The sequence below is a fragment of the Colletotrichum graminicola genome (genome assembly GCF_000149035.1).
Source record: "Colletotrichum graminicola M1.001 genomic scaffold supercont1.15, whole genome shotgun sequence".
Taxonomy (NCBI): domain Eukaryota; kingdom Fungi; phylum Ascomycota; class Sordariomycetes; order Glomerellales; family Glomerellaceae; genus Colletotrichum; species Colletotrichum graminicola.
In genome coordinates, this window is record NW_007361019.1 from 221 (window position 1) to 136,455 (window position 136,235).

The 136,235-nt window shown below is 52.2% G+C and overlaps 36 protein-coding genes and 1 non-coding gene across 37 annotated transcripts; 19 read left to right on the forward strand and 18 right to left on the reverse strand.

The window, feature by feature from the left end:
* Positions 1–5,746: 5,746 nt before the first annotated feature.
* GLRG_04583 (sodium/hydrogen exchanger family protein) lies at positions 5,747–8,623 on the forward strand (the record flags this gene model as incomplete). The annotated part of the gene is made up of 5 exons (XM_008095268.1): positions 5,747–5,908; positions 5,970–6,386; positions 6,444–6,543; positions 6,603–7,165; positions 7,277–8,623. The coding sequence occupies 5 exons, from the start codon at positions 5,747–5,749 to the stop codon at positions 8,621–8,623; spliced, it is 2,589 nt and encodes an 862-aa protein (XP_008093459.1).
* A 598-nt stretch (positions 8,624–9,221) lies between these two features.
* GLRG_04584 (uncharacterized protein) lies at positions 9,222–10,478 on the reverse strand (the record flags this gene model as incomplete). Its single annotated transcript, XM_008095269.1, has 1 exon — positions 9,222–10,478. One exon carries the CDS (start codon positions 10,476–10,478, stop codon positions 9,222–9,224), a length of 1,257 nt encoding a protein of 418 aa, XP_008093460.1.
* Positions 10,479–17,587: 7,109 nt separating this feature from the next.
* Positions 17,588–19,476, forward strand: GLRG_04585 (permease; the record flags this gene model as incomplete). The annotated part of the gene is made up of 2 exons (XM_008095270.1): positions 17,588–17,668; positions 17,809–19,476. 2 exons carry the CDS (start codon positions 17,588–17,590, stop codon positions 19,474–19,476), a joined length of 1,749 nt encoding a protein of 582 aa, XP_008093461.1.
* Positions 19,477–19,719: 243 nt separating this feature from the next.
* Positions 19,720–21,050, reverse strand: GLRG_04586 (cytidine and deoxycytidylate deaminase zinc-binding region; the record flags this gene model as incomplete). Its single annotated transcript, XM_008095271.1, has 3 exons — positions 19,720–19,907; positions 19,964–20,699; positions 20,778–21,050. The coding sequence occupies 3 exons, from the start codon at positions 21,048–21,050 to the stop codon at positions 19,720–19,722; spliced, it is 1,197 nt and encodes a 398-aa protein (XP_008093462.1).
* A 1,435-nt stretch (positions 21,051–22,485) lies between these two features.
* GLRG_04587 (uncharacterized protein) lies at positions 22,486–24,890 on the reverse strand (the record flags this gene model as incomplete). The annotated part of the gene is made up of 3 exons (XM_008095272.1): positions 22,486–22,613; positions 22,700–23,372; positions 23,424–24,890. The coding sequence occupies 3 exons, from the start codon at positions 24,888–24,890 to the stop codon at positions 22,486–22,488; spliced, it is 2,268 nt and encodes a 755-aa protein (XP_008093463.1).
* A 3,315-nt stretch (positions 24,891–28,205) lies between these two features.
* Positions 28,206–30,488, reverse strand: GLRG_04588 (uncharacterized protein; the record flags this gene model as incomplete). The annotated part of the gene is made up of 1 exon (XM_008095273.1): positions 28,206–30,488. The coding sequence occupies one exon, from the start codon at positions 30,486–30,488 to the stop codon at positions 28,206–28,208; it is 2,283 nt and encodes a 760-aa protein (XP_008093464.1).
* A 1,565-nt stretch (positions 30,489–32,053) lies between these two features.
* GLRG_04589 (SH3 domain-containing protein) lies at positions 32,054–33,624 on the forward strand (the record flags this gene model as incomplete). The annotated part of the gene is made up of 3 exons (XM_008095274.1): positions 32,054–32,167; positions 32,252–32,683; positions 32,746–33,624. The coding sequence occupies 3 exons, from the start codon at positions 32,054–32,056 to the stop codon at positions 33,622–33,624; spliced, it is 1,425 nt and encodes a 474-aa protein (XP_008093465.1).
* Positions 33,625–34,291: 667 nt separating this feature from the next.
* Positions 34,292–34,933, reverse strand: GLRG_04590 (uncharacterized protein; the record flags this gene model as incomplete). Its single annotated transcript, XM_008095275.1, has 1 exon — positions 34,292–34,933. The coding sequence occupies one exon, from the start codon at positions 34,931–34,933 to the stop codon at positions 34,292–34,294; it is 642 nt and encodes a 213-aa protein (XP_008093466.1).
* Positions 34,934–41,833: 6,900 nt separating this feature from the next.
* Positions 41,834–42,481, reverse strand: GLRG_04591 (uncharacterized protein; the record flags this gene model as incomplete). The annotated part of the gene is made up of 3 exons (XM_008095276.1): positions 41,834–42,007; positions 42,092–42,235; positions 42,335–42,481. 3 exons carry the CDS (start codon positions 42,479–42,481, stop codon positions 41,834–41,836), a joined length of 465 nt encoding a protein of 154 aa, XP_008093467.1.
* Positions 42,482–44,021: 1,540 nt separating this feature from the next.
* GLRG_04592 (tyrosine phosphatase) lies at positions 44,022–45,107 on the forward strand (the record flags this gene model as incomplete). The annotated part of the gene is made up of 3 exons (XM_008095277.1): positions 44,022–44,411; positions 44,503–44,831; positions 44,921–45,107. 3 exons carry the CDS (start codon positions 44,022–44,024, stop codon positions 45,105–45,107), a joined length of 906 nt encoding a protein of 301 aa, XP_008093468.1.
* A 276-nt stretch (positions 45,108–45,383) lies between these two features.
* GLRG_04593 (uncharacterized protein) lies at positions 45,384–46,578 on the reverse strand (the record flags this gene model as incomplete). The annotated part of the gene is made up of 2 exons (XM_008095278.1): positions 45,384–45,932; positions 46,141–46,578. 2 exons carry the CDS (start codon positions 46,576–46,578, stop codon positions 45,384–45,386), a joined length of 987 nt encoding a protein of 328 aa, XP_008093469.1.
* An 829-nt stretch (positions 46,579–47,407) lies between these two features.
* GLRG_04594 (response regulator receiver domain-containing protein) lies at positions 47,408–50,199 on the reverse strand (the record flags this gene model as incomplete). The annotated part of the gene is made up of 2 exons (XM_008095279.1): positions 47,408–47,599; positions 47,671–50,199. 2 exons carry the CDS (start codon positions 50,197–50,199, stop codon positions 47,408–47,410), a joined length of 2,721 nt encoding a protein of 906 aa, XP_008093470.1.
* A 1,642-nt stretch (positions 50,200–51,841) lies between these two features.
* On the forward strand, positions 51,842–52,570 carry GLRG_04595 (coiled-coil domain-containing protein; the record flags this gene model as incomplete). Its single annotated transcript, XM_008095280.1, has 2 exons — positions 51,842–52,016; positions 52,128–52,570. 2 exons carry the CDS (start codon positions 51,842–51,844, stop codon positions 52,568–52,570), a joined length of 618 nt encoding a protein of 205 aa, XP_008093471.1.
* Positions 52,571–53,377: 807 nt separating this feature from the next.
* On the forward strand, positions 53,378–54,361 carry GLRG_04596 (glycosyl hydrolase family 43; the record flags this gene model as incomplete). Its single annotated transcript, XM_008095281.1, has 1 exon — positions 53,378–54,361. One exon carries the CDS (start codon positions 53,378–53,380, stop codon positions 54,359–54,361), a length of 984 nt encoding a protein of 327 aa, XP_008093472.1.
* A 363-nt stretch (positions 54,362–54,724) lies between these two features.
* GLRG_04597 (lipase) lies at positions 54,725–58,195 on the reverse strand (the record flags this gene model as incomplete). The annotated part of the gene is made up of 1 exon (XM_008095282.1): positions 54,725–58,195. One exon carries the CDS (start codon positions 58,193–58,195, stop codon positions 54,725–54,727), a length of 3,471 nt encoding a protein of 1,156 aa, XP_008093473.1.
* Positions 58,196–61,713: 3,518 nt separating this feature from the next.
* Positions 61,714–62,339, forward strand: GLRG_04598 (acetyltransferase; the record flags this gene model as incomplete). The annotated part of the gene is made up of 2 exons (XM_008095283.1): positions 61,714–61,994; positions 62,096–62,339. 2 exons carry the CDS (start codon positions 61,714–61,716, stop codon positions 62,337–62,339), a joined length of 525 nt encoding a protein of 174 aa, XP_008093474.1.
* A 1,375-nt stretch (positions 62,340–63,714) lies between these two features.
* GLRG_04599 (uncharacterized protein) lies at positions 63,715–64,038 on the forward strand (the record flags this gene model as incomplete). The annotated part of the gene is made up of 2 exons (XM_008095284.1): positions 63,715–63,773; positions 63,909–64,038. The coding sequence occupies 2 exons, from the start codon at positions 63,715–63,717 to the stop codon at positions 64,036–64,038; spliced, it is 189 nt and encodes a 62-aa protein (XP_008093475.1).
* Positions 64,039–64,049: 11 nt separating this feature from the next.
* On the forward strand, positions 64,050–65,512 carry GLRG_04600 (uncharacterized protein; the record flags this gene model as incomplete). Its single annotated transcript, XM_008095285.1, has 5 exons — positions 64,050–64,178; positions 64,239–64,313; positions 64,365–65,113; positions 65,163–65,295; positions 65,348–65,512. The coding sequence occupies 5 exons, from the start codon at positions 64,050–64,052 to the stop codon at positions 65,510–65,512; spliced, it is 1,251 nt and encodes a 416-aa protein (XP_008093476.1).
* A 222-nt stretch (positions 65,513–65,734) lies between these two features.
* GLRG_04601 (2-deoxy-D-gluconate 3-dehydrogenase) lies at positions 65,735–66,596 on the reverse strand (the record flags this gene model as incomplete). The annotated part of the gene is made up of 2 exons (XM_008095286.1): positions 65,735–66,181; positions 66,261–66,596. The coding sequence occupies 2 exons, from the start codon at positions 66,594–66,596 to the stop codon at positions 65,735–65,737; spliced, it is 783 nt and encodes a 260-aa protein (XP_008093477.1).
* Positions 66,597–68,135: 1,539 nt separating this feature from the next.
* Positions 68,136–69,451, forward strand: GLRG_04602 (alcohol dehydrogenase GroES-like domain-containing protein; the record flags this gene model as incomplete). Its single annotated transcript, XM_008095287.1, has 4 exons — positions 68,136–68,192; positions 68,249–68,619; positions 68,687–69,092; positions 69,149–69,451. The coding sequence occupies 4 exons, from the start codon at positions 68,136–68,138 to the stop codon at positions 69,449–69,451; spliced, it is 1,137 nt and encodes a 378-aa protein (XP_008093478.1).
* Positions 69,452–69,784: 333 nt separating this feature from the next.
* GLRG_04603 (aldo/keto reductase) lies at positions 69,785–70,845 on the reverse strand (the record flags this gene model as incomplete). The annotated part of the gene is made up of 3 exons (XM_008095288.1): positions 69,785–70,390; positions 70,463–70,737; positions 70,788–70,845. The coding sequence occupies 3 exons, from the start codon at positions 70,843–70,845 to the stop codon at positions 69,785–69,787; spliced, it is 939 nt and encodes a 312-aa protein (XP_008093479.1).
* Positions 70,846–71,867: 1,022 nt separating this feature from the next.
* GLRG_04604 (SNARE domain-containing protein) lies at positions 71,868–73,224 on the reverse strand (the record flags this gene model as incomplete). Its single annotated transcript, XM_008095289.1, has 7 exons — positions 71,868–71,892; positions 71,951–71,982; positions 72,065–72,114; positions 72,183–72,288; positions 72,349–72,582; positions 72,648–72,922; positions 72,987–73,224. The coding sequence occupies 7 exons, from the start codon at positions 73,222–73,224 to the stop codon at positions 71,868–71,870; spliced, it is 960 nt and encodes a 319-aa protein (XP_008093480.1).
* A 1,906-nt stretch (positions 73,225–75,130) lies between these two features.
* GLRG_04605 (uncharacterized protein) lies at positions 75,131–78,471 on the forward strand (the record flags this gene model as incomplete). The annotated part of the gene is made up of 3 exons (XM_008095290.1): positions 75,131–75,189; positions 75,285–76,471; positions 76,520–78,471. The coding sequence occupies 3 exons, from the start codon at positions 75,131–75,133 to the stop codon at positions 78,469–78,471; spliced, it is 3,198 nt and encodes a 1,065-aa protein (XP_008093481.1).
* A 4,962-nt stretch (positions 78,472–83,433) lies between these two features.
* Positions 83,434–84,390, forward strand: GLRG_04606 (uncharacterized protein; the record flags this gene model as incomplete). Its single annotated transcript, XM_008095291.1, has 1 exon — positions 83,434–84,390. The coding sequence occupies one exon, from the start codon at positions 83,434–83,436 to the stop codon at positions 84,388–84,390; it is 957 nt and encodes a 318-aa protein (XP_008093482.1).
* Positions 84,391–84,735: 345 nt separating this feature from the next.
* Positions 84,736–85,233, reverse strand: GLRG_04607 (uncharacterized protein; the record flags this gene model as incomplete). Its single annotated transcript, XM_008095292.1, has 1 exon — positions 84,736–85,233. The coding sequence occupies one exon, from the start codon at positions 85,231–85,233 to the stop codon at positions 84,736–84,738; it is 498 nt and encodes a 165-aa protein (XP_008093483.1).
* A 6,924-nt stretch (positions 85,234–92,157) lies between these two features.
* On the forward strand, positions 92,158–94,119 carry GLRG_04608 (GDP/GTP exchange factor Sec2p; the record flags this gene model as incomplete). The annotated part of the gene is made up of 1 exon (XM_008095293.1): positions 92,158–94,119. One exon carries the CDS (start codon positions 92,158–92,160, stop codon positions 94,117–94,119), a length of 1,962 nt encoding a protein of 653 aa, XP_008093484.1.
* Positions 94,120–95,159: 1,040 nt separating this feature from the next.
* On the reverse strand, positions 95,160–98,345 carry GLRG_04609 (dolichyl-phosphate-mannose-protein mannosyltransferase; the record flags this gene model as incomplete). The annotated part of the gene is made up of 4 exons (XM_008095294.1): positions 95,160–95,720; positions 95,930–97,683; positions 97,738–98,027; positions 98,095–98,345. 4 exons carry the CDS (start codon positions 98,343–98,345, stop codon positions 95,160–95,162), a joined length of 2,856 nt encoding a protein of 951 aa, XP_008093485.1.
* A 2,159-nt stretch (positions 98,346–100,504) lies between these two features.
* Positions 100,505–102,161, forward strand: GLRG_04610 (uncharacterized protein; the record flags this gene model as incomplete). Its single annotated transcript, XM_008095295.1, has 2 exons — positions 100,505–101,792; positions 101,851–102,161. The coding sequence occupies 2 exons, from the start codon at positions 100,505–100,507 to the stop codon at positions 102,159–102,161; spliced, it is 1,599 nt and encodes a 532-aa protein (XP_008093486.1).
* A 1,262-nt stretch (positions 102,162–103,423) lies between these two features.
* On the forward strand, positions 103,424–104,051 carry GLRG_04611 (PX domain-containing protein; the record flags this gene model as incomplete). Its single annotated transcript, XM_008095296.1, has 3 exons — positions 103,424–103,501; positions 103,638–103,959; positions 104,023–104,051. The coding sequence occupies 3 exons, from the start codon at positions 103,424–103,426 to the stop codon at positions 104,049–104,051; spliced, it is 429 nt and encodes a 142-aa protein (XP_008093487.1).
* A 1,640-nt stretch (positions 104,052–105,691) lies between these two features.
* On the reverse strand, positions 105,692–107,021 carry GLRG_04612 (uncharacterized protein; the record flags this gene model as incomplete). Its single annotated transcript, XM_008095297.1, has 3 exons — positions 105,692–105,922; positions 105,985–106,735; positions 106,825–107,021. The coding sequence occupies 3 exons, from the start codon at positions 107,019–107,021 to the stop codon at positions 105,692–105,694; spliced, it is 1,179 nt and encodes a 392-aa protein (XP_008093488.1).
* Positions 107,022–108,070: 1,049 nt separating this feature from the next.
* GLRG_04613 (uncharacterized protein) lies at positions 108,071–110,185 on the reverse strand (the record flags this gene model as incomplete). The annotated part of the gene is made up of 3 exons (XM_008095298.1): positions 108,071–109,464; positions 109,526–109,639; positions 110,071–110,185. The coding sequence occupies 3 exons, from the start codon at positions 110,183–110,185 to the stop codon at positions 108,071–108,073; spliced, it is 1,623 nt and encodes a 540-aa protein (XP_008093489.1).
* A 4,466-nt stretch (positions 110,186–114,651) lies between these two features.
* On the forward strand, positions 114,652–115,224 carry GLRG_04614 (LSM domain-containing protein; the record flags this gene model as incomplete). Its single annotated transcript, XM_008095299.1, has 3 exons — positions 114,652–114,880; positions 114,958–115,029; positions 115,094–115,224. The coding sequence occupies 3 exons, from the start codon at positions 114,652–114,654 to the stop codon at positions 115,222–115,224; spliced, it is 432 nt and encodes a 143-aa protein (XP_008093490.1).
* Positions 115,225–116,002: 778 nt separating this feature from the next.
* GLRG_04615 (uncharacterized protein) lies at positions 116,003–117,647 on the reverse strand (the record flags this gene model as incomplete). Its single annotated transcript, XM_008095300.1, has 4 exons — positions 116,003–117,072; positions 117,121–117,273; positions 117,324–117,468; positions 117,519–117,647. 4 exons carry the CDS (start codon positions 117,645–117,647, stop codon positions 116,003–116,005), a joined length of 1,497 nt encoding a protein of 498 aa, XP_008093491.1.
* A 2,875-nt stretch (positions 117,648–120,522) lies between these two features.
* On the forward strand, positions 120,523–122,151 carry GLRG_04616 (UBX domain-containing protein; the record flags this gene model as incomplete). Its single annotated transcript, XM_008095301.1, has 2 exons — positions 120,523–120,660; positions 120,727–122,151. The coding sequence occupies 2 exons, from the start codon at positions 120,523–120,525 to the stop codon at positions 122,149–122,151; spliced, it is 1,563 nt and encodes a 520-aa protein (XP_008093492.1).
* A 2,185-nt stretch (positions 122,152–124,336) lies between these two features.
* GLRG_04617 (GAT domain-containing protein) lies at positions 124,337–126,134 on the forward strand (the record flags this gene model as incomplete). Its single annotated transcript, XM_008095302.1, has 5 exons — positions 124,337–124,403; positions 124,486–124,565; positions 124,621–124,656; positions 124,717–125,091; positions 125,148–126,134. 5 exons carry the CDS (start codon positions 124,337–124,339, stop codon positions 126,132–126,134), a joined length of 1,545 nt encoding a protein of 514 aa, XP_008093493.1.
* Positions 126,135–128,362: 2,228 nt separating this feature from the next.
* GLRG_12513 lies at positions 128,363–128,478 on the reverse strand. The gene has a single exon (XR_001139447.1). It is a non-coding gene; the product is annotated as a 5S ribosomal RNA (ribosomal RNA).
* Positions 128,479–133,177: 4,699 nt separating this feature from the next.
* Positions 133,178–134,897, forward strand: GLRG_04618 (F-box domain-containing protein; the record flags this gene model as incomplete). Its single annotated transcript, XM_008095303.1, has 3 exons — positions 133,178–133,267; positions 133,357–133,610; positions 133,667–134,897. The coding sequence occupies 3 exons, from the start codon at positions 133,178–133,180 to the stop codon at positions 134,895–134,897; spliced, it is 1,575 nt and encodes a 524-aa protein (XP_008093494.1).
* Positions 134,898–136,235: the final 1,338 nt, after the last annotated feature.

The following is a 136,235-nucleotide window of genomic DNA, read 5'->3' on the forward strand; positions in this document are numbered from 1 at the left end:
TAAGTATAAAGGATAAATTATACGTCTCTATTTCTAAATCTATTAACACTAGCTTATATCTCTATACTTAATTAGAATTAAGATCTTCTAATTAGCCTATATACTGTCTCGCTCTAGGCTAATCGCCCTACCCTGCTCTAGTATAAGAAGTAAAATAACTATAAGTAGTATATTAATATTACTAAAGAATTACCTAACTATAAGTAAAAAGATTTTAAAACCCCCTCCTATTAGGATAAGTTTGGAGGCTACCTAAGGTATCTTAATAAGAAAATAATAGAAGACTAAGGACAAAAGACTAGTTAGTAAAAGTGTATAAAATAATTAGTATTAGTAATAATTAAGAAAATAAAAAAAAACTAACTAAACTAAAAGAATTATTATAAAACTATTACCTAATTACTACTATTATTACCTTTATTTTTACTAACTTTACTATTACTACTTTTACTACTAGTAAGATTATTATCCTCCTTAGAGAATAAGGCCTTAAAATTCTTTTAGTTTAATCTATACTTCTTTATAATAGTAGCTATAACCTTTTTCTCCTTATTATACTAAGTAGTAAACGCTTAGTTAGTAGGTAATATATAAAGAACTAGTTTCTTATTATTATAAGTCTAGTTATACTTATAAGTATCTTTTTACTTATTAAGCTTTTAGTAAATAGTATATATATACTTATAGTCTATAAGAGGAATAATATAAAAATACTTATATAAAGTAAAAGTAGCCTTATGCTTTTTATTAGCTTTTTACTTAGCTATTACTACCTTATACTTCTTTTTTTTAGCCTTATAAGTAACCTTAGTAGTATATATATTAGTATTACGCTTTTTCTTTATAAGCTTAGTAGTAGTAGTATTATTTTTTTACTTATCTATAAGGGCGTACTTCTTATAAAGATTAGTATTTATAGTATAAGTACTTAGTAAAACTTTATCCTTTTTATTAGCCTTATATTTATTTAATTAATCCTTAACCTCTTTATTAGAACCCTTATTAGAAAAAAGAACTATAATAGTAGGCTTAAGCTTAGGAGTATAATAACGCTTTAATAAAGACTTAGTAGCTCTAGCTAACTTATACTTAGTCTAAGGAGTATAGGTCTTATTACTATAAGTAATAAGTATAAAACCTATAATAGCTATAGTATAAATAAGGATAAGATTATTAATATAGTTACTAATAGTACTATAAAACTCTAGCTACTTATAAAAGTAGTTAAAGATACCCTTATAAGTAATATTATTATATTTTTTATCTTAGTACTTATTAAAAAACTTAATATTTTTTTATAAAGCCTTTATATAGCTATTATTATAAATATAAGTAGGCTAAAGTTAGTTAAGGTAACTAATAACCTCTTTAGTATAAATAAGACTTACTTAAATAAAAAAGTTAGTTAGTAAAAGTAGTATAAAAATATAGTAACTTACTTAAAGCTTAATTAGGAGACTAAAATACTTATAGTTTAAAGTAAGCTTTTAGATAGTAATATAGCTTAAGTTTATAAGACTAATACCTATTAAAAAGTTAGTAATATAATTAGTAATATAAACCTAAAAGGAGAAAATATATAACATAGCGTCCTAAATATACTAATATTAGAGGTTAGTTAGCTTATAGTTAGTAATAACTAAGTATAAATATATAAAGTAATTTTAAGTCTTTTAGGCTACTCCCTAAAGCTTATTAAGAACTTAAGAGAGTGTTAATAATAGTAAAAAAATAGTAAAAAGTTAGTAAGAATATACTATAAAATATTTCTTTTTATTAATAGTATAAGTTATATACTTAGTAATATAGGCCCCTTAGTAATAAAAAAAGTAACTAATATTATAATAAAGCTACTTAAGGTAATTAATATAAGGCGTACTACCCTTAAGGCTATTAAAGCCCTCCTCTTTATTATAAGGAAGCTTAAAGATATTTATAATATAAATAATAATACTTATAATTATAAAACGTTTACTATAAAGATAAAAAAAAAAAATTACTAAGAAAAAAGTAAAGAACTTCTTAAAATAAAAAAAAGAAATTAGTAAGAAGGTAGTAAAGGCTTAGTAATAAGAGTTTAAATAAGAGAAAAAAAATAAAAAAAAAGTAAAGAATATAAAAAAAAAATAATAAACACTTAATAAAACTATAATAAAAAATAAAAATAAAAAAAAAGTTCTTATATAAAAAAAACCTAAAAAGTATTTATACTTAAGGAGAGAAAAAGTACTTATATAACTATATAATAAATAGTTACTAAGATAAAAAAAAATATAAAGTAAAGTAAATAAAAGTAAGGTATATATAAAAAAATAATTATAATAATAATAAAGCTATAATATAAAAGTAGAATTTTTTATACCTAAAGGATAAGTCTAAAAAAAACTAATAAATAGTAATAATAATATAAAAAAGACTTTAATAAAGGAGAATAAGATAATAAAAGTAACTACTTAGTAAAATAATACTAAGTATAAAAGTATTTATAATACTAAAAAAAGGCCTTAACTAGCTAGGTTAATAATTAGTTAGTAATAGGTTACTAAAGTAGGACTACTAAAGAATATAAAATATATAGCTATAATAGAACGCTATAAATAATAAAGCCTTAGAAGGCCTTAGGGACTAAGGCCTTAGGAAGGGGGATAATTATAAGGGTGTTAAGACAAGGGTTACGTAGAAACTACAGCAGGACCTTAGTAATACGTTAGTAACTATTTACCTATTTAGTCTAGGCTAGAGGGGGAAAATCTTAGACTCTCTAGTAAAAAGTCTAGTTAATAGAATAGACCTACTTTCTATACCCTTCCTAGTTAAGGCACTTAGCTACGTACCTTTATAACTAGTAATACTCTTATAAAACTTATAATCTATTACTTACTTCTTAAATCCTCTAATTCTTAGTGTAGTAGTTATAATTATCTCTTTATTTCATATTATAAGTAACTTATTTTTTACTACCTTATAGATATATAATATAACTATAAAGTGCTTTAAGTAATTAATTTATACTCTATAGCTAGTAAAATAGTTATATAATTCTATAGTAACTTTATAAGGTAGTAGCTTAAAATTATTAATTAACTATTCTCTAAAGTTATCTTATACTTTCTTATAGAGGATTCTATATAGATTATTATAACGCTTATACTTTATAAGGTTAGCTATAGTAATAGTAGTAAGTACGTTTCTTTACTTAGTAATTATAAGATCTTATAGTAACTCTATAATATAGTCTTTTTACTATTAGGTAGTAATAATATAATTTTTAAGCCCTTTAGGTACTTTATAGGCGCTCTAGATTACCTCTACTTACTTAGTAGCGTTAGGTAGTAGTACGTATTTAGGGTAATTTCCCTCTTATTCTTAGGCTTTAGCCGCCTTATAGGCGCTACTTACTAGCTTATTATAGTTACTTATCTTAATTACTTACTTATAGTTACCCTCTATTAGCCTAACTACCCCTTAGTTACAGGCGTTTCCCTTAACTGTTATTAAGGGGCATATATATCTATTAGAGGATTTACTACTAGTAGTATAGGTAATTATAAAGACTTATAGTTAAATAAAACTTAAAAAGGAAAGGCTTATAATAAGCTTATATATAATAAAGGCTATTACGTTAGTAACATAAAATAACTTAAATAAAAATAAAAAAAAATATAAAAAAAGCAAAAGTTAGTAAGCTTTATAGGCTTATAATAAAAAAAAAGTAAAAAGTAAATAGTTACTAATTAATAGTAAGTTAGTATGTAAAGTAAGGTGTTTTTTATAGTTAGATAGAGGACTTCTTATATAGTAATAAAGTTAATTTACTTATATAAATAACATAAATCTATACTGCTCTTACTATATTAAGAGGATATAACTACTAGGTAACATAAATTAACCTATAATAGGCGTGTAGTATAACCTTGTTATAAGAGTATTTATAGAGGGATTTTTTAGTAAAAGCTTACTCTAGGCCTCTATAGATAATTAATAATAGAAATTACCTTTTCTTATATTAACCTTACTAATCTATAGTATCTTATAGTAGTAGTTACTATAAAGTTTAACTACTAATTAGTGTTAGTTATTATTAGGGTAGTAATATAGTTAACTATACGTATTAATAGGCAGTAATAAATAATAGGGGTAAATACTAGTTCTAAATTATACATAAAGAGGGAAACTATTATAGGATTACGTAGCAAATTAACTGCGTAATATCCCTGTAGATCCGGTAGATCTACAGTAAATCGGCCGTAGTTATCCTAGCTATATTAGCGTTAATCTATACCGCTAATATCTAGGCGATAATTAACATTATAATAATTACTTTACTTATTATATAAATATATTATATTTATCTAAAAGTTAGTTACTTATACTTTATTTATTATCTTATTATAAAAAAAATCTTTAATTAATTAAGTTAATAACTTTTTTTAAGAATTACTTTTTTTTTACTTTTATTATCTTTTTTAATTTTAAATATATACAATTTTATATAATATATTTATTATATTAGTTATAAAGTGATATTAAGAGGACCTTAAAGGTATAAGCTACTATTTATAAAGACATTTTTAGGTCTTTTTAGATATCTTAGAGGGTAAGGATAATTTAGTTTTCTTTAAAAGAAGAGTTTATATTTATACGTTAAGAAAAGTAAATATAAAGGTTAAAGAGGTAAAAAAGTAGTAGAAGTGTTCTACTTACTATATTATTCTACTTACTATATAGGTATATTATATATTTATTAAGTTAGTTACAATTTAGTAATAGGTTTAGACTTAGTATTTAGGTGTAGACTCTTAAGGGAACTAATAAGTCTGGTGTGTAGGCCTGTGCCACTCTACTAGACCAGTAACAGAAGTTAGGATAATTACAGCATATACTCCCTTATTAGTGGCGTTATACTTGTTTAATCATAGGTGTTAGCCGCCCATCTATTAATGTCAATCAGACGGCCGAAAGCCGGCCAGCTCATTCTATATACATCATCGTTCCCCCTCTGCCTCACTCCGCGCAGTGCGTGCAGGTGACTTCTCCAAGTCATTTACCGATATTGGTATACTACCTGGGTAGCGACCGTTATCATTCGACGATTCTGTACGAATGACCTGGCGCATCAAGCCAAGAACCCCTAATCCTCATCCAGCTATGCCGAGCTAGGCCAGGCCAAGCGTTTCCCTTTCAACTCGTATTCACGTGCTGTCAACCATCCCCGCGAGTAATATGGGCAAGTGACCAGAATACAATGCTATCTCTAACGCTATCTGCATCCTACGCCAAAAAGCGCCATCATATGAACATCACCGACCACAGAGATAATCGCAGAGACAATAAACACAGTCACATGTTCCAACCAGACTCGGTCAAGTTCTCGCTTGGCATCATAAACACCTGATTAAGCACACAAACAAACTTACACCGGACCAACTCGTTATATCTTTATATCCCCCTCCCTCCGATAGATAACCACACTGCCGCCGCCACCGCCAACAAACCGTTATCAGCCCCGTCTGACTGGGATTCAGCTGATCTTTTTCTTTCACCTGGCGCGCCGAACCTCCACAGGAGCAAGAGACAGGCCATACCGAACTGAACTGTTTATTTTATCCGCCAGCAGCAAAACCATCTGACTCAAAATCAAAGTATGGGCTTGTGGATACGTACGAACTCTACCATATAGCTACTGTGCGCATGAACGAGGCATCCGAAGCCATTATCGCATCATCTCGTATTATCCACAGACAACATGTCTTCCGTCACTTCGTTGCTGTCGGCGACGAGTACATCGTCGGCAGCCTCAATGTCTAGTACCGGGGGAAACCGAGCTCCGTCCCAGGGTGGCGTTATCGAGGGTGCAAACCCCTCCCATTACAATCCCAAGGACCCCATTACTATGTTTATCATTCAAGTTCGTCTATCCCAGTGGTCATCTTCCGATTCTCGAGTAAACTAACATCTATTTGTTGTAGGCCGGTCTTATCATCATTGTATGCCACCTTCTGCACTGGCCATTGTCCAAAATTCGACAGCCTCGGGTCATTGCGGAAGTTATTGGCGGTATTGTCCTTGGTCCGTCTGTCATGGGCCGCATACCTGGCTTTCGCGCTGCCATCTTCCCCCCAGAGTCCATTCCCAACCTTACTCTAGTTGCCAACCTCGGTCTCGTGCTCTATCTTTTCCTCATCGGCCTTGAGACAGACGTACGCTTCCTTCTTAGCAACTGGCGCGTTGCAACTTCGGTTGCAATTGCCGGTTTGGCTCTTCCTTTTGCACTCGGCTGTGCTCTCGCTTGGGGCCTGTATAATCAGTTTTCCGGCGACGAGGGTGTCACGCATATCGATTTCCCTATCTACATGCTGTTCATCGGTGTTGCCATTGCAATCACAGTGAGATATATCTACACAATTATGACCATCATTAACCAACTAACGAATGATCTGTAGGCCTTCCCCGTTCTTTGCCGTATTCTGACGGAGTTAAAGCTTTTGGATACGTCTGTTGGAGTCATTGTACTTTCGGCCGGTGTTGCCAACGATGTTGTGGGTGAGTTTTGTGCTAAAACCACTGTGGTTTCCATACAGAAAGATGCTAATGGGTTACAGGCTGGATCCTCCTTGCTCTCTGCGTCGCTCTTGCCAACGCGGGAACCGGTCTTTCTGCTCTCTGGATTCTCCTATCCTGTGTTGGCTACATGCTATTCCTTTCTTATGCCGTCAGACCAGTTTTGGTTTGGTTGCTGCGTCGAACCGGAAGCCTTGAGAATGGGCCCTCGCAGAGCATGATCGCGCTGATCCTCCTAGTTGCTCTCTCATCCGCCTTCTTTACCGGCATCATTGGTGTTCACGCCATCTTCGGAGGCTTTATGGTGGGCCTTATTCTACCCCGAGAAAATGGATTTGCCATCAAAGTGACAGAGAAGCTGGAGGATCTAATTGGTGCTCTCTTTCTGCCCCTATATTTCACCCTTTCCGGTCTGAACACCAATCTTGGACTCCTCGACAGCGGCATTACCTGGGGATACGTAATTGCCGTTACCTTTACCGCCTTCTTTACCAAGATAATTGGCGCTAGTGTCGCTGCTCGATTGAACGGCTTGGTATGGAGGGAATCGTTCGCAATTGGTGCCTTGATGAGCTGCAAAGGTCTCGTCGAGCTGATTGTACTTGTGAGTGCCTGCCCGCCTGTATCACCATACGTAAATGGGGAGATGAGAAATGATATGCCCCTGTTTACGCCTTTCCCAACTAGAGAATAACATATGTTAACATGGACCCAGAACATCGGCCTCCAAGCCCGGATTCTGAGCACGAGAACATTCACCATCTTCGTTGTTATGGCTCTTCTAACCACCTTTACGACCACCCCGCTGACATCGTTCCTCTACCCTCGCTGGTATCAGAAAAAGCTGGAAGCATGGAAACGCGGCGAAATCGACTGGGACACAGGTGAAGTCATTTCGAACCACAGCGACGCAATCGACCAAACGGCGTTGACCAAGGCGACTACTGGTCGGATTCAGCGCTTGCTGGTCTATCTCCGCCTGGATAACATGCCGGCTCTTCTCAACCTTGTGTCACTCTTCGGTAAGCAGTCGTCAACCGGAGGCCAGTATGCTGAAAGCGAAGAGAAGGGCGAGTTGCAAACGGACACAGTTGCTCTCGGTTCTACCAACGGTACTAGAGCTGTACGGGCTCATGGCTTCCGCTTGCTCCATCTTACCGACCGTGATTCTTCAGTCATGACAGTCTCCCAAGTCGACGACTTCAGCCGAAACGACCCAGTAGTGAATATATTCCGGACCGTGGGACAGTTTCTAAAGGTAGCTGTCTCGGGCGAAGTGTCTATCATGCCTGAAACCCGCTTTGCTGAAGCTCTTCTGTCTAAGGCTTCGGATATCTCATCCGATCTCCTTCTTGTACCCTGGAGCGAGAGTGGTGGCCTGAATGATTCACAAGTGCCTTCAGTGGATGTCACCAACAAGCTCGCATCAACGTACACAGGTTTTGCCAAGTCCATACTTGCCTCCACAGAGCACAATGTTGGCATATTTTCCCCCCAGGGTAGTGTACCTCAACCTGCTACGGACAGCGGGAACGACCGGAGCAAACTGATGCGAGCATATTCGTTCAGCGATATTCACCATGATATCCCTTCGATTCCTGTCACGAACAAGTCTCATCACATTTTCATGCCGTACTTTGGCGGTACCGACGACAAGTTTGCTCTTAAGTTAGTGCTCCAGCTTTGCGAGAAGCCCAACGCCACAGCAACAGTGGTGCACTTCGCGCCGACGACAGGGGCCGACTCCCGGACCCAGGAAGCTGACTACTTCGGTTTTGTATCAACCCACGTACCTGCTGGCGTGGTCTCGCGTGTCAAGTTTGAGACGTCATTTGCCAACAACGTCATCGAGGCCGCTTCGGCCTATGCCGCATCGGATATCCGGGCAGACACGCGCGAAGTCACATGGCACAATCTCATCGTTTTAGGTCGTCGGACCACCTCGAAATCGGCCGAGGGTAAGACCTCAGGGAGAACCTCAGAGGAGATCAGAGAATGCCTAGGGCTGGCTGCGGATGTATTCATAGCCTCCGGCGTCAAGGCGGATCTATTGATAGTCTAAGCCAAGACCACGGCGGGTTGAACTTTATACACTGGTTTCCTGACTGGGTTTGCTGTTTAGCCCTGAACCCCGGCTCAAAACGGGGCAAGCTGAAAGAGATCATGGGTGTTGAGGTATAGCGGAGCAAGGTTTGGGTTAGATACGGGGGGTGATAGTAAGCGATTTCATCGGTCTCTGATGGCTTTCGGGGCCAAAGTTGCCGGTGTCTCCATATTCTATGATGTAAATGTATACATAACACATAGGTTCTATGATGCTGTAGACTTTTGATAGAACCATGTTGGAAGTGGTGCGGTTTCTCTTTCATCCATTTCCCCGTAGACTGACTGCTGAATTCTAAAGTTTTGCTCACGAATCATTATCACTCACTGCTCTCGTCTGGATATAAAGACTGGCGCGCCTTGCTGGTGTGGAAATCCTTGCCGCCAATGACAATCCTTCGGCTTGGTTTCCGGGACTCTAGATTTCAACGCCTGCCACCACCACAGCACCCGGAGATAGCTACAGAAGTACCGGAAAAGAAATCGCCGAGAATGTACCCGGGGCAGAAAGGGTTAAGAAGAAGCATGCCACTAGACTTCATCCAAATAATATGCGATCAGTGCCGACTGCGACCACCGCTACTGCGACCGCCGCCGCCGCCGCTGGTGCTGCGACGAGTCGCTGTATTGACAGTAGGTTGTACAACAAAGTTGCGGATGCCCATTTCACATGCTTGCCGAAGTGCCTGATGGCGCATACCACCCTTCATGCCAGTGGCCTTATGGCCGACAAACGTATCAACGAGGGCGGCACCGAGAGCAGCCGTGGCCACCCGCGTACCTTTCTCGCCAATCCAGGGGCCGGGCTCGCTCCGCACCTGCATAGCTGCTTGACTTCCAACCCTAAAAGCCGTCTGGGCAGCTTCGCCAAGGGCAGCATAACCAACAGCTGATCTGGCTCGGGGCCGGGAAGCTGCGGAGGTACCACCTATAGCTTCTCTTCTGGGCATAGACTGGCCTCTAGTAGAGCGCTGCTGGCCGCCGGACCGCTCATATCGGTCTGGAGAGTCATTTCTGAAGCGACCGCGCTCCTGGAAAGCATAGCCATGCGCCTGAGGACGGGGTCCGGACTCGTAATCGGTATAGCGGTCGCGAGTAGCTTCGCTACCACCACGACGATTTTTCTCAATATCAGTGTTGCGCGAACGTCGCCTGCCAATCTCACGGGGCTCAGCATCGTACTCGTGGTACCGGGAGTGGCGTGGCTCCGATGTACGGGGGTCTGTGTCGTCGTAGTCGGCGTAGCGGGAGCGACGCATTTCAGCCTGACGAGGCTCTGCTTCGAAATCTGAATACTTGGTGCGCCTCGTGTCGCTTGTCCGAGGCGGGTGATACGCGTGTTGTCGCTCACGACCACGACGAGACGCCGGTGCGTACGCGTCAAATTCATTGCGTTGGTCGTCGATAGAGCGGTAATGACCGGCGTTTGAAGGTTCACGGGCGGAGCGACCGTGGCTCCGAGCCCGGCTTGGGAAGGCTTCGTTTTCGTCGCCGTGGTAGTAGCGGTTCTTGTGACTCTTGCGATCCTGCCTGAGCTCGGCCTGGGGTGCGTAGGCGTCTGAGCCTGTATCTTTGCGGCGCTTATGGCTCTCGCGGTGTCCCATGGGTTGTTCCCTGTGACCAGGATCGCGTTGGAAGTCGTCGTATACAGCAGCAGAGGCGGCAGGTTCTGATCTGTTGTGACGCCGGATAGCGGGACTGCGGCCACGAGGGGGGAACGGATCGTACGATTCAGAGGCAGGCTCGTAAGGGCGACCGTAGGACTGGACAGGGTCCTGTTCGGTATCAGTTCCCATGTGATGAGGGCGTCCCATTTTTGTACCAAGATCGTCGTCTATGAGGTCTAGAGGGCTGAAGAGGAGCGAAGAAGATGCGATGTGGTGGTGTGGAATGAGTATTGCTAGTGGATGGTAGGTGAGTGTCAGGGCCGAAGCTGAGCCATGTCAAGAAAAAAGTAGATGAATGGCATTGAAGAAGGAGGTGCGGCTTGGGTAGTGTATATACTGGAAGTCACAAAGGCAGCCATGATCGGTGGAAGGGGGGGTGCGAAGGGACGGAGACGGGGGCGTATGATGATGCAGGAGCGGCGACAAGAGAGGGACTCGAGAGAACCAATTTGAAGGCTTGGGGAGGGAGGACATGCACCCCGGGGAGAGGGCGCCTATTGGCACAGAAAGAAGAGGCCAGAACAAGCAAATCGCAGTGTTGACTGCCACAAAACAATGGGAGGCAAGAGACGATGGGAGAAGTGGCAGTAAGCTTGAAGGGCGGCCCCAGATTATGACGGATAGTTTGACAAGCGAGTGAGGGTCGAGGGTCGTCACACGGATATGGCGATCGGCTGACCGCTGAAGTGTCTGCAGTTATGCAGTCCATGCTACCTATACACCTATGGTACCTCAATGGTAGGTGGTTGCGGGGCGCTAGGGGCTCCGTCACGCACTCACACTCCCTCGTTGAGTGCTTGAACTAGGTACCTAGGTAGGTGCTGGGTGGCTCTTCCCATCACTGGTGGGAGGGTCCCTTGCCCATCGACAGCCGTCAGATGGGGAACAGAAGTGGGTTATCCGCGGACAACACCTCGATCCAGTAGATAATAGCTAAAGATGGAACTAGTAGTGGCATCTCGCCTTGGGCCGGGTCTGATGCAAGGGGACTAGTCAAACCGTTGGACGTTGAACGGGCATAGACTATGCCCAGCCAGTCCATGCCACACACCGGGGGGGCAATATTCTATCTTGCCTTTGTCTTGGTGGTATTTAGTTTGGGGTTCGTCTCTCAACTTAAGTTGGCGAGTTGAAATTGCATCCAAGGCATGGATGTTGCAGAATCCAGCCTTGGGGGGTTCTGCACAGCTTGGCCAACTAGTGAGTAGAAAAGGTAGTATCAGAAGCGGTACATGTGTTGGTTGGCCGCGGGAGCCAACAAGCAGCCCCGTCTCCGTTGACCAGGCCATACAAACGACTACCATGGTACTGAGAGTGAGAGGGAAGCAGGCAAGAGGGAGTCGGGCAGTTGTCAGCGGAACGTACCGGATGCAGGGCCTCGGCTATGACGTCAGATGAGGTCAATATGCGTCTGGACACCCACTCTACCGTTTCGCCAACAGAGAATGTGTTTCCATCTCTTGCCAACGCACCCTTCACTACACACTCGCCATCGCCATCGCCTCGTTTGTGACACCAATTTCCCTCATTGGCCCTTGAATCAAAAACTCGTTTATGGTGACCTGCGCAATTTTTTGAACCAATTCAATCATGCCACCTATACAATCCTGTACGTTGAACCGACCCCTCTCTCCGCCTAGGCCTTGTAACTGAAGTTTGATCGACCACCGGTTCCATCAATTGGTGTTGAGCGCACCTCAGCCACATCATCAGGCGGGTTCTTGTAATGTCTGCTGAAACACGCGTTTATGTGCAAGTTGGCACCCAACGAAGTCCCGCAGCATTTTCTATTTTCCGAGCTTCCCCTTTAAAGTATCTGAAGTAATCTGTAGATCTGGTTTCGCGCCCATCCTCGTGTGTATGTTATGGTTACTCGCCCTATCGATGAGTCGGCTCAATTGCTGCTCAACCATGTAGTTCCGTCTGAACCCGACCAATTGTGGCTACAGTCAATGTTCTACGCCACATCGAAAGTTCCATCATCGCGGTTCTGACGTCATCTATCAATGGGCACAATGGGCAGGTTGGCAAGGCTTACCGTTCACACTGTAATGCGACGTGTCGTTATTGGTCTGATCCCGCTCAGTTGGCTCCGAAATTGGATTGGCTGTCCAGGAAACAATGATCAGCAATGAATGTCATGGTATATCCTATCCAGAGTTCGACGAGGAGCCACGGTAGCTTTCCAAAAGTCACTTATCTCACAATTTTGTTACAAAGGTAACGTAGTGTCTGCGTGTTCGCGACAAGGCGCGTAGTGCCAAAAGCTCGCTTCTTCTTGTCCCACCTGTTTCCTGCTATAAGTATTTCATGACTTGGTCGATGTTGAGCCTCCGCAGCTGGAACGGTACGAACATGGTAGAGAGTGTGCGGGGTACAATGGAGGATAGCCCATTGAATTTTCGGTTGAGACCCCCACCTCTCTTGTGCAAGGTTGTTGTACCCATGGTGACGGTATCTGTGAGACTGCCAGGTCCCTTGCTGTTTGCGAATGGAGGGCCAAAGGCTCTGGAAGCATCGTAACCTCACTCGATACACCGGGAGGTGGATGGGTTCTAGAACTTCTCCATGCCTGACCTAGTCATATCAAGAAATGTCGAGGTCGGATACTGCCCGACGGCGAAGCGGGTTCGTACGTTGGGGTGCCTTCTTCCACTCCGACGAGTCGAACAGGCCTGGTGTTGGCGTTCCTAACCAATCAAGCGTGGAAGCCAGTAAACACTCGACAGTGGTGCGATAGTGGTAGGGGTTCGGCGCCAATTTGGTTCCCTGTGGATGTTGGATGTATGACAGTCCAACGCCGGTCGTAAGGGAAGCTGGCGCTTGCGATAGACCGACGTAGACATGTAGCCAACGGCCGCCAACGCACTGGTAGCACCGGGCAGCTCGCGTCGAGCAGCTCTGATGATTAGTGTTCCAACCTGTGGTTCAGTCGTCAACATGTACCTTTTCAGTGCCCAAAGAGCCCTTGGGATGTAAACATACGGTTTATCCACAGCCGTCATTCGTCCAAAAGAGCGGCCTCTGCTCCCCAGCTGAAAGGAAGGGAAGGGTGTCCGGCCCCTCCCGCAAACCGTGTGGCACCTTCGTTGTTACAAGAATCGTATCCGAACGTCAAGGTGCCGTCGCTGCTAATGTCGCTCTCCTGGACTCCAAGACAATGGGGGCTCATACCCAGCTTTGTGCGAGGGCAGAGTGCGCCTCAGCTCGGCCGTTTCTCGATGAGGAAACCCCACCGGAGTCATTTAAAGTTGTACGCACTTCATGAACGACGGTATTGAAACCACCGTGGAATGTGACATTAGTTGGGTGCCCGATGTTAATCCATCCTGCAACCCCCCCCCCCCCCCCCCCCCCCCCCCCCAAACGCCACGGACCTTCAATAGAGATATCACCATCAACAAGCACATTGGGGAACTGTATAATCATGCCTCGTGCCTTATGCGGTCCTATGGGAAAACACAGCAACATCACCCAGCTAAAGTTCAACAGGATACACTCAAAGAGGAATCCGTAGCCTAAAATGTGCTGCCGCAAGCTTGAAACCTGCGTGTTACGGCCTCAATCCTTGACACCTGCCATGATCAGAGACATGCCGCCCGGTAAGTTGCGACCATTTCACCGGAGGCAGTGTAGTTTTCGCACTCGGGGGAAAACCTCACCCCAGTTAGCTACCAACGAGTCATCCAAAGTTTGTGGGACAGTATGATCTTGCTGTGACATGGTGCGTGATAACCGAGACTGCGACCGCATCTTCCGCTGGTTCATATCGTAAAGGCAAGCATGGACGAGTCCTTGATGGAGAACCAACTCACAGTCCTGGTCAACGAATGGTCAACTTAGCACCGAGTTTATGGGGCTCGACGTTGGCTTTCTGTAACTGCTCGCTCTCGGACACCTCAGTTGGCAGACATGATATGATGAGGTGATGCCAGGCGGGTTCTCGCACAGCGATGGCATGTCCGTATAGTAAGCACTGGTTGGTGCCGTTGTCTACAACCCACAACCCGAATTGCCCAGTATCGTGGAGGGTGGACAGACTACCGTGAAACGCACTGGCAATATGGATTGCAGAGAATCGATGAGTCGTGTGGGGGGGGGGGGCCCTATCGCCGAGACAAACGACAGGTGGCGGGTTAGCTGCAGTAGTGATGTTGGTGGGCGCCGCCATCCGGACTGAGGTAGCGGCCGGCGGCCGGATGCGAAGAATTGATAATGGGTTGGTCAAGCCGAATTTCCAATCGAGCAGTGGTGATCTTCACGAGCCAGCACCGCCCCGTGTGACTACATGCTGGAACGAGACTAAGAGCTGAAGCGCCCCAAGCAAGACATCGCGCAACGGTGGACTCGGCCGGCTTGGCGGGACCCAAGACGTGGCTTTAACCCATTTAATACCTCGCGTGCCATATTGGGGTTGGTGGCTCGGCTGGTCCGCACTACTCCAGAGATAAGAAATACTCGGGTGACGTGATGGTAGGGCAGTGTTGCGATTTCCCAAGGCGAATGTTGCGAGCGGGAAAATTCACGAGCAGTAGCGCTTCTCGACTGTGTACGTTGGGACAAATGAGGCAGAAACCCGAGCCTTAATCTGGGGGAATTGAACATGCGCTCGGCGGGCTATGGGACAATACTACATAGTAGGCAGGCAGGCGAGCAAGAGAACTGTCACGGGCAGCTGCGGCGACGGCCGGTCGCCCCGAGAAGGGCCTAGCTTCGGAAGGCGTCTGGCCAATCGCGGGCGTTGAAAGGCGATACTACCTTGGTGTACATGGGTACGCAGACCCCTGCAAAGAGGACAGCGGGAAGGAACATGATGACAAGGAGGCAAAGAATGCAAAGGGGAAGGGGAAGAAGGGGAAAGAGGGCCAGAAATAGGCAGCTGAGGAGAAATAAGAAAGGAAGCTGTAACGTTGAGATGTTTCTATCTTGGGGTTGGATGCAGCAGCAGGAGAGGAAATAACTGTTCCAAATGCAATATCCTAAACAGGCTAAGGCATGCACCATACATATATGTATTGTATGCAGTCACTACCATAGCCAGCTTAGGTGAGGCGAGGCAGACTAAGTGAGGGGCGGGCGAAGTCCCCTACCTAGATTCAAATCAAGAGTGCGTTCAGCCATGCTAAACTACCTATCTATCTGATGTGTGTCGTGGTTGCAGTTGCATGATGCACTGCATGCTGAGCTGCATTTGCAGGTGACGCTCACCGACATCCCAAGCCAATCATCCCGAGGCTTCTTGCCTCACCACCAGTCAGCCCGACTCCGTCCAAGTCATTTCCGCCTGTCAAGAGGGCCCGCGGAGAGTACCCGCAACTTAAATTACATTGCTAAAGTTCTGATCCCCTATTCGATGCATCGCATCCCCCCCCCACCCCACCCCCGGCGCCCCACCAGCGACGTCTAGATCTTCCCCGCCGCAGCCATCACGAACCATGTTGCCCAACATCACACTCTGGACAACCACTTCAAAATCAGCTTCAACTCATGCTTGTGCCTGCGTAACATGCAGCTTATTCCAACTCCAACTCCTATGATCTTGGCCATCAATCCGTATGTTTTCAGGTCCAAGAAGCGCCTGTCTCCATCATGTATCACCTTCTTATACGCCAAACATTGTATATCGTTCGCTGGTCCTTGAAAGGCGTCTCCGCGCCGCCCGGCACGTCGCATCAGGTCTGATATGACATGGCATGAGATCCAACCCTGGGAGACGAAAATCACTGAAGCAGCCGTCTCATTCCCAAAGAACCCGCAATGACTTATAATTCTACACTGGTACGCTCTTAAACGCCTTCCATCATGTCTCTGTTCCCAGGCCAATCCGCTGTTCCTATGGATTTGAGCTGCTGATTTGCCTCTAACATTGCCGGACTTTCGCCCGTGTTAAGACATGTAATGCAACGCCACCCCATCCATCCCCTTTGCCGCACCCACGTTCATATGGAGTAAAGAAGCTTCTTTGGATGTGGAGGCGGAATCATCAACCGTTCTAGAGCGCCCCATGCTGGCCTGCTCCCCCTCCTCCTCAGGGTTCCATCGCCAGCACACAAAATTAATGTATTTTCTTAATTTTCAATTTTCTTGAAAAGAGAGAGAGAAAGAGAGAGAGACAGAGAAACAGAGAGTACAACAGGGGGGGGGGATAAATGGAGACCGTGATAAGGGCCCCGCGCTACTAATAGGGGTTTCAGCTTCTTCGCCTTCGTCCATCAATACATCTCCCACGAACCCGCCCAACAATACAACGCTTTGCGAATGCTTTACTGTCTCTGGTTACTTCTAAGGCATTCAGTCGTCACGTAGAAAGAAAGAGAGAGAGGGGGGGGGGATGTGCAGTCCAGGCCGTTCAGAGGCCCTTCTATGACCCACCTCAACCCCCCCCCCCCCCCCCCCCCCGGGGAAAGGGTCCAGAAACCAACCTTTTTGCCCAAAAAAAACGGGGGAAAAATTTTTTTTAAAAAGGCATGCTTGTAGGCCACTATAAGTTCTCTAGTTGTGGAGTATCCTCACGTAAACTGCGGACTTATGTGTTGGTTCCGACCTGACTCTAAGAAAACAGTACTGACAAAAAGACGTGGAAAAGTGTCCTCTCAGGTATTCTTTCGTGCGTCACGCCTACGACGACGTGTAGGATGACGTCGTTTGATCTTTATTAGTTAATGTTCTATAACGAGTACTCGTTTCAACGTCAAAAAACCCCCCCCCCCCCCCCCCCTGCCGAAGGGTTCCAGCAAATCGTAATCCTTTGCACTAATACATACTGGTCGATAATTTTTCTTGATAACGCCTTACCCGTTACCGGTCGCTGGTTCCTTGGCCATATGATAAAACCCATCCACCGTTCCGCTCTCCCGGTTGTCGATAGGTCGTTCTAGGCTTGTCCTGCTTTCTTCTCTCTTCGACGTTCTCTGCCGTTGCTTCTGCTGTCGCCATACGCCTGTCGGCGCCGCATTGGTCTCCCTGTCCAGCCTATATCATACTGTCCCTTGTCTCTGCCACGAAACCAAGTTGAGGCTTGCCTGGTCTTGCCTTACTTGCTTTTGCAGCTCATTGTCAAGCCCCCTATCTGAGATTGGCCTTACTTTTTGGTGTTGATTGGGGTTACATTATCTCTTTCATGCCCATCAAGTTGGCCACTTCTTGCGCGCTACGCTCTTTCCCATCTTCTTAACTGTGCCTATCTGGGCATTCTTATCGTTGTTTGAACGCCGGCCAATTCCCATAGCGAAAGAGGGAAATTTTTGTGTGTAGAAATGGGGTTCGTTCAAACTTGGAATGCTAAGATCGCCGCCGGCCCTGTCGGTCGGTGGTTCCAGCTCGAAGGCTCCGGTCATGTAAGTCTAGTCCCGTCCCGTCCCGTCCCGCGTCCCGGAAATCCTCAAAGAGCACGTCCATGTAAACCGCATGCGCAATGCAGAGGCGGTAGATGCCTCATACACAATGCGCAACTCGCTGACAGTCGACCGGAATAAAGCCCCGTGAGCGCAAAGGATCACTGTTCTTCACCGAGCTCCGCGCCGGCCTCGTCTCCTTCTTTGCCATGGCCTACATTATCGCCGTCAACTCGTCCATTGTAGCCGATACAGGCGGAACCTGCGTCTGCCCGCGCACCCAGGAAGATTTCACTTGCGACCATGATCAGGATTATTTGCTGTGCGTCGCCGAGGTCAAGCGCGACATCGTGACTGCCACAGCCGCCATTTCAGCCCTCGCCACCTTCTTCATGGGACTACTGGCTAATATGCCCGTTGGTGTCGCCCCGGGTATGGGCCTCAACGCCTACTTTGCTTATACCGTCGTCGGCTATCACGGAACGGGCGCAGTGCCCTATCAAGTTGCTCTTACTGCCATCTTCATCGAGGGCTTCGTCTTCTTTGGCCTTGCCCTGCTCGGCATGCGCCAGTGGCTTGCTCGTGCCATACCCCGCTGTATCAAGCTTGCCACTGGTGTCGGTATTGGTCTTTTTCTTACCTTGATCGGCCTGACCTACAGTGAGGGTATCGGTCTGGTCGTCGGTGCCACTTCGACCCCCCTTGAGCTGGCCGGCTGCTTGCAGAGTGAGCTGATTGACGGCTTATGCCCCTCGTCCACCAAGATGCGCAGCCCTATGATGTGGATCGGCATATTCTGCGGTGGTATTCTAACCATCATGCTGATGATGTACCGCTTCAAGGGCGCAATTCTCGCTGGTATCATCCTCGTCAGCATCATCTCCTGGCCCCGTGGCACCGACGTCACCTACTTCCCGTACACCGCTGTTGGCGACTCCAACTTTGACTTCTTCAAGAGAGTTGTCGATTTCCACCCCATCCAGAGGACCCTTAATGTCCAGGAGTGGAATATCGGAGGATACAGTGGCGCCTTTGGTCTCGCTCTGGTCACCTTTCTCTACGTCGACATTCTCGATTGCACCGGTACTCTCTACTCCATGGCTCGCTTCGCGAACCTTATCGACGAGGAAACCCAGGACTTCGAGGGGTCATCTGTTGCTTACATGGTCGATGCCCTCAGCATCTCCATCGGCGCCATCTTTGGAACTCCTCCTGTTACGGCTTTTGTCGAGTCTGGAGCCGGTATATCTGAGGGGGGCAAGACAGGCCTGACTGCTATGGCCACAGGATTCTGCTTCTTTGTCTCCATCTTCTTTGCTCCTATATTTGCTTCCATTCCCCCGTGGGCCACTGGCTGTGTATTGATCCTTGTTGGATCCATGATGGTTCGCGCCGTTACGGAGATCAACTGGAGATACATGGGCGATGCTATCCCTGCATTCATCACTTTGGCTCTTATGCCCTTCACATACTCTATCGCTGATGGTCTCATCGGCGGCGTGTGCAGCTACATTCTCATCAACACTCTTGTTTGGGTCATCGAGAAGGCCTCCGGCGGCCGTATTGTTCCCCACAATAAGCACGAGAAGGACCCCTGGACCTGGCGCATACCTGGCGGCATCCTTCCCCCTTGGGTCCGCCGTCTCCTCAAAGGCAAGAAGGATTTCTGGCGCAGTGACGATCATAATGCCGCCAGCAATCCCGAGCCCCAGCCTCTCGAGAAGACCGTCAGTTCCGAGCGGGGTGTCTCCATGAATGGCAAGGACAGAGAAGTCGGGGAGATCGTCACTCCTCATGGTGACCGATCATAGATGCGACAAAAGTATCATCTAGAAGGGAATTTGACGGGATGTCACTTTCACACGACACTCTGACAGGGGGGTTGGAAAGGATACCCGATGGAGGACGCAGGTCCATCTATTTGCTTTGTGTTCAATGTACAATGAAAGCAATCTAACGAAAAAAACATGAATAAACTTACTTGCCCACCGACGTTGCTTATCATGATGGAACATGTACTAGTCTGAAAGTCGTCCAAGTCCCCGAGCAATGTATTATTCTCGAATGTTAGAAACGTCATCATTCGACTCGGGAGCAGCAGTATTGTCGTTGCTGGCATCGTTGCGCCCATCAGCGTCGCCGTCGGAAGACTGAGGATTCACGGGTGCTGCGGCATCGCTTCCAGCCTGTTCCATCGCAGCAAGTCTAGCAGCGCGTCCTTCTTTCTTGCGGGGCACAGGTGCTAGAGAGACCTTAGCAACAAATATCGGGGGAACAGTATAGTATTTGGTTGCTTACCTCGGCCATTTTCCTGAACGTAGAAACGTCGGAGCAAGCCAACAGCTTCGTCTCGTCCCCAGCCGCCTTCTGCATCGTATCCCGGCTCGACGTTGCCGCCGTCTCCTCCCTGGCTTGTTGGATGACCATTGCCCAATGAACTCTTACCAGATGACGAGCTTACCGGCCGAGGCAAGTTGCAGGCGTTGGTCAGGGTCTGGAGGGGTCTGAGAATAGTGACAGGGTTGGGATCCTGGCGAGTATCTGTTGAGTTCTTGTGGATGCTGAAAACACCTCCCGTGCCGCCAAACTTGTCATTGACGGCACCAAAGTAAACCTTCTTGATGCCGAGTTGTCGAAGGAGACCGGCGCACATGACACAAGGTTCGACTGTAACGTAGAGAGTACACTCCCTCACAATCGAACGTTCAACTCGCATGGCGCGATGGAGCTTCTGTCCATAGGGGTACAGATGACCCTCTTTTACGTAGTCATCGTCCATGGGAAACAAGTCAGATTCGTCGTCTGTCACATCTGCCTTGGACCGTTCGCTGGCTTGCTGGCGAAGCTGAGTATCAGCGGCCTCCTCGTTGTTCCTGGACCGATAAGACAGCAGAGCAGACACTGCCATGAACTCGGCATGCCGAGTTCCATTCCGTGTCACATTGGTCGCGTTCATGCCTCTTGCGATGACAGAACCATTGTAGACGAGAACACAGCCAACCGGCGTTTCATTGGTTCTCAGAGCCAGACGAGCCTGTCGATGTGATTAGCTTCTTGTTTTTCTTCTTCTCGCTCCAGTTTTGGAACGAAGGCGTGTATGGATTCAGCTCACCATGTCCAAGGCCTGGCCCATGAAGGCTTGATGCATAGGTCTTTCGCCGAGGGGCGTCGAAGATGTCTGTGGGATAGATGCCGATGACCGTGGTAGATCGGTAGAATCAAGACCTGTCCGGCCCATGGCCGTAGCTCTGGCAGAAGCTATATCATTGGAAGCTTTGGTTTGGTTCTCTTCGTCATTGTTATTTGACACCGCGATAGTGACAACATGGCTAAAGGACGATAAAGGAATAACGGGCTCCTTGAGCCGGGCAGGGGCGGCAGCCATCGCTGGGTGATCTGGTGAGGATGCCGGTTGTGGTTGCTGAGATGGATGCGCCGGTTGTGGCAAGGTTGTTGAAGCTGTCGTGGTGTTTGCGGTTGGTGGCGAGGTGGATGAGGAAGAGGGTTTGGGATTGGGAGAAAAGGGAGGGATGAGACGACAGAAGATGTTTTGCAGAAACTTGCTTGTTGAAGAGAGCCGCTTCCCTTTCTCTTTGCATTGTGCTGAAGGCCTAGCGTCCTCGTCAGGCCCGTCTGCGGACGGATCTGACGGGGAAGGGGCCTTTACACTGGCTGGGCTGGAAGGTGCCTCCTCAATGCCCTCCATTGGTACACTTTCACCCTGAGGCAAGTACGGTTTTGATGTTTCCTTTCGTCTTTGAGGGCGGTACGGATCCTTTTTGAAAGCCTGTTCCACTTTCTTTATATCACTGCAGGTAGATTTGTTGCCTGGAGCGACGAGTCTTGTGGTGGACAACAGGGTATTGAATGCAGCACAATAGAAGGCACCGCTAAATGTTCCTGCGTCTGAGCAAGAGCTGAGAAGATCTCCTGATTACTCACATAGACCCTTCTGAGGTATGGAATGATTCCGGGTTTTCCCAGACAAAATCTCACAGTACTTGGACACTATCTCTGGTCTGTTCTCAAGTGTTGTTTGCTTCTGGTAAGGACAAACTGCGTCGCGCAGAAAAATCAGCAAACAACAAAGAATTTTCAAGGCTAACACCGCCAACAGGGAAGGTTATCCAAGACTGCTACAATCATGTCCTTGAACGATGGACCACGAATACCCAAGTAAGACAGCAATGACTCAAAATTGTCAGCTCAAAACGTTACAATGAAAAGAAATGAAGCCTGTTGAAAGGCGTTTTGTTGTATCACTCACTATTGTATGTTCAAGTCTGTCGATCACAAATCTTCTCCGGCCTCTAAGGGAACATGAAGTCTTAGTTGGTGCGTGAAGGGATGAAGTTTGCAAACAGGTGGGAACAAACATAATCACGTGATCTTGACCTGCAAAAAATGGTGCACCAACCACCTCCAAATTAGAACTTGGCATGGATTCTCTCACATTAACATAGAGCGCTGACACTTACAATCTCCTCCCAATCATCAGAGCGCACAATGCAATGCATTTCATAAAAGAACAGCAAAAAATGTGCATAGTCATACAAGTTTGTGAGCAGGACAGTATATTGATTGTAAACTGCAGAAGAGCAACACCAGGGAAAAACTTGATAGATCTGCAGTCGGACGCAACTGCAAGATATCCCAGCATCTTGTTCCCACTTGTGCAGTACAAAGCACAGCCTTGCCCGGTGATATAGCCGACACACATCCCATCGCCGGGGACTGCGCATCTTATCAACAAAACAGAGGGGTATCTCAGAAACCAACGCTCCCAAAAGGATCAGCTAAGACAACTATAACACATTTCCCTATCCATACAGGCCTGGACCACCCAGTCCGAGCTGCAGGTCGACGTGAGAGATCATGAGAACCCTTGCGCGAGGCCTAGAAACCTCGACATCCTTGCCGGTATGGCCCGGCAATGAGCGTCCTGGTTCTGACGACAGGTGTGTCGCAGTCTTGTGCTGATACATGAGAGTAGCCTTCCGCCGTCGCTGCAGCCTTGTGGCTTTGGCATGGTACTGAGATGGCTCTGTTGCGGTCTCAAGTCATGATGACTGGAGGTGGATTGGTAGGCGTTGTACATGGCCAGACCAAAAGCGACTTGGAGGAACTTGTACACAGTTGTCTGCACCTCCAGCCAACTGACAAAGCCAAACGCCGTCGCAAGCAATACAGTACAAACCAGTAACTGCGAGTTGGACCGCTTATTGACATGGGTGCGGCCCTTCCATAGGAAACCGTCAACCATCGCCAGCGGGGACTGCACTCCGCTTAGTCCGAAGACTTGAGGGGCGGAATGCACAAAGCTCAGTGACACAGGAGTGTTGCGACTTTCTGTCAACCTAGGTGCGGATACCTGGAGGTAAATGTCCGGTGAAGTGCTAGCAGCTCCACTGTCGGCGAGTCTGCGATTGCCGCTGCCAGTTGTTGTCGCTGCAATATTCGCACGAGACAGCTCCGCTACAGAGCTCGAAGGCGCAGTTACCGAGGACTCTAGTATCCGGCTGAATGCTCCAGTTGCGATCGTGTGTTGTATAACTGTTCCTTGTTGTGCGCTCCCTGGACAAGATGCGGCAGCCTGTAGAACTTGAGTTGTTGTGGTTTGAAGGCTTCCATCCGTTACGTGAGATGAGCGAACGGTCTGAGGTGCCGAGAAGCTGTTGCACGCGTTCGTCTGAGACGAAAGTTCACACTGTTCGATAATCAGCCGAAGTTGTTGCTGAGCTAAACGCAGGATACGCACCTTTGAGACGCTCTGTTCATCAGTAAATGAGTTCAGGTTCTCAAATTCTCCGAAGAGTGCCCTTGAAGCTGGGCGTACCCCGCCACGTGGAATCAGATGGCGACGACGCTTTTGAGTGATGGATCCTCCCAAGGAGCTTCCGCCTGGTGTTGCACCGTCACTAACCACCAAACAATCGCCAGGTACAACTGGCGAAGGATCGGCATCCTCCAACAGATGTGTCGACGAGCGATCCTGAGCTGGGCTATGATGCCGAGAAAGAGTGCTCTGGTTTCTGCCAATAGCAGAACCAATGTCGGTAAGCAGCGCCATATCGTCATCCAAGAAACTTGGCTCGGGTGAGTAGAGATTAAAGTCGACGTAGTTGTTCGCAGGTGCAGTGGAGTCCAGGTATGGGAGAGTAGGAAACTCAATGCCAAGCTCATCGGAGAATGGTTTGTTGACGTCGGGGTTCTGCTGGGTATCAGCGCCACTCTGCAGCTGGGCGAATACCATCGAGGGTGTGGCGGGAGATTGGTTCGACTTAGGGGTGAGGTGGCCAGCTGGGTCGAAAAAGAAATCGTAGTTGAAGGGAGAAAAGTCGACAGGCTCTTCGTCGAACTGAACAAGGGACTCCCAGGCCTCTGCAAGGTCGGTAGAATTGCTAGGAATCTCAAGACTGGCAAATGGCTGTTCTGGAACCAAAGATTGTGCTGTGAATGCTGTGTCCTGTTGCGGTGATCTTTCAGTGGCTGTACGTGAATCCTTTGCAGATGTCTTGGCCTTCTTCGCCAAACGCACGGGAGTGGCACCAGTGTTGGTACTCTGGGACTGAGTAGCACTGCGCTTCTTATGACTGGGGTCGCAGCGGACTTTCTTCTTTTTACAAGCGTCACAAGCCTTGATGATGCGCATGAGATGGGCGTGGTCGCGCTGCTCCTTGGTCTTGCAACCGCGAGAAGCAGAGTTCGTGACGTCGCGGCCATCCTTGGTCATAATCTTCATGCCGGGTAGATGAGAAAAGTCGCTGGCCTGGTGCCTTGCCGCCGACGAGGCAATCTTCTTTGAGGGCTTGGACGGAATCGCCTCATGGGTCACTGAGGTTGGGGTTGTTACGGAACCTGAGCTAGAAGTCGACCGAGACCAGCTCCAGTCAGAGATGACCGGAGAAACGAAGTTGGAGCTATAGCTGGAGCCCTGTATGGGACTGGATCCGGCAGACGAGGTCGTGTTGCTTAATGACTGGCCATCAACGGCGTAGTACTTGAAGGTCTCTCCGGTGAGCTGGGAGTAGGCGAAGAAGTCCATGGAAACGGTGGCACGCTTTTCTGAGATGGAGGCGGAGCCGGAGACGTAAGCGTTGATGAGGTCGTCGAGTTGCTGAGTACCCATCTCAGGGTAAAACTGCAGAGCAGCGCCGAGGAAGGGCTGCGAGATGGAGAAGCCTTGAAAGGCAGCACCCATATCGTTTTGTATTACACCGGACATTGTGTCTGCGATGTTGATTACTGAAGGTATGCCGCGGAAGGTAAACGAAATAGTGACGAGGGTTTGAATGCCTGATGCGGTCACAAGTCCCAGGTGTTGATGGAGGATGTGTGGCTGATTTCAATTGCTGTGGAGCGTGAGTACATGTTTTTCGCCTCAGTAGTTATATGACCCTTTGCGTGTCCATGTCCCTTGCAGGTGCCGGGAGAATGTAGAGGGAGATGAGGGATGGGGATTTGCTTAATACGAGAGTACATAACAAGGGGAAAGGCTGTTTTAATCGCCAGACTTGTCCATCTAAGCGCTATCCGGGGGCTCAACGTGATAGGGAGATCAAGCAAAATGGCGACAAAGCCTACCTTGACGAGGAACAAGTCTCGGCAGTGTTGGATCACACCAAGATACAGTAAGACCTGTTTCCAGGCGAGACGCGAATTGTCTTTCTGGAAAATGAGACGTGTGCAGCAAGCAGACAATTGTCAGCAGCGGTTTCGTTGGTGAACTGACCAATGTCGATGGGAGGAGCTGCGTATGCCTGAAGAGAGGCCAAGGGGGGGGGGGTTGCTCCAGCTTTGGAGTAGCTTCAGTGAAATGTGTCACTCGGCGTGTCTGGCGTTGCAATGTTGGTTGAGGAAGAAAAAAGAGGAAGAGTTCAGGGGAACAGTGAGCAGTGTGGTCGGGCGGGAATCACGGATATTATTTCACCTTGTGAGGCCGCTGATGGCAGCACATCGGTACCCCCAGCAAGGCGCAGCAGGTGGTTGTGATTGAGCTCGTCGGCGAGATGAAAATGGACTAGCGTCCCCAGGTTGTTGTTTCGTAGTCGGGCCAATAAGACGCACTTGAGACGCCCGATAAACCCACTTGCCGTCATCTAATTGGATATTGTACTCCGTATACTGCAAGCTAGACATGCTGGTTTTCGGCGAGTATCCTCGAGTGTCATTGGGCAATGAGCTGTGCATTGACAATCACGTGATGGATGTGAGTCAGTCTGCAACCAATGACTGTCGCCTGAGGCTTCAGACGACCAGTCATTGTCTGAATCTCTCTTAGTGCCTACCTATGTACGGATATACCACCTTTCTATCTTCACCTGCCTGTTTGTAGACAGCTTTGCTGACACGGGCGCCATGTGAATCATCAACAAGACATGTATCCTTTCTTACAAACTATGTAGGTACAAATAGAGGCCTTAGCAAAGTGACTGAACTACCTATGCACTCAGGTGGAAAGAATAATGGCCGGCCGGTTTGCTCCCACGCTCAGTGCCCTGTTCCCTTCATGGTTGCACATTCCGTCTTCAGCCAAATCCTCTCTGTCAGGCATGATTAATGCGGGGATGATTAATCCACTTGTGCTTTTTGGGCGGGATGATGGGCGCCATCAACCCCACGTACAAGCCACCTCACTTAGAATCCCACAACCTCGTCAAGCTTCGTCTTCCTTCGTACTGAGCATGCCAACTCGTAGGGTGTGGCGCAAATTCACGAATGTCGTACGCATCAGCCTGTACCGGGTGCAAATCTTATCACGCAATTTGCACACCATTGAGCGAACTGGTGTCATGCCTCGGTGTTTGACATTCAACATAAGCTCCACAGCTCTCTCTGTCATGCCTTACTACACCTGCGTAGCCGCAACTGAAATAAAATTTTACCCGTCCCGTGTTGGCACAAGGCCAAGAGGATGCAGGTCCAGCCAAAAAGGTTGGAAGCCCAGAGGGTAGTCATGTGTGTTGTGCACCTTGTACACGGGGATTCCCGACTTTTCGTCGTCACTATACCAATTCTAGGTGTGGGTGGTCAGAAACGCGCCACCAAGGTGCAAGGGTCCAGCCATTCCGCGGGGTTGACATTCCCAGCCAGTCAAGTTGTAATTTGACTGTCTCCCTACACCTGTGAACGGACTATCTTGAAAAGCCTGGGCCTTAACCCCCAGTTTGGTGTGTTTGATGGTTTGCTGAACCCTTGTCTGCTAATGGATAAAGCTATTAGCAACATTCGAACATCACCGGGCAGGAACTCCAGAACTTGACTGTGGCTTCACGAACGGTCGCTACATCAGTCGTGGTCTATTGGTAACTCTTACACCACAGACCACGCCGTTACAGTTATGGCTTACCAGGGTGGGCCAATCTGTTGCTTATGGCGAAGCCGAGTTTTGTGAACGCACTGCTGGCCTTGCGCGAATTGCTCTTTGGTGCTTGTACTCCAACATGAAAGCTCGAGGTGGGTCATGACGCTTGTGCTGTAACGACTCTATATTAGCGAAGCGAGCAGTGCCGTCAACGAATCACATGCTGAACTCCCTGCTCGCCCTCGAGCCTTTGCATGGAAGCCGGAATCGCCTTCCTGAAGTTGTGGAGAAGTCCTGGTGACCTAGTCGTTCGCACATCTGTTTCAGCAGTTGTAACGTAACAGTGATAAGGTGATTAAGGACTGAAGAGATAGATTCAGCGTAGAAACTGCCTGAAGAGAGATTACGCAGCACTGTACTGGCGTCCTGGTATCGGAGCCAGAAGCCGAATTCCGCACTATTAAACTCAACTGAGCTCAGTTGACTCTGCAGGCTGCTCATCTTGGTTTAGAGCCTTATTACGTCTTGATTCGGGGCTTCTCGTGCCCATCAGCGTGACAAGCCTACAGACACAGGGGCATGAATCTCTGTGAATGCTAAAGCTGTCTAACCCGAAACAATACGCGCCTGGTTCCTCGCAGGAGTGGGTTCCGCGCGCCGTTTACAGAATGAGGCATATGCGAGGCTGTGCGAAGTACCATGGCCCTCGCCAGAGAGGTCGTCAGAAAACTAATCAACGAGGCAAGGAGAATTGAACGCAGGTTGCTAGTCAAGAAAGCTTTCAATCAGACACATCTGCCCAGGCCACCGAACAGTACATGTCGTCTTCCGCTTACCTAGGAATGAAACCCATGGGCACAACTGCAGCTTTGTACGTTGAGTCCAATTGCACAACCCTGTATCTGAGGCATCGCTCAGGTGAACGTGTTCGTCTTGTGAAGGCAAGCCCAACAGGGGGGTGCGGATGGAAACCCCAGGGAACTCTGCTATCCATCTGACACCAATAATCCGGGATGGCAAGTTGCTGTGTCACAGCCGTTGTCTCTCCTTACATGGCTGCCCAAGGTTGCAGAAATAAACGCACTCTTCTCACGCCTTACAAACATAACATTGGGTGGGTTAACCATGAAGCGGCCGTGTTTGTCACCAGGGACCGAATTGCTGGAAGTGCCCGACTTCATTGAAAACTTGAAGAATGACCCCAGTTGCGCCGGACATATAAGTCGTGCAGCTCATCTAGTTTCCATCGCCGATACCCTTCACCCTGGCTTTCACCCCGGGCCGTATGCATCCTAGTAAGTCGTAAGCTTCTTTGCTCCAAGGCCCTCCACTGGCACTTGAAAACCCGAAAACTTCCCGTGCGTTTTCACCTCCCAAGGCAGCGGCTGAATCAAGGGTTACCTCCGGTTGGCTGCCTCCTCTTATATCATTTCTGCCAACAGCGAGATCTGGCATGCCCGATAACACGGGTTGCGGAACGGATCCAGCTGCGTCTGATTTTTTTGCTGCTTTACGCCCTCTCGTTGCCGGGTTTTTCAAAAGAGTAGCCTTTTCTTCCAACCTTGTTTCGGCCATCTTAGTCGAGGAGCTCCTCTCCGAATCAGTCTTTGGACAAATAATGGTCTCTTTTCGCGAAGCTGGCGCTGCGGGAGGACTTTCGGCCGCCGCTCGACATTTTCTTGGGTCGAGGGAACCAATTATCTCCTTGCTCCTCACGCTCCTTCGTCCGAGAGATGCCAGCCGGGGCCCAGACTGGGTAGTCATCATCTCCACCTCCCTATGCGGCCCAGAGCTAGATTGTGTCTTGTCTTCCCGCAACCTTACTCTAGAATGTACGGGTTCGCCCGATGATTGACTGTCATCGACGTTGACAAGCGTGGGCTCGAGCTGAACCGTGGCCTCAATTGCCGAGTCGGACCAAGATTGAATCTTTTCATCGTCGTGTACCCTTGTTGGCTCGCACTGGGACGTATCACCTCCAACACCACTGTTTACGGAACAGGGTAGTATGCCAACTGGGGGAATCGATCTCGCAGCCTGATCGACAATTTGCAGAGTGTCAACCGTCATGAGCTGTTTCTCCGCTACAGGTGCCTCTATCCTTGTACTCGACAAATCAGGTTGTCTTTCTGAAGTTCTCGCCGTGGTGTTCTTTGCGACCATCAATAGGCCACGCTTCTTTCTAGCCTTGATACGGAGCTTCGACTTTGGTTCCTCCGGACCTGTATCCCTAACCAGCCGCAACATAGACTCGTCTGTTAATGGCTGTAGGGTTGAGGTGTCTGCATCCTTTACAATGTCACCGCGCTGCTCTGGTGACTCTTTTTCTGTAGAAATGTGATGGAACGCGGAGTCATACAGTGCACCATTGCTAGGCTGAGCGGCCGAGTGATGGCGAATTGATTTCAATTTCGTATCCTGCGACTTTCTAGCGCTGTGCTTCGCAGCTGTATTCCTTGGATTGCTGGCACGATTCTGAGGCTGTTGGCCCCTGACCACCAGCGTTTCTTCGGGTTCGGCAAGCATTTGATCTTCTCCCTGGATTACTTTGCTCCTCATGTTACCCATGCCTGGTGCTTTGAACGGTGTTGGAACCAGAGCATTGAGCTTTGGTGGTGTTTCTGTTGCATTTCCCGCACATTCTCTCTTGCTAGCGGCTGCCGAGGGCTTGGACGGGTCAACTTGAACTAGGTCATCACCTGTCAGATTGAGAATTGCAGAAGGTCGCAGCCATGATGAGTTGGCGTTTCTGCTTGGAACGCCCAGCCTCGCAGTTTCTGGGACGGGGGAAGCATTTCTATGTGTTTGTGTCGGCTGTTGTCGCAATGAAGCACTGGCTGACCAAGATGAAAGGTTCAGAGCTGCGCCGAACAAGTTTTGAGCATAGCCTGACTTGCTTGGAGGCGAAACGTCTCTTCTCCTCTTGATAGGCCTTTGGCTCTCACCCTCCGAGGAGTTTAACAATTGCTGGTCAACGATGCGTTCTTCGTAGGGAGAGATTGTGGGCATAACAGCCCTGCCCCGTGGCCCTCGTGGAGTGTTGACAACGTCGACAAGGTGACGTTGCCTGAAAGATGCCTGGGGATGGTTCTGGGGCACAACGGGCGGCCGTACGGTAGGGTGAGGTGAATTTGCGGTGGCGGCAGAAGTGCGTGCATACCTCTGCTCGGCTTCTCTAGCTCTCTTATCGAGGAGGTCAGTGAGGTCTTGGTCTTTGCTGCCCACACACTCGGAGACCTGGACTATAACTGCGCCTCGCTCCAGGTTGAATTCTTCGCCTTCTCCGAAGTCGAAATCCTCGCGCCAATGCATATCGCCGATAAAGTTGCCCCTCTCATCGTACACCATTATGCGTTTGTTAAATGTGTGGAATTTGAGTCGGCCATCCTGCCATCGCTTCTGCTTGCGTTTCAGGTCGTGGGTAAACAGGCAAACGTATTCCAAGACGGGAGCGGCAACAGGCAGGCCAAGGGTCGGATGGCTGCCGCTGCTCTTAGGATTGTAACCTGTAAGAGACATTTTGGCCGCGAAGACTGCCTGGTATACAGAAGATCCAACCCATAACTGATCAAGAAAATGCGTGGAGTGGCGATGGGGCTGGTCTTGTTCAGTACAAGCCGAATGCAATATAAACGAGCAAAAGAAGACGCGACTCAGCGCGCGTAAAGAGGACGAAGCGTCAACGCCTATCCCCGTGCCGAGGCACGTGACCTGCACAGGCAACCGCCCGCTGCGTTTGTGGCGACCACAATGAGACCACAGGGTAACTGGGAACTGCTGGAAAATTTGGATTGGCAGCAGAGATGTAACGATTGAGGAATCAACCGCTTTCTGCCCTTTTCACAGTCGCGTGAAGTACAGCACAAAACATGTCTCAAAGCTCGTTGCATTTTCCGCATGTACGGCTGTTCTACGCGGTCTGTAAATTGGTCCTCGATGCCAATGGTTGATGGTACTAGTCGGGCCAAGGTACATCATAGTATCTTTGGGCCGCTAAGCGGCATGTTGAGCTGAGGCAGGCGACTGGCTCTTGGCCTTGGAGCCGCCTATCCGCCGCCAAGGTGGGAGGGAGGATTCGACTCGTGCCGGGGGAGCCGATCATAGCCACAGCACTTGGGGACACTTCTTGATTCTATTGACTCGGGTTGCATTGCTGCAAATCGTTGGCTCACACCGCCTTTGAAAATGAAGTCAGGTGATAAGAGGCTGTTGAGTTCAGGGGGGCAGCCAATGTTTCTTCCAGTAAGCTGCGCATCAAGAGCTTTGGCCAATGTAGTACACGTCGCATGCTGCGCACCACATTCTGCCTAAGCTACATGTTCCATAGGGCAATGAGCAAAGCCCGAGGGATATCTGGGGATGCAAATGGCAGACTTGGGTTCCTTTCATCAAGCAATCCGCAATTATACCTATCTCTGTTCTGCGACCTGGGCTGGGGTAGGTTACTCGTTCATTTTTCGCATTGTGATTCGCTGCAAAAGTGTTTGGGGCCCCTCCTTCACCGCAACCATCCGCTCTCTCCCCGGCGTCCTTCTTCTTCCTCGACTTGTGTCGACCAAAAAGTAAAACCCCACCGCATCCGACGCTACCTCTCGTCTTCGGCAAGCTCCGTCGCGCAAAAATGACCTTCCTCTAGAGCCCCTCGCTCCAATGTACCTGGTCCATCTCACCTGCAGTGCCTCAATAAAAAAAAGTACTTGTACTACCTAGGTAGGTGGGTAGGTACTGTTAAGACGCGTTACCGGCGGCTGCTCTTCCTTCACCCGCCCCAACAGCCAAACCCCCTCCGCTTCTATCAACATCGCAACGTCGATGCTCGAAACAGTGTACGACACCGCCATTCGACATTCTTTTCCATTCACAACTCATGTGGCACGAGAGTCGCCATCTAGGCTTGCAACATTGAAGCTTCGAAACTGATGTAACCCCCCTGGCCAAATCTCGCTGTCATTGCCCATTCGTTCTGCCGCCTCGACCAGCGCCCTGAGACCGGCGTCCTACAACTACCGAGACCACGCCCTTCATTTCCTTCCCCTCGTCTTCAGCACCGCTGTTTTGGTGGCCTTCGATCCCCCTGATACAAGATGCAATCCGTGCAGAGGCAGTTCGGCAAGCTCATGAGCAAGAGCCCCGGTGACAATGCCAAAATCGCCGCAGTCTTGCACGACTACGAAGATGCAGACAGCCTGCTGAGCAAGGTATATCACCTCGTACCATACATACATGTCCTCCTTAATTCAAATGAGCTACTTCCCCCTTCTGACTTATTGCCTCTGTGTCAGATCATCGAGAACACGAGGACTCTCCGTGATGCCTGGGTAGCCATGGTCACCAGCCAGTGGGCTATCGTGAATGAATATCAGGGATTGTATGACCCCATTGTTGGAGCCTCCGAGGGACATGCTCGCCCCGGCGTTGAGACGCCTCAGCTGCAGCTCGATCGTACATTTAAGCTCAGCGGGGTGTACTCCGACCTCAAGGATGAGCTGATTGGGGAAGTGGCGGCAATTGACTCCCAGGTCATTCGCCCCGCCACTGAAGCCCGTGAATTCATTCAGCCTCTACGTAAAACTATCAAGAAGCGCGAGAACAAACGGCTGGACTATGAGAAGGCCCAAGAGAAGGTCAAAAAGCTTCAGAAGAAGACCGGGAGGACGCCAAAAGAAGATGCCCAGCTGTCAAAGGTTGAATTTGAAATGTCATGCGCGTCCGAGGTAAGCACCCGTCGGCCAACGCGAAGTTGAGCGTCACATCAGCTGATGGATCGTAATCGAAGGAATTCGAGGTCGCAGATGTCCACCTTCGAGATGCCTTACCCCCCATCATCGAAGCCATATTTGCCTTAATTCCTCACTTGCTAGCCTCTCACGTCTGCATTCAAAACAGGCTACTTGGCCTGTACTACACTGCGCTCCACAACTACTGTGAGGACCACGGTTTCCCTTCTCCTCCACCCCCCATGGAAAACGTGGTATCGGCTTGGTCTGCAACGTTTCTACCTGTGCAACGAGAGGTTGAAGCTATCAGCTGCATAGCGCATGGCAAGAACTGGAGACAACCGGCCAGGGTAGGGGATGACGGACAGAGTCGGAAGTCATCGGCATACCCAGTATCATCACGCAACGGATTTGCTCGGACACCATCCGATACAAGTGAAAGTGCAGCACCGACACCACGGACCATGCGAATACCTTCTACCACCTCAGCCAATCGATCCGCATCCACTTCGGATTTCTCGCCGCAACCAAGTCCACAATCAAGCAGTATAAGCGTCTCGCGCTCGCAGCTCGGCCTCCCAACCGACTTCACAACTGCCACAGCTCTTGGACAACCTCAAGGCGCTTCGAATGTGTCGCCAGCCTACATAAGCTCCCGTGCGGAGTATTTCGGCCACCAATCAAGGCTTCCATCGGATCACGGCAATGTTGTGGCGAAGAAGAAGCCACCACCACCGCCCCCAGCGAAGCGCTTGAAGGCGGCGGAAGAGTATGTTGTAGCTCAGTATGATTTCTCAGGAGGCGACGGGGATTTAAGCTTCCGCGAAGGGGATAGGATCAGGATCGTAAAAAAGACAGAAACGGATCAGGATTGGTGGATGGGCGAACTGGGTGGCGTAAAGGGTAGTTTCCCTGCTAACTATTGTAAGGCCGCTTGAGGTCTTGAGGTTATGATTAGTACAATTGGCAAAAGAAAACAAAAAAGAACCACCGCGTTTCTAGCATGCAAAATTGATGGAGTATCGATGTGCTGACAGTTGAACCTGTGGTGTCCATACTGTCTGTAGGTAGTTTTTGTTTGTCCTCTGGTCAAGGTTGAAGAGTAACTACCTAGGTAGTGTAGCAAGGTCCACAGAGCACCGCCTAATTGGTGATGGGCAAAAATAATCGTTCAAAATGGGCCATCTTCGTCCCTACCATTCTACCCACAACGAGCCTGTGAAAACAACGTGCGCTCGGCTGGCGATGGTCGCGCCACCCCGCTCCGATGAATGTAACGAAAGTAGTCCATGTTATGGATATCAAATGGCTCAACCCCGAGACCACCATCAACCAAAAGCCCAACTACGTGCCCCCCTCCTTCTTTTCACTACCACGGTGTCCATAAAATGAAGTCTTACTTACTATACCTAGTAACCAGAGGGGTATCATAACCATAAACGATCGTCTCTTGACCAAGTGGTCTTCTCCACCCGGGCTCCCCCGGGGTTTCTTCTCTTTTCTGATATTTCTGCCTTTTCTTCCGTGTTGTTGCCGTCATGTTGAAATAAATCATAGTAGCGTGTGATCGCGAACTTGATTGCCGAGATCAATGCCTCTCGCCACCTAAAAGGGTTGCGGACCCGTTCCCACTGCCGGAGGAGTTGCTCCTTCTCGGCGCATTCGTTGTTCTTCGGCCCGCAACACTCGGACGATTTCATCGTTGCAGCCCCAATCGAGGTACCCGCTCTGCCCGCCCTCCAAATCCATGGGTGTCACAGGGCCCGGACTTCCCAGTGGCAAGAGTCTCGGTGATGTGGGCTTGTGGACGCCGGTAGCTCCGATATGGTGCACATTCGTCAACGGTATCCCGTTCAACGTAATTGTGGAGCTTGATGCTGCGTTGACTTGGTTGGGCGAACTCCCAAGCACTTCACTAGCTGCCAATCTTGCCTGCGCGATCATATCCCGCTGGTACTGTTGAAGTTTGCGGCGGGCTTCCGAGTCTTGTCGTGAAGATGTCTTGAAAGCCTCGCGCGTAGATATATGACCCTCGGATCTTGTGGAGGAACGGCTCGGAGGTCCAGGAGGCCCAGTCCTTGCGCCGTGGCTGTTCTGTTGCTCGTAGTTTGATGGATAATATTTGCCCATTGGTAAAGGGCTATCGTGAACCCCGCTGGGAAGGTAAGATGCGACGGGTGTGTTGACATCGGAAAAGTCGGAGGAACCAATGGCACTCAGAGAAGAGAGACGGACTGACGGCGCCATGGCTGCGGACAGAGAAGCACCGCGTTGGTCAGCTCTGGACAAGGAATCGACAGCGAGGGAAAGAGAGTGGTGTCTCGAATGGCCAACTTCGGTTTGGGCCTGGAAAGGGTGTGGACGGTGAATGCGACCCTTGGGGTCTTCGTGAAACGGGAAATAGCCACTAGAAAATTCAAGTCAGTCCTTGACTGTCCTTTTTTCTTTCATATTTCATTTCGTTAATGGTTTCACGAATCCTACCACTGTAGGACAACGACATAAGGGTTGGGGCGAAGACATTGTACTGCACTTACCCAGGGACGTCGCCACGGGCTGACAAAGGTTCAGGCGGGGTTGGCGTACAGGCAGGCGCCGAGTTTATCTTTCGAATAGCGGCAGGAGGCAAGTCAATGGCAACTGGACGACTGCGGTTGTATCGTGCGGATTGAAGAGTAGACAAGTCGAGTTGGCATGGTGCGGATGTTTCCTCTATTAAGAAAAGCCAAGGGCGGATTAGTCTCGTGGTCTCGTCTCGGGAACGCAAGGAACATTGATGTGTGTCAGATCCCGATCGGAACCGAATAGGAAAAAAGTCAAAAGAAAAGAGAAGAAAATGGACATGACGCAACGGTAAGGGACCCTTGGAGCCATGCGAGACGGGAGCGAACTGGAGGAGGAGGGTAAGAAATGGGCTTAGCGTAGGAGGAAAAAAGTGACAACAGTAAGTGAACAATGACGATATGTGGCAGGGTCCTGGCCGAGTCAAAACCAAGGCCGCCCAGCTAACCTGGCCATGATCCCCAGACATGGAGAGCCGAGGGTTCAGGTGACTCCGTGCCTTCATATCCCTTTCAAAGCCGCAAGGGGGGCCGCCGCAGATGGGCTGGACGCAGAGACACAGAGGCGATGGGACCCTAACTGACGCTGGGTCCGACGCACTGCATAGTCGACTCAGCCCCAGTGGTGTGTGCAAATCCCCACTCTCGACCCCAAAAGATACCACCTGATTCTAGCGGCATAGCCTAAACGTCAGGTACGAAGACATTAGGCATGGAAAGCCTTGGGTCGCCGCACACAATGCTATGGGCGTCCTGTAATGTAGGCGTGACGGGGTCCTTTGCTGGTCTTTCGGCCTGAGGGAGTGCGTGATATGGCGAGCCGGTAGCAGCTATGGGTGGTTGAGAGAGACCAGCTTTGGCCAGGGTACAGACATAGGCGCGACCTCTTCTCCAACCCCCCCTTTCAACGCAACCTGACGTACGTAGGTACGTGAAGTAACGTGATAATGCTGCTAACAGCACACGGCATGTCCACTCGCTGCTCGTCGGAGCCAACCCCGCCAATGGGGCCTAATGACTTCGAGCCCTCATTGTTCTCCGACCCCTGAGGCTCTGGCATTGGGTTTTACCCCGGGTAGCTTTTGGTAGAAATATAAAGAAACAGGAAAATGCAAAAAAGCCGTGGAGAAAACAAATGCCAACAGAGCTCGAAGGCGAACTTGTACCTCCGTCTTCAGACCCGAGCCAACTTCCATCTACCATGGGGCCCCCACTCCGGCGGCTCATGCAGACGGCGAACGGGCGTTACCATTATCAGGGCCGACGACGCATTGCGCCATTAATGACCGGGTACAGGGTATTCGGACACTCAGAAGAGAACACGACGGGCACCGTCGGAAATATTAATGAGAGGCGAGACAAGGAACGGGTCAGAGCAGAGAGGCGTCCGCTCCTGAGGAGGGGGGGGGGCTGGGAAAGGTGAAGTCCGAATCAAATCAATGCAAAACCAAACCAACCTAACCGAATCACTGAGACTGGCTTCGACCCAAGAATAGCAGAAACACAAGGGGACACGCAAAATGGTAAGTGGGATGGAAAACATCATTTGGACGAAACAAGAAGCAATGCAGGTAGCAACGTACCTCCAGGAAAGCTCAACTCGGAGTGCGCTGGCATCTTGGACCCATCCGTTCCTGGCTTTTCGTGAGCTGGTGTGTTGAGCCCAGACATAAGCAGATCGTAATGGTCGTCGGAGCGAGAACCCGTCGAGGCAACCGATATGTCTGAAGAGTTGGACAAGTCCCTTCTAGGCATGGTCGGTCGTCTTGCCCGCAAGTAGGCTGTTGATTTGAGCGAGCGGCTTAGGCCTGCCATGTTTGTTCGCTCCTGTCCAACGCCTGGCAATTCCTGGTGCTGGTCAAAACCGCCGGCCATGCCACGTGAGTAAGTCGTAACACGAGGATAGCAAGTGCCTTCCGAGAAAGCCTGGAGTTCATCAAGTATAGTATCGGGATGCGCGGCTGAGAGAGAGTCTCGCAGCTCTTGTTGGTGTGCGTTTGCGCTGTGCGTTAACGTCGCTGTCGTCGTCGTCTTAAGTGCGTTTGTGTGTATGGTCGTTGGGGTTATTCCTTGGGCAAATGGCATCCACCTGCAAACACTTTTTCCTCGACAACAGGTTGTCGGACCAGTGCAGGGTCGGACCACGGGAAAGCGGGTAAATCAGTGCCTCGCGGTGGTCTGTAAGAAGGTAGATGTTATGTACGAGGGTGGGTGAGTATGCGCATGCGGTAAAGGAGAAGGGATATGTGCAGCGCCAGGGCCCGTTTGCAAAGGTCGAAATGATATTCAAACGCTCGGAATCAAGGCTCGCGAGGCGGCTTTCGGCTTCAGGCCCTGAGTCTAAGGCTCGGCGGCCCTTCAAGTATCTTCCGACGCACCTCGTTCGTGCGGCGTCAAGTATAGCGCATGTGGTCTTGATCTCAGGCTGGAGGCCGGATTTCCGGGGAGATGTTGATTTCGAACCACTTTGGCGGGGTTAGATGATGGAATTTCGTTCTACAAGGTACTAGGGCGAGATAACCCGGTCTTTTGCTACAGCAAGCCGAAGCGTGTTGTTGGCAGTGGCCTGTGCCTTTCTTGGCTTGTGCCCGTGCTTGCGATCGTATTTGACCTTGTCAGGAAGTGTATTTTGGTGATATTGACGTGGGATGGAGCGGTTTCGAGTGAAGCTGTGAGGTTGTTCTAGGTTGTCGGCGAAAGAGAGGTCGTGTTGGCGGCAATGTGGATAGATGACAGGGCATTTGGAAGCCAACGAACAAGAATAGTGTGGAAGTCAGCCGTACACACGAACACGGACGATCTGGCAGTGGCTTGGAAAAAAGGAGGTAGAGACCTGTGTTCGTCGGGCTGATTGCAATTTCTAGTTGAACTGCAAGACTGATGATCTTTTTGGGGACTGTTTAGAATCTAGATGGAAGAAGGAGAGGAAGGCCATCAAGGGTCAACAAAGGACGGCCGTGCGTATCGCGGCTGGTGGTGCCGCTGCTGTCGAACGGTTGGATGGATCGCTTCCCAGGCCTCTCACATCTCATAAACACTAGAAAGGGAAGCAGCGGACTGAGGGGAAAGGTGGGCACAGAGAGAGGCACATAAACAGGCCATCGACCTAACCAGGAACAAGACGCCAGAGTGGTTCATCAATACCATATGGAAACTGTTTATTGCAGCAGTAGACAACACGGGGGGAGGGTGCAGACAACAGTTGCACTCTTTGCTTGTCTCCCTTGTGCCTCAAGAATTCCTTTGGGCTGCATTTGTTGGCGTAGGTTCACAGTTGCATCTGCAAGTGCGTCCGAAATCCACATTGCACCGAATGGCGCTGCAGTCGCAGCGTGCCTTTTCCGTTCTCTCTCTTGTCTTGCCTTGCACTTGATTCTCGGTTCTCTGAAGGGCGACCGCCGCCTTGGCCAGGTACGTATCTATCTCAGAGGGTCGCGGTGTGTGAGAGACCGTCAGGTCCACCGACTGGGCAGGGACTTATCCAGGTTCATAGGATGGGTACCCGCGTAGCCTAGCCTGCATGCTGGGGTACCTCTGTGTGAGCCCCATCAGGTATCGGTGAAGAAAGGTACCTTGGGGCGGTCAGTGTGGTGTGGTACCTAGTTTTGAGGGTGGTGGCTCTACTGGCACACCTCGGAATAGTTTGGTACCTGTAAGGTAAGTCCAATCATCCAAGTCCAGAAGCACCACAGATACGGCATGAGGTGACCTTTACTAACACTACTGTCAGCTAGGATGACGCTGAACCTCTCAGGACTGCTCATAAACTACACGTATCAAGGAGTCCGTCCCGGTGTGAATAACCACTCACCTCAGGTCCACTACACTGCCTTCATTCTCAGCTAACACATTTTACTTGGCTGCGCCCAAATTCTCGACAGGAAATGCCGTTGTCGATCGTTGGCGACGATCACCACCGCTCGTCCAGGCTCAATCAGCAACTCCAAAACCATGCCGTTCAATTAGTCGTATCAGCACTACCGCCATCTCCAACCAGTGTCCGCCGTGTCCGCCGCAGATCCCTCCTATTGTGTTGACTCTGTTGAGTGTCGGGACAACGATTGTAGTGTACTGTGTCTTTTCGATTGTGTCAAGAGTACCTGTGCAATCTTAAGTGGGACCAACCTGGGTTAGATACGTATCTCGGTAACGTCAGTGTCCGCCGCAGATAGATCCAAGACCATATCGAGTCTGGTGCTGGCATCACACTGCTGCCCCCATTTGACTTTGTCCTCTGACATGTAATACGTTAGCAACATCTAAACACAACAGTGTCCTCTCCTGCAGCTTAGGGCCGGGCGGGTGGCAACCTTCATTGCGGATACGCCACGAGCGCCTCCAACGTGAAATCACGTCGCGTCCAGCGCTACCATGGTCGGCCCTTGTTGCCACCAGCTCCTGCGGGCTGCCCATCATATCTATGTGTATTTTACTCCCTTCCCAAAGCAGAAAAGCCAAAATCTACACTGCATATGGGCGGCCGTGAACACACGCCCACTCCGCCAGTGTCGGGACCGTGTCGGTTACATTCCTCGGCACCTCGGGCGTTTGCTAGTGCCAACAGTTGCCACTCTTGGCAATTGTTGGGCTCTTGAATCTTGAATCCCCTTGCTGCCTGTGCCTTTACCATGCTGGGGGCTAGGAGACAGTAAAAGAGATGCCCCGAACGGCCTAATCCAAGAAGAAGAAGAAAATCCCCGCGCTGTCCGACCGCTATGCGTGTAGTGTGTATGTACTTTGATTCCCAAGTCCCCTAATTCCTTCGCCAATTGTGCTCATCTTCTCGGTGCTGGCCGATAGAAGCTTGTTACCGCTTTAGCCAGAGGTTGAATGAAGTCGTCACCGAAAGGCAAGGGTCCATAAAAAAACATGTTTCTAAGCACTGTTGAAAAGGCCCCATGAAGCTGCATACCTACTGGATTCTTCGAGGCTATATCTCAAGAATTAGAAGCCAATCCACCTCAAACCCCTCCGCTGATCCTGTCGCCGATCTTAGCTGTCCCTCAACTGCTGCATTGACGTGGACCGCTTCTTACGCAACGCTATAGGTAGATTGCAGCACATTTACTCTCTGGACGTCGCAATTGCTTTTCCTACCCAGCGAGCTTGGGCGTTTGACGCCGTAGGAAAACCCGGAGGTGATTCGCTGCCTCATTTGCGGATTCGAAGGCTGGGTGTTGAGCCACCTGACTTCCTGCTAATCATTTCCGAATGTGGCGCAACAGAGAGGACACCAAATAAGGGGTTAGCGGTATATGAAAAATCCGTCCAGTCGCATTTCTTCGAACCGCGCCACGCTCGCTCATCTATCAAAGAAAACCCGACCAGGAACACATCCGTAGACTCATCGCAGCCACTACGTCACGGTGCAGGAGGGGCACTGTTGCTTAGCGCCTGCAGGGTTGAGAAGACACAACCCCGCGACCTTGGCACGATCCTTCTGTCCCTGACTGGCCCTAGGTAGGTACGAGTCTCGCCGGGCAGTGTGACAAACCCGGTGTAGTTTGCTGATAAAGACCGCATCAGAAAGTTAGGAGAAACTCTTCCGGGGCCGTGCATTACAATACGGTAGGGAAAGGCTATTTAATCCGTACACGCACGGCACGGTACGGACCCATGGGTTCTAGGAGCATCCCAGGGCCCGCCGATGATGAGATGGATTCCAGACGATATCCAGCCCTTCAACTCGTGCAGCCACCCGCATTGATAGGCACACTGGGGGAACCTTTCGGACCAAGGGCCGGAACGTAAGCGGGTATGCGGGGAGGAGGGTTGACTACCGTGCCGACGCTGGCGCTGTGGCGGGACTTTGTCGCTGCTTGGAACACGTCTTAACAACTGCCCTATTACTCCGGCATCTATTTGCAACTTGGGCCCTGATCGATGAGCGTGACGGCCAATGCTGGACAGCGTCTGACATGGTAGTGGTATTTGGAACACACTCGCAAGAAAGACGCCACTCGTATGACAAAAATATGGCACACGTTAAGTACTTTCCCATACCACATATACCTCGAGACGACTAACAAGGGTTTTTCTTTACACAAATAAGACCAGAAGACGTAATTAAAATATATTGGAAACATACTTAGCAGTAAGTAGGACAAGCTAGTGTTAAGTTTCATTAATTCATAAAGGTCTATCTATCTACTTGGGGTTGTACTGTTTGTAATAGTACGGGTAGCGTTAACGTGGGCCATCTTTTTTGTCATGCGGGTGGACGCTTGAACAGATGTCGATGCGAATGCTCGAGTCATTACGAAAATGTGCCACTCCGGTTGTCTGAGACTGAGTGGTATGAATGATTCCATTGATCTTAGGATGTTGCATTATTGGAAGAGTTATGGAGGGGGCAACGAGGGAGGAAATGAACCAGAATAGAATGGAAACTAAAAGGGTTTTGGTATCGGCTTCGAAGTAAGGAAAAGAAAAAAAAAGAAGAAGAAAAGAAGAAACCTCCCCAGCAACGCCATCACTATATAAAACTGGAATGCTCTACTGTCCAGCTGAATGACAGGTCGTGATTCCTAGAAGAGCTGCCTTCATAGAACACCCACAAAACTCTATTGGCCGGATCTCTCTCCATCTAAACCTTTCCTCGGCCAGTGAACCGAGTGCGGCGCTCGCGGTGTCTCCACCAATAGGCGGCCGTTGCCAGGGCACTGATAAGCCAGAGAAGAGCGTTAGCCAGATCCACCCAGACGGCGTTCTTCATCCGCTGGATCCCGTTGTCGCCCTCGGCATTCTCCTTAATGTACATCTGTAGCGTGCACAGCAGAGTCAGTAATAACGTTTGATGCATCGATGTGGGGGGAGGGGGGTCTGGTGGAATGGTAATGCTTACATTACCAAAGAGACCAAAGACGGCGATCCACAGAATGAATAAGACGGCATCCCAAGCCCAGACGATGGCGAATCGCAGGATGAAGGGGATGAAGTATATCAGGGCCGTGACCGCGGAGAGAGCGCCAACTACGACTGCGAAAACCTGTGAGTGGATGTCAGCCAATCCATCGTCCGATATGCGAAGCGAGCCGCGTAGAAGCGCGGCGAGTAAAATGAAGAATCACAGTGGGAACGAACGTACCCATTTTCCGTCAATATAGCTTCCCTCGCTTCTAGCATGATTGAGATCGACGGCGTAGAGGCCACAGACGGTCACAGCCAGAACAAACTGGAAGAAATGAAGGACGGAAAAGGCGAGATAGCTCGCCGCCATGCCGAATAGGCCCATAGCTTGGCTGGAGGCGGGAGTGATTGCAAGCACGAGCTAGGGGGATGTATCTTGAGATAGAATCCAAGGAATCTGAAGTCGTCCTCGGGGGGAGGGGGGCCTAACGCGCGTTCGGTCGGTGCTTATCGATTATCGGTAATGGTGGCGATTGGAGTTGTTGACGACGACTGGAGACGGAGCGGAGGGTAATGTTTGGTTGGAAGTTGGGCTGGGAGTTTCTTCTAGGAGGAGCAACGCTTGCGAAGGGAGGTGAAGCAGTAGCTAAATAAACACAGCCCGCCTTGATTGTGGTGATCCAACACAAGCACACTGCGATTGTCCTGAAGCCGGATTGGAAAATTTTGGGGAAATGACCCCTTCCAGGTGGTCCCCTATGACGCAACGGCAGCGTTAGTGCGGGTACTTTATCCAATGAAAATGATGGAAACCAGTTCGCGTTATTGAGCCAGGGATGTCAAGGTGTGCTGTCACGTCCGTGTAATTGCTGGCCAAGGCTTGTTAGCTTAAGCTTGTTGGAAGGTCTTCCGGGGGTACTTAGGCAGCTGCTGCAGTGCGCGGAGAGGCACCAGGGACGTCGGGTACCAAAACACTCTTTGACACTCTCGACCTTGGTTCAAGTCCAAGTCTGCCGGCAAATCACACATGGCATCCCTTCACTTACATTGATCAGCTTGGTTAGACATTCTCATACTAGACTTGAGTTTACTCATTGATGCAGTGAAATCGGACTAGAGGATTGCTCCTAGAATCTTGCAATGTACAGCTTGGTACGTCTTGTAATATATCCGACCTGCCCTGCCTGACGCGGCCAAATGTCTCAGCTCAGCTCCGGCTCGACATGGCCCAAGTCATGACAGCCGCTTGCCGAATACCGCATGCCTACGATCGTTCAACGACGACGTGGTATGAATGAACCAAGGATCAAACAGCCCATCTTCGACGCGTGATCAACTAGAGCCCTTATACACAACCGTCACGAGCCTGCATGCACAATTCCGCCACAGTATTCCCGCCCTTTTCGACAATAAGCTGGTGCTGGCTGCCCGAACTCAAAAGACACGCATCGGACGGCACAGTTGCGCGACACGCATTCGAGTCAGATCGAAGATAACATTTGTTGACTTTCTAGGGTGGAAGGCTAAGCAATGCGTATGTTCCTGATTCATTTGCTTTGGTTGGATGGATGCCTAAATGTGGCGCTGGCGTTTACCATGGAAAGAAGCGCCTCTCAATCTGCATCGTCTTCCTCGTATGTAATGTGCTGCGTCCGACTAGGTCGTAAGTGACAGTGAAGTACACTAGAGGGAAATAAAGGATGACATCGTTGCCTCAGTGTGATATTGGGAGACGCGCATCACTGTTCCAGGCCTCTTCTCCAGAAAGCGCTGCCAGGATGCCTCGGATACCACCTTCCCCACAGAACTCACTTTCAACCCACGGGCGCACACAGATCAGCCTGGTCCGACTGCTCCGTTTTCTTCAACGACCTGTGGCGTCATAGAGCCATTCACACCACCAGGAACACCCGTAGTCTCGAACAATGACAGATGCAAACCCAAAGGCCGGGGCCAAACTGCCATCACCGCCCTTTCACACCATTCCGGGCCTGCCCAACTTCCGCGATGCTGGCGGCTACCCCATTGATGCCCAGCCCGGCCGCATCCTCAGGCCTGGTGTTGTCTTCCGCTCCGCAGAGCCCTCACGCCTTACCGACGACGGCGTCACCCGCCTCCAGGATCTCGGTATCACCCATGTCTACGATCTCCGCTCCACCATCGAGCTCAAGCGCCTCGCCCAGGCAGGGACGAGTTGCAACGTGCGCGACTGGCCCGGTGCCCAGCGCGTCTTCGTTCCCGTCTTCCGGGACGAGGACTACGGGCCAGAGGCCATTGCCCTTCGCTATCGTAACTACTCAAGCGACAGTACCGAGGTGAGCCCCCGTCCATTTTTTCGTCAGATGGTTCTCCCGATCATATGACTGGAACTTCTTACGATGCGGTTGTATTCTAAACCTCTCGTAGGGTTTCACTAAAGCCTACACTGATATCCTACGCACCGCCTCGGAGCCTGACCACCCCAATGACCCCTTTCGCACTATCCTCTCTCACCTCGCAACCCCCAACCCCCCGTCTCCGATGCTCATCCACTGCACTGCCGGCAAGGATAGGACTGGCGTTATTTGCGCCATAATTCTTAGCCTCTGCGGCGTCGCGGACGAAGTCGTTGCACACGAGTACAGCCTGACGAACATCGGCCTCCAGGACCGTAGAGAAGAGATTGTTAACCACCTCCTCGCCACCGAAGCCCTCAAAGGAAACCTCCAGGGTGTCCGGCGTATGATTAGTTCCCCGTATGTGGACGCTCCTGGTCATAGCCATCCTTTGTCCTGCACTTAGGCGACATGTCCTCCTTTGCCAACACTGCTAATGCCGAGTCCAGGAAGGAAAGCATGCTTGCAACACTAGCCAAGCTTCGCGAGGAGTATGGTTCCATCGAGGCTTACGTGCAAAATAGATGTCGCGTATCCGCAGAGGCCATTGATAAGATTCGCTCCAATCTCGTAGTGGATATTTCCGACGAGCATCAAGCACTAGACTGGATATCACACTCAAAATACTTGCTGTGATTATTTGAATTTTTAATGGGCTCGTGACTCTTGTACGAGCCGACCCTTCGGCTGATATTGTCGTTATACAGGTACATGTACATATACAGTAAATAGATATAGTCGCTTATCATACAGAAGGATAAACGCCAACACGAAGCACCGTGATGCCTATAGGCTTGATACATCTTTCAGTGGCTTTGGGGGGTATCATGGCCCGTTCTTGGGCCGGCGTCCCGTTTCAGCGCCATCGACAACCGCCTTGATGACAGGTAGAGGTAAGAAAAAATGGCGTGCTCAAGGCACCGATGTGGGAATCTTGAGCTCCCCCTTCCGGCGGTCGTAGAAAGGGACGCCGTATCTCCAGCCAACTCCTCTTCTGCCCCGGCCGTCCTTGCCGGCACTCTCAACGTTCATCTCCTTGAACCGGAACTCGAAACGTCCAGTATCCACACGCTGCGTCTCCTCCTCGGCCTTCTCTAAACGGCGGCGCTCTCTCTCCACCAACCTGTCCTCTTCAGCTCTTGTGGCCTCTCTGAACTTCTTGATCAAGTCTGCTTTCGAACCCCCAGCAGCGTCAGCTTTCTTCATGGAGATGAGCTCCTTGTGTGGCGAACGGTCGTCAACGGAAAGCATCTTTCTGTGAAAAGCCTTGGCAGCATCTTCTCTGTTGAACTGGCGGGACTCTGAGACAGGCACAAACAGTTGTTGCGTCGTAAGCTTATGAACATGTATCTCGTTGATAGGCTCGTGAGGAGTCTGCAGGTCCGGCCTGTCCTTATTCAGGTGAGTCTGAGGCAGCATCCGCAGGACCGCCCTGGCGTATGGTCTGGCCAATGGTTTACGCTGTCAAGTCGGTGAGTTAGCTGACTGAAGTCGGACAAGAATGTGCAAAAATTTTGTTGTTCGTAAGTCAGCAAATCAGAGAGGCTCGCAGTGCCAGTGTGTAACCATATGTTGCGTCTTCAAGACTAATCGAATTTTGGAAAGTTGATCATCATAGTGCTGAGGGAGATCCATACTTGGGTATAAGAAGTGAATGTTAATAGCTTACCTCCGCAACCCACTGCTTTTCAATCTCCTTCATGCGCACAACAGCAGCGACGCGGCGAACATCGACGCCAAGCTCAGCCGAGACTAGCTTCAAGGATTCCTTTTTCTTCTTAACCCTTGTGAAGATCTCTTCCCTCATATCCTCACTCAGCACGGGTTGACTCTTGAAGAATGGATTCATCGGGAAGGGCTGGTCCTCGTTCATGGACAGGTACTTGGGACCGTCATTGGGGACATCACGGAAGATGGAGCCCCGAGTCTTGAGCCAAGTTTGAAGGTCATGCTGTGGTTTTGACCTTCTGAATTGTTGTGACGTTGTTGAAAATGCACAAGTAAGTTGCGCAGCTGGCCGAGACCGTGATGCTGTGCTCGCGTGAGAATCACACCACTTGGCCGCAAGGGCCATTGGCGATAATGATGAGCCGGCTCGTGGCGCCATTGTGATGAAAATGCACTGGCCGCGGAAAGCGCGCCTGAATTCACCGAGTTATAGCGAAGCGACCATTGGAAACCGTGGTGAAGGATTATCGGAGTTGGTTTGGGAAGGGAAAAACTCATGTCGTGTCCAAAATTTTCCCTTGTTTTCGTACTGGCTGGCGCACGGACCATACCATCATGCCTTAGTCATACCCTCACGGGCCTCAGGTGTACTTTTTCTTGTCTTCAGCTTTCACGGCAGGCGACGGCATCCAATGCTGCCTTGTTCGTCAGGCTAAAGGGTGCCGATGCTAAACTTCGGAATACGGGTTTGGTTGGTAGCAACCGCACCAGGGAACGTTGCGAGGGAATGCTGCCTGAAAGTCGATATGAAGGCATCCTTATGAATAGAGACTTCCATCTCGCATGTTATTCCTAGCAGAAAATCTGGTATCAGGTGAGATTGTTGCTTCGTTTGTGCCAATTATAATTACTACACACTCCATGTATATGCGCTACCTGGTATCATTCTGCGCATCCCTCTTCGTATATTCCATATATTCCATTCGAGACATTATGTTTCTTTGTTTAGACGGTCGTGTGTCAGCAACAATGGACACGTCCACGATTTTGCAATAGCAGCACTGCCGCCAATTCTTGCGCATGATGCAGATGTCCCACGTTAGAATTCGTACTGTGGCGATGGATGAAGGAGCTGTGGTAAGGAATGGGCCTTGCACGATCGGCCCATCCACCTCGTCTTGACTGCAAACTTCTGCTGGTCAGAGGAAGATAGAGGTTGGTATTCGGAAACACCAGTCGCCCAATGTCAACAAGCTTCAAATCATCCATTATGCCGGAACAGACGTCATCGATAAACGATTTTTCTTTGCCTTCGTCTTCAGAGCGGCGGACTTCTTCGCCTCAGCTTCGTCGTTTTGCTGAGAGAAATCTTTCCACCTCCTCCATCCGTCAAAGTCGATGAGGGCCTGCATGCAACCCCATTCCATAACTTTCCTCTCCAGCCAAACGAAATTGACAGGCTATTGTTATCATGTCAGTTCGGAGTGTTTCGGGTTGTAGAGGAACAAAACTACCAAGACTGTTTACGTACCTTCGTAAGAAAGTCATTGCAACCGGCGGCCAGTGCCTCATGTCTGTCGCTTTGCAGAGAGCTGGCAGTCAGGGCCACTATGATGACGGGACTCTTGAAAAGCTCCATGTTCGTCAATTTATCTTTCTCCTCGGGCTCGCCGTTAGGGGCCTCCGGCACGCTTGACGCAGACGAAGAGAAGACGCCAATCGAATTGACTCTCTCTAGCCTTCGAATTTCCCTAGTGGCCTCCAATCCACTCATGATGGGAAGTTGAATATCCATCAATACTAGATGGAACCCGCCGGTCCTCCACATGGTAACAGCATCGCGGCCGTTGACGGCCGTTTTCCACCTCACCTTTAAGCGCTTAACGAAGGCCTCAAGTAGCTTGAGATTGATTGGGTTATCCTCTACAATTAGTACGTTGATGGGCGGTACTCCGCCGTTCAGTATGCCGGCCGGCAGAGTCGGATGGTCAGCCTTCTTAGTAGTATTAGGCTTATTGGGTCGAGGAATTGTTGGTCGAGGAGAGGCAATCTTTGGTGGAGGGGTTGCGACTCTAACCGATTGGATCTCAGGGGCAGGAGGGGTTGGAAGTGGAGGGGCAGCCGGTGGAACATTGGACTGTTCCGAGGTATTCGAGTGTGTTCTTGAAGGTGGTAGCCGTGGGTTAAACGAATGGGCAGGGTGAGCGGCCGTAGCGGCGGCTGCGGCCGGCGTCATGGACTGGACATTGGTCTGGTTCAGGATGGTAGGCGATGAGGTATGTGTCCTTCCCAGGCGAGGACGATCGGGGTGATCTCGGTATGGGCGGGGTCTCGGTGAGGGTATCGGCGGTACTTGGCCAGTCCCAAGAATTGCAATAGAATGCTGCGTGGTATGGGCGTGCACGGGATGAACGGGATGCGTCGCAGGAACAGTGACTGGGGCGACAAGAGGAACCGGCAGATTCGGCGACGGAAGAGATGCCGTTCCCGTTACGGGAGGGAAATACCCTTCGCCGGCCTCAGAAGGTCTGGCATCATCGTTGTAGCATATGGTTGTAGTATGTGTAGGAACGCGAGGTGATGGCCTTGGCGTGCGGCGGCTGGGTAGATCGATGAGCAAGGCCTCTTCAACGTTCTGTCCGCCAGGAAAGTACGCATCGAGAGTGCGACCCATGGGCTCTTCCGGGCCCAGGAGACGATCGTGACTTTGTTCGCGCGGGCATATGCGTAGAGTAAGGTCGGGAGAATCGAAGTGTCGGCCCAGGGAGTTGGCATATTTTCTCAAAATCATATCGCGCACATCATCAACTAGGTCATCTCCATTAATGGTGATGAGGGTGGGAGAGGCACCAGGGCGTCTGACCCAGACCTTGCGGGTGACCATGTTCGCGATGTTTGGAAGCAGCGAATCGGTGGCGGCTGGGTCGACTTCGTGGTCTGCCCGTGCTTCGAGCAAATTGCGGATTAGCGTCGTTTGGCGATTCGGTAGGAGGCTCTGTCGACGGGGGGTGCCGTATGGCCGCGGCAAGGTTGTGAGGATGCTGGCTGCGAGGGGTGTCGGGGTGCCGAGGGCATGGCTAAGGGGATCAAGTTGGTCGTCGCTCAGGTCCTCAGCAGAAACAGCCTCAAGAGTAACGGTGGGTGCCGCGTCGATCTTGGGCGGCAGTGGCTGGTGAACCTGCGGCAGCGGAAGCGGCTGTGAAAGATGTAGGGTTTTCTCTTTGTCGTCGGCTTCGGGAGTCTGGTCCTCGTTGATGATGGGGAGGCTGTTACTAAGTGCAGTTGCAACAGCAGGAGTGGTTGAGGATGAGCGCAGACTGTTGTCCATCGGTTCACTAACCAAGCGTCGGTCAGGCGCCGCGGGCTGCATGGGAGCCAGCGAGTCAAGGTTGGGGTGTGGCTTGTGGGCTTCGTGCACAGTGTCTGTGTTGGTCCTGTTGCTGGCGCTACTTGCGGACCTGTGGTTGTCCGCTGGTTCAGTTGCAGCAGTAGTTGGGGTGTCCTCTGTCACCAACGGGTTGTCGCTGTTGAGAGACGCACCGCCATCTTGAGTTCCATGATTGATCGGGTCATCATGTTGTTGGACCTGTTGATGTTCTGATGAAGGCGACGACGACTGTGGCAACAAGCGCTCTTCCAGTTGATCCTCTTCAGCATGCGCGCCTCGCGCTACTGTGTCCGTTGCCGTAATTGCATTCAATCTCTGCTGCAGCGGGTGGTCGCCAGGGCTGCCTGTCACTAAGGGTGTGGCGGACTGTGGCGGAGTCTGCAGATGCTGCAGGTCGTGATCTGGCTGGTGCGGAGTTGGCGAGCGCGAGGGAGGTGTGGAATGTGGTAGGTGCGCATGTGGGTGCGGATGCTGGGAGCTCGCCCGCGACCTGGGAATGGATGCAGCGGCCGAGGATTGCCGCGTAAGACTCGTTCCATCCGCTTGCTGCGAGCCATGAGCATCACCGTTGGTGCTCGTGCCGGTGCCGTTGGACGTCAAGGACGGTGCAGCCGAGTTTCTTCTAGAGAATTTTGCTCGGAGACGAGCTCGAATATCCCCAGCAGTACCCATGGAGATGACATGCAGCTAGAGGGAGAGGGCTACTCTCGGGCGAGACGTTAAGGTGAGGCGGGCTGCCACGATTCGGATTGGTATTGTGTCTTGTTGCGACGTGCTCGTTGTCTTGGGTATCGCCGTGCCCTTGTAGTGATGGTGGTGTTGGCGGGTCTTTTTGGGTCAAGTGGGCGGAGATTGAGACACGCCGAGCGGGCGAAGGGTGACGCGCGATGGGATGGCCAGCGTGGGTGGCATGAGAGGTGGATTTGATATCAGGTGGCCTTGGTCACCCAAGGTGAGGAGAGAGGAAGGGAGGGATGGAGGAAGATGGATGCCGTTGGGCTCTGTAGAGTTGTAGAAGTGATACAGTGAATACGGTAGAATACGGTCAGTAAACCGGGACAAAAGTGGAATGGATACAATACGGAAATGACCAGTATGTCCAGAACGACAAATGGGCAGATGATAAGCGAGCGAGTTGGAGTTCTCGAGGGGGAGACCTGTGTACAATCACAATGAAAGGGATGGGATACAGACCCGGACATACAGCGGAAGACAGAGGAAGACAGCGAACAAGAGTGAGCGGTCCAGGTTCGTACTCGAAAAGACGCTATGCGTCAAGCAAATTCAGGCCAGAGTCAGGGGGAAGATGAACCCCAGGGCAAGCGCCGATAAATCGCTGTACCATCAGGCTGATTATTTTGGATCATGGACGGAGAGAAACAGCCACCAAAAGGTTAGCCACACAAATCAAGACAAAAACTTGGACGATGTAATTGGAGGCGGGCAGGATGCCTCAATTAATTCATTAAACCCTGGCACATTGGCTCGGCACCTCACACATTCACACACATGCATTCACAGACAGCCTGGCAACGCAGAGCATGGCACCCATGGTGGAGTCAACCGTCGGTTGGGTGGGATAGCCCATGCAGCTCATGCAAATAAATCCCTGAACCATGGACGGAACCGTTCTTACCTAACGAGTCCCCCTCACCAGTCTCTGCCAGGCCACACTGACAGCACAGCGCCCTTGTGAGGAGCCAATCCGAACTCGATCAAGGAAACGCCCTAGGGGACATTGCCAGAGTTGTGGCAGATTTCAGGGAGGCTAGGACATAATGCGTACCTAGGTATGCACATAGTTGGTAGGTAGCTAGGCACGGATGGAATATCAGGGAGGCCACAAACGCGCTTTGGCAACAAACCCTGTCGAACCCGTTCAAGAAAGATAAGGATGCCTTTGGTGTGAATTTCAAGATTGTTTCCAAGAGGAAATCGGATTGTGCATGGAGTCAAGTGTTCTTCTCTCGTGTGGCTTGTGAGGTTTTCTTACTAGAGCACATCCAAGTTGATGGTACGGAACGCGGTTTAGAGTACGTGCCTCGGACAGGTCGCGCCCCACACTGCAAACAGACATCTACTGAGGTAATTACCTAGTAGCTCCCAAACTTGGTGGTTTCCTGCCTCAGAGGCCAATTAATTCGCGTCCGAATGTCTTGAGACTCACTCACTTTTGACCTCACTCCTTCATTTTAGTCTAAGAGCATCCCGAATACCCGTCACCGCATCTTTCACTCATGCACCAGTGGGTCTTACTATTGCTTGGTTGTGCATGCCTTCCTACCTATAGAAGACCCCTCCGACGATGTTTGCAATGCCTTCATTCACTGAAGCAGAACGGAAAGCGCAAAGTCTGCATTTCGACAAGCCGGTTCCCCGCCCGCCAAAGTCATCTGCCAAGACCAACGATATACGGTCTCGCAACCGTCGCCAAGAATACCTCGGGAGAAACCCCGAGTATTTTAACAATGCTGAACATGAACTTGCAGGTTCGTCTTGACATGTGTTCCTGGAGTGCGTTGCTTAGGAAACCAACGTACGGATCAGTCACGGCACCGACCTCCGTGATATTCCAGAATAACGTTGACAGCTTTTCCCAGACACTCTCCTCTACGATTCCCTGATTCGAAGGTTTCAGACACCTCCTGAGAGAGAGGCTGAGGGCAAGACCAAAGGCTACTCGGGCGTCCTGGAAAGCTCTCTGCTCAGGGGTGAAGCTCGTCTTGCCGATCTCAAGGCATCAACCGAGGCAGAATCGGCGCCTGAATACGTCAGAGAGTTCACTACTATGGCTGATCTATCCAAACCACAGAACAAGGAAGAAGGACTTAAGAGATGGCAAGAATTTCTGACAGAACGTTTCGTTCGTGGCCATGACGAAGATTTCGACTACAGTCTGGTAGATCATAACGACGAATACGACACCATGTGGAGACGCGACGCTGAAGAGGCATGGTTTGACGACGAAGATCCCAATTGGGCTAGCGATGTCGACGAACAAGCCAGCGTCAAGCAGGGCGAGACCGGTGTCCAGGATTTCTGATCGACCATTGTAACACTGCCAACACCATTTCCATGTTTTACTGCTGGCCTCGCGATAAGAGTACTCTCTTCATGACCAGATGCAGCTCAACATTGCCATCGACCCTAGCATGCACCTGGACCGCGCCTCTGGCGTTTCGGCTAATCTCGACCTGCCTTGAAGCCGCCACTTTCCGCTTGCCGCCGAGAGATGTTCCTGTTTGAGGGGGAAGGGGGTAACGGAGAATGGCTGTAGTAAAGCCTTGGGAGGGGAGACGACTCCGCCAGCCTCTATCCCGTGCGGGAGCGAGGTTGATACGAGGGCTTCTGCGTTCCCCAATGAATGATGGTTCCCCCTCAATGCCATTCGAACCGGCCTACTAGCCATCGTTCGGCAACTCCTCACCAATGCGGCGTCAAGGTTCTTACCATTGACGCGTTGTGTATGGCGGGCTCAGGTGGCCCGGTACGAATTAACGATTGGGAAGCGCATCCGCCAGGATGGGGTAAACCGGGAAAATGCGCTGGATAAATACAAAAGCCGCTGGCTAGTCGTCCCGCGTTCCACCCTACCGGGCCAACATCATCAAATTCATCCACGCGCTGGTCCATTGCGATGGTGGAGAAGTGGTTTTCGTCATAAAAGCCATTCCTCCCGGGCATTCTCTAGGTTATGCTAAATTTTTACAGACACTTTGGGACTTCCTACGTCTTTGATTTCACACAACCCAACAATCCCAAAGACATATCGCTCAAGCCCAATTCTACAACCAAACCCACGCGGCACTCATTGCCCCACTCCCGCTTTCACCTCTCAGGCCCCTCCACGATGGCGCCCCTCATCAACCACCTTTATACGGCTGACCCTTCGGCCCACGTCTTTAACGGCAAGATCTACATTTACCCATCCCATGATCGAGAAACCGACATAAAGTTCAACGATAATGGCGACCAGTATGACATGGCTGACTATCACGTCTTCAGCACCTCATCACTGGACCCTCTCGAGCCTGTCGTCGATCACGGCGTCGTCCTGAAGACTGAGGATGTCCCTTGGGTCTCGAAGCAGCTCTGGGCTCCCGACGCTGCCTTTAAGGACGGCAAATACTATATGTACTTCCCCGCCCGCGATAAGCAGGACGTCTTCCGCATCGGTGTTGCCGTCTCGGACAAGCCCGAGGGTCCCTTTACCCCAGATCCCGAGCCTATCAAGGGCAGCTACAGCATCGACCCCGCTAGCTTCGTCGACGACGACGGACAGGCTTACCTCTACTTTGGCGGTCTGTGGGGTGGCCAGCTCCAGTGTTACCAAAAGGGCAACGACGCTTTCGATACTGAGTGGCTCGGCCCCAAGGAGCCCACTGGTGAGGGCGCCTACGCCTTAGGCCCGCGCGTCGCTAGACTGACAAACGACATGCACCAATTTGACGGCGAGGTTCAGGAGATTCAAATCCTCGATCCAGAGACAAAGAGGCCCATCGCAGCTGATGACCACGACCGTCGCTTCTTTGAGGCCGCCTGGCTACATAAGAAGGACGGCCTCTACTACTTCTCCTACTCGACTGGTGACACCCACTATATTTGCTACGCAACCAGCGATAGCCCACTGGGTCCATTTACCTACAGCGGACGCATTCTTGAGCCTGTGCTGGGCTGGACGACGCATCACTCCATCGTTGAGTTCAAGGGTCGGTGGTGGCTGTTCCACCACGACTGTGAGCTGAGCAATGGCGTGGACCACCTGAGGTCCGTCAAGGTCAAAGAGATATTCTACGACTCAGACGGCAAGATCACAACGGAGAAGTTACAGTGAACGATAAACTGTAGAACGAACTGTAGTGAGACACGTTGAATTATCTAGATTGCCTATTATTGTCTTGTATCAGGAAGAGAAAGCTCTGCTATGTCATCTCTCTGTGCGTTTACATAAATTCCAGTTAATGGCATGGTTTTAATTGAACCAACCCACCACGCCTCTTTGTGTTTTCTTCCCTTCTCTTCTGGTGCTAACATGTTTTGCTTACTATGTCAAGATGTGTTAAACCAACGCGTATTTGCTCATCATATTTTGGGGGTGGGGGGGAAGGGGGGTAAGGGGGGTATAGTGTTGCATGGGGATCTTGCGCCCAGTAACAAAGGAAAAGTGTATAAGTGGTAGTGTTTGCAAGCCGCATTTTCAACCCGTCTCAACAACTCCAAAGCGTAGCTTCTTCAGCGCATCCTCGTACTTCGCCGGGCTATGGTCGATGAGCATACTCGTGCCGAAGCGGACCTCCCTAAACCTGGACTCAACGTCCCTCACGTATTTCAGCACGATTCGCTGTGCAGGTCGTCCAATAGACTCTTCATCAGACAAGAGGAATGCGTCGCGTCTCAAGACACGCTGGCTCTCGATGATAAAAACCTCCCCCGGGGGTAAAAGCTTGAGACTCATCATGCTCGACCGCAACATTGTCAACGCCGAGATGCTCCACTTGTCCTCGTCGGCAACCATCGAGCGACTGCTACTCGTATACCACTTCTCCGCGAGGCCTGACTGAAAGGCCTGCCATATGCGCTGCCTCACCTCAACCTTGGCCTCGTGATTGTCGCTCTTGAACGCGAGCGCCACAGCTTGAAAGTCATGCAGGACGCCCAAGGACAAGAACGGGACCAGGTCGCAACCGTGGACGACGGTTGTGACGAGGCCACGGGTAGCTTTGCGGAGTGCAGGCGACATGGTACCGGGGGGTCCGTAGGCGTAGACATGAATGGGACGGCCCGACGGGAGGCACACATGCGTCGTGGCCGTCTCCAGAAAGCGTCCGTCTCCTAGAAGGCGACGATGCGGCTCAGACGTGGTGACAAACCCTGTGCCCGTAGACGATGGTTCCGCGAGCATCGTACCCAGTAGGGCTGTTACGCCGCCCCCTAGGGAGTGTCCGCAGAGGACCAGTCCATAATCACTAAATTCATCCAGAGCTTCTTTGAGTGTGTACAAAACACGGCCGTCGCCGCCGTAGAGTAAACGCCGGGCAGACGCGTGAATACCCTTGTGGACCTTGTATGACTTGCCTCTCCAGTACAGGTTGTCATAGTCGCAGGCCATATCAGCCAAAACATCCTCGAAGCCCAGCGTGCCGCGGCATGCGAGTACAACGGCTTTCGATTCATGATCTAGAGAGATGTAATGGACCAGGGGAACGCCGGTTCCTGTAGAACCAGTCGTGTCGGATCCTCCTTGGGCGTCAACGAATGAAGCAAGAAGAATACTCTCGGCCTCGGATTCCGTGTGGTGGGCAAATGATCGGATCTCATGATGCGTGTCGTCTAGAGCTCTGAGCAGGGGCATCTCCTTCGAAATACCCATGAACTTGAGAAAGTTGGAACCGTAGGAAGCCGAAGAAAACCTCATATATCGGGTGATGTTACGAAGCAGGTGGAAGGCCGGGAAGACGCCATCTACTGTCCCCGCGCGCCTCAGGGTATCAATGGCTTCGGAGTCTGTGTATGCACTCTTCTGGAAATATGATGACAAAACCAGCGACGTTTGAGAGCCTGTATTCGCAATGCTATAGAGACTTGGCGTGTTGGCGTGTGACCGTGCCCTGCGAGATTTCATGGGCGACGATGGTTTCTGGTCGCTGATGTCTTTCTCCGACCGCGACTTGGGGATACTAGACTGACCTATACCGTCTCGACGACCAAATCCTGGCGACTGTGGCCGGAGCCCTTCAAAAGTATGGAAAGAGTAAGTATCGGTCTGTGAAACAATCGAATCTCGCCGGCGCTCATGGACCGAAATGTAACTAGCTCGAGAGGAGCTGCGAGGCACTGGCGAAGGGTTCTCGTAATTACGGCCTCGGGAGCTGGAAGCAGCAGTCGGTCCCATGGCCCGAGTTTGGGAAGGTCGGTTAGTTTGAGCGGCAGTGCGCGTAGTCCTGTCCACGGGTCCAGCTCGAGGTGTCTGCTTGGCTTTCCCAATGGGTTGCGAACTCGGAGTGCGTGCTCCATCTCGGTGGAATAGGTTGGAGATATTCGAACTGGTACCTCTTTTCAAAGCTTGTCGGATACCACCTTTCTTCTCGGTAGGCTTCTCTGACGACTTTCCTGTTGACAACGGTTCGCCTATGGTCCTCTTCGCTTTGGCGGTATCGGAATGCGATGGTACAGCGTTTTCATGGCGTGCTCTCGCTGGCAACGGGGCAAGTGGCGCTCGCTGCCGCTTTTGATTAGGCGCGTTTTCCGGATTCTGTTTCGGCGTTGGGATTTGAGAAGCCCTGCTGTTGGGAGAGATTGACGGAAGCCTGGGGCCAAGTTTTGCCCGAGGGGTCGAAATGGATTCTGTCCCTGCCCGCGAAGAATTTGTCGAGGCAGCCGGTAGCGAGGCTTTAGGAGGAACAGGGGGTGGGTCATCATTGTCGCTGTCTCGGCCATGGCCATCGGAGTCTTCAGTGTCGTCCATGGATTCAACCTTTCCAGATGTCTCTTCTGGCTCTTCATAACCTCGGAATGTTGCTGTCCGCTGTTTGCTCTTGTCCACCCTGTACACAACCCGATATGTCGGAACATCGGCAACTGGTAGTTGCCGTGTCAGCTGCTCTTTTGGGTACTCTGCCGATGGCAGGACTTCTCGTTCGACGACCTCTACACCAGGAGGCGGTGTTAAGGTTGGTGGCTCGGGACCAGTGAAATCCACAGTGATCATCTTTCTTGTCAAGGTAGTTGTTGATATAGAAACGCTTGTGTCCGAGGGCATAGATCGCATAATCTGGTTTTTCAGACGGATCTCGGGCAGGTCGTCGTCGTCGTCATCTTCGCTTGTCTCTCGCTCTCCATGGCGTTCGATGGTAGCTAAGATACTAGGGCTTGGTTGATCACCCGATATGGAAACCAAGATATCGGGGCCCTTGCTTTTGTAGCGGCCCTTGTGCACTCCGTAAAGACTGTTCTCATGGACATCGACTCGTTCTCCGTCGTTGAGAACAACAACGTCCCAAACGATTTCATCATGACCCAGCCGCCGACTTTCTTCGTCAAGGAAGCGCCGACATTTGCGTTGCAGGTACGCCAAAGCGCACAAGCCCATTACAAGGTCAACAACACCCACGCGCTCGCCCTCTACCCCGGTTGCCGGGTTCTGAAATTCGCGACGGATAAGAGTAATGATACTAGCGATAGCACGTGATGAGTCGGTAGAGCCGAAGAACTGGTCGAGAGACGAAAGAAGTAGTTGTGATACTTCCGACACGACGGAAAAGGTGGTGCTTGTCATCTGGAAGCCTGTGGTAGTCCAAAATACGATCTGTGACATGGCATGGTGTAAATGCTCCAAGCTTCTCTCCAGGACGGTTTCGGCATCCTCCCTACCCAAGTCACTGTTAGAGCGGATGAGCATGTCTCTGCCAGACCTGCTGAGTATTCCCTCAAGAATGCCCCTGCCCAGCTCCAGACTGGAGAGGGTGGTGAACTTGGCAGCATCGAAGCCATAGGAGCTGATGAGAGTGCCGACGCGGATAGCCAAGCAGGTTGAGCGAGTGGCGAGACTGATGGCCTTTGCAATGGGAGTTGGAAGTACTGTCCGCCCCTGATGAGGTTCAAGAGGGATGTGGATCAAGTCGTGTGGCCCGTCGGCGTCCCAATCATCATCTGAGTCCATGGTTTCCATGGTGTCCTGGTACGGATGCCAGTGCCAGCGCAGGTATGGACGTAGGTGGTCGCATACGAAGAGGAGGCAGGGGGCATCGAGAATAGAATTACGGATGGTAAATTCGTTGTACGAGAGGTACAAATGCCATGTTATATCGGAGATCTTATCAAGGCTTGGGCAGGCGGCAGGTAACGAGTAAAAAAGTGAGGATGACAAGAAGACGAAACAACCAGCGACGCCTTCAAGTGGCCAAGGTAGGCGCCAGGTCGGATATAAGACGACGGATGGCAGGAAAGGGCGAGAAGAAGTAGTAGCGGAGGTCGAGATTAGGTGAAGTGACGAAGAAAGGGGGGGCCGGCCGATAGTGGTGGCAACATTCAGGCACGTTCGGCGGCTGGAGGAGCAGCGCAGAGGGGTGGGTGTACCTGTTGTTTGGCCGGAATAGGCAGTGGAGAGTAGTTGCAGTTCTATAGCGATCGATTGGTCCGCCGTGTGCTCTCGACTCGACGTAGCCGAAGAACTGTCTGTCAAGCCAATCCTAGGGCGTATAATGTTTGTTTGCCTACCTGGCTTGTAAGAGTGCGTGTTATGCTGTATTGAAGTGCGTGGAAGGTGACGGGGACAGAGTGGGAGGACGGAGGAGATGTGAAAAAAAAAGAGCGCGGCGTATTCGTACTGCAGCGCGTCGAAGAGGAAATCAGTTGGGGTATTCTAGGCTTAGAGTTGCGGTAGCTGGGTTGACGTGTTGAGCCGCCGCGGTGCCAGGGTCCTAATAGGAGTAAGTGGGGTGAGACGTTGGGTATGGCAGCATGTGATTGCATTATGTGGGGGATGTTCATGCGCGACACGAGCGACGGCGCGGAGACCCCATGCCATGCCATGCCATCCCGTCTCTCATAGGCACTGGTGTCGTTGTCGGTGATGGTGTCTTGGAGGCACAGAGGGGATACTTTGGGGTAACATGCTGGGTCACTCTCCGCAGCTCTGGGAGGGGGGGCAAAGACACGTAGGCAGTAGCGAAAGTCGGGTTCCCCTGTGTGGTAAGGCTCGGGTATGACGCTACGTGGTAGTTGTGGGAGGGAGGATGGGGCGGGATGGGATGATGGAGATGGATTTGGCCGACCTGAGAAGAGTCAAGACACTGGACTGGACTAGCAGCCGGTGCTAAGCAGCTACGGCGACGGTAGCGCTGGTCGTGTCTGATTGTCGGTAGAACCAAGCAAGTTTGGTTGCGCTTCGACCTGTGCATGAGCGTCTATCTGCCTCTCATCCCCCCTTCTCTAGTTCCCAGGCTAAATATACCGCAATATGCTATGGCGCAAAGGGGGGACTTGGTTGGTGACAACCGTTGAAGGCTTCGTTTATCTTATTTTATTTTACTTCTTCTTCTTCTTCTTCTTCCTCTTGCTCGACTACTGATACTAGCGCTATTGGAATAAAGGAAAGTGTACCTTGGTACATCTCCAGGTCGTCTCTAGTCAGTCAGTCAGTCAACCAACCAGAGATGGAAAGAGAGAGAGGGGGGCACAGGAATGACAATCACGAAGGCTGCAACCACGAGCTGAGATTTACTATCAGCAGGTACAGGTGCACACGCATCCTTAGCGAGACCAGGTCGGCAATTGACAGCCAGCCGAAGACGACTAGCGGAGGAGGGTGTGCCGAGTTGGTCCGTTCCTCATCGCCATAGTCATTGTGGCTTGGGGAAGGATCTGGCTATTTAGTCTGTTTTTAGGAGGGACACTGCGCACTAGAACACAAGCTGAAACTGCGGCATTCCCAGCAAAGATCGAAGGAGAGTTGCTAGGTACCATGATTAATTAGGTACCTAACTACCTACCTGGGTACTTAGCTACATATGGGCACATGCGCCAGACGAAAAAGAGAGAAGCTCGATCGCGATTGGCGTTCGCCTTCATGCATCATCGCGCTTTCTTGCTTGCCTGCCTGCCGTTCCTGCCTTCTCAGATATGCCGACGTGTTGTGTTGATCTCCATATCTGTTTTGTTTCTTCGCAAGAGCCCGATTATCAAACCTTAGTCCTGCTCCATGTCCAGGTGACCTCTCACCAAACCCAGGCAGGAGGGTAATTACAGGATCAGGTCTAACGATGCCACAGACCCGTGACATTAAACAGCCTAACATTCCTCCATCTGTTCCAATCTTCATGTGCTTCTCACAGTACCATATTCTCCCCAGGTCTACTGCGTCAGAACGTGGCCCCATGACCGCATCCACTCACACTCTTCATCACACACTTGCAAATTCCACATCGTAGCAAGCAGGGCAAGGAATCGATCATCGAGACTCGGACCGCCACCTTGATATCACATTCGAGCGACCGAGGGTTTCCTCTCTTTCTTTCTTTCATTCGTTCTTTCTTTCTTTCCTTTCTTTTTCTCTCTTTTACGCTTCTTCCTTGCTCTATCTTTTTCAAAGAGACCTGCCAATGGGCGGGGCTGGATATCAGGGTTGACGGAATTTTGCCAAAGAGAGTATTTGATGTTCCGCATTTCCTCGTATTAGCTACCAAGCTCCATTCCGCATACTGCGTTTCTTCGGTCGTAAGCCCAAGTCTGCCCTACTATGAATAGCTATAAGCAATCAATAAACCGGCAGATCTTCCCGTATGGATGGGAAGGGGCCTTGGAAACCCCGCCAGCTCTGCCCCAAGTACCTACCAATGAGACGTCATGTTTGCACGACATGCCAGGGCTAAACAGTATATCCCCTCCCCCCCTTTCCCCAGCAGTCTCTGTCTTGTTCCTGAAGAGGACAACTGTGCCCTGTTGTAGGTAGGCACTACTATATAGGTAGGTACCTAGTGAAGGTGAGGCTGACCACAGCTCTCTTCAGGTCGCACGCACTGTTATGCTGGCCGCATTCAGAGCCTCCACGCTGAAGTTTCGCTGGAGTTTACGGGCAGTCATACAGATTTCAACGGGTGATGGCAGCCATTTGCATGTCCTTGGCGACGGCGAGGGGCTGTCACTGGGCTTTAAATAGGTACACTTCGTATCTTTACAAGGGTTGTGTTCCCCCTACGACAAAACCCCACACAGGCCCCTCCCCCCCTTGAGGCTACCTTGCGATTGCGATGGACCAGACCTGCTTGATGGATGGTATTGTTACCTATTCGCGCCCTGGTGAGCCGTAGTCCAGTCCGGCACGACGGAGAGAGAACAGGTGCAACTTTCTTCTTTAGCAAACATCGCGCGTCGACAACCACATTCTCGTCGGCTCGCCCTCGCTGCCTCTCTTCTCTCCTCTCCCATCCCCGCTTTCTTCTTCACCGCTCCACTGTCTTGCTTTTGGACTCAACGCCTTCAACTCGAGCTTCCGGATTCACCCCCAACGAAAGCATCACTGACCAATTCAGCGCAGTGCCGCAACTCCCAGTTGCACATAATATTGTGTAGCGCGAAGTCGACCTGTCCCCTCTCCCGCCGTTGAAGCCGTCTCAGTCCCTCCCTCGGCGCTGGTAGAATTTCTGTCGGAGGCCCCTCAACAACTCATCGCAGTCACAACCGACAGCAATGGCCGAAAGTGGTCTCTTCTCTGACGACCTCGTGTCTCCAACGGTCGCCTCTGCTCTCCCCGAGGGTTACATCGTCCGCGCCCTTCGCCAGTCCGACTACAACACTGGTTTTCTAGACTGCCTTCGTGTCCTGACCACCGTTGGTGAGATCAGCGAGTCCCAATTCGCAGAGCGCTACAACTGGCTGTCCAAGAGCGACGGGTACTACATTCTCGTCGTTGAGGACACGAGTAGGAAAGCCGTTGTCGGAACTGGTGCTTTAATAGTCGAGCGCAAGTTGTAAGTCGCAATTGAGGAGGGCGATAGCGGTGCTGTCTACCGTCGCATAACCGCCACATTCTATGCTTGGAAGGCATGCTGACCGCCCGTCTTCCGTGCAGCATTCATAGCCTTGGTCTCGTCGGGCACATCGAGGATATCGCCGTAGCAAAGGATCAGCAGGGCAAGAAACTCGGTCTGCGCATTATCCAGGCCCTCGATTTCATCGCCGAGAAGGTCGGCTGCTACAAGAGCATCCTGGACTGCAGCGAAGCCAACGAGGGCTTTTACGTCAAGTGCGGCTTCAGGCGAGCCGGTCTGGAGATGGCCCATTATTACGAGGGAGACAAGACTAAGGCCCAGTAGCCAATTCACCAGTCCCCTCTCTTACTCCCAGCACGCTTGTCATCTGGTTCCGTGCCGCGTCACTGCGTTAGCTTCGGGCTCGACTTGACTCGGTTTTGTACGAGACAGATCCGGGTTACAATGGTGGGCTGCTAGCTGGCGATGCCACAGACCGGAAGCTCAAGACCAACATCCTAGATCAGACGAGCTCCGAGCTCACAAATTATGGATAAACAAGACCGGATAAATCAAAGAATAGAAAGACATCAAGCCCCTCTTCAAATGTCTTGTTTGGTTGACTTCGATATGTGGCACTCTGGTCCGCGCCAGCCTGTCCCGACCTCGATCCCGTTTTTCGCATGTCCGTTCAAACATCTCACCATGCAACTTGGTCGCTTCTATGATTTGAATCACTAATTCAATGTTACATTATCTGACCAGCACTCAACGGCCTACGACAGATGGCCACACTGCGCGGCTCCATCATCTTTGGCCACGGTCAGATCGCTGCTGACTCTCGTCTGTATCCGAGTGGCTGGCACCCGTGACATGCATACTATACCCTTCCCGGTGCGCCACCGAGGGGAGGGCTTGCTCCCCTCCCGAATGACCTTATGAGTTATGACATGGAAAGGGGTTTTTCTTATTCTTGCCGTCTCACCCCGGCGGACCATCCAAGATTGAATCGCGTACTGTCCGTTTCACATGCCATGAATCGGATCACTTTCCCCAAAGAACCTATTTTTCCATTTGACCGCCGCTACGGTGTTTGCTAAAGCAGCGGACTCCTTGTTTTGGCTGCCTCTGCTGCTATTACAATGCTCTCTGGCATCACCATACAGTGGGAAGCAAAAGAGGAAAGGTCGCAGAACCGGATCCGGATAATTGATAGAGCTGACGGGTCCGGCCGCCCTCCGTCATCATCGCAAAGCTACGCCGCCGGATGCCAGCCTCGCTCTTTCTCGGAGGCCCCCCATCCATGACCAACCTGACATGTCGCAAGTAGGGCGAGCAGCTTGGGTAGAGGCCCAGAGTCGGGACTTGGGCACCTCACACGGATGTTCACATGCTTGGCCATAGCGCAGCTCGTTGCAAATGGCCCACGAGACTTGATCATGGCGCCGTCGTGATTTATAAGGCGACCGGCCTCCACATCCACCCCTCCAGTGTTCATTGCTTTGTAGTACAGTAGCATCGCGTCTCACGATCGGACAACGGATATCCCCAACAACAAGAGTCCGAGTAAGCCACTGCCAACTTATATCAAGCCCTGCAAGTCCACCCCGTAAAACTCCGAGCGCGTCTCATCATTGGGTGTCAGCATTGGCGTCTGCAGATCGCAAGCGTCCCTTCATATATAAACTAGTTCTGGTGCCGTTTGTCTTCAACCTTCATTATGATCGAGGACCTGCATTCTGCCATCGTTCGCGTGCGAATTGCTTCACTTCAGTTAGAGTAAGTCCAAGCCCCCTCGGCGTCATCGTCACTGTAGACTGTAATTGGACGAACCGTGTCAGTTACATCGGCCTTAATTCTCTTCGTGTGACGTTAGTCTACTAGTCACAGTCGTGCTCACTCAGTTTCTCCCAGGGTTCTCAGCAGATCCCCTACCCGAGAGGTTGTACGCCGTCGCAGCTTCAGCAAGGTGAAGCCAATTTACGTCGCCAAGGGCCGATTGCCGATTTTCACGAAGCAGAAAACCGTCCGCGTCATTTCCTAACCGCTTTCAGGATGTCGCCGCACAAGCACACCGAGCAGGATGGCAAGCGGCAGTGGGTGATGGGCGCCGAAGCCTTCGAGAGGACTATGCCCCATCACCAAGGCATCAAGGCTCTCTGGGAGACGAAGTGGAAATTCCCTGTGCGTATCCTAATGATGATGAGAAGCTTGATACGCTGTTTTCTGACCTGGCTCGAAAAGTGCACCAAAAGCGTCTACCCTTTTCATGACGGCCAGTACGAGGACTTTGAGCCCATTTTCGAGCATCTGATCAAGGTAAGCGGAACTGGGTTCGCTATCATAAGAAGGGGCCTAACATCGGCCCAGAACAATATCAATGACGGAACATCCCCCGCTTATACCGAGGCCTTTTTCCCCATCGCCGAGTCGCTGACTGCCAAAGGCGACCAAGCTGCCTCTGCCGGCGACAAGAAGCAGGCGAGCGCTTTGTACCTACGAGCGTGTACAGTTTACCGCATTGCTCGGTTTCCCTATATCACGGCTTACCCCGAGGTCAACTGCCCGGTCAAGTGGAAGGCATGGGAGGCTCAAAAAGAAGTCTACTTGAGGGCAGCTCATTCCTGGGACTGCCCCATTAATGACGTGGATATTCTGCACGCCCATGCCAAAGGTGGAGATAGACAGTCCATCCCCGCCTACGTGAGAGTTCCTCACGCAGCGTCCAGGAGCAACCCTTGCCCTGTCGTCATCCTGATGACGGGCCTCGATGGGTACCGCCCTGACAACACTGTCCGCTCCGATGAGTTTCTGGCGCGTGGATGGGGAAGTGTAATTGTCGAGATCCCCGGGACCGCGGACTGCCCTGCGGACTCGGCCGACCCGAAAAGCCCGGATAGGTTGTGGAGCAGTGTGCTCGATTGGATCGCCGCCGACGGCCGGTTCAATACGGACAAAGTCCTGGTATGGGGTCTCAGCTCGGGCGGGTACTACGCCATCCGCATTGCGCACACGCACAAGGGCCGCTTGGCTGGATCGATTGCGCAGGGAGCCGGGTGCCACTACTTCTTCGATCCCGAATGGCTAGAGAAGGCCGATGGCCACGAATACCCGTTCCTGTGAGTTGTGCTCAGTTTTGTTTCTCGCACTTGAGCTGACTAGCGCTAGTCTGACACCTGCCATGGCCATGAAGCATGGTTACAAGTCGGTGGATGACTACAAGGCTGGGGTACAAAAAAAGTTCTCTCTGCTTGAAGCTGGCATCATCGACAAGCCTTCTACCCGCCTATTGCTGATCAACGTGAGTATGAGTATCTACCTTGTACGGCCGCCAATAACTGACGGCATCTTAGGGCACTTTGGACGGTTTGATGCCCATTGAGGATTCAATGATGTTGTTCGAGCACGGCACGCCCAAGGAGGCGAGGTTCTTTTCGGGAGCGTTGCATATGGGATACCCGATGGCAAATGCATCAGTCTACCCTTGGATGGAGAGCGTCATGGCAAGCAGCGTTTGAGGCTGCTCTACGTGTAGTACTAGTAGCGATAGAATACAATGTCCTCTTTTTTTCTTCTCCCCCAACCAAGAGCCATAATAAGGCTGGGCGCGAAATGAACCGAATCTGTTAGACTTCCCATCTCTACTCGTTCATTTTGGGTCGTTGTTGTTGTTGTTGTTGTTGTTGTTGTTCTTATTGTTGTTGTGAGTTTTTGTCTACACGGCAGTGTTGCGGTACTATCTACCGGCCCATCCAACCACCGTCGACAACCAAGATGTGCCCACTCACGTAGCCGCTGGCCTTGCTGGCCAGGTATACCGAAGTACCCTTGAAATCTTCGGGTGTGCCCCAACGGCCGGCGGGGATGCGTGCACTGATGCTCGCGAGACGTTCCTTGTCGTTGAGCAGCGCCGTGTTCATTTCGGTCTCTATATAACCAGGCGCGATGGCATTTACGGTGATGCCCTTGGAGGTCCACTCGTTGGCGAAGCTCTTGGTTAGCTGTCCGACAGCACCCTTGGAGGCGGCATAGGCCGGGACCGTAAATCCGCCCTGAAAGGTCAGCAGCGAGGCGTAGTTGATGATGCTGCCCTTGCGGCCGGTGACGGGGTGCGGCTCAAGATTGAGCATGTGCGCGCCAACATCACGTGTGAGGGTGAAGACGGAGTTAAGATTAACCTGGATGACCTTTTTGGGGGAGGAAAAGTTGGTGTATTAGCATCGATGATTCGGTTTCTGGGTTCCTAGAGTACTATCGCAGGCTTACAGCATTAAAGTCGTCATCGGGGAATTTCTCGCATGGGTGACGCTTCTGGATGCCGGCGCAGTTGACGAGAATGCGGATCTGGTGACCATCCTTGAGGACCTTGGGAACAAGAGCTGCCACGCTCTCCTGAGAGCCAAGGTCGGCCGTGTATATCTGGGCCTTGCGGCCGAGCTTTTCGACGGCCTCCTTGGTCGAGGTGCTTGATTCGTCGCGCTGTACGAGGAGGATATCGGCGCCGGCCTCAGCGAGGCCCACTGCCACGGCGGCGCCGATTCCGCGCGTGCCACCGGTGACGAGAGCGGTCTGGCCCTCGAGGGAGAAGAATTGCGAAGCCATCGTGTCGTGGTATGGGGTGTTTATTTGCAGGAGGGATTTACGAGACACAGTCGAGAGACGGATTGGTGTGAGGAGGGTGGGGGGTCATATATGGCAAATAACCTCCCCCTCCCCACCGAACGTTGATGAGCTATACTTGGTTTGCTGAGCCATCCCGGACAGGAGCGCTCTCTCGCCAAGCCGATAAACCAATGGCTTCGCAAGACAGTCCATCGCGTTTGAGTTTATGGGTTGATCTAAGACGTACCTCATCCACGAGACTGAAGGGAATTATAGCATGAAAAACACGCGGGGTAATTGATAGGGAGTCTCACGATCCAACCTGTGGAAAGAGGGGTGCGGGGCACCACCCACATAGTACCTACGGACACTCCGTACTCGCTACCTTCATCCACCACTATCATCACCACTACTTCGTACCCAGGTACCTAGGTACCTGGGCAGGTACCAAAGTGCTACTTTACCCCTCAGCTGCAGGGGTTCAGTGCATCCCCAACAACCAGAATCTGACTTGCTCTTCTTGCTTTCGGTCCAAGTCCTCCAGGATGCGCACTGAAATCGAAATTGGATAACGCGGGAGGCGTCAAGAAGACGGCGAGAGTTCGGCCTCGAGCATTAGGTTTCTATCCGCCCAGAACTCAGTTGAGGGGAGAGGGCAGTACCGGTACCTACCTACCTGAGGTAGGTACCAAGTTGACTAGGTAGGACCCGGTACCCCGCCCCCACTCTGCGTCAACGTTGGTGGGGGACAGTAAGGAGGTAGGATTGGATGGCCTTCTCCCCGCTCCCCGCATCTCGGAGCTCGAAAAATGAAGAGGGTCAGAGGACGGTCAGTCACGATGAAGAACAGAGATTTCTCACTCCATACCGTACCGCGGCAAGTACCTACTTAGGGAGGTCAGGTAGGTTAGGTAGTTTTACTGCAGAGTTACCCCCCACCCCCCCTCCCCCCTTGGCCCCTTTAATCCCTTCACGATGGCAGCGACCCCCTCGTAGCCCGTTGCGTCTCGCACGCCGGACAGAATTCCGAATACCGCCTCGGCAAGCTTGCTTTGCTTGGTTCCCCGGATGATGCCGGGCATCTTTGACGTACCTACTCGTTCGTACCCATCCCTCCTCCATTGTCAACTCGCATTGCCGCTTGGCACCATGTTCTCCGCCGATTTGCGTCCAAGTCCCGGCCCAGTGCTGTCTGGCCCTGGTCCTGGTCCTGGTCTCGATCATCTCCTTGTCCGAACGGTCGATATCGGATCCTTGTGTACGTAGCCATACATACCTGGCTCGGCAACTGCCTCCAAGTGCGTGTACCTCCCCCCTCGGCGTTCGGAATCGGGGCAAGGATATTATCAACCGCTTAACCAGCCCACTTCTCACTTTTCCCGTTATCGCTGGACCACTTCCACACTTACACACATCTTACGCGACAACATTGCGGCCCCTTCCTCTCTCTGTTTCTGTCGCCTTTGGATTGTCTCTGCACTGTGCTCGACTCTTCAGACCCCTCTGCCAACCCAAGAACCGAATACAAGCGCAATCATCATGTCAAGCATTCAAGTTCAGACTGCCGTCCTTCACGGCGCCAAGGACCTCAAAATCGTCAGCCAACTCTCACTGGACAGCTTAACTTTTCTTCAAGTACCTAACTGGCGCAGGAACAAAGAGAACTCCCTGCGCTTGCGCCGGGCGAAGTCCAGATCGCGATTAAGGCCACGGGGCTCTGCGGCTCCGACCTGCACTACTTCACCCATTTTCGCAACGGTGACATCCTCGTACGGGAGCCGCTCACCCTCGGCCACGAGTCCAGCGGCGTCGTCACCGCCGTCGCCTCTGATGTCTCCAACCTCGCCGCGGGCGACCGTGTCGCACTTGAGGTCGGTCAGCCATGCGAGGCCTGTGACCTTTGCGCCATGGGGCGGTATAATATTTGCAAGGGCATGAAGTTCCGCAGCTCTGCAAAGGCATTTCCACATGCCCAAGGGACTCTTCAGGAGCTAGTCAACCACCCGGCCAAGTGGTGCCACAAGTAAGGCCCCGGGGAATGGTTCTCATATGTGCTCGAAGGCGCGCGGACACTGACAGCGATTTTACAGGCTCCCGGAGACCGTCTCTCTCGAGTTTGGCGCCCTCGCCGAGCCCCTCTCCGTCGCCATGCACGCTCGTGACCGCGCAAGCCTACCCAGCGGCTCGACCGTGCTCGTCTTCGGCGCCGGCGCCGTGGGCCTGCTGTGTGCCGCTGTGAGCAAGGCCGACCAGCAGCGCGTTGTCATAGCCGATATCCAGGCGGACCGCGTTCAGTTCGCGCTCGACAACGGCTTCGCCGACGCTGGCGTCGTCGTGCCGGCGCTGCGCCCGCAGACGATTGAGGACAAGCTATCCTATGCCAAGGATGTGGCCGAGCTGGTCAAGCAGGCCAAGATTGGCGGCGAGGAGGTTGGCGAATTGAATGCGACGTACGAGTGTACTGGTGTTGAGACCTGTATGCAGACGGCCATTTTTGTAAGTCGCAGCCCTGGTGACGTTTGTGAACATGTATCGTACTGACTGGGCGTCAGTCCACTCGTCCGGGAGGAAAGATTCTCATTATCGGCATGGGCACGCCGATCCAGACGCTGCCCATTTCAGCCGCGGCATTGCGCGAGGTCGACTTCATCGGCGTCTTCCGCTACGCCAACACGTACCCCAAGGCGATCGACTTGATCGCGACGAAGCCTAAGGGCTTGCCAGCATTGGAAAAGCTGTTCACACACCGCTACAAGGGGCTGAGCGCAATCAAAGACGCTTTCGACATGGCCGCCCAGGTGAAGGATGAAAATGGCAACCTGGTGCTGAAGGTTCTAGTAGATACGTCAAGTTGAGGAGGAGACATGTACTGGTTATACAGTTAAAATGAATAAATAAAAATACAGGGAATAGAGAAAAGCCGAAAAAAACACAACATGATTGGCGGGGTTGCTGATTGTCTAGCCCATCTGATAGTTTTCTTATTCTTTCCCCTATGCGTTGGTACTTGGATTTTGCAAGATTGGCTGGCTGACCTGGACGGCCTATGTCTGCCTCATCAGGGGCGGTGCGTATTGAGTATATTCAGTGTTGATTCGCAACTCAAATTCACCATCGCATCGTACAAAGAAAAATGCAAATCAGTTTTACACATCCACTCTATATATTGGGAAAGAACATCAATACATCTAAGACTTATCGGGGAAGCCAAAGTCGACACCAAATGCGGGATAAACGTAGCGCTTGAGCTCTTTCTTAGCGGTCAGATCGTCCGAGTAGGCGCGGAGCTCCTTCAGGTCCTTCTCATCGAGCTCGACAATCTCGAGGTTGGCCTTGATGCGGTCCGGGGTAACAGACTTTGCGATGACGGTGCTGCCGCGGGCGACGTGGTAGCTCAGTAGGACGGTGGAGGCGGTGACACCGCGCTTCTCGGCGATCTTGACGACAGGGTCGGCGGTTAGGAGGGGGCCGCCGGTCGAACCGAGGGGGCTATACGCCATGATGTGAATGCCCTTGTCTTTGCAGAAGTCGACAATCTCTTGCTGGGGCAGACTGGGGTGGTTCTCAATCTGGTTGACGGCAGGGATGACATTGGCCTGGGGGAGGAGCTCCTCGAGGTACCTCACGCTGTAGTTGCAGACGCCGATGGAGCGGACCTTACCCGTATCGAGGAGTTTCTCGACCGACTTCCAGATGTCAACATGCGAGTGGCTCCGGATGATGTCGCGGGAGCCGTCGGGCTTGGTGGGAAATCTGTCGTGGTTGCCGTTGGGGTTCATGGCAATGGGCCAGTGCTGTTTGATTGTGAGCTCATATTCGGTCGTGATGCGTCATGTGAGTCGGCGTCTGAGGCAGAGAGAACGTACAACAAGGAAAAGGTCAACGTAGTCGAGGCCCAGGCTCTTCAAGCTCTTCTCCAGGCCCTCCTTGACCCTGTCATCGCCAATCGTGTAGGTGGCCCAAAGCTTGGTAACGACGAAGATGTCCTCGCGCTTGACGCCATCGGCAAAGGCTTGCTTGAGGCCCTCGCCGACTTCATCCTCGTTGGCGTAGCAGTAGGCGCCGTCAATGGCCTTGTAGCCGATCTTTAGGGCGTAGGAGACGGCGTCCTTGACTTCGCCGGGGGCAGACTGCCATGTGCCTATGAGGGACATAAGTTAATGAGATATGCGAGGAGGCAGAGAAGTATACCGAGAGCAACAGCGGGGATCTCGTATCCCGAGTTCAGCTTGAAGGTTTGAGGCGCCATCTTGATCACGTTGCAATGTACGGGGCCGAAGGCCGGGGCGGGGTAATTTGAGTCTTGATCTTAATGTTCTGAAGAGGAGGAGGGAGAAGTATGCAGTTCAGAAACAAAAAGCCAACGAAAGAGGGGGACCAAAGGGTAACATCTCTCGGAGCAAAATACAAAGAGGGTGTGGGATGTCGGAATATATACTGCCGACAAATAAATAAATAAAGAAACAAGGCCAGAAAGCAATCGGACAAGGTCATCGGGGTTAATGCATTAGATCAAGAGCTGGGTTGAGAACCCCATCCCTCTCGCTGTGACCTTCCTGTCTTCTTCAACCGTCACCATCCTCAATGTCTTTTTAGATGCCAGGCTGACCACAATGGGGCAAGCCCTCGATAGTCTCAGTAAATACAATTCACAGCAGATGCTAAGTAGGCTTGTCTTCGACCTCAACTTCCATGCCCCTTTGTGTGGATTTCCCCAGGTTGCCATTTTGACGCGCTGAAATAGCGTAGTGTAGCGTATGGAGAAAAAGAGGATACACCCCTCTTCGGTGGGGCAGACTGTCAACCTGCTCCATTCATGGATAATTCTCTAGTCACCGGAACCGCTCTCGGACATTGTTGGGCCGAGTCATGACGGTGGAGAGGCCTTGAGTGCTGGGGGAGGGGCCCTTGAGTTGTGAGTAGTTTAGGATTGAATGGAACTGCAATATCACGTCACAACCCCCCCCCCCCTTTCTTACCGTTGGCATCACCCACAATTGGACCCAAACCACAAGCAGTTACAACACTCTGTAGCGGCGCCAGCGTCAGGGCATGAGCCGAAGTTAACCTCTTTGATGATTAATAGATCTAAGTGTATGCAAGAGAGAAGCTCTATCGCTGTGCCACGCTCGCGTCCCAGCATCAATATCATGATACAGCGGAACAGTACTGGTATTGCACAAACCAACACCAGTGTCCGTCTTGATCTCGATTCCCCAATCCACCGCTCATCATTCTCATGATTATACCCACGCCAATGCTCGTCTAATCTTAACCTGCGATAAGGACCCAAAGCCTGTGTAACGAGTCAGTAAGGGAGCTTGATCTGGGGGCGAGGCCGACGGGCAACATACAGAAAGAAAATCATAAGTACACCAAACATTTTCTGCTCCATCTGTCAGTAAATGTAGACCACTGAATAGATCGCCAGCGCCCGCAGGCGCGCGACATCGCGGGTGGCAACTTACAGCGATGAGCCATCTGTTGCTCGAGACACGCCCCCAGTACTTGAGCAACTCTGCAACCAAACGGTCAGACACAATATCGTTGATATGTTTTTCTTCGCCCCACGCCTGAAAAACTCACCTCTCTGCGCCCCTTGCACGTTGTCGACAACATCCTCCGTGTTTGCGTCGATTCGCTGGATCATCTCACTCTGCTCTGACACCATGGTCGCCAACTGTCCGAATATCTGCGTGCGTCTATGAGTCCAGCTTGCTCGAGATGGAGACTATTAAACGCTACAACTTACAGATCCCAACTCGGCAATAGTTGATTCGATGCTCTCAATCGCCGCGCCTCTCTCTTGAATATACGTGTTTTGTGGTTGCGCCTCTTCCATGAGTAGAAGTTGCTGATCCCCAGGAGGATTCAACGAGAGAAGGTCAGCGCCCGGTGATGGCGTTCCTCTGTGAGGAGTTCCGTACAAGGGCGATGCCGATTGCTGCAATGGCGGTTGCGTGTGTTGAGAGACACTGGAGATGAACTGCGAAGCTTCGCATCAGTACATATGCTTCTTTTGCCGTGGCAAGAGTCAGGGTGGGGGCTTACGTTGTCTGTCCTCGACCTCGAGGCCTGGATGTTCTTGGTTCGCTCCTCCAAGACATCCTTAAAGTTAGCCGAGACGTCCGTCAGCTTGCCCTGGAGCATGAAGACGACGTTTTTGTTATGCTCTCCCTCTTGATCAGCCTTCGGATGCTGCTGCTTCGTCAAAACTTGTAGATTTCCGATTTGTTGATTAAGAGCACTCAGGTCTTGCTTGATAATGTACGTGAGCTCATTGATCTCGACCGGCCGGTCGTCGAATAAAGTTCTGCGTCTCGCCACTGTTAAAGGACCGTCAGTACCGGTGCCGTATTTGTTGTGAACTGGAAGTCTCTGAATGCATACGTGTTGCCAGCTTCTCGAGCTTGCCCATCGTGGCCGAAATTCCTCTTCCAATCTGCGCCGCCTGGCGCGCAAAGTCGGAGCGCCGAGGTCGGGAATCGCCATCGGCGGCGGCCTTCTGAGAGTCGGTAAGGAGAGATCGCCTTTGAGCGCCGACCTTAGTCGAGGCCTGGCGACGTTGTGCTTGCGCGAGGACCGATTTGAACTCGGCAGTTCGGTCCTGTATCGATGCGACCGCCATTATGAAAATCGGTTATGTAGCGGCTCGAGTGAGAACGGGATCTCGAGGGGAGGCGGCCAGCGCGTTGGATTTGTTTGTCAAGTGGCTTTGTACTTGCGAAAGGATTATTGTAGCAATGGCTCAATCGCAGAGATGGATGGTAAGTGATGGGAAATCAACTGTATCAAGTTGGCGACGCGTCAATAGGTTGCGGTTGAGAACAGAAGGTTGTTGTACAATGCGCGCAGTCGTAGAAGTCTGACGATACAACGAGGTCTAAAGGCGATATGGAGATGTCGAGGTGCCTGTAGTTTGTAGAATACAGTGAGCCTTTCTTAGCACCGTCCCTAGTCAAGGTAAACGAGTGTCGTGGTCGAGAGATCCAGGTAGTCGAGAGCATTCAGCTCAGTGTTCTTGTGTCGGGATGACGGGGCCAGGGTGTCCGATCCAATCCACCGTCGCCTAGTGTACTAATTAATTGCAGACCTTTAGACATGTGGCTGGTGCTGCTAAGTACCCGTCTCCCTAGGTACCTCCATCAAAACATGTCTCCGAGTGCTCCGTCGTATAAGTGGGTACCTACCTACCAGATACATAGACAGTGCTAGGTATCTACCTACCTACCTGAGTATCGCTCGCGGTACGTAAACTAACACGTTTGTTGAACAAGGCTTTCTCTTCCATTAGCCAGCGGCTCCTGATGAAGGGAAATACATGGTTCAGTAGCCAATACCAAAGAAACACCCAAGAGCTTCGGCTCCGACGACACGCGATGTTTGCTCCTACCGTTGGAGCTACGTACAAACAAACCCTTCGCCTTTGGTTTCGGTCGAGATTCTAGCCGTAGTCGAAATAAATGGCAGCCAATATGATCTTGCCTCAGAACTTAAATCACAACAAAACAAACCAAAATTCAGATTCACCACAAACGGTATCACGCAGAACCGCAGCCATCCTGCCTGTTTGCGCATGCATTTCGATGAGGCGATGTTGTCATTCAAGAGACTTGGAGGGATGCCGTCTGTGAGCCAGTATCAGACAACTGTTACCTTCGGTCTGCCGCTGTACTGTACAAGTCAAGCCAGACAAGCTACATCATAGCGTCTTGTTGCCCCGTGCTCCTCTCAATAGGAATACACCTACAGTCAGGTACCGTACCTACCCACAGGCGCCTAGTGTATGGCACAGTCCCGCAGGCTAGCGTTCTTGAGGAAAACAGCCCAGCTCCATCTCCTCTTTTCAGTAGTGTACAAGCGTATACTACTTGGTATGGTGCCATTAACATATCGTTCCTTCAGGGGTGGTCAACATTGGACTATGTAAGACTGTAAGCGCTGTAGAGTGAACTCGGGGTGCCAAAGCAACCAGGATTGCCCGGCAATGGCTGACGAGAGCCATCGAGTTCCCGCACCGCTGCACAGGCAGCCCCCGTGCCGTCAAAGGCGAGAGCGCATGTACCCTCCTCCCTCCATGACCTTGCACGGCTGGCCCAAGCGATGCCCATCCACTCTTCCCAAGCCCCCAAATTACCTGTCCATCGTCCCGTCTTTTCTCTAGGTTCCCCGTCCCCCGTCTTCGCCTCCAGCAATTGTCATGGCTTGGATAGACTGGTGACCTACACCACCAGCCCAGCCCCATCCCGTTCTGCCCTGTGTCTGAAGGCTGCGCCCTTGGAGAGCGTGCGTCTGACTGTTTTCCGTTGCCCTTCTTGCTGTTTCCAGTTGAAGATCTCTGCGTTTTCGTTCCGATCTGTAATCCGCACGTTCGAGTTTGGCACCGGCTTTCCCCGTCCTCAATCTGTCCGATCTGTCGAACCATCAACCTACGCGCCTCATCATACCACCTTCCGAGCCGTCGCTGAACTTCAAAACACCTGCAGTCGTAGCCAGATCGAGTGAGAAATGACCGAGTAGACGAGTCCGACGCGATGGACGGCTCTTCGTACAACTATGGCTTCGGGGCCCCCCAGCATACCAACTCGTCGCTGTGAGTGCTCCTCCCTTAGCCACAGGCTCCCACATGACACATCGTGTCGCGCCCATCTTCTTCTAAGGATGCTAATAATGCTTTACTTGCCCCAGAAGCCCGGAGACGCCGACGAGTGCTTACAAGACAAATGTGAAGAGAACAAAAACCAAGAAATGGGTCGAAGCAAAGACTCAAAACTACGACGGCGATGACTGGGGAAACGATTACGACGATGAGCCCGAGGACACTGCGACTGTTCCACCTCTGCGACCGATGGGGTCACGATCGGTCAGCCAGTCGACAACGGCGACTATTCCCACGTCAAACCAGTCGCCCGCACTTCAACTTGTCGAACCCGCGCATGAGCCTTCAATGCGACCGCCGCAACCGACTACTGACCAGTCTGGGCTATCATCTAGCCCGCGGTCCACTGCCGGCCTTCCACCTCTGCGGATCCAAAACTCTGCAAAGCCGCCTCCCAATGCCTCTGGACCAGCTTCCATGCCCAGTGCTTCCGAAAAAAATGAGCCGTACGCGTCGCCGCAATTTGCCAGCGGTGGTGCACCTCAGGTGACCCCGCTGGTATCGTTCACTGGCCGCACAGAGTATTCTCACCGCACTCCGTCCCCTTCTTTGGGAAGCCGGCGGACCTCGCCAGCCCCGGCGCAGCCTCCAGCTACACGTTTCCCCCCTCGTAAGAGCAGCATGGGCCAGCAAGATCGTAATCATCAGACGTCGGGTTCTCGGTCGAGCTCGACGCAACGTCCCTGGGTCGATCAACGGCCGGCATCCCCCTCCAACATCAGGTCGCCTGGCACGCCGTCGAACCCGAAGTCGCCGCCCTTCATCCGACCATCAGACGTTTATCGCCGGATGGACGAAGACAAGAATGGGAGGGGTTCTGGGGAAAACGGAAGGCCTAGTAGGGGAAGTGACGGCGTCCCTAGAAGCGACCCTGTAGTTTCGCCTGCAGACTCATCCACCCCGAGCCTTGAAGCTGGTGATCTGCACACGGCACACGGTAGCTTGAACAAGGGCGAAGGCCAAGGTATTCCTGGTCCTGATGACACACGACAGCCTATCCTGGCACCGGTCGCGGAGAGGAAGAGCGAGTATGGATTTGATGGCCTTCTTGCACAATCCCGGCTCCAGAACCTAGACCCAGGCCGCCTGAGTCCTTCGGGAAATGTTCACGAGAGCAGTCTGGTTGTTCCTGAACTGCAGCTGCAGCAACCGACCGTTGAGGAATCTGACCAGAACCGGCGTTATTCTACCAGCCCTAGACTGCCAGATCTCGCTCGTATGTCTCTTTTCGGAGATGATTTTTTCACCAATCCATCAAAATTAGCCAACGAAGCGCCCCCGGTGCCGTCTTTACCATCTACAAAGCAACAGCCCGAGGCTGCCTCCGCAGCAGAGAAAATGCCATCCATGAATAAACCATTGGTGACATCTCCGCTTTCAACTTCTGACCCCACTCCGCATTCAACCACTTCCACGTCACCTTCGCCATCACAGACCCCACCAATCAACGAACTTGCGGAATCAAGCAGATCTCGTCTGCCATCGCAGTCATCGCGGCCACCTATTCCCGGAGGCTGGGTCACTGAAACGCGTTCCATTTCTGACCAGCAGACTCCTGTCGTTCCGGAGCAAAACCCGGTGCTCTGCTTGGTTTCTGGCGAAGTGTCTCCCATCACCGATAACGAAGACGAAAGGACTAGAGAGAGCGGTATTGCCATGGTGAAGGATAGTGTATCTATACCTGTCTCGAGTCCCGAGGCTTCGAAGCGGGCCGATCAGAGTCAAAACCATCCCGACTGGGATGACGACTTGACCATTTCAGCTCCGTCAAACTCTCGTGAATCAGGCACCTCGTCATCGGAATTCGAGGCGCCCGAGAAATTGCAGCGCGAGTCCACCATGAGCACGATTACAGAACCCTCCCCTGTCAAGGAGAGCGACAAGTTGCGGGAGGAGATCATGCGCAGCCTGAGTCCAGTCCGTCCTACTCCTGACTCTAACCAGTTCAGCACTAGCAACAGCAGCCAGCGACTAAGCCCGGCTATTGATGGCAGTGGCACCCGCGAGAGCACCTACCTGCACGGCGTATACGAAGACTACTGGGCTGCGGGTGACGACAAACCCGACATGTCTGAATTGCCATCAAAGCAGCCGAAGCCCGAACGCGGGCCGGCTGCCGACCAAGGCAACTCCAATGTTTCCCCTCTGAGCCCTCGCAAGGACGCTTCGGATAGACCACCATCTCTTGGTCGACGATTTTCCTGGGAGGCAGGATCGGAACAGGTCACACCAAAGCCTTTGGACGCCCAAACGGATCCCCTCCCCGAGTCCGTCCTCCCAAGTGCTTCTACAGCTGTAGACGCCTCTCCTTCTGAACAACCCCGCCATGAGGCGCAAGTTGCGCTGTCCGAACTGGCTAGAGAAGCGGAACATACGCAGTCGCCTACAGCGTTGGACGATGCGCATGCTGGTGTATCGCAAGACTCAGGCGCCGTGTCTCATCAAGTGTCGCAGGTTAGTTCTGCGCCGAGAGACGGCATGGACACCGAGGCGGCCGAACCACTGTCGCCACTGTCAGTATCGACTGATAAGAACATTACATCGACTGTACCAGCCCGCTGGCCGTCTCCCGTGGACGAAAAGTCAATGGCCCAGGTTGCGTCTGACACCGGTTTCCCCAGCCCCCCGCCCGGCGATTACCCGGCCCTGGCTCCGGCTCAGGCCCAGCCTTTGGAGGACTTCTCTCCGCCTACATCTCCTGTGCCTTCGCAACAGCAGCCAGCGCAGCCAGTCAAGATTAAGACGTTTAAAGAAATCATGGAACTAGCAAGCCCTTCAGAGAGGATCAATAAGTACAACGAAACGCGAGCACAGTTTGCGTCAATGGACTCAGGGCTCAACAACTGGCTGGTCACCTTGAAATCTCAGCATCCGGAGCATGCCAATGCCACTGCTTCATTCGGAATCGGCGCGACAGGTCCGGGACAATCCCAACCCTCGCCGACCACCTCTCAGCCGGCCTCTCAGCAGCCTTACTACCAGCAGTACCTCAACGCGAGCAACCCTAATCTGAGTGTGGGAGCCCCAGGTCGCCCTCCCGCAGGCAGCGTACCCGCAAGTTCGTCCCACTCGCCTTCAAGCGATTTTAAGCATTCGAGCGGACAAGTTGGGGCAAAGGGCAAGGGGCTATTGCTTGCAGCTGGCAAGGCAGGGAAAGGTTTACTGAGCAAGGGAAAGAGCAAACTCCGTGGCACTGGGGACAAGGTATTTTCTTAACATTCCTCTCAATTGGGATCATCACACCACAAGGGGCTGTAGGGATCGACAGTCTGATCCGTCCCATACGCCCTGTTTGTTGTTATCATTCTCACTTTTTATCATTTCCCTTGTCTCCCCCCTTGGCAATCACTTATGAGTTATGTGTCTTCCTTTCTGGCCAGAATGACAGGACTGTATGAATAAGGAATGCTACGACATTTTTTTCTGCACGATCATGTAACCCCCCCTGTGGTGCCCTCGGAGCAAACAAGGTCCCACGTGGCATTTTATATGGTGAATCCTCTCTAATCGCTTGTTCTTCCACAGAACGACTCGTCTCCTCCGACGGCTCAACCCAAGACTAGAGCCGAGCGGCGTACATCATGGGGCTTAAATCTCGGGGCACGCTCATCGTTCCATGTCGATAGTTTGGGTCATGCGCATTCACGTTTGCTCTCGGGATCCGTGTCAGGCCCAGCTCCACAGACCATTCCGGAACATCCGACAGATCCGACTCCACCGCCTCAAGTACCCCAGACCTCACGTACACCCCCATTTGATAGCTTGACTCAGGGCAATAGCAACCTAGGCTCGGCACGGGCTCCACCTCGGCCCAGAACCCCGGAACAACCCGCCGGTCCTCACGGGGATGGTGATTTGGAGCCGGTGTCCCCAGTTTCAGACACACACTCCCTGCCAGGCCCCAAGAGCTACGCAAAGGTCAATGATGAAGATCTTTGGGTCGGAGATGATGCTTGGATTCCTAGGCCCACTGTCAAGGCTCAGACGTCGTGGGACCCCTTCGCAAACACACCTTCGGTTCAAGAGAAGGGTTTACAAATGGAACGACCTAGAGATCCGATCCCCCATGCGCCAAACGCACACCAAGCTACCCAGACACAAACGGCTCCAGCGCCAATGAATAGTCTGGCCGATGACCAATATGATGACTGGGTTGTTGTGTCGCCGCACTCGCCTTCCTCTAGCCATATCCAAGTGGTATCACCTCAATCACCGCCAGTGCCGTCGTGTTCATTCCAGCCGTCTACTGAATTAGGCAAAGAAGTAATCAACGGAAATGGTGCGAGGCCTAATGCTAACCACGCCATTCCCTTATACCCGCACCAGGGCCAACAGGAAACCATACAACAGTTGCCATCACAACAGCAACAAACTGAATCTCCACAGCGCAATTCTTCATTTGTTGGTCTTCCGCCCATTAGACGAAGTTCCACTTTTGGTATCAACTTGACCAAGAGAGCCAGGAAGCGCTTCTCCCTGGACGACGATGAGGACGCTCAGCTTGTGTTGTCTTCTGCCCGTAATGCAGCTGACCAGCATGGCCATGATACCGTTACACCATCACGTCTCCAGCAAGGGGATTCTAGCTGGTCTGCTCAGCCTGCGCAGCCCGCTCGGATTGACACTGGACCATCAAGCTCCCGCAAAGACAGTGGCATATCACATGACGTCTTCTCGGCTACGTCGACGCAGGCGGCAACTCTCGCAACAGATAGTACCGGTGTCACTGGTTCCGACTGGAGAATTGACGATGAGAAGAGGCCGCTTGCACCGGGTGCGGCTTTCAGGGGAGCGGGCCGTGTCCCGCGGCCTGTCTACACAGGAGCTACCATGCAGACTAACGGACGGATGGATGGACCACCATTTGGCCCTGGTATGCGCCCACAACAGGGAATGGTGTCTCCAACGTTCGGGGGCGCGGGTAACCCCATCCATCACCTTCCACCACAAGGCCCCTGGAAGCTCGAGGAGTCTCACCTATCGGAGCCGCTGGCAACTAGCCGAAGCCGTCAGTCCGGGGGGTCTTTGTCTCCTCAACAGCAAGATTTCTTTGGGTATGAAAAGGAAACTGGAGTGCCTCCGCAGGCGGTGTCACGGCCAGAGACGCAGTTGCCGCCCAGACAGAAGTTTTCTGAAGTGCCTCCGTCCTCCGCACAGCGTTATCCAAGCCTGTTCTCGCCTCCTCAATGGGAGCAAAATCTTGGATCGCCAATAGGGCCTCGAAGATCTCATGACCTGGGCCAACAGCATAACGGCCGAGACTCGACTTCGCTTTACAGGGCACAGACGGGCGACTCTGAAGTCAGCACCTTCGATCCCTTAATAGACGAGGAACGTGGCCGAAGCAGGCGCAGTGCTGGCTTCTTCAAAGAGATTGGCGATCGTCTCTCCCGGGAATCCTCTCGCAGACGGCCTCCCTCCAAGGCCGAAGAAGCGGCAGCCAGTATCCCTGCCGACCCGGACATACAGAGGAACGAGGTCCCCGAAGCAAGCGTCACTATGGGAGAGTTCCAAGACCACCAAGGGCGACGATCGAGTTTCTTCCTAAACTTGCGAGGATCCAGACCTTCTGATGCAAGTGTGCCTCAGGGCCGTGAGGGTAAAAGCATCACGCAGTTACCTAAAGAAAGCCCTAATCCCGATATCTCTTCTCAGAGTCAAGAACTTGCGGGTTTCGCTGACAGGAAGCGTTCGTTCCTCGATTTAGCCGGCAATGAATCGCCGTCCGCCCTCCCAATTCCCAATCTGTCTCGCTCATCAACGTCGACTGCCGGAAATGGAGCGGCAGGCGGCGCTATGGGACCCCCCAAGAAGCGTTTCTCCGGATTTAGAAGCAAAGTGTTCAACCGTAATTCTAGCCAGCAAGACTTGCAGATACCGCACAAGTCCGTCACCTCTCAATCGGCGACTCCGTCCATACTAGGACGTCCTTCAAGCACGCCATCGAACCAACCTGTCGTGCTCAGCCCTCTCGCACCGCAAGGCAGAGAAAGAAGCGATACCACAGGCTCTGGGCCGTCCTTCGTACAACTAGCACAGCTTGACAAGCAGCTACAATATGTTGAAGATGGGGATCGCGGTAGGAGGAGTTCGGCAGGTGGCTTCCTCTCTGGGCTGTTCAGCAAACGCACCGCGCCTAAGCATCAAGAGAAACAGCAATCGGCTTCGCCTTTGCAGGATCAGAATGCACAAGTTCCATCACAGTTCAGGGCGCAAACTCCCAGCCATCAAGCATCGCCCCAAAATTTCGGGCCTGGTAGCCAAAGTGAAGGTCAACAGCTTACAGGAGCCCTGCCACAACAGCAGCAAGAGCAAACCCAAGTGCCGTACCTTAGTTCTCAGCATTCCCATGGGCGCCCGAGTACTGGAACAGTATTGCAGCTTCAGCCTCAAGCACCTTTTATTCACCACAAAAAGTCTAACGGGTCTCTTCTGTCTTCCCCACAGCCTTCACACCAGGGTCATGCAATGGCAGAGACGGGTGCGCGACGAGTGTCTGACGTAGAAAGCGAAGAGCATGCAGCACTTTCCCCGCCGCCTCCCGAAGCACAAAGCGTGAACGTTTCGCAGAATAAGCCCGATCACCTCTTGAATAGGACGTATCAAACAGAGGAAAATCTAAGTGTTCGTACATCCCAAGCACAGGAAGACCAGGATTCACCAGAACCTCATCGTGTCAGCGAACAGCGACAATATTCTTCTTCGGCGCAGCTATATGGGGAACGGCCACTGCAGCACGAGCAGCCGAATGACCAAAACCAAAAAGGTTGGGTTCCTTCTGGCTTCTCGGCGGAACCAACGCCTGAGCCGTCGATAAGGCACGGAAAGGAACCTGAACAAGTGCTCAGCTCACTCACCCCGCCTCCTTCGCAGTCACACGGTGGCAATACTCAAGCTCTGGGCATTCAGAGATACCGCCACACCAGACGAATCTCGGATCATTCTGCGTCGTTACTATCTTCTGGTGCCATGGCACAGTCGCCAAATGGTGTAGTCGGCCAAGCTGAGATATCCCAACGGTCATCTGTATCGAACTCTCCTAAGCCGCCCGTCACTTCTCAAATGCAGCCTCCCACTGCGGGTGCAGTCTCGGATCGTCAGGCGCTCCCGTCAGGCTCATTCAATGGGTTGCCAGGTACTGGCATAGCCGGTGACCAGCCACAACAATTCGATCAGGAAAGCCGGCCGTTGCCTGATTCCATGCCATGGGAGCAGCAGCAGTTACCTGTGGTAGGGGTAAAACATCTACCTCAATTTACTCAGATGCCACCGCCCTCTGATCAGCGCTCTTCCTTATCCTTCTCGGGCCACAATCAGCCGCTCCAATATCAAAGCTCTCACGACCATGATCAACAGAGCTTGGTCTCGAAATGGTTTAGAAACAGGACTTCTACGCAAGCAGAGCCATCCCAGTCTCACCAGGGGCATACGAAGGAATCAGCGGCCAAGTCCATTTTCAGTGCATTCAAACGGTCCTCCAAGCAGGCGGACGCTCGACCACCGCAACAGCAACAGACGGCACGCCTAGGACAGTCACAGCCGCTTCGCTCTGGGGCTCAGCGCTTGCCGGTGGGCCAGGAGCAGCAGCAAATGCAAGTTCCTGGTCCTCTCACTCAAAGGAGTCCTCATCCGTCACAAGGAGGACACTATCCTATGTACGAACAACAACATCAATACCCATTATCTATGGGCGTGTTTGGTCAGCGACCTTCCCCGCAGTACGATGTATCCCTTGGGAGCTCTGATCTTGGGCAGAATCACGGGCACATACCACACCACCATGGGCCAACTGTTGATCCCCCGATGGCTCGGGCAGCTCCAGCTGTACACGTGCCAAATCATGACGTGCCCCAACCTCAGGGTTTTATCGAGCCGCAGTATGACCAGGTCCCGATCCCTCAAGGGTACGTTGCCGTTCATGGCGAAGGCAGTGTGGTTCCGTCCCCTTACGCCATACCTCGTACATCTCCGCCAGATCAGTTCCTTCCACATCAAGTGCCACCAATCCAGCAACGGAGTCCGCCTCTCACTGCTTTGAGGCACCCCTCTGAGATGTCGTTGTATAACCAGTCAGGGGCTACCGCACCACATGTGCAACATCTACCCCAGAGCCATGTGCAGCCAAACACAAGTCCTGAGGGAGGTCGCCGGATCAGCATGGCCTCACACCAGTCCAATATGTCGTACGAAAGCCGCAACACCCAGCCAGGCACGGACGGTCCTAATAGTGGTCCATCGGTGTTCCGTCAACACAATCAGCAAGATCCCACTGGATTGCTCAATACCAAAGACAGCGGCAATGGCCGGATTGCAACGTCCAATTCACGATACAGTCAACAAAAGCTGCTCTTTTTGCAGCAGCCTCATCACCAACGGTCATCTCCCGTCAACACCATCACACCATCTGTGGCGTCTTCCCAAACCCATCAAACTCACAGTGGAGACGTTCAGGGGCAAAATGCTATCTTGTCTCAAGCGCAAGTTCACACTGATGATTTTCAAGCCGCACCACAAACTGCGGCCTCTCTTCGACCACAGTCACAAACTCAGACACGGGGGCTTGCGGCTGATGGTGGCAGTATTGCGGGAAGCAACTCGCGCAGTGCCTCATCGGGCACACAAGTTGCGACGAAGAGGGTCATCTCCCCCGAGCCGCCCGTGCCAGCTTCTGCAGCATCCCCTTTGGCGGTGAATGTGCACTTGGCAAACCAGGATACCCCAGACGATATCTACGATTCCACTCCACGACTGCCGTTGGGGCCACCTCCACCACCAGTACAGCCTATCGCCGCCACAGCAACCGGTCAGAGCATGGTTAGTGACAGCTCCGCCGACGAAGCGCCGCGAAATGCCACCCACGCAAACGGAGGCGCTAATGGAGCGCCATCAACAACTCTGGCCAGGGACAAAAGCACGCGAGCCGAGCTGGAGGACACCGAAGACGAACGCAAGAGGACCATTCGCCACGAAGCTCAGGAGGATAAGACCTTAGTGGACCCCTACGAAGAGGTGCAGTCCGGAGGTGTCAAGTACAGAAAAGAAGAAGACCCCGAAGTACCCCAGATGAGCGCGACAAGTTACCCCGGACAGGAATGGAACCCATATGGAGCGGGTGGCTATGAGGACTGGGATTAATTAGTCCCTTTTGTGGTAAAGCCCGCGAAGACATGTTGGTCTTCTTGCATATGCGGGATTGCTTCACGTGTTCAGGCGTGTAATCTTATTGGGCTACATTTTCGATTGCAAAGGGGAGTTGGGTATTTCCGTCTCTTGGTCGAATCTTAACCCCAGAATACCCATTGTAGCGAGGTGAAGGGCACATTAATTTGATTGAACTAATCGTCGTTGCTATTGGCTACCCACAGGATGCCAGTATCTACAGCCGCTGTGTTGACGGTGCACATCCACCATTCTGTCTTGTATCGACATGCCACTCCACGTATTTCGTTCGCATCACGACATGATTCAACGACCGATCTCCTAGTATTTCGTGCTAGCAGTGTAGTCGGGTGGAAGTGACTCCCTCTTTGCTACGGCCCCGTCATCGGACCGTTGAGGTACCTCGGGCACGCCAAACTTATACCGCGGCGGCAGAGACATCGTGGACTCCCTCTTCAATGCCCTGTCGGCATCAGTCCCCATGGAGTTCCTCCGCCATCCAAGTGGGCCAAATGTGAAGGGTACACGACTAGCCTTAGGCTCAACGGCAGGTGTGGCCTTTTCGATATCCTTAGTAGTAGGGTCGTTGCGGGGAGTGGTGGCTTGTTGATAGTGCAAGGATTCCTGATGAGCATCCTCGCGAGGGGCGTCTTGCCATCGGCGGAAGGCCCTTCGGCCGCCCGTGAAAGGGGGACGAGACGAAGGGCCATCAGGACCAGGGCCGGTGCCCCAGCCGCGGCTCCGACCGCATTTGCCTCCCCCAGCAGCACGTTGTTCGAGCCAAGCCTGGCGGGCGGCGCGGCGTCTTCGGCAGCACATAACGATTGTTGGTCAAGTTGTCGTTTCGTAGCAATAATTAAAAATCTAGGCTGGGGATAGAGAGGTAGAAACTTCCTTTTGTGGCGGTTGTCGATAATGTTGGAGTTCTATTCGGGCTCTTCGCGAGAAGTGAGGTGATTAAATTGCATGCTTTCAAATGAGCAAGTCCCCGCTGGACGGACAGGCTACGGACATATAACCTAAGCCCTTTGAACTGTGCACGGGTCGTTCCAGATGAAATGGGCAATGACAGATGTTGAGACGTGGCAATCGTGACAGGTCACGGATACGGAAGTGCAATGGGGGGAACCTTCAGAAGGAGAGCTCGTAAGCTGATTCTGTGTGGCTGGATGTCCGTCCACCCCTTGATGTAGGGTTGGGGGGTACACTTTGAAGGCGAGCAGGCTATTGAAGGGACGTACGTAAACACTATCTACGTAGCCTTCTCGCACTCGGTTGCGTCCCGGTCCGTTTCCAGGGACCGATTACGGTAAGCCTTGGCACTGCCCCCGATTTGCGCATGCGATGCAATCGGGGGGGGTTCCCCGCACTCGTGGACGGGTGAAAGTGGGAACCAATGCGGCGCCGCATTGCCCCGGCCATTCCACTGCCCTTGCACATTCACAACTCATCTGCCACCCACGCTGTTTGAGAAGTAGACAACGATCAGGCACGACCATTGGCCAGGGCGAACCATTTATCGACTGGAATGGGAATCTCTTCGACTTTGATTGTTTGGTTTTATTTCTATGGGAGTGTTGAGACCCTCAATAGGGTTGGGTTATGACGTTATGCAACCTAGACATGACATCCGCATGTAAGCGGTCTAATTCATGAATCCTACTAGTTAAGCGATGATACAAAATTGAAGGCCCATGCAGTATTTATACAAAAGCTCACGTTGACCCAAAATTCGGTACGGTCTTGTCGCCGCTGCCGTCTTGCACGATTCCAAGCCCTCCGACGCAATGTCGTCCACCTCGGTTTGATCGCCTGCGATTATTGCTAACAACAACCTCGTAAAACATGTTATGTTGGCTTGACTTCATTTAGGACTGGACAGATAGATGTTGGAGTCGCCATTTCGGGTTCCCATGGGCTTGGTACTGATGGCGGTAATGGTGGTGGAGGGGCAGTCATCAATGTCGCCATGACCACATAAGTCAGGTGGCAAGCCGTCAACCTTTGGTTGAAATACAGTAGTACGTGCTTATAACCATTAGTGTGGAACTTTTTATTGAAATGGGCCCAGAGCTATAATTCCTCGGAATTCAAGTGCACAGAATCACAACGTGTTTCCAAGCCAGTAGGGAGAGTAAGCATGAATAAATTGGTAGCAAGGGCCCCGACAGCCTTCGGCACACTCTGAGCAACATGGTCCTCAACGGAATCGCAAAGTTTTGGATCGAAGTAAAGTCAAGGCCCCCTAGAGTGCTAGGAAGAACAACGTAGCAAGAGCATCGCAATTGCAGTAAGATGATCCTTTAGATACTAGCTAAGCCCACAACAAGCTGATCTAGCTGGATCACGTTGCGAGATTTGAAAGGAGGCAGTTGCCGGTCAGGTAGTGGGATTGAATAGCCTTTCAAGAAGCGCGTCGCAAGGGAGCTGGGTGCCTTGTCAAAGTATCGCATAGCTTTACACCCCTTTTCGAGGAGACCTGCGAGATGGGGCAGGCTCACGAGAGCTGACGGGTGGAGTGAGTTTGACTGATCCACGTTCAAAGTCGGACTATATATTGCGAGTTCGATGCGTCTGCTGGATCAATCTTACTCTTCTGAGATGCGCCATGTAGCGTCCTTGCCAATGCTACCGTCAGGTATCGAAAAGAGAATAGCATCATTGAACCAGCCAACCTGGGCTGAAGATGATACCCCTAGCACTGTTGAGCTGGAAGTAACGTTGGAACGCAGTCTTATCTTAAAAGCCAAGACGAGAGCATGAACACCAGAGAAGGGATAGGCATGACAGGCTTACGATAAGTCTCAACCAGCAGAGGAATGTTGACAACTTACACTGGTGCCGATGACTAAGTACTGAATCATTACGGAGCCGAAGACGCACATGAAGTAACAGATACACTAGAAAAGTCGACGTCGTAAACCATATCGACTTTTGGTGACGAGGGGCGCGAGTAATGCGCTCCTACCGTTTCTCATCTTCGGGGTCTGGTGTGCAAGTGGTGCAGCCGGACAAGAGCATATCGAGTTTTTATGTGGGCTATGGAGTTTCATTGAGACGGTATTGAATAGCGCTATGAGGATGCAGCAAATGAGACATCAGTTTAATCCAGGGCAAAGCTGTTAGGAGGCACTGGTTGGCAGTCGCGATGCGAGATAGGAGCAGAGGAGACGCCTAAGACAAGGTTGAGGCCATGTTTTGCCTGCGGGAGTTGGGCCACTGTTCCCTACTTGCACGGATGTCGCATCACTTAATGTTGAGTTGATAGTCGGTTGCGATAGAGGCTGGCCTACCCTCAAGGCATGGGCCTCTCTTTACGTTTCAAGGTAACAGATTAAAGACGCGGACGGGCGTCGGGGTCGGTGACATGGGACGAAGATATGCCGGTCGCACTTGCGGCCCGAGCGTGGGCCTGACGGCAGGACGGAGGGGATGGTGCGAGATGTTTCCAATGCTCGGCCCAAGTTGGCGCAAAACGCCACAGCCGATGACGTTGCCACAAGCGCCTTGGATTATGCCTCCTTGAGACCGGTCGGGGGTCTATGTTGCATTGACAGCTACAATTCGGGGGAAGGTAAATTCGTCTTCTGCAAAATCCCCACAGCGCGGTTTCGCATCGAGCCAACGCATTATCTGGAGGCACAAACATTGACGACCTAGGAGGCCGAGCTAGGTGCTGAGTCTAGTTGAATGGGCTTGTTCGAACAGGAGAGGAGCCTCAAGAAAGCGTGGTAATTAATTCTTCGACACGAGGTTCATCGGACGAAAGCACGCGTCATGTGGCAGTGTACCAAGATAGGCCCGACGTGTCAACATCGGAACACTCAAAGGGTCAGGATTAAGCAAGAGTACCAAGCAATCTGGGACGGCGGACCCTGGGGGCGGTGTCATATAGCCAGCCGGTGAAACACGTAAACGGAATCCGGAGCAGATGGGACGAAGCTGAGCAGGCGGAGAGAAACAATAATCGCAGGAGCACCAGACGTGGTGGAGCCGTCGTTGTCAACAAGGCGTCGGCCGTTAGATCCGCGGGAGTTGGGAGAACAAGTAATTTGGAAGTGGCTGAATATAATTGAAACCAACATCACGATGAGGCGCCGTTGGCGTCTGAGGCACCCAAAGATGCAGAAACGTCATTGCTTTGTGCTCCTCTAGCTATCGCTTGCAGTTAATGAGGTTTTGTGGGAGAATGTGGGACAGTTAACACGCCCCGGACGGTTCCAGGCTAAACCTTGACCGGGGTACCGTCTGTTCCAGGGCACAAAGAGAGAAAGGGGAAGTCTTTGAGGCTGAAGACGATTAACAACGTGGCTGATGGCAGGAGAGGAGACAGTCAGCTATGTTAGGCCAGGCCGTCAGTGCGGACTGGAAAGCAATGGGGCGCGTGTCTGGTAGAGAACTTCCAGGCGGCTGAAGTTTGAGCGTGCAGCTGATGATTGATTTCGGCCAGGGGATCGGGGCAAAGCCCGAGTAGCCTAGAGGAGGACATTGAATCAGTTGAGTTACTGATACACTGTATGCAAAGGCATGTCGTCGGCGCGAAGCTGGTAAAGGGCATGGCTTTTCGGTAGTTGCTGTGCAAGCATGAAGATGAGCGCAAGCATTGGAAATATGAAGCACACCGTAGTGTCTTCGGCATGCTTCAGATTTCAGGGTCAAGTGGACACGGGTAACAAAGGTAGCTCAAGACGCGGGTGCTCGGTCTTGAACGTTGGAACTTGCTTGCACCGACGCCGGCACAGATGGGGATGACGGATGTAGTCGATGCTCCTGATGCGGGTTGAGCGTTGAAGCGTTACCGGCGACTCCAATGAAGATCTAACGTGTTCGACAAAGGGGGGAGCCGCAGAAGCAACTAAAAATAGGGTCGACTAATTGATGATAAGTTAAGCGACGGTCGCTTCTGATAGTTGGTGACCTGAAACTAGCTGGGCCAAAGGTTACAGAATTGCATCGGCGAGCGAATGTGCGAAAATGCGTATATACGGAGATATGAGGAGTAGAGTCCTTGATGATGCGATAGTCGTGTTGTTCAACGCATAGGCAGACGATGTATGTATACTGTGAGGGCTTCGTGCAGAGGCTACAGCCGGGGAGAGACGGACGACGGGATAGGAGAGCCGATGATGGGGTGACGGGGGCGACGAATCAGCTTGGGCTGGTGTTCGAATCGAGGGCAGGCAAGTGAAAGGGGTACCCATGTTGTGTTCCGGCGATGCATGCGCGTCAAAGGTCGGGGTCCGTTTGGCCGGGCTGTGTCTACCTAGGGAGGTAATGTGGCTTGCCGAAGCAATAGGAGAGCGAGAATATTCGGGACGACAGGGAAGTTTGGATGTGTAGGCGAGCAGCAGGTAAGGTAAAGAGGAACTGAGTTCAGCTTGACATTCTTGGTACCTAGGTAGAGGGATGGAGACCCATGGCTGACTAAAGTCCGTGAGGTATGGTTAGTAATCCATGCTTTGTTAAAAGGGACCGACCGTTCATAACTATGAAAAATGGCAAGCGTCGACAGAAACATGGGAGAGAAGGAGGGGGGGGGGGGGGGGTAAAGGGGAGAGAGAGCACATGACCAAATACAGAGAGAGGATGGTGGACGTGTGAGGTCGCAACTGCCCAATTCGGATTCGACCAATTTGAAGTAGGCAGTCCCGTGGGATGTACGGAGTAGTCTTCGCGAGTCAAAAACTGGCCAAGTTTTCGTCCCATACCTAGGTAGGTAGCATGCACTACCGCCTAGGTAGTGTGGCTGTGACGGCGGGCAAAGGGGGCGAATATCAGCAACCTAGGTGCCTAGGTAGGTCTCCCAACAGCATAAGTACAGAGGTACCTACTTGGTGATTACTGTATACGTACCCGGCCAGACCAATGTGAAAGAGGCAGGTGGATACCCACAACGATAGCTGAAGGCGTTGAGGTCTGCAGTGGTCTGTCTGGGCCAGGTGCTACCAATCTGATAACACTACGGATACCTACACTACTACACCAGATAGGTGCCGAGGACGACAAACATGCGCGCATCTCGGTCTGCATGTCGTCACGCCGTCATGCCCCACTCGGTCGCCTGCCATGAAGCCGCGCTGCCGATGACCAGCCAGCCCCCCTCCCAAGTATGCTCGTGCACAACTTGATCCGGCTGGTTGTGCTAACTACCTCCTACCAACCTAGCTGTACCTGCCACCTGCCACCTGCCACCCACCCAGATTAGGTAGGGTATTATGTCGATGGCTGAGGTTGGACTGGAATAAACGGCTTCTTGATAGCCACCGTGACTGTCTCATACACCACAACGGGCAAATAGGTAGATGCACAGGATAGTACCAGAAAACGGGGGAAATAGGGAAAAAAGAAAACAAAATTGATTTGGAGAAAAAAAAATCCAATGTGTTTATTTGTTAGCAAAATGTGGCAGACAAGGATGCCTCCACCAGCTCATTCGTACACAACAGACAGACACGCTACATACTCTACTGGTACGTAAACTTCGCACTAAAACTACCTACGTGCAGGAGGTACGTCAAGATGAGAGAGAGCCACCTTTTCGGGCGCGTTCCAGTCCCCGTCCAAGTGGTGTCCCGGCTATTCGTTGCACCGCCCCCACCCCTGCTGGCACTTCGCTCATCGTACACTGGACCCACACACCCTTCCTCTTCCTCCTCCTCGTTGTACCTGCTGGTCTGTGCCCGCCCAGGTCAAGACAACTCGCACTCACAGCTGGACCTGCAAGTTCGACATCTGGTCCCTGTCACTCTCGACCCGTCCAATACCACCCATGTCATCCGTCCTCTTCGGCTCCCGGTCCCTGTTCACTGGTCATGGCTAATTCTTGGTCCCCAGTATTTTGCAGCCCATCCTATTCTCTCTCTGGCTGGTCCTTTTTCTCGCTTTGCCGCCGCCGCCTCTCTCACTTGCGTCTGTATGACTGTCTGCATGCTTGCTTCCACTTGCTTATTCCGCGCCTCCCACGATTGGAAAACACTCAAAGCCTTGTCGTGCTCCGCTGTTCGGCCTCCATCCCTCATCTCTCCTCATCTCCTCTTTTTGCCTTTCTACACTTGGCCCTGAACACCTTGACAAGCTCCTCTTGCCGGCTTATCCACGAACCCATCTGATAACCACCACCCAAACCCGAACTTACGATCCCGATCTCATCACCCTTCCACCTTTCTGCCACTGCAAGAGAAACCTCATCCCGGCCTCGGAAGCATCGCCATGTCGTCGTGGGACATCTAAAGGCCTAACGCCCTTCTCCGCCTCTTTCTGTTCGGCACCCCAGTTTGATTGCTGGCAGCAATTGATTAGCATTCTGCTACACTACATTCCACCTTCCTTTCGCTTGCAAGCTGCCCTGTCACACCTTACGATTGCTGTCTGGATTCCTCACAGGTGCTCCCAGCTCCTGCCAACGCACTGTCTTACCACTCAACAAATTCAAAAGCACCCGTCCAGCTCCATCTTGGGTAGCTACCGTCATTGGCTCCTTAGTGGCCGGATATATTTACACGGAATGGATTCGTATGTCCCTCGTCCTCCGACAAACATGCTATCCCCTCCTCTCGTCCTTTTCTGTTTGCCTAAGACGATACTCTCCTGACTTGCAACGCCGTTACATATGGCCTTTTGAAGCGTCAAATGGCTGTTACTAATATTGTCTGGCACAGTTTCATTGCCGTCGCTGGCTGGGCACAGCATACCAGCCCTCAACCTGGCGGTAGACCTTTCGGTCACTTCCGATCTCTTTCCTCCATGGCCCGATCCCCATCTCCCAGCCCAAGGGCTACTAAAACAACGAGCAGAGCACCGTCCGTTGTTGACGTCCCCATTGTGTCTTCCTCTGTTGTCTCGTCACCGGCGCTGCGCCCTACCACAACATCACCTCCAGTCGACGAATGCGAACTCAGCACTTTACCCGATCCGCGCAGCCGAGCTATGAGCCCTGCGAGCGACGCCGAAACTGCCCATCATCCGGATTTAAACGATGAAGTTGCAACCTTGAGTGCCAAGTTGATTAATGCCATCAACCACCAAACAACTCTTGACGATACGCTATCAGCTACGCGCCAGGAGCTGGAAAGAGCGCGCGATAAAATCAAGCATTTGGAGGAGCAGAACGAATCCCAGCGGGAAATGCTTGCTGGCGACATCTGGATTCGCCGGAAGACCGCAGAGGACGAGAAGAAAACGATCATGCTCCGTCTTACGCAGGAGAAGAAGTTGCGGGAGGATGCTGAGAAGGAGACCAAGAGGATTGAACAAGAGCTGGAGAACTTGACCACGGCCTTGTTTGAGGAAGCAAACAAGATGGTCATCTCAGCTAAAGAAGAGGCACGACTGGAGCAGGAAGCCCTTCAAAAGAAGAACGACCACTTGCGGTCCCAACTGGGCGATATGGAGGCCTTGCTGACCTCCCAGCAGCAGCAACTCGCCGATTTAAAGCACGTCATGGAGCAATTGACCGCCGAAAAGGACGACGCTACAATTGGAACTGCTCCTCCCTCGCCTGGCTTCAGCAAACTTGAAATCAAGGATGACGAGCGCTCGGAAGGCCTTGTCTCTTCGTCTCTCGTGGACCCCACTACGCCAACATATCCCACTAGCTTGTCACATCTCATTCAGCCGGTTCTCAGGACTGACTTGGGCGCATTCGAAGACTTTATCAGTCTCACACGCTTGTCTCGCAACCGTGCAGGAAGCCGTGTGTCGTCCGGCTCCTTTAATGGCCTCCACGGATTAGGTCTTGGTATCGGGGGCAGCACCTCTAGCGCTCACCCCTCCAACGCGTCGACTGCTTCTCTCTCCACAACAGGAACCTCTGCGACGTCTTCACCGCAGACACCAAACACCCCGGCCTCCGTCTCGAGCACAGCTTCATCCAACTTGGGCCCACCCCCACCGGCTCTCAAGGAAACAAAGTTCTTCAAACGTGTCTTGGCCGAAGACGTAGAGCCAACACTCCGACTGGATATCGCCCCGGGTCTCTCTTGGCTTGCGCGCCGTAGCGTTTTAAATGCCATGAGTGACGGCTCGATCGTGGTGGAGCCAATTCCCACCAATGCGCCATTTGCGTCACTTGTCAAACCGCAGTTCTATCCCTGCTCCTTGTGCGGCGATGCGCGCAAGGACGAGGAGCATCTGCGAACCTACCGCTTCCGAACCAGCGAGTCCGAGACAGCACAGCGCTATCCCCTCTGCAAATACTGCTTGGGCCGTGTGAGGTCCACTTGTGATTTCCTCAACTTTCTACGCATACTAAAAGACGGCCACTGGCGAGCGGAAGGCGAGGATGCAGAGAAGGCAGCTTGGGAAGAGAGTGTTCGCTTGCGCGAGCAGATGTTTTGGTCTCGCATAGGCGGTGGCGTTGTTCCCGCTAGCCATCCTGTGCCTTCCTCGGATAGGAGTCCCAGAACCAGCCAAGAGAGCGATTCTAGGAATGCTGCACCGGGGGCAGTAGTAACAGTGGCGGAAAGCCCCAACGATGATGATGACCATTTTGCCACTCCTTTGGAAGAGACTACGACTCAAATGGACACCGGAGTCTCGCTGGCGCGGCCATCTACGCCCTGCCCGAGTGACCAAACCCCAACAAACTCCCTGTCATTGGAAAAAGGTGACATAACCGAGAAGGAGGGAGACAAACGCCTCTCTATCAACATTCCCAATTCGGAAGCGGAGCATCCTGCTATTACAGCTGTTGCTGAAGGGCAATAAGCAGGTACACCCTGACGGATCAAACATGCATCCACAAAGAGCGAGTCGACTTGTCACGTTGAATACTTGGGACTCCAATCTCGTTACGCAACATACCCAATTACTTTCCGATACTGTATTAATTATACTCAAATGTCGCCAAGGCACAGATGCCGGTGCTACTAATGAAGGCAAAGCAGGGAGGGGTGGGAAGATCAGGGTTACCGAACGCGAAGCTTGGGATGGAACAAGGCACATACCCCCCCTTTTTTTTTCTTATTCTGTTTGACCGGGGACTTGGCGTTTTGGAGAGCAAAAACTGATTCCTTGCAAGATACTTGTAACAGTTGCTATCAAAGGAGTGAATGGGGTCGGCCGGACAGCAGCAGGCATTCATTGCATGAATCACGGAACAGAAAGCATGGGACAAAGGCTTAAAGATCGTACCGTTTTACTATTAATACCAAATAAGACGACGATGCCATGTGCATTGGGCATCAATCTCCTCACAGAATTTCTGCCTTCGCCCATGTGACTTGAAAATGTACCTGCCATCCTGAAGTTCCTCAACATGAACTGACCCAAATGTGATTCTCTCTCCATTTATGCAATCTCTCACAAGGGATCTTTGCAAGCAGAGAGAACATGTGACAAGCAACATTTTTTTCATGAACCACTCATTGCATCCAATAATGTGTGAGAATTTCTGTCAAAGCGTTTGCATCGATGGATACGACATGCCGTCGACTTTGTGTAGGAAACAATCGAGTTTCTTTATGGTGGAACTCATGACTCAACCTTCGACATTAGTCCGCTCTCTTCCACTACAATAGCAAGGGCGGGATGGGGGACAAAAAGAAGTCATGCTGCGAACCATGCGATACGCATGGGGGTTTCCCCCTCATAGTACTGGGTGTGGTATACAATCAATGACTTTGTGTCAGATGGAGGACAAGAGAAAAGGGAGACGCAGATCGTAACACTTGATCAACTGCAAGAACATATAGATCGAGCTACACCATTACAATCCAGCCATTGTCTCCTCACCCTACACAGACCTATCAAAGCTCCTCCTGAGCAGTAGCCTCCTTGCCGCCGTCGCTAGCCGGCTTGGCCTTTTTCTGCTCGGCCTCCTTCTGGCCTTGAACACTTTCGGCGACCTTGGGGGCGGCCGAGTCGTCAGCCTTGGCCTTGGTCTCAGGGTCGACGCCCTGGACATCAGGATGAGGCGGGGCCACATTGCCGCCTTGTTCTTGACCAAGCTCTTGTGGCCAACCGCCTTCGGGCGTTTGTACTTCGTTCCCACTTGCGTCGACGACGCGCGTCCGCGTCTCATATTTTGTCTTGAATTCGACCTTGCCCTCCAAGGCCTTGACCTGCTCCTCGTTGAGAAGGTTGCCGTTTTGGTCCCGATATTCCACCTTCTCCTCTCGAGAGAGCACCTTCTGACCCGGGGCTTCCGATTCGACCGCCTCCTGCGGTTGCTCTTTTGGGGCATTACCGATCGGGATCTGTCCCACCTGTCCGCCAATTGGGGCGGCGGGGGCCTCAGACTTTGCCGGTGTCGGGGTGGCACCAGAAGCAGAAGATTTGCGAGTGAGTAGTGGCGTATACTGAGAGTACTGTGATGCCAGAAAACGATGTCAGCGCGCTAGTGTACTACGTTCACACGTCCCAAAGTGATGCTTTGCCGAACAACGTCTCATTTGGCTATGAATCCAAGTTCCAAAATTTCAAGGCGACAGAGCTTTAACGGACCGGCCTCGACAGACCGTCACAATCCTCTCTCCGGCATGCCCCTACCTGGGATAAAAGCAGTGATGTTACTTACGTTTTCATGGAAAGTGTTGCAGTCAAAGTCCCACGAGCCAAGAAGCTTGACCCGGTTGCACTCGGCCTTAGTCCAAGGGTTTCCGTAGGCCAAAGGCGAGAAGAGCACGAAACCGACAACGGTAAGAGCCAAGAAGGCGACGGCACTGACGCGGTTGACAAAGGGATTGTGACGAATGCCGCCAAAAGAGACTCGAGCTGTTACAAAGTCAAATGTTGAGCAGAAAGCCATGACCGCGAAGTAAAGGGCCGGAAAGTAGTGGTGAAGAAACAGCTGACGATCCATCAGGTAGAAAGGGAAGTAGTGAAAAGCCCAGCCAAGCACGGCCGTGCCGATCTCGTAGTCGAAACGCTTGAAGGTGGTATTGGCATAATCGTTGCATTTGCGTTGCCAGCGTAGAGTTGCAATGCCCTTGAAAAGAACATAGACAACAACAGCAAGGGTAGAGCTCCACCAAACAACAGGGTTGCCCAGCAAGTAAATCTGGCGGTTGTCCCTGCCCCAGAAGTTGATGCCGCGCTTGAGAAGCGGCCACGCGCTAGGACGGGAATCCCAGGCGTGAGATTCGACCAAACCCGCATTGGTCTTCCACATAACCTTCTGAAGCTCCCAAAACTTGCCAAAGAAGCCGGGGTTACGGTAGTTAACCTTCTCGACGTTGTCACCGGTCAACTGGGGGTGCTCGTTGTACTCGATGTACCACAAGCTATTAGGAAGCGTGCCCCCTCTGGCGCATGTGACCTCCTGTTGCTCGGAAGCCCAATCAGGGAGCTTGACCTTGTGAGAGAAGAGTACGCAACCAGTCATGATGTGGACCAGTCTGAACTTGGTCTCGATGGTGCGAAGGCGTTCCTTGGAAATGGGGCTGAGCGACTGTTTCTTGACGATCTCGATCTTGAAAAGGTCGTTGGCATCACCCTCAAAGCCTTCATAACCGTAAGCAGAAACTTCGTTTTGCCAGTCAGCCTCGGTCACAGGGGGGCGAACGTCGTGAGAGTGCAGGCGGCGGAAGGTAGGCATGTGGTATAAGCGAATGACATCACCATCCTTGATGAAGACCGGTTCGGGGAGGTTGTTCCAGGCTTGAGTTCCATTGATCTGCTCGCCATTAACCCCAAGCGGCTGGGTCTGGTTCTCGAGGAGCCAGAGGTTGTTCTCGTCCTTATGGGGGTAAAGAGTGATTTGCTGCTGCTTGCTGCCGGTAGGATACATGAGCGGGTGGGAGTGAAGGTAGCCACCCTGTGTGTTGACGTGTCTAATACTGACGCGGCTTCCGAAGGCGACATCCGCCGCTACGTCCTGCATGCCCTTGGAGTTGAGAGTGGACTGGAACTCGGAGCTCATGAAGCCGTCACCGTCACCCGGGTTGACCAGACAGAGGAAGTGAATGGCGAACATGGCCATGTAGAAGCCAAGAGGAATAATGATTAGGGCGAAAGCACGAGCCATGAAGTGCTTGGCCCAGAGGCGCGGTGTAACGTTCTTGGTGTCGCCGAGAAGAACCCAGAGCTGGATAAGTGTCAAGCTGCCCACCCAGGCGATGGTGAACAAACCGACCCACTTGATGCTGACAGTCGTTCCCAGACCCAAACCAGTCATCAGCAGCCAGAACCACCAGCTAAGTTGGAAAGCTTTCTCAGGACCCTGCTCGTGCTGGTTTGTGAAGGACTGGAAGGAGAGAGCGGTGAAGGCGGTTGCAACCATGAGCGGGGAGTCGAGGAGAATGAGGCGGGCTTGAGTAAGAAGGCCGTTCTCTAGCAAAGTGTTAGTGATATCTAGAAGATTTGGGAAGATATGACTTTTCGTACCGAAGATGATCAGGCAAGAGCCCATCAAAGCCGTTGTAGTACGGCATCCAGTGGTCTTCAAGGTAAGGAACATTAGAGGGGCCAGCAGAATACCGCAAACGGCGGGGAACATGCGCATGGCGACGTAGGGAACGCCAGGCTCAAGGTAGTCCTTGCCAATCTCCTTAAAGTCGAAGTCGCCGTTAAACCCAGCCAGCCAACCGGTCAGAGCGATAAGCATCTTGGCTAGGGGCGGGTGGACATCCATGAAAAACCTTCCTTTGATGTATTTCGAAGCGAAGCCACCGAAGCTGGAAGAGAACAAGGTCAGAAAAGGGGCCCATCATATGGGTTATGTCTCATGATGGGTGTTCTTACTGGACCTCGTCAAACACAACACTTGTGGGCTGGTAGATGCGGAATAGACGAATGATGGCAGCGAGAAAGGTCAAGCCGAGCATGATCTGGTAATCGGAAACGGGCAGAAGGAAGATATCGTTGTCCTCGACACCGTCGGACTTGTAGCTCGGTTCGCGCTCGACAGGTGCTTTGCCATTGATACCATTGGCGCCGTTGGCAGGCTTCTCGAGCTTGGGGCTCGGAGAGCGAACGGGCTTGGTGGCAGACATCGTGGATGGAGGTATTGGTCGGGCCGTGAGCGTCAGACGCGGAATGGTCGGATATGGCAGGGAACTCGTTTCCTCGCCGTCAACGATAGCAGCAGCAGTTTACTGACAGCGACGACGGACGAGGATGATAGAGATCGACTACTAGAGCAGATAGGACAGAGGTTTTCCTACGTCGGCCGAGTCGCAGAATAGTGGAAAGGGGGTCAACGAGAGTCGAGAAGGGAAGGCAAGCATTAAAAAGCCGTCATGAGGCAAAGACAAATGAAGGGTGGCGACCTAGATGAATGGTCCCAATGGTGTCGATAGAAGGGGACGGGAAAATAAAGGAGGATACTTTTTTTCCGGGAGTTGGGAGGGAGGAATATTGGACCAGGGGGGATGGGGAAAATAGAAGTAAGTCTGGGAACAGAAAGTTTGACCGCGGGAGCTGATGACAGCTTGGGGGAAGGGAAGGCCAGGCTGGAAGGGAGGATAAGGGGGTCAGGGTCGAAGTTGTAGCTTAAGTGGCCTCATCCCATATACAAGTAGTTTGACAGCCAGCGATTGGTCGAAGCTAGGACCTGGGTCCTCCAGTGATCGCCTCCCCATCATCATCCATGTCCCCTGGAGTCTACAGATACTATCCACGCCCCCTACCTTCACACAATTTCTATGATTCCCCAAGTATGAGCCCCTAAATGGACAGACACGTTTGAGGACCTGGTAAGCGTGCTCAGCCTAACTAAGAAACTACTTGAGAGGAGTCGAGAACAACTGTCGGTAGTTACCCGGGGATATACCTATATGTCGCCCTAAGTCTGCCAGCGAACCGGTCACCCCGTTTAGTCCGATCTGCCATGTAGCGAATCCAGCCCTTAAGGACCTGTACATACATAGGTAGCATTCGTAACTACATACCTAGTAGCATATTGGGGCCGCACCCCCACAGATCCGCCTTGCTGAAGGGGGCTTGGTGTTTTCCCTACAGAGGTATAGATACAAGGCGGTTCCTCGTGAAGTCGCACAGGTACACAATAGTGGCCATAAAACAAGAGTACCTGAGGAAACAGACTTTACGCGGTTCAGGGTACCTATTGATTATTACCACTTGTACTAAGCACGCGTTGACTTAGGACTGTTGTTGGACAAGTGTTCTGTTTAGAGAGATAGCTAGCCAGCTATCTGTCTAGCTACACGTAAAAAACTTACAAACCAAAAGTTGATGTGCTAAGTATGCTGCTTTTAGTATCTGGACGCCTGCCACCCGTGCTTCTCTAGCGCCAAAGTGGATGGCTGGAGACGCGCTATTGTTCGTTGTGCCCGGCCTCTGCAAAGTTCCATCTTCCACCCCGATGGCCTCCACTATTGACGGACTTGGCCAGTGCGTATTGACTTGATGTGACTAGAAAAAAGAAGAAAGACCGGGAAAAGAGGCGGTATGCAAGATAACTCTGCCTCACATTGTTCATGACACATAAGCACCGGGTTTCCCTCTCAATGTACTGTCAAGAAACTGTGCTGATGCTGTATATTCATCCCGGACCTATGATATCAGCACCTGATGCTAGATGCCACAGTTACGCATCAAACGTTTAACGGATTCTTGGTGATTTGAAAGCAGACTTAATCCCTTGCTCCCCGTCCAGCAATTGACTACTCCGGCGACCATGAGCTTTCGATTGAGATGGATTGGCAAATTGCCAGTAACAAACACAACAGTCTCCCCTCCTTTCGTTGTTTCTTCCTCTTCTTCCTTTTTTGCCCTCTTCTCTTTGAGTTTGGGTGTGGCGAAGGGGCATTGGGGGTATTAGACCTACCGACATGCGCCGAAGCCTCTGGTTTGCTGCTACTAAAACAGCACTGGCGGTGTGTGGTGCTGATTAACCAATGGCTCTCTGCAACTGTGATCTTGGACGAGCAGTCAAAGCAATAACAAGATGCGCGCCAACATATATCATGTTGGTTGAAGATTGTGGAGGTGAAATGGACCGTGCATCCCTTCCCTGAGATGCATGTGCCGCTGACTAAGGAAACAGGCTAGCCAATTCGGGGTGTCTGCGAAAAAGTTAACGGAGGCTACCTATAGAGCTCTGTTCACCCTATTTGGTTTGACTTCTCGCAAGCTCCACGCGCCGCGTCCTGACGACATCAACCCCGATTGCGCGCGCTCCCCAACCAATATGGCCTCGACCTCGACCAACGCCGATGCCACTGCTGCGCTAGACGAGCTGAAGCCTCCCGCCGGCGTTGTTCTGCCCCCCCGCGAAATTCGAAATGTTCTCGAGAAGACGGCAGGCTACGTCGCACGCAACGGTTTGATTTTCGAGGACAGGATTCGTGAGAAGGAGCGCTCCAACCCAAAGTTCAGCTTCCTGAACAATTCCGATGCCTATCACGCGTTCTACCAATGGCGACTTGATGAGATCAAGGCCGGTCGTGGCACCGCTATCGCTGCTGGTCGTGCCAACGAAGCCGCGACACCTGCCGAACAGAAGCCCAAGGGCCCACCCAAGCCTCCTGACTTCCAGTTTTCCGCTCGCATGCCTCGTATCAACCAAAAGGATCTCGAGGTCATCCGCCTGACTGCTCTTTTCGTCGCCAAGAACGGCCGCCAATTCATGACCCAGCTTGCCCAACGCGAGGCTGGCAACCCCCAGTTTCAGTTCCTCATCCCCAACCACACATTCCACAACTTTTTCCAGCACCAGGTAGACCAATACACAACATTACTGAGGGCCAGCGGACTGGGTGGCGAAGGAGGCAAGCTGGAGCAAGAGCGTATTGCACATCTCCAGCAGAACATCGATGACAAGTACCATGTCCTGAGCCGTGCAAAGCAACGCGCCGAATACTCCAAGTTCCAGGAAATTGAAAAGCAGAAGAAGGAGGAAGAAGACGAGAAGAAGAAGCTCGAATTTGCACGGATCGACTGGAACGACTTTGTGGTTGTCGAGACAATCGTTTTCACCGATGCCGATGAACACGCGAACCTGCCGCCTCCGACGAATCTCTCCGAGCTGCAATACGCGTCACTTGAGGAAAGGAATAAGGCTTCAATCACCAACCTCCGTATCGAAGAGGCTATGCCGACTGACGAAGAGACAACTTTCAACGCTTACCCGCAGACCTCCCACTCCCAGACTTTGCCAGTACACACTGGGTATGCGCCTCAGCAGCCTCAACAGGCGCAGGCTCCAGCGGGACACCAGCCGTACCAGAACGGCCCCTCGCAGCGTTCGGCAGAGGAAGAGGAGGAGGAGCGGAGGATCCAAGAGAGAACGGAAGCACGTGCCCGGGAGCAGCAGGCGCGGGCTGAGGCACGTGGTGGCTCTGCTCCGATGAAAATCAAGGAGAATTACGTGCCAAGAGCACTCCAACGGGCGGCCAACAAGCAAAGTGTCCAGATGGCGCTATGTCCAAACTGCAAGCAGCAGATTCCCATGGACGAGCTTCAAGATCACATGAGAAGTAACTACACCCTGCCCATCTCGAAATGACCTTGAAACTGGGCTAACCACTTTTGCAGTCGAGCTTTTGGACCCCCAATGGAAGGACCAAAAAGCAAAGGCAGAGGCAAGATATGCCACGACCAACTTGTCCACGGCTGACGTCGCGAACAACTTGAAACGCTTAGCAAGTCAGCGAAGCGACGTGTTCGACGGCGTTACCGGCCAGCCCTTGTCGGAAGAAGAAGCCTCCCGGCGCAAGAAAGCCGCGATTCACAGCTTTGATGGTAACCCCGACGGAAAGAGCCAAGCACACATCAACCACCTGCACAATCTGAACGTCGAGGAGCAAATCCGGGCTATTCACCAGAGGTTTGCCGACAAGAAGTAGGTTGAGACAATCCGACGATGATGCCGCCAGAATGGATCACAATGATCTCATTGATTACTACCATTCGATGTTTGGCACGGCTCAGGCTTGGCTGTGCAGTCCTTTGTGATCCGTCTGCCTGTCTGTCTGACCAAGGTGACGACGGCTGCCCGACCCTGACAACAGACAGCAGCGGAGATTTGTATCGACATATGTATGGAGGCTGGGTTCAGGAGGGAATTGGCGTTTACCGGCTTCTTGAATTCATATGACTTGTTCGATGTTCCAGCCTTCCTCATTCGGCTTTAAGACGCGTTTGCGGTAGTTGGTGCAGTAAGACGGGGTGTGGCGGCTCAGCGTCAGAAGTGGGTTACCGTCAAGAATGAACTAAGCATGGCGTACTATGGGGCATTAAAATGCATATTGCGGATATTGTACTTGTATACCGGCATATATGCGAGTCGAATACGCTGGGAGAATTGATACGAAGAGCTGAGGAGGGTCATCTACAATGGACAGATGGGCTTCAAATGCTAGGGGGGTTCTAAACGGAATGGAAACGTCGAGATTCCCAAGCAATCGAAATGCAACCTTGACCTCTGTATGCCTTGGCTTGATTCTGGGATTGACCAGCTCCGACAGTCAGTGCAGTCCAATCTGTTCACTTTCACCCCACCTCAATCAGGCACGAAGGGCGCCCCCACCTCACAGACGGTGCATCGGCTCAACCCCTCTCTTATCCTGTCCGCGTTGTAATCGCCGAATCAGTTGTCGTAGCGGTTGCGGCCGATCTGGGCTGACTACTGATGATTGCTCCCCCGCAAATACCAGCTAAACAACGCTGCCCTCCTCGCGTTTCTATCGTAATCGGCCGCCGTCGCACTCTTCCCCCACCTCACTCGCACCGAGACTTTTTATCGGGGCACCACTTCACCACAACAACATCCAGATCGCAACAGTCCACGTAGGCCTCCAGCCATTCGCATTACTGCGAAGCAGAAAGAAGGAGGATCATCCCCCGTTTACCGAATCGAAAACAACATCGCCTCGTCCCATATTTCGCAGCTGCGCTCGCATAGGTTCACACGCCGTCTCGTGTGTCGGCAGCTTATTCTCGGCACAACAACTCGACGACCGATCCTTGCTCCCCCAGGAAAGTCGCCAAAACGGATTCCCATAACCGAAACGCCGCTCGCGCGACCAGCGCTGAGCCCACCTCCCCTACATCCCCGACCGGATCGCAGGCGGGCAGTCAGGCCTCGCCGCGCTTCCATCGGCCCATCATGCAGGCAATGCCGGACAACCGACAGCAGTCGTTTGACGAGATCTACGGCCCGCCCGAAAACTTTCTTGAGATCGAGGTGAGAAGCCCGCAGTAGCCGGCATCTGCAGCAGCCGACGCCCTCCCGCCAACTCGTTGCTTCTCTTGTCCCGCATACCCCGCCGCTCTACCCGCCAAAGTCATCGTGAGACCTTCCTAACGCTCTCGAGTCACAGGTCCGCAACCCTCGAACCCATGGCATGGGCCGCAGTATGTACACCGATTATGAGATCGTCTGCCGCACCAACATCCCCGCCTTCAAGCTCCGCGCCTCGAGCGTGCGCCGCCGTTACTCCGACTTTGAGTACTTCCGCGACATCCTTGAGCGCGAGAGCGCCCGCGTCACCATTCCGCCCCTGCCCGGAAAGGTCTTTACGAACCGCTTCAGCGACGACGTCATCGAGGGCCGCCGTGCTGGCCTCGAGAAGTTTCTGCGCATCGTTGTCGGCCACCCCCTTCTTCAGACAGGCAGCAAGGTCTTGGCCGCATTCGTGCAAGGTGGGTTTGGTGACGGCCCCCCGGTGTGAGGAAGGTGTAGACGGCTGATACATAGGATTGCAGACCCCAACTGGGACCGTAACGCATGGTGACTGAAGCTCCGGCTCAGTTTCTCGCCATCGGCTTCGCGAACACCCAACAAACTGCGCAAACGACCGCCCAGGCACCATCGCGTCGACACACAGCTGGAAGCGCTGGCTACAAAGAGCTCCGTCTCTTCTGGATAATCTCCCGGGTGAGGAAAGAAAACGACGTAAAAAATGGAAGCGCTAGTCTCATGAAGGGACGGGGTGGGTTGGCGGTATGGGATGTGTCTTTTTCTCCCATTGTGGAAGGAACCTTTTTTCTAATTGAGTTTTGTGTGCTTTTTTGTTGATGTTACCAGTTATCCGTAGCATGTTCTTTTCTATACTGTTCCCCTTGCGCCGAGCATGAACTCTGAGACGGGCAGCATCAGCGTTGCTTTCCTCCTCCAAGGGGGGCCCGAGGAGATTGGCGTTCTAAAATTGATAATCATGGCTATTACCTTCTTTCCAGCCTGTAACTCGAATGGAATGAGACAGGTAACAAGCATTAGTTCGGAGACCGGAGGGCCGGCATAAATAAGTACATTCGTCCACGCGTCAGCTTGTATTTCTAGCGTAAGTTTGGTAAAGGGCTGCTCACAAGTCCATGCCCCTATTCCATCCCCATCCCAGAAGACGGGAAAGGAGTAGATAGCTGGTTGCTTGACGGGAATGCATGCCTTCATTATCGAACAGCAACCATGAGATTTATTTAGCTGAGCCCTCACTCCTTAGCAGGTTAACCTTCCTATTTACTAAAATAACGGATCTTGTTTATTTCTTTCCTTTTCTTTCTTGTTCGTTCTTCGTCACTCTGCGCCCCCTTTTAGTGTCTTCCTCGTTCCGAAATGTCGACATGGCATTCGGAAACGTGCCGAGAGGCTTTAGTATTTTCCCTTCAACATCTAACTTTCAAGAATTGATGGGTAGGCGGACTCTCAAGATTCAATTGTTACATGTATATTGTACACTGAGTGCATCATCGGTTCAAGGAAAACCCTGTTGAGGTATTCTTGGCTATGTGCAACATATTTATGCTCAACTGTTCAATTGTTGGTAAGTTTGCCGCTTTTCCACGGAACGCCATCCATCTGATAGTCCCCCATCACTTCCAATTGGCACAAGACTCTCCGCTGACCAAAAAAAGCTGCTTCTCCTACGTGAATCGACCTGTCCTAGGCCGTGGACCACCTGATCCCATATAAAAAGGTTTAGAGTCTTTCTCACGCTGTATTGTACATGCAAAAGTGGTTGATGTTCGTTTTCTTCTCCCCTTTCCCCATTTGAAAGGGAATAGGAAAGTTTGCTTTTTGGCGGCCAATTCCTATAGAGTACAACGTTAAAATATGAGAAGGGAAGGTCTTGTCAAATGCAAAGCTTGTGGTGAGTTGTCGTTTCCTTCATCCGTCGGTCCGTTGGTCCCAGACCTGCGATAACTGGTAATTACTGGTCCTCGGGCTTGTAGTGAATATAGTACAGAAAATTATGTGTTTTATACCCAAGGCGTCTTGGATAATCGACGATGCTGATGAGCTCCCCGCTGGCGGTGGGAAGTCATCAAACCAAGCGGTCGCCTTCGTTGTGGTCTTCGTCTTCGAAGTCTCTGCCATTTTGTATTGTCGTCCATAGTCGAAGATGGCGGTGGCATTTGCCAACGACCATGAGAATTACAAGCTGGCGGCGGCCTTGTTGGGGGCACCAAATATACGCAGTATGCCCTCGTACATGCCGAACATGATGGCGGCGCTAGGGACGGTGCGCATCAGATGAGGGGTGAGACCACCGTAGAGACCCATGACACCCTCTTCAATCCATACAACGCGGAAGCATTGCCAGAGGCCAGTGTACTTGAGTTGTCCGTTGGCAAGTGGTGCCTGCCGTAATCTCGTCCGCGCGACCTAGGTCCGTGGTGTTAGCCATATATGTTTCCACGAGATATACGGACGCGACAACTTCATACCTCATGAGGATAGGCCAAGATGGCCGCGACCAACTTGGCACCGCCAGCAGCGCCGGCATTACCCATCCAATCGACCGTTTGGTCCCACAGATTCTTCTCCCTCCCACTTGCGATTATGCGCTTCTCCCTCGCTGCCAGCTTGTTCTTGATCTGCTCGTACAGAACCCACTGTAGCGTGCTCTCAGCGACACCCAAATAACTCGCGCTCATGCCTTTGTATAAGCCCTTGAACCCCTCAGTACGCAGAACCTGCTTGATGCAATCCACACTATTGCGGTACTGTCGCTTGTGCAAGCCGCCCTTCTGATTTGCCACATTCTTGTCGAGTTGTAACCGAGTCTTGACAAGCCAGATGGGATTCGTCACTGTGCTTGTTGTCACGCCCGCTAGTATGCCCGCTGACAAGTGGACCCATGCTGCCTCATTTCCGCCGTTGCTGTACTCAGCGATCAGACGCTTGCCGTTGCCATAGGTGTAGAAGTTGATGCTCCTTGCGGGGATGACGCCAACGAGGTTCGGGCCTAGGCCTTTGAACAGCGCGCGGGGACCCTCGATTTTGTAGACGGAGCCGAGAATCTGAAATGTTTCTCGTAGATGAAACAAGGCTACCCTGAGGGGGCTCAGAGAGCCGAGGGCCTGGGAGCGGGCTTGGTGGGAGGCACGGAGTTGTGCTTGATAAAAGTCGGATTGTAGGCGAGTCTTGAGAACGTCAAGGGGGGCTGTCAGGGTCGCCGCTGTCATGCCTCCGACACTAAAGAGCAGGAGAGCGCTGTCAGCTTCTATTCGCACAAAACGCATTTCCTCCATTAGAGGGGCAAGAAGAGAAGGGTCAAGACATACCCTCCAGCAACAAAGTGCACCCACGACTTGGCAAAAGGCGACTCCTTCCCGCTCACAGACGGGTTCTGTTTTGTGTCGGGAATGATGTCGCCATTTTCTCGGGAGACTGGGTAAGAGGTGGTTTCGGGAACGTGGCGCGAGGCCGGCCTGTCGCCTGTTGCAGACATGAACTCGGGGTGGGCGGGAGAGTGAGCCATCAAGCGAAAAGTGGCGAAGGGCAAAGGGGCCAGCTATTTCGGAAAAGAACAGCTAGGTACGGATGCGCTGGAGTATTATATGCGGTCCACCATGCAATATATCTTCTCTTGGGCGAGTTGAGATGGTGGCGGTTTGCGACAGGTGTCGATGTTCGAAAGGGGAGGTCGTTACATCGAGGTCATGTCGTGGGAGGTGAGGGAGCAGCTCGTCATGGATGATGATAGGAGACGGGCAACTTTTTTTTTCTTGCTCGATAAGAGAGAACGCGCCGGTCACAACCTCCGCTAGATGGTCCGTGCTCTGTGACACCCGACTTAGTCATTCGACGCGTATCGACGACCATACGTAGCAAGCTGTCGAGCGCTTGGCCGGAAATAATGCTCTGATTATGGATAACCCTGTTACCACTGACCATGTTAACCTCTACGGAGCCATTCTCAGATTGGTCGCATCTTACAGACAGTTGCTAGGCATTTGCGGACCAGTGCGATAGCCTCGATGATTAGGTAGCCTAGCTAGACCTATCGTGACGGGTAGTAGAAATGTTAGGCGTCGCTTCCTACTAAAGTTGCGATAAAGGGTGTTGTCCCGATTCTTTGGCATTCAGCATGTCTTGTAGGGAGCAACTTTTCGAGGATGCTTGGAGCAAGCTGTCTGCATTGAATGAGTAGATACACATTGGCATGTCAAATGATTGATAACATGTATAAAACCAACCACGATAGGAAACAGTAGGATTGGCTTGTGTGTATCATTATGAGTATCTTTTTTTTCCCTTCCCTAAGTTCTTCCCCCCCTTGATCGTACTTCGCAATGCACACACGTTCGCACATACACATACCAGACACACACACACACACACACACACACACACACACACACACACACACACACACTCTCTCTCTCTCTCTCTCTCTCTCTCTCTCTCTCTCTAGACGTTCTTTCGAATGCTTCCCATCCGCCCCTTACTTTTCAAAGAGAGCGTTCGGTGCCAAGGCGGACAAAAGTAGCTCCTGTCGCATTTATCTGCCGTATAAACCATGTTAGGCTATCGCCCAGCCATGGTGCTTGCAGGTGTTGAGTTGGCATCCCGCGCATCAGCAGCTGCTGTTGCAGCCGACGCCATGTGGCTGAGCAACAGGTCCCTTTTGATGCTGGGGAGTTGCTCGCCCCGCTGTGACTCTGGAATCCATGGCTTCTGGTTCGGGGGTGGAGGCTCATGCTCCACGTCCATGAAGCTGCTTGTTCTACTGCGGGAACCTGGATCCAAAGGCGATCGCTGGCGGTGTTCTTGCTGCCCTCTGCTGGCGGGTCGGGATACGTCTCCTGCTGGTATGAGATTGTTGGATGGTGGCGGCGGTTCGTTGGATCGACCGTCGTCCTGTGTTGGGTCGTATCGCAATAGCCTCGCCGGCACTGGGTGCGCCGGGATCGGCTCAACATGTGTCTCATCGGCACTACTGCTCCCTTCACGGTTGAACCAGGCGATCTCTTCTTCGGTAATGGTTTTCCATCCGCACTTGGCGTGTTTTTTTGTGCAGCCTTGGCAGGCCGTCAAATGCTTTATGCATGGCGACTTGAGTCTGCGACAGCGGTCGCAAGGTGGCCAGATTTGATCGCCCTTGTTCAACTTCTCTATCCTAGCCGTGATGATGCCTCTGTGTGCCGATGACGGGTCATACGATGAGTCTCGTTGGGGAATAACGGGAGCGTGCACGACAGCCGGGCGGCCCTGCAACGGAAGTGAGTGTGGGTGAGGATTTGTCGCAGGTGGCGTGTGTTGGCCGGTGGAAAGTGCAGTCTCGAGCCCAGCGCTGGAAGGCACCCGCGGAGGGTAAGCCTGGGAAGACGATAAAAATTGCTGGAGCAAGTCGGCGTGTAGGTCGTAGCCGGAGCCATGAGGAACATGACCTCTGGAGTGGTTGACTGGTTGAAATGCGGAGCTGCTCCCCTGTTGTCCGCCGTGCCTTGAGCTGATGCCAGCCCTTCGGCCGCTCAGGTGGTAGTTCAATTGTCGCGCCCTCTTGGCGATTTCATCGGCCTTCTTGATAAGGACCTGTAGTCGCTGTTCTACTATTTCGAGCGTCGCCACTTCTGCTGTCTCGTCCTCCTCCAGAGGAGCCGTCGACACGCTAGAAAACCTGTCCAACGCACCATTCATGATGAGGCGCCAGTCATCCTCTAATATCTGGACCTGTACTCCGTTGAGGTAGAATTGGCAGGTGCGTTCGCCATCGTGACCCGTCGTCAAGATGAACTTTTCGGGGTTCGTTTTGGCGAAAGTGACGATGTCTAGCCAGCCCAAAGGTGCCGCACCATAGGCGGGCGGTGGATTGGTGATGATCGGGCCCTCGAATGCCCCCTCCATGGCCTTTAACAGACGAGGGCCCGTCAGCTTGGCGCCCAGGTTGGCGGCGAGACTCTCATGCCTATTAAGAACGCCTATTGTCCATGTTTGAGCTTGGCGTTCTATTTTCCCGGGTCAAAGAGCGGGAATGCGTACCTTCGTATTGATTCAAAAGGCCGAGCACGTCGGAGAATGTGTCGGGTTCTCCTTGAATCAGCTTGAGCCTGCCAGGGTTGGCTTTAGAAAGGTAATTGATGATAGATGCATTGCCTTTGGAGTGAAGGATCAGTATTCGTTCAGTGGACGGACAAGACGAGATGCATGGCGAGCGGGTACGGCCAACTAGGGGAGAATTTTATCGCAGGACGATTTAAGCATTGCCAAGGGGCTGGGAAAGAGCCGCGATGCAGATGGAGACAAACGACCAAGGGAACGTAGACGTAGAGGGGGGAGGGGAATAATGTAGAAAACAAAGGTGCGAGCGGCGCTGGCAGGCAGGCCGGGGCGAGGGATCAATGGCGAGTCTAACCTCGATTGCCTCCAGGCGCGACGACGACGACGATGACACGATGCAGTTGATGGACGAGATCGACGGCTCATGTTTTTCCGCGCGTGGCTTTGCTCTTATTCTTTCTTTTTGTCTTGGTTTTGTTGCAAGATTTCGGCCTTGGATCACACACACACTGGCGCACCGCACATACCTGACTGAGGCGGAGGAGGCTGGGGAATGCGATCAGAGTGAGCTGGCTGCGCGCCGCTGTCGTCCGCGTCCCGTTTCCGTTTATGGGGCTCTTGGGAATCCTGGGCATGCGCCATGGCGAGAATGTCACCGGGTGAAGCTGGACGATCCCACGAGGGCAAGCTGATTTCTTTCTTGTTGTGGCCCCTTTCTCTCCCCCGTCAAAAAAGATGAAAACGGAAAGTGGTTGACCGAGACGAAACGTATGCAACAAGAAGGCTGAAGAGCCTCGAAATGTAACAAGAGGGAATCCGGAATCTAAGAGTTGGTTAGTTCATGGCGAAGTAGCACCTTATGAGGTGGTGGCAGCGGCGGCAACCAGACAGGTCCGGGGAAGGAGTGCCTCAGGTAGTAGTAACATGCGGGAATTGGAGTTTGGATGGAGCAAGCTTCGACGGAAAGATGAACATGAGAAGTGCTAATCGAGGGGGGGGGCGAACAGGGCCGCAGAGCCAAGAAAGACTGGGGAAGGTGAGGACGAGGAGGGTTGGAATCGGGTTTTGTTTTGGGATTTGTACGGGGGTGGACAGGGGGGGAGCACAGGACGACGGGACTGGTTGGAATGGGGCGGGACGCGGGAGTCGGGAGACTAAGGTAAGGTAAAGGTGACTTACCGGCGGAGACCTCACTGGTACCTAGGGAAAAGAGGTGGAGGGGGGAGGAAGGGAGGGGAGGGAATAATAAGTGTGAAGCAGAGCAGAGCAGAGCAGAGCACACGGGATGGGATGGTATGGTATGGGATGGATGGGATGGGGAATCGGGGAGGAGGTCCCGTTCCAGAGGGGGGGGGAAGAGAGAGAGCGGGCGGACGGGCGGAGGGCGGGTGCAGCGAGAGGAGAAGTGAGTTAACGGCGGACTGTCCAATGACAAAGGGGCGAAGCCAGTGTCGCGACTCCCCTCTGTGTGTCGAAGGGTTTTGGAGTGAGACGAACGGTGGTCAGCAAGCAAGAGAGCAAGAGAGAGCGAGACAGCGCGACGGAGGGAGAGAGAGAGAGAGAGAGAGAGCAGAGATGGTGGGAAATGCAGTGCTGTGCTGTAGCAAAGGAAGGGTGGAGTTCCACTGGGTAAACGGATGGGGCCGGGGGTGGAAGGGGGGCCCGCCGTGCATTTTTTCTTTCCTTGGTCAGACGGGAGGGAGCCTAAAAAGCTTAGACTGACGGAATCCGAGGACACCTGGGTCGAAGGTCCAACTCAAATAACTGTTTTTGTTTTGTTTTGTTCTTACAGATGGTGTAAGTGAGATGAGATGAGTTGGGATTTGGAAAGCGAGTGAGCCAGTGGGTGAGGTTTACCGGATTAGCTGCACAGGTTACAATTTGAACGGTGATGAGATGAGACCCAAGGTAGCTAGCTAGCTAGATGTGAGCAAGTACATAGTAAGCCATAGGGTCAAATGGGGCCGAGAGAGTCTGTCTCTGGCCGCCGTGAAAGAAGCCCGGCCGTCTCTAACGGCGGTGGATGGCTGGCCGTGACGGTTCCACTAGTTTCGAGGTAATATGTACCCGGGGTTGACACGAATAGATGCCGTTTGTCATTAAACCATCTTATGTAACGCTTCAAGACCGGTAACAGCACCCCTATGAAGCCTTGGAAGTTAGAATTCGGCTGAGGGCCGAGGAAGGCAAGGAGACCAGCAGACTTGGCTGGGGGTGTGGAACGCAAAGGGGAATAGGGTGCTGCAAGTCGGCAGCTTCTTTGCGTATAATCGAGTGAGAGAGTGAGTATGGGAGAGCATGAGAGTGGGGGAGAGGGGATTTGGAGGTCGTTGGTCTTGAGGTAATCGGCCGATGCATTAATGCACTTTACCCCCTCCGCGCAAGAAGAAGGCAGGCAGAAATTTGGACGTCGGAACGGGCCAGCAAACAGCGAATGATTACGAGCGGGGAGCCGAAGAAGGACAGGACCCGACTCCAACACCTTGCATGCACAGCCCGGATACTGGGGCAGCATAGGCATCTAGCTAGCCAGTCGGTATTGAGTGTTTTCGAAAGGAGAGGATTTTCCTACCCGCTCCATCTACACAACAGGAAGAGAGAGGAAGCGTCGCTAACAGCCGTGAGATAAGCCTGCCTCGAGGGTGATGTTTTGCAGTTCGTACATACGCACACACCCACACAAGCTTTCTCTCTCTCTCCCTCTCCCCCCCCCCCCCCCTCTCTCTCTCTATATGTGTGTGTGTGTGTGTGTGTGTGTGTGCGTGTGCGTGTGCGTGTGCGTATGTGTGTATGTGTGTGTGTGTGTGTGTGTGAGTAAGTGTGGGAGGAAGAAGAAGAGGCGGCACTTGAGAAAGTCGGCGGCCGGTGGGAAAGCCAGCTATTGTAGATCCCCACCCGCTCTCCCCGAACAGGCCGGAACACCGAGAAAGGTACCCCCTCGCAGGACATGCATCGCATCTCTGATCTGACCCTCCGGGGAAGCGGCACACACCGTTTCTCAACTAGTGTGCTGGATAGACATTCCCGACTTGGGTATGCCGTTTTACCATGCCCGTACCTACACTCTACACTGCACAGTACACTGACGGGTCGACTCACCAGCGGGCCGAGAATGGAGGGGTGGAGCGGAAGGCCACTCACCCCCCCCTAGTAAGATACAGGACTCGATCCCTCAAGGAAGAAATACGGGCGCCCACTCATTTTGGGGCACGTCGAATCTTTCTAGAAAGCCAAGGGGAGGAAACGAGGAGACCCGACGATCGGGAAGCTTTGTCTCTTTCGGACGGAGAGGAACGCACTCCCAAACCTACGCTCTTGTTATCGGTTGGTTGATACAGTTTTATATATGAATCATATTGGTGTAATGGACTTTGCAAGACATCTATCTAGGTACCTACAAGTAGGTGGGCTGGTGAAGTATCCGTACCATGTCATTACTTGTTCACCATGCCGTGTAGTTGCACCGCACCTCAAAGATCAAGAAGCTGATATTTGTCTGTATTTCTGTCTGACCACGGAGGGCATACTTTGTTTCTGGGGGGATCCTTCATTCTACCCCTGCCTCGCCAACACCCCTCAAACCTCACGTCGACAAACTAAAACGTCCCAACTTAGCAAACCACCAAACCGCTTTTAACCCCCGCCCTCTTACACACGTGCGGAATCCCAAGATGCACTGGGATGTAACAACTTCCGACGCTGATGGGCAAAACAACCACATCATTTTTGGGCCTGCCATGTTGGGGTCATGCGCAGCGGACCCTCCTCACTCCGAATTCGCACATTGCTTTGATCATTTTGGTTCTCGTTGATTCATCATCATCTCACAAGGGCCACGAATCTTGAGCTTTGGGGGTTGTTCCTTTTACCTCCCCTCGGCTTCGCCGTCCTCCACCCGCACTTGCGTCGCGTCAGGGCCTCGTCATCACGATACGTCAACCTGCCGCGTTGAGAAGTCCGAAACTCGTGGCCAAATGGCCAGAGAGTGCGTAATTTCACAATACAACGCCCGCGGCCTCTTTCCAACTAACCAGCAAGGTCCAATGCCCCGGTCCATACCCCAGTTGCCTGTCGTGTTAGAAAGGCTAGCGCGTCCCCATGTCTCTTCATTGCTCATCATCAGAAGTGGCGCATGGGCAATGCCAAGACATTCAGCAAATCACGATTTGGACAACCAGGAATCGTAACTACTACGTGTAGGAAATATATCGCTCACTCTACGTGTCGTATCCCAAATGAGGTTGGAACATTTGCCATGCAACCATTGGTGGGGGGTGTTCCCTTGTTTTGGCCTGGCGAAAGAAGACAGGTTCTCTTACACAACTTTGCTCCTTCACCGTCTGTTTGGTTGACTCGCTGGGAGCTAAGTAGCTTGTTTGACAGCACACGCCTGTCATCTGCATTCACTTACACGCGCCGCCCCTCGGCCGACCTTCGGGAACATTCTGATGGCGTCCCCAGCTTTGACAGAGCCAAGCATTTTCATTTCGACGTTGCTTAGCGATGCACGAGGATCAATTAATTGCCTGCGGAAACTGTCAGATACGTTGCAGTCTCTACGAGGTAGAGAATGTCTCAAAGCCATAGGGCCCGCATTAAGGGCCCTTCACCCTCTTAATCCGTGAGGTGAATATTCAATATGACATTCCCATCTTAATCTTGCCTTTCGAATAAATGATAGGTACCTGCTGGAGATGACCCCAAAACTGAAGGTGGCCCCGCCAGTCACGGAGGCCGGGACTCTTGGACGCGGCGGGGAGCCACGTTGAATACCTAAAAACGAAAGCCCCACCGCAGCCCGGACCAAGCTCAAGCTTCTCTATTTTCCTCGCACCGAGCCACTGACCTCAACCCCCCCCCTCCGGGCCGCGGATGAGCAAACACCTAGCGCAACCCTCAACGACGTCACTCGAGACGACCATCGACTCCTCCTTGCGCTCAATACACGACTACAACAACAGCTGAGAGGGCGCATTGGCTAAATTTGCCACAAGTCGGCCGCTTGTGATATTTGTGTCACCACTAGGAGAACTCCCACGCACCAGCACCCTCCCCCCCCCCCCCCCCCATACACAGCACATTCGCACGCACGCAGGCAAACACGCGCAATGGCGGATAGAGGATCACACAGAGGCGGCGGTCGAGGAGGTAGCGGTGGCAGTGGTTACCGCGGACGTGGAGGTGGAGGAGGAGGACGCGGAGGCGGCGGCGGTGGCGACCGCGGAGGAGCCCAGGGGTCCGGCGGCGATCGTGAGAGGCCCAAGAAGGAGAATATTCTCGACCTGTCAAAGTACATGGACAAACAGATCACCGTCAAGTTCAACGGCGGGCGCGAAGGTTGGTTTCTTGTACCGTTCCTGACGATGTGTCACCCAAGGAAGGGAGGAAACCTCGCTAACCTACAACGTGCGCAGTTACCGGCACACTCAAGGGATATGATGCCTTGATGAACCTAGTGTTGGACGAAGTCCAGGAGGTCATGAGAGGTAAGCTTACCCGCCGGATATCTGGGCGAAATCCAAATGCTGACACGTCTTCCGAACGAAACAGACGAGGAAGGAAACGAAACAACAAGATCCCTCGGCCTCGTCGTTGCCCGCGGAACTCTACTCGTCCTTGTCAGCCCTGTCGATGGCAGCGAACCCATAGCGAACCCCTTTGCGCAGCCTGATGAGGAATGATGTTTGCTCGAGAGGAGCCACAAGGACAACGGCTGGGGATGACTTCATGACATGGCTGGGGCGAAGAGGAGTGGCAATGTTGGTCTTTGGGCCTAGCGAGGATAGAGGAGACGCTGAACAGTCGACATGAGAGAACCAAAAAGGGGAAGCTGTGGCCTAGTATAAGGCACAAATGTGTCGGGACCCACATCCGCAGCAACGGGACACTTGAGCGATAATGGCATGTCGACACTTACCAAAACACTCACTGGCTGAAATGAAGGGGCTCTGGCGCCGAACATGATGATGGCACGAGGGTCTGATGTGTAACGTTCCAGAAAATGGACAAACCAACTCATCGATATACATGCCTTCTCACCAGCCAAGGGAACAAATGCATTGAAACTGGTTTCGTTACTCTTTTCTCCTCGCCGCTATATCCTCCCCCGTGCTACAGAGTGAGAGGCCCCGCATCCAGCGAGGCCAACTATCTTCATTTCTATACTTCTTTCCATCGCTTTCCCAGCCGAGTCGGTAGACTCTTATACGCTCGAACTTGCCAGTGCTGCCCATCTTGCGCTACTCGCCTGTTCATCCTCCACGCACAGCTCCAACCGTCCATCCAGAATCCAACACCGTAAACCAATGTTAAGGCTCATCGCGCCCAAGCCCTGCGTATCTCGTTGTTCATATCACCCCGGGGATCGGGCTCCCGATAACTAGAGTCCTCTTTCTCGGCGGGTTGATGACAACGGTAATAATCGTAATCGGAACAAGAAACCCTCCAATTCCTCCAGCTCTAGTGAGAGGATCCCTGGAATCCTCGTGCCGTCGATTGCTTACCTGCCTTCAGAAGTTCACCGAACGCGTTGCTGAGTTGCTTCTTCAGGTCCTTATAACTGACTACGAAGCTTGTCTGCTCGTCTCGGCTTGTGAGGCAGATTCTGTCGTCACTGCCAGCATCAAGTCTGTTCAAACATCGGATGATGTGGCCCATGTCCACCACAGGGTTGCCATTTGCATCGACCTGGTGGAAGACGTAGTCACGGAAGAGCTTCAGCATATATCGTTCGCCGTTTTCTGACCATGCCCTGTCGCCATCGAACTCCTGTCTCTCGTTGACGGTGCCAAGTTTGGCCATCAAGCGCACTAGCCGGCCGTTCTCCAATTCTCGGAACAATTCTGACTTCATCGTGTCAGCCTCTTGCAGGCTAGCGTCCAGTGTTGCCACCATGTGAACAGCAATGCCTCGGACGAATTCCTCGATCCCCTTGGGTGTGGCGCCTGCTGGAGCTGGAGTCAAGAGCCACAGGACAGTATCAGTGAGCTCTTTAGAATACACTCGGCTCATCTGCTCCATGGACCCCTTTAGGTTGGTGAGCTGATGGGGCGGCGTATTAGTTGCCAAAGAAAGTATCAACTTGCCAAACTGAATTAGATCTTCTTGTTGTAGCTCCTGGACCGGGCGACGAGCTTCGAAATGGACCACATCCAGGATGGAGCATGCACTAAGCCGAATGCGATTCTTATCGGTGACTATCACCTTGCTCATATCGAGGCAGCGTGCAGCCAAGTTCAAGGTATGGATAGCCTTCAATGCGTTCGCCAACTGCGATACGTAACCCCACAAGACGCTTTCCGCGATGGGGTTCTTGGCGTTGAAGCGGGTGCCATGAGTCGTGTTGGGTTGGGCGAAGTGTACCTCCGCAAGTGTCTTGGATAGAGGGTGGTAGTCTTGAACGAAGAAAAGAGAGCTGTCGCCAAATGCCCGAGTGGTAAAGGCGTCGTGGATTGTAACCACACCCCCGTTGTTGAGCTTCCGCCATTCTTTCACCGAGCGGATGGATTGCTCGTTGGTTAACCGGAAGCCTGATTTACGTCAGTTCGGTTCCAACCATGATTGATCTTGAAACCTACCCTCGAGTCGTCGGAGGCAGTAAGTTTTTCCGCTCTTCGACGACGTCGCCTTGTATACCCAGGTGGTGTATCCGAAAACGCTAGAGCTCTTTCGATGACTGGTATCAAGAGGAACGAGCGAGTAGTAGTTGTCAAGCGGAGGAAGCGTCGAGTCTGTAGTGACATGAGCTTCAAACGTCATCTCAATTCTCGTTCCAACTTACTCGGCATGACCTGTTGCAAGGCCTCAGACTTGCGTTGCATTTCCTCGCGAAGCTTTTCGGGTAGGAAAAAATCGTGCACTTGTCTCTGGAATGGCAACAAGTCGTCTCTGTATGGTCCCACCGGAGCATACAGGTGGTATTGAAGCTACCTTTGATTAGTGTCGTCACATTTAATTCCCGGCTAGCGGACCTTACGGGCTGAAGGGGGGTGGTGTAGGCATTTTGATGTTGAAAGTATGCCGCGCTTGAGCCAGCAAGGCCAGTCGGGTCATCCGCATACGGGTTGAAGGGTGTGGCCGGCAAGGCCTGGCCAACGCTGGGCATGGTAAAGGGGTCATATGAGAGCCCTGTGTCTGAGGCGGCACCATTGGTGGTTATCTAGAAGGGTTTTTAGTCTACAGTACAATGGCTGGGCAAGGGGGTCTTGGTGTTCCTACCCCGGTACTCAGTTCAAAATTCGAAGGGGTGAATTCCCGAAAGGTTGCGGGGTTAAAAACGGTTGATGAAGCCTCACCCTCCGGAGCGGCAGCAGGGGTCGCAGCTATGAAAGTAGGATATTAGTATTCGGACTCTACTCATCCAAAGAATAGGTGATGGCATACAGCCTGCTCCCCGGGGAGTAAAGACAGCTGCGCTGGCTGCTTGTGAGGAAAATGTTGATTTCTTTGATGGGCCACCTAGTGCATTTGTGCTCGGTGATGCTGCAGACGACAACCCGGCCGGGGTGAATGACGGTGAATCGACATTGAGTACCTTTCTCGCACTACGGGAGTACACGTGTCAGCGTCAGCCATACCCTTTGAAATTTCATAGTCCAGGTGCCGAGCTGTTTCAACGTTTGGGACTCCATGACTCTGATATCTGCGTCACATCCTCTGCGGCACTTGAACGCCCAGCGTTACAATGTCTCTCTCCGAGATTCGACTGATCTGACTACACTGAAAGAGCCAGTAACTCAAGATACGGGTAGCTTTTGCTGTCCGAGACATCGTTGAATATATTGTGCTTCAGCCGGGACGGCGAAACGTATCCCTATCGGGTCTTGTCGAGAGCCCTATGGGTATGATGCGGTGCCATGTATGGTTGCAACTACCAAGCGAAGAGACTACGACATTCCAATCGCAGCTTCCTCCGAGGTCTCGCAACAGCAAATACACTCCCACAACGCCGGAGGAGAGTATCGAGAAGGTAAAGGGTGGTGATACCAAGTCCCGGTTGTTTGGAGCAGGAGATCGGACATCGCGGTTCGAGAGAAGAAGAAATTGAAACAAAGCAGCGTAGAGGATGGACACCTACAAGTCAGACTGATTACTCTGGCCGCCGGGGCTGTTCTGAACCGAGTTCGATCGGTTCTGGTCATGGTTAAAGGCACAGCCCGTATTCTCGTATCGGCAGTGCCCGTAGATAAGTACGTTTCGGCATAGTGTCTCCTTGTTTTCTGATGCAATTGACGATATGTCAGCTGTGGTGTCACGGCGAAGTGGCCGGAAAAGTGTATGGGCGCGTCCACTCGCCTCGGGTTTTGGGCTTTGGCGACCCAACTTGTCGACGAAGGTCGGACTGTGGGTATCGCGAGGTCGCCATGGTTAATAGGTTCGATTGAAAAGAAGTTTGCCGCCCTGGTCGACGCTACGACGTCTGCATAGAGTCAGCCAAATCCAGAGCCCATGGTCGAACTATCGTCGAGGTCGTTTTCATGACTAGGATGCGCGCGCGCTGGGTGAGGACGGGGAAGTGACCAGGCTGGTTTGGGCGGGGGAGACAACAGAAGACAAAGGCGGGCAGAGGAGAACACTGAAGGACTGGAGCTCGCGTGGGGCTGGCGCGAAGCCGGACGGGGGTCGATTTTTGGGCGGACGCACTTGATCCTTGCAGACATTTCCCATGGCTCGAACACTTTGGTGGGGTATGTGTCTCGGTCATGGACACGCACGTTGTCCGAACGGAGGTGGTGGTGAGGTTGCTGGTGATCAATCCGACAAGCTTAGCAAAGGTAGGATGATGTAAGGCGTAGTCGTTGGAATAGGGTACGGCGGTAAGGCAGGGTTAGATGTAGGCGCGCGCGCCGAGGCGAGGAGGATGTCTGCAGCCCACCGCAGATAAGAAGACGTAGGTGGTGGACAAGGGACCGGTGACAGCGACGGCGGAGAGCGGTGGTGTCGGTGGGAATGCGATGAGGTAAGGTGCCCCCCGTCCTTCCTGCAGAAGAGGTCGGGGCAAGCAGAGAAACGGATTTTGTTGGTGGTGTGCCGTCCTTGGTGGGAGATGAGCACCGGTACAACCAACCCAGGACAGACGGCTTGACCCCTTGGCGGGATGATGACACACCGCCGTAACTTGAAAGCCACTAGAAGTCAATGCTCTCCGGCGCTGGACCTTCCTCATGCGCTGAAGCAGTGGACTGACTGAGTGCAAGTCCGGTTATCTCCAATCATTCGAGCTGCTGTGCAATAATAACATTCAACTTGGCTGCTCCCCTCATTAGATGCATGGGGTCTTAATCATGTCCTCACTTTCGGAAGGCTATATTCATCTAGCAGACCTTGATTGAACTATCTACCTATCCGCATGCTCGCGTAAGGTATGCAAGTAGGTAAAGTCCCATGCTGATAAGCGATAAGTATCTTAATAAGCTGCTGCCTTCCTAACGCGGACCATTGTAGATATGCTGTACCTCAGGCCTCAACTACCAACAACAGGCAAGTAGGTACCCTCCTCACCTACCTCAGGTACCCTTCCACCAACCTATATGGGTACCGTACCTAGACTATCTCACCCGGGTACCTCCACCCTGAGGTCGTGGACAAGTGTCGTCACCGGACACCCACCTGTTTTAGCTTCCATCAAAGCCCATTAGGGTAGGTATCCAGCCTTTCTTTTCCTATAGCCAAACAGCCAGAGCCTTTGACCCTCTGACCAACCTGCCGACTTCTCTCGGCACACGCCAATTCCCAAGCTTGATCCGTTCGAGCTGCCGTCCATCTTAACTTCTCAGGCGCAATTCCCGATACCAAGCCACTTGATACCTGGCCCATACCCAGCCCGTCCCTCCTCCTACATCTGAACTCTTCCGCGACCTTTGCTCGTTGGCTTCCTCAACCGCCTGACCCATGGACTGTTGAGCTCAGTGTCGCGTCTGCAACATATCGCAACATAATCTGTTGATACTTGGACCTTGCATCCACGACTAGCCGTCAACATGGCGGAGAGCGGAGATCTGGACTTGGGGCAGCTGTCGACAAGTCAGCAAGAGGCTCTACAGCAGTATACTAGTGTCACAAATCAAGACCTCAAGGATGCAATACCATTACTACAGCGATCGCAATGGAATGTCCAAGTAAGTTCTGCTATACGAACCCTGCCGCACGTCGTTTGTCAGTCGCACTGATCACCGTGTTCGTAGATCGCCATCGCCAAGTTTTTTGACGGTGAAGGTCCTGACCCAGTCGCAGAGGCCATGGCACAAGAAATTCCTCGCACGACAGCACGGCATGAAAACCTCCAAGAAAGCTTGCATGCCTCGGCAGGTCGACCGCAAGCTCCTCGAAGAGACCGTCCCGACCCCGCGCCGCGCATCGTTCCCCGGCCGAATATCGTCCACCGACCGCCTTTTCTGATCGGGCTGCTGTTGGCGCCCTTCAGCATCGGATATAGTATTGCGTCCAAGATTTTCCGTACAGTCTTCTACCTACTCAGTTTCCTTCCGAGGCAGATTCGGCCACGGACCATTACGAGTGGGCCGGGGACTGGGCTTAGGAGCACCAACGGGCGCCGCATGCTAATGCCCCGGGATACTGCTGCGCGATTCAAGCGTGAATTTGAAGAAGAGTATGGAAATACGGATCTACCGTGGTTCGAGGGGGGCATTGCCCAGGCCCAAGACCTGGCCAAAAAAGAGCTTAAGTTTCTGCTCATCGTCCTCATGTCACCCGAGCACGACGACACAGAATCCTTCACGAGAGAGACTTTATTGGCCCCGGACGTGGTCAGCTTCATCAACGACCCAGCGAACAACATCATTTTGTGGGGCGGCAACATTCTGGACTCGGAAGCATACCAGGTTGCCCAAGAATACAACTGCACGAAGTACCCGTTCTCGGCGATCGTGTGCCTCACACCCAAGGAAGGAAGCACCAGAATGAGTATCATCAAGCGCCTAGCTGGGTCTATGCCAGCCTCTACATATCTTTCAGAGGCACAGGCCGCCCTCAACAAATATGCCCCGGACTTGGCAGGCGTTCGAGCTGAAAGAACAGCGCAGGAAGTGACGCGGAGCCTCAGGAACGAACAAGATTCTGCCTACGAACGCTCGCTTGCCAGGGACAGAGAGAGGGCACGGCAACGGCGTGAAGCAGAAAAGGCTGCGGCGGAGGCTGCGCGGAAAGCCGAGGAAGAGGCCGAGGCTGCCGCAAGACGCGAGGAACAGCGCGAGAAGTGGAAACGCTGGCGGGCTACGACAATGAAAGCCGAACCGCCAGCAAGCAGCAAAGATGTCGTCCGGATTGCTTTGAAGATGCCCGAGTCATCTGGCGCCGGGAGAATTGTGCGCAGGTTCCAGAACGATACCACGATGGAATCACTCTATGCATTCGTGGAATGCTACGACGTGTTGACAGCACCTGAGGAGGTTACAGAGAAGGCGCCGGTGCAGCCCGAAGACTACGAACACACATACCAGTTCCGTATCGCATCTGTAATGCCCCGGATTGTGTACGAGCCTAGCAAGGAGGAGACAATGGCGCAGAAGATTGGGCGGTCAGGAAACCTAATTGTGGAGTACGTGTCGGCCGACGACGATTCAGACGAAGGAGACGAGAACTTGTCTTAGATAATGCATGTGCATCACGGCACCCGATCAAGCGTATCTAGTTTATGTCGGGTCGGGAAAACACATAATTGATAGCTGGCCGCGCCATACTGTTTGCGCATATATCCAGTGGTCGATGTTGAATTGGTAAACCAATGCCTGAGTTTCGAAAGGTGATGATCAGCTGATCGCAGAGTACACGTGGACGCTGTGGCCGAGAGGAATCCCGCGGGAAGCGCCTTAGCTAGCAAGTTAGGTGAACAAGTTGGAGACGGAAAGCGGCAGCCTGGTGATGCATGGACGCTAAAGGTGGTGATTTGCGTGGCATTTGATGCCTGGTGCCTCGGTTGTCCGCACGCAAAAGAAGACACGATCCGGCGGGTCCTGTGGCGCTGTGGTCGATGTACGTAAGCGGTGCGAGAGTAAGTGCTTGCGTGGAAGTGGGAGGCTGTGCAGACAGACAGACAGACAGACAGACGTACATGGATGACTAGTGTAAGTGCACTCAGCCGAAGAGAATGTGTCAAGGAGAACGGAATGAACGGCGCTGCTGGTACCGAGGGTTCGGGGACAGGAGCGGGGCATTGCCAGACTGACTGTTGGTTGTCGAAAGAAAGAGAAAAAGAAGGATTCCAAGGACATACAAGTGGTCGATGATCAAGTATCAGTCGAGACAGACCAGTCAGAGCAAGCAGACCATTGCAGGACGGCCGTTCGATCTTAAGAGGACCCTGGATTATCGCATGAATCTCGCCTGACCCATTTACCCGCATATGTCAAAACGGGGGTTGTCTCTGATTGATGCCACCCCGGTATTGACGTAGTCGTTCTCCAGCAAAAGAAAGGGAAGGCCATCTACCAGACCGGCTCTGGGAGCTGCCAGCTGGCTGCGTTGCCCCAATGTATGGTAATGCAAGAACTGATTGAAAGGAAATCTGTAGGAGGAACGTTGAACAAGATGCATTCCTGAAACCAAAAGGGGGGGAGGGGGAAGGCGTAAGAAAGAGCAGAATCTGGTGCGACGGTGAGCCAGAAAGTACCCTGGAACTTAACGCTGGTTGGTATCGGTTTCCTATGGGCAGATGCGACAAGGTGTACGAAGTGCTGTGTATGCGTATAAATACTTGGGTATGTACGTTACCTAACAATACCCTCCCTACCTTACCTCGGGTAGGTGGGATACTACCGACTTCGTCTCAACCATCGTTTTGCCTTTTGGTTGTCGTCACGCTTGCTGGGCAGCTTCAGAGAGGGCAGGAACAGGCGTCACCTCGGGCAGAAGCCTCAGCTGATGATACGCTGTCTGTTTTTCACATACCTACCTACCTAGGTAGCGAGGCGCTCCGCTATACACTGATCAGCACCTATGTAAGGTAGCACACGGAGGGATATTGTTTGTCAGGAACAACTGCATACAAGCACTTTCGCTCGCTCACCTCACCGACTTCTCGGACACTTACATCCCTCCCATGCCGTCTAATCAAAAGACGCACCTCTCCAAATCCAGCTCCCGGCAACAGCGAGCGCCTCACAGCAAGCATATACTTTTAAAGGTATCAAACGGGCCCGTCGGCATCCGCAAAACTCGAGACTGCCGCTGCCGCTGCTGCCACTCTACACCTACCTAGGAGGTAGTCGCAGTCACTTCCGCTACGCACGTAAGGAGGCGCAGACAAACCCACCCGACCTTGACCCTTGCTGGCGCCGCCGTCACTCCCTCACTCTTGACGCTGCCTCCTCACGCGCACGCACCAAGACGCCTACCCATACACGCTTAGAAATGGACCCCGTGGACCAGCGCGGGACACTGGGCTGAAGATTAATTTAAGATAACCCCCCGTTCGTCTGGCCTGTCCCACCTTGCCTGACTTCCCTTTTTGCCAGCTTACCTCCGAGCGTCACCTCCAGCCTGCAGCTCGTAATAGGCCCTGCTTGATTTCTTTCTTCCAAACTTCTGCCACACGCACTCGCGCCCTCCTGCATTGTTGCTTCTGCACGAAACCTTGACACAGACATCCGTCATCGCCTGTCAACTTGTTCGTAGCGATAGCTTCCGCCGTCCTTTCCCATCGTCCGGTTCCTCGGCTTCGAATCGGTCGGCCCATCCCTTGCCCATTCGAGGGTCCTTGCATCCGATCCGTGCCCCAAATCCATTTGCCCCCCACCTCGTTTGGTTTCCACGCCTGTCCAGACCACGACCGCAAAGATGAAGGCCATGAAGGGGCTTAGCGTTAACCGCATGATGAGCACCATCAAGAAGCGAACGACGAATAGTGAGTTGAGAGCGCTCTGCCTCTTGTCCTCTCCAGCATGGGCACCGCCGAGATAGTGCTGATCGACGTCTCTCCCCGCAAGCCTTCAGTGGACCCGGCGATGCGTCGGCGTCGTCGGACCCGCAGTACGAGACGCCCGAAGCTATCGCTACACGCAGTGTGGTACGCAAACCCCCGTCCTTCCAAGCCCAATAGCAGTTGCTTACCTCGTCCTAAGAGACAATTTTGCGAATCCGGAGGTCCCAATGCTCAGGTACGCTCGTCCTTGTAATATCCTCAAATCCTCCCAGTCGCTTACTGACCGGTATTCCAGGGTGACGAAGTCCTCTACCTTCCGCCCATCGTCGATGCTGCCGAGTCCTCCCCTGTCGCCGCTGCTGAGTGCGCCCGTGTCATTCGTAAATACTTGGCCAAGGACAACCATGCCAAACCCTCGTGGCAGTACAATGCGATCATGCTCATCCGTATCCTGACTGACAACCCCGGTCCGACCTTCACGCGCAACATGGACAAAAAGTTCGCCGATACCGTCAAGGAGTTATACCGATCTACACGTGACCCTAGCGTCAGACAAATACTTTCGGAGACGCTGGATACCTTTGAGGCCACCAAGGTTGATGACCAAGGGCTTGGGGAGCTGCTTTCCATGTGGAAGAAAGAGAAAGAGCGCAGTTACAAGCAATATGGCGTAAGAGTTCTTTCAAACCTGTCTCCATCATTCATCCAGCTGATATGCCTCGCTAGAACCCAAGACAATCGACGACAGGACCCGAGCCTAGGACGATGAATGCACCACCATTCAACCCCCACTCTCAGAACTACTTTGCCCGAAGCCATACCAACCGGACTTTGCCCGATGCCGTGGAGTTAGCGAGCAGACTGGAGGAAGCACGAACGTCTGCTAAGCTTCTGTCTCAGGTTGTAGTTAACACACCTCCCCAAGAAGTGCTCGACAACGACTTGATCAAGGAATTCTCCGACAGATGCCAGAGCGCCTCAAGAAGTATACAGATGTATATGGTGGCGGAGAACCCCTCCCCCGACAACGACACGATGGAACACCTAATCGACACGAATGAACAACTCCAGTCGGCACTCAACCAGCATCAGAGAGCAGTCCTTGGCGCCCGTAAGCAACTCGGCATCGGTCCACGGTCAGATAACGCAAGCCCCGTGAGTACTCAGACGGCTGAACACCAGCACCCGAACCGTCCGCTAGACTGGCACCAGGCGCAGTCGTCGTCCTCTAGTTCGACACCGGCTCCTCCTATACCGACTAGGCCAGCTGAAGGCAACAGCAAGGGGAAAGCATTGGAGTCGTTCGCGCCGCCTCCCGGCCCTCCGCCAAAAGTGCAACAGCAACACTCCGTGGAAGACCAGGATCCGTTCAGAGATCCCCAGCAGGAAAATAACTACTCTTCCTCGAGCAGACCTGGAGGATCCGGTAGCGCGGCGGGATTCCATGGTGAGGAGCCGCGACTGGCTTCAGAACCCTACCACCCGGGCTTCAACTCCACTCCAAGCTATCTGGGACGGCAAGACAGTGCTCTGGGTAAGATTACAATGCATGGTGCTGACGCTGCCACTACGCCTGGTCCCCTAAGTGGTAATCCTATTCAGAGCAGCGATTTCAGGAATCGCGCCGAGACACTACACGAAGACTCGGACGACGACCTTTATGAATCGACCCCCAAGAGCTCCAAGAAAAAAGAATCAGGGTACAGGTATTGATTTCTACTGTGTGCTCAATGGAGGGCTGGGTTATGTTGTGCTTTTTTATCGCATGTTAATCAGGCGTGTCAATCAGCATCAAGTTCTAGAGTGCGTTAATTCTCAGCCTTAATCGGCAGGGATGGACGTCTGTCTGTAATACGATTGCAGATTGAGAGAGATTCCCCAACTCGATGAGCAGAGTTGGAATCTTTGGGTATAGGCATCAGCAAAGCACGGCGTCTGGCTAGGGAAACCTGAATGAAATCGGACTGTTTATCTTAAACTTTTTATGCCGTTTTCCCTCTTGTTATTTAGGCCTTTTCCGAATCTTAACATCTTATTTTTTGGGGTTCTGATATTGTATATCTTCATCTACTTGGCATAGATATTTGGCGGGCGACTGGTTGTGCACCACTCGCGATAAATTCCCAAGCAGTATTCTTCTGCATGCTTCATCATGACGGTGTCACGGCCTTTTCGCAACACACACAAAGAATTGGGGGTATTTGGATGCTTTCAGCTTTAGATCGGCGAGTCGCTACCGCTTGGGAACTGGTGCGATCAGGCATTGGGTCTCGCTAGGAAAGAAGCAATCGTGCTTCTCAGAATAGGCGGTGGGCTCGTAGGGGGCGGAGGAGAATGCTGTTGCTGGCTAGGTAATGATCCAAACTCAACCACTTAGTCCCTCGTTCTTGCTCCTCCTTGTTGATGAATGAAGCTCTTGCTTATTCTTTATGGGGCCTATCTATTTGTTGTCCTTTTGGTTTATGTCTTCTTTGAAAGCTATAGCCCCTTTAATAACCTATAGTCGACAGGTTTATAAGATTATATATCATACTTACCTAATCCCAGCCGCTGGCTTACCCTTCTGACTTAGCTTGGCATCTGATGTTCATTTAAAAGGGAAATGTTCGTCCTGTGCTTGAGTACTGTGATACGTAGGACTTGGCAGACATGCGACCCAGGAGCGGGAAGGGAGGACTATGCGGACTATGCGGACTATGGATGGGAGGGTCGATCATGGACGAGAAAGCAAGTGGATAGAGTCGGTGAAGATTGGTAGAGAGATAGGAGACGTAAGCTATGTCTGTTTCCTGTCGTGTCCCGGATTTACCGTGTATACCTAAAGACTAGGTCTTACCCCCTATCTTCCTACGGGATGGGAGAGTGGATGCAACGTATGCCGCTTTCGATCTATACGCGTGCCCGTCTCTCCCCACGACACCAAGAGCATTGTAAGCTGAAAACCTCCCTGTTGTTTTCGACGGAGGTAGGCTCCCTCAACTTTGAGTCTGATATCGTTCTGCACCGGGGACTTTGTGGGTTAACTGTTTCTTCTTATTGGTGGATAGCCCAGTCCGTGAATTCTGAATCGAAGACACACAGCAGCATCAGCAGTATACATCAGCTGTTATGCAACAAATAAATCATTTTATTAAACCTGCCCTGCTTTTGGTCCTTACTGCTACCCCTAATGACCTTCTTGGGTAAGAGGGGGAGCTGGAATCAAGCAGGCGGGCTGCCGCATGCTCCTCCGCATGATTTAATCGGCCTGGAGCAAGCGAACAATGTGCTATCTCAGCTGTTACCCAGCCGTTCTACTTTGTTGAGGAATATTGGGACGGTCTCTCAGCCACTATCCTCGGTAACCCGGCGCCTCACGTACCAATGGCCACGACGGCTATATGTTCGACATGTCTTAAAGTCGATTCTGCCGCGACTTCGGATGCTTTCTCGAAAAGCGTATCTACGGGAATTCTCCATTTATTGCCGCCTCATCAAAGGGACAGATAGGACAGAGGAGGTGAGAAAGCAAGACTAGTGGAATAATTTCGTCTTTGTGAGTTGATACTATAGAAGAAACATGCCCTGACGTCCTGCCGGGCTGCCTGAGATCAGGACTGATAGGATAACGCGGGCTTCTGATCGTTTATTGGTGTCGGTTCTCTCTTGGGAACATCGAGCTCACTACAGGGATCGAGATGTCATGCAGGCTGAAAATATTTGTTGTCTTCTGTTGAACGGGAAAAAAGACCACGGCACCGGAAATGTTGGTTTCTCCTGCCCAACACGGCCTCGCGGGGAGTGTGTCTGACTGACTGGCCCTAAAGAAACGATAGCTTTGACAATAAATATAAGGCTGCAATTACGAAACAGGAGCTCATCGAACCTGTCACCCAGGGTATAAAAGTACTTCATTTTCTCCGCTGAGGGATGAATAAAAATGAACAATGCAAACAAAAACTGACATACAACACCAGGTATTCGCTGGTCGTCACCGACCCAACTACTAATCCGGCCCTCACTGGCTTATCTATGGGAGAGCGGACGGGATCCCGAGTTCTCCAGTGGGTATGGTCGTATGTGGTAGAAGAACCTGTGTAGATATCTTAAGTACCTTAGGGTGGTGTCGACAGCCATTTCTTTGCCGTCTGGACAAATAACTCCAACTCAGTATCTACGTGTTGCGATGGTTCGGACCACACGGCACCATTTTATTCACCTGTCTAAACAAGTTTGGCGACGACTTTGTAAAAGCCACATCAAAAGCTTGCATCGTTCGTGGGTGAAATGGAAATAGGTCAGAGAAGCTTTCTGATATGCGTCACCTTCTGCACGCAAGAGGCCATCGGGCTGTGATGTCGTCAAGCCCAATTATCGGCTCTCATGGCCCCTAGCCGGTCGGGATGAAATGGAAGAAAGATGGCCATCAGGATGGCTCTTCCGTCTTTGATGGGGCACGCTGTGGCTGGCGTGTCTCTTGCTATTAGTTCGTCATTGCGGCCGCTCTGGCTTCACATCTCTGATTCCACGTGGGCTCTTGGAAGTTCAGCGCTCTTCTCAATATACCACCTGCGACTATCGACTGGACAATGAGTGAGTGAACCAGTAGTTCGCACATTGTCCGATGGCCGCTGTGGACTTTTCTGCTGATGATACGCCGACAACACCAAACCAGCCACCGTTGTACTAGGTAGGCGTGAGGCATAGAGGCGTATCGTTACCGCAAAGCAGTTCTAGACAGACACAGACTCAAGTCAATCACAATTACGACGGTTCAGACACCTTTCTAGAGTAGCATACCATCCTACGTTGAGTCTGGCTTGAACAGTTGTCGCATTCCGACTTTTTAGAATGGGGGAAGCCCTCTCCCCGTCAGCCTTGTTTCAACGACGCCTCATAAGAAAAAAATACCGCGAGTCTAGTCAGGCGTTGGGAACGAACAGGTTTGAAGCCAGTACAATGCTCGTGTCGCCCGAGTCGGAGCTGAGGTGGCTTCAAGGTGGGGGGCGGCCCACCAGGGGCCCGATCACGATGTCAAGGGCGACCCTGTTCAACCCAAGTTGTCCTGACCAGGAGAAGGAAAAAAAAAACCACCAGTTACCGATCTGGGCGTGTGTCAGCTCATTCGTAGACATTTTCGAGACAAGGGGTCAAGGCCTGCCGGTTACCCACAAGGGAGTGATTGGTGAAGAAAGTTCGTCAAGGACCGATCAGCCAGGATACAACGTGGAAAAACCTTGGTGAGGGTTGTTTGTGCAGGGAACTTTGCATGGGTCCAGCGGACCACTCGCATCTCTGGAATCTTTGGATGGAGATCAGACGATGCGGCTGATGGAACAAGAGATCGACCGCCTTCGCCTAGTCTACATTAGATTACGCTAATTGTGCTTTCTCGGGCTCTGCGTGTCCGTCTTGGGTGTTTCCGGGAAAATGACACGTATCAAGCATAGGTTTGGTTGAATTGCGTCGAGCCGCCCTGGGATCGGTATGGGCGAACCATGGCAGCCCACTCAATAAGGCTCTGGACGGGCCGTGTAAGAGTCCGCAACTCTGTTCGGGAACCAAGGCCACCAGCCGTGTTTTGACGCGGAAAGGGTTCTGTGTTGAAGGCGGCACTCGAAGCAACCAACTCGGGAGATCCATATGCTCGCGGGAGGGGGCTGATCATGGCAGTAGTCTGGGGTTGCGAGTCGCGACAATTGTGAGTGATGCACAGAAAAGTTGGCAGCTGACGACGGGGCCATTTACCTAAACGGTTTTGGAGACCTCACCGCATGCATGCCGCCCTGCTTGTGGCTTGTCAATGTCTTCCTTGGCACCGACATCGCGACTCGAGCCCAATGCGGCTCGCTCAGCCTGTGCATGCGTAAGTAGTCGTATGCGCCGCACATGAACGAATATTGCGGCAAGTAGTGATGGTCTGCAGCCAGACAAGCCCACTAGGGATTAGATGTGGGATGCATGCTCTGAAATCCGTCCTATCCCCTATAGTGCACCCCACCAATAACGGAAACCAAGTCCTGCCTTGCGCACGTAACAGGATGCCGGACGACACGGACGACAAAAAGCTGGGCCGAGCAGCATTTTTGCTGATCGACTGATAGGCTGCCCCTCGTCGACATGACGAATGTCGGCGAGTACGTATGCAAAACCAACCCTCATCGGCACGACAGGCATTCCAGCGTGCGGAGGCACGCATTCTGAGTGGGATGCCGATGACTGGGTGGTGCAGCAGATCCGGGGCCCCCTATATTTGACAATAAATGCTGCAGGGATCCATATGCAAAATCAGACGAGCAAATCGCATCTAGTTTATTTTCTAGCAGGTATCGGCCCGGATAACAGAATATTGCCGAATTCAGTATGGTTTATCGATGATGCTGACCTCACCTCGGTCTGGTCAAGCTCAACTACAGTTGAGTCAATCAACTAGTCTGAGTTCTCACGCCGATCCTCAATAGCTTGTCTGCTGAAACCCGTAGACTGCACCGAAGTGGTTGAAAAAGGGGTCCTTGGCTTGGGGGCGAGATTACACTATGCAAGCGGGCGAAATGGGTTGACATGGGATGTGTATCCTCATATTACTGTTGTCTGCTCTTACCACCGACTGAGCCTCGAGGACGACAGTTGAGATCAGCCACTGCAACACTTGTCCTGCCGCCAAGAACATTCTCCACCTTCAACTATACATCCGTCCCCGGCGTGGCTCGCGATTGGACTATGATCCAGGTGACAGGCGAGAGAGGTGGGTGGAGGAAGCTGACCCGACTGACACGACACCCCGGGCTGCTGATTAGGATGACACGTCGCCGGTACCGACATCCAGGAGGACCAACATTGATATGTTAAGTATATGCTGGCAAGGCCACCGGGGACCGAGGGTAGTACTTCAGTGGGATGGGACTCACGAGGCAGGAGGCCGCGAAATAGAAGTCGCGCCTTGACAAGACTGTCATCATTGCCTTTGTCCGATGCCACGACAGATTGATACCTAATTGGGAACGAATGGGGCGGCTTACAATTAGCATGTCATGCCCGTAGCGGGTACTGATACCGACATTGCAATGAACGGCAACCTCAGTCGCTTCCCGGCTTGCCGGGACCTTGGGAAATTAGAATGGGATGAGTACGGTATGCGAGAAAAGCTATGCGTGGGATCGTGATTACAGGTGGGTAGGTTCCTCACCATGATATGCGTTTATGCGAAAATCAGTCTCGTGGTATGCATGCGGACGACAGCAATGCTCGGATTGCTTCAAACCCCGCACTGGCCATGTGGGGGCGACCCTCTTTCCAGACCCAGCCGGGATCATGCTGCTGGAAGCTGCATTGCCTTTTTGGGACATTCTTGCGAAACGTCCCTTGACTTGGACCTCCTTCTCTTGGTTCCATCCAAGTCCAATTCCTCACACTTTTTGCACCTCACACTGTCGTTCCTCACTCCCACCGCCTGGCTCCAAAATGTCGTGTCCTTCTCCTCCTCCCTCTTCCTTCTGTCTCTTGTCTGGTCGGCCGTCACTGGTCCGCTTATCGGGCATCGACATCTCACCCTACGCACAACCCTTCAGGTGAGATACCTAGGGTACAAGGGGTCCTCGTTTCAAGGCGGATCGAGGGAATTGAAACATGTTCTATGCCCCACCCGGCTCTCTCTCTGTCCAGGGTTCCAAAACTCTCCTCTCCCTACCCGCTTCTCCCCTGCTGCGGATAATAGCACTGTTGCCAGTACTTGATACGCAGCAGCGTCTCCAAGAAGATGGTGTGTGCGCCGTACCTGCGATGCGGTGCCGCGCAACCATTCTTCTGGTAGCCCATATTTTGCTATCATTCTCTACTCGAGCTGTTACGGATCGTAGTTGCTGCCGTGGATGGCTTGTCTCATCATTCCTTTCCAAACCAGTCCCGTCCTGTTTTGGCGCATGACTTCCGTGTTAGCCGCCACTTCTTCCCTGCCTTTCTGTTTATTCATCCGCAACTTCTCCTTCTTCAATCCTTTTTCTTGTTGTCGCTCTTATCCTTTGGCCGCCTGGGGCTGGCCTCTGCATTGTCTCTCCTTACCATTCCCTTGTACAGTTGTCATTATACTCCCTTGGCAGGGCCCCATTCCCACCATTCTGCTTCCTCCATATTCAAAGTACGGATACCGTATCCGTACATCTTGGTATTTGTGCCCCGTCCACACACACACACACATACACACACACATACACACACACATACACACACACATACAACTGCGGTCACAACCAAGCATCCTTCTGCGTCTTACCTTGCTTCCATCTTGCAGACGGATCCTGCGAGTTAATGTCGTCGACCCCCAATCGTTGATTCAATCACATCACATCCCCTCCTCCGCCCTCGGCCAGCCCAGTCCACCTTCCTCCCAACGGGGCCCCGTCCTGCTCAATCCGCCTTCTCCCTTTTGGTTTTTCGGGTGCCTCTAGTTGCTCCTCTTCCCGCAGTAGTTACGCGGCTAGTTTGGCTAGCTTGCTACACTGTTTGCCACCTGGTCGTTATCCAACTGTACCCACTCGTGACATTGTCCGCAAACTGGTTAGCCCCGTCTGTCAACTGGCGGATCATGACTTCGGACCATCCCAGCTCTCTTTAACAGCACAACACCTTCGACTTTGATGGAACAGTTGATAAGACCCTTAGTCCCCCCCCCCGCCCCCTTCTGTGCCGGCCACGAGGTCACTTCGCCTAACTCTACTTTCCCTCGACACATTTCCTGACTCTCACCTGCTCCTCCATGTGGAAGCGCCATTTATCGGCGAATGGCTACCGCATCCTCCCTTCGCGCAGCGCCTCACAAATGGTCTCTCAACGGCCTGAGTTCCGAACTCATAGCTCTTATCTTTGAGCAGGTATGTCTTCTATATTCTTCTTGTCGGCTTTGGCCATTGCTCTTCTCTCCCAAATTATTTTGCTCCGTGTCTTCTTACACTACAACCAGCTCCGGGAAATAGACGACCGCGCCCTCGCTGCTGCGCGATGCTTGTCAAGGCGCTTCGAGGCCATTGCAACCCCTATTACCTACCGTACTCTATGCCTCAATGAGCGCATCGTCGCCTTAGATGCCGACTCGCGGTATCCGAATCTCTTGTGCAACGTGTCTACCTACACCAACCATGTGATTGCACGAAGCGATCTTGACCCTGACGGCATCCGGAGGGTGCTGGACCGGGTCCAACGACTGAAAACCGTGCGGTACGTCACCCCCGACTGCGTAGTTCTGACTATAGCTTGCTGAACAATACTTGCAGGTGGCATTACGTCGACGCCGAATTTAGATCGGGACGCCTTTGGCTTCCGTCAGATTTGCTTCATCCCCAACAAACACGATTCAGAGGCACGAAGCTTTTTGTTGAGGATCTACCACTGCGTGAATTCGAGGGGCAGCTGCGAGACACCTACATTCGAGCTATTCCCACAGATCTTCTCGTATCCCTCAAGCTTGCTAGTCCAGCCCCACCGCTTACGACACGATTGAACTCTCTAAAGCAGTTTCTCCTGCTGTCACGCCGTCTCGAGACATTCCACTACGAAGACCGAGGACAAGGGACTAATTTCAAGTTCGCAGAGGGAGAGCGCATGCCACCGTTAAAGGACTTGGTTCTGAAGTCCTACGACTGGAACCATTCCAAAGAGGACACTCGGCTACATTGGGACTTCACCCAACTCGAATCGCTCGACTTGATTTCGGTGCCTATCATCAACTTCCTGACAGCCGTTGATTTTACCCACCTCGCGGGGCTACGGCGGCTTCACTGCGAGGACTTCAGCGCTCACCTAGCTGACAGACGACAAGAGGCGACGGGTGGTCTTTATTTGTTGGTGGCCCATCACATCCGGGCTCTGCAGACACTGAGCGTGACCTGTCACATTCAGCTCTTCCCTTTGGATGGCATTCTCAGACATGGCGCCTCCCTGCAGCTACTCCGGTTTCGCGACCATGTAGGATTCGGAGATGAGGACCGACGGTGCCCGACGCTCTGGGCCGAGGATATCGCGACTTTGGCACGGGGCCTGCCGTTCGTGCACACGCTGGAGTTAGATATGGATGTGGCTCTATGCGATCCGACAGAGTTTCTGCGCGCCATTTGCAGCTTCCGCAGCCTGCAAACACTTATACTCCATGTTCAGACGGTCCTTCATCCCCTCGAAGTCGTCTACCCAGGGATAGATCGCGATTACGACGCGGCCCTGCGCACTTTCCAATTCCTCCTAAGAGAGAAACAGCTTGCCACTCCCCATGTTCCGTGGAAACAGATAACCATTAATGTAGGCGGTTGGAGGAAGGTTATGGTCCGCCGTTTCAGCACCGCCTGGCGTCAGCAGAACGAAAATGGAGTTTACGCCGAACGGTGCTTTGTGTTGGAGAAAAACGAATACGGCCAAATGGCATTTCGAGAGGAAATGAGCGTTGAGGGACGTTCATCGACACCAACGCCCGATCCGCCAACGCCGAATTTTGAGACTGAATACGAAGAGTAATGGACAAGTTCGAGTGACGGTTTTGCCTTTATTGGGCGGGGAGCGAGCACGAGGAAGACTGCATTGATACCACGGAAGAGCAGGACAGGACGCAAACCCCTGCAAATCCACTAGCATATAGATTTAGAGACTGGTAATATCAGCACTCTAACCTTAATGATACCAACGATGTTCATGACCACCAATCATTTTGTAATGGCATCAGCTCCCGCGAATGTGAAGACTGCATGAATATCTACAAACACTTCCTAACTGACTCATTGACAATTTCTAGATTCCCATTTTCCTCCGAACCCGATCAGGCTTGACATCGGCCAACCCATCACGTAACAGAGTTCAACACGAGTAACGTGTTGGAGCCCCGAGTAGGAGTAGGAATGGCACTGATTCCTAGAACAGCATCGTTCGCGACTTGGCCACAACGCACTGAGCCGGTAGGCGACCGTGCCTGCGGTTCCGTGCCTGCGGTTCAATCAGAAGCAAAGGGAATAAGCAGGAGCATTACGCAAGGGTTGCCCGCGGACTGGCGTTTGGCAAATGCAAAGCAGATGGGCTTATATATTGATGACGACCTCTGAAAGGTCGGCAGAGTCGGCCAACAGAATGCAATGACAAAAAGCAGGATCAACCCCGCAGACAGACCGGAACTCTATACACTCATGCCCACGGGAGCTTAACCCGTAGAGAGGCAAGGCACTGTGGTGCTTTTTCTCAGGCCTAGCCCCGTCTGTACAAGTCAAAGGACCCGATAATGAGATATGGGGATACCAAACTCTTAACATGGTACACCGGGGCCCAGAGTGTTCATAGATGTGGTGTAGTTTGTTAGCCAAAAGCTCATGATCTCCGGACACTAGGGATCCGCAAGGCGAGGAACATGCTGTATGCATGAAGTTTTGCTATCTTTGTGCCCTGGTGAAGACCGAGTCCACGTCCTCCGACCCACTCCTTCTATCCACATTTGTCCCATCAACAGACAGGTGAGTGCCCGGTGAATTGACTGCGGGATGTGGTCTCACCGAGCACAGACGCCTCGCTCACCGAGGCGGAGCTCGGTCAGCATCATGGCTTCACCTTACACCGCACACCGAGGCAGGCGGGATGAGTGAAGGGTCGGGGAAGAAATTTAATAATTAAAAATTTCAGCCCTATTACAATCCAACGGTCTGGGTGGTCATTTCTATCCATTTACCGTAGCTTCATGACGCTGTGACGGTTGTTGATGACGTTGTAAAGTCTCAAGCATTGGGGTAACGGTACATTCAATTTGGATGGCAATAAGGACTGGTAGACGAAGTGAGAATCATGCTGTGTTGAATGTTTTATGCCTTTCCACAG